The sequence below is a fragment of the Salvia miltiorrhiza genome, chromosome 3 (genome assembly GCF_028751815.1).
Source record: "Salvia miltiorrhiza cultivar Shanhuang (shh) chromosome 3, IMPLAD_Smil_shh, whole genome shotgun sequence".
Lineage (NCBI taxonomy): Eukaryota > Viridiplantae > Streptophyta > Magnoliopsida > Lamiales > Lamiaceae > Salvia > Salvia miltiorrhiza.
The window spans coordinates 47303295-47434329 of NC_080389.1; the positions used below are offsets into that span (position 1 = coordinate 47303295).

Below are 131035 nucleotides of genomic sequence, written 5' to 3' on the forward strand. Positions count from 1 at the left end.
GAGATATATATATATATATAGGGAAAGGGTAAAATAAAAAACCAAAGTTAGACTATAAAATAAGAACTATTCTAGGCCATTAGATCTTGATCAATTAACGGCTGGATTTAGTTGATGATTCCTTTAGCAAATTTTCAGTGCTTATGTGTATTGGGTAAATAAGTAATTTTGTAGTTTTAATTAATATCTTTTCTTAAATTATGGGGATTACATTCAAGTGTGTATCTTTTTTTATCAATTAATAAATCACAATTAAACATATTTTTTTTTATCAATAATTGAACACCTTATATCCATTTTAAAATTTCGCTTGAATCATCCAAAAAACCAAATAAATTAATAGAATTACGAACGAGTTTCCATGTAACCATTCTTTGAAATTGACACATGTCGATTGCAAAATGTACACAATTTCTCTTTCTTCAATCTTGAATCTGCAAACATGTATAATTTGTTTAAGCTTCATTTTTCGTGCAAATAAACTGTTCTAATATTTAATTTAACTCTATAACATCATCCACCAATACCATAAAATATATTTCAATGCATTGTTACTCACTAATTTCATACATTTCTTCATTCCAAGCACATGTAAATTCATGTGCGCATGAATTATTAAGCAATTACATTTGGACGTCCTGTGTGACTTATTAAATGTGTATGTCACGTGTATGAATTATTAGGCAATCATATTTGAACATAATGTATGAATTATCAACTATATACATTATACGCGCATGAATTACTAGGCAAGTATTTTTTAGTGTAATGTATGAATTATTATCTGTAAGAATTATATGCATATGAATTATTAGGCAAATATTTTTGAATGTATTGTATGAACTATCAACTATAAGAATTATATAAGTACGAATTATTAGGCAAACATTTTGAATATAATGTACGAATTATTAGCCGAATAGTTGATACACGGGAATCTGAAGTGATTATATTCTGAATTATATTTGAATATGAAGAGAAGACTCTTCTAATTCTTTACGTCAGTGATATCATTTTCTTTTCCAAAAGATTTGGCATTAATTTCGGGATTGGAGAATCAATGTAGATAGAGATTAAATTGCACTTGCCAAACATACTCTTCTGCGAAAATTAGCTATGAATTATATGTGCATCATTTTCGAATGTAACGTCCAACTGAAAGTTAATCTGATCCGTCCAAGATTTGATATTAATGGATATAGGTGAGGGCTAAAATAAAAACACTTCTTAAAATATAAAATATAAACAATTTTCAGCCCTTAGATCATCAAGATCTACGGTTGATTCGTAACCATGTTGGATGAATTCATACGTGTTCTACATAAAATTCGTACATTGAAAAATATTTTAATTTTTATTTTAAGAAGTGTTTTCACGGTAGCCCTTCCATATATATATATATATATATATATATATATATATATATATATATATAGGGGCAGTTATTCAATAAACCACCATTAGCATATAAATTAAGAACATCTTAGGACGGTAGATCTCGCTTGATTTGACGGTTGTGATTACATTTAACATCCAGTCTATAATTCGAACAATTAAACAATCTAATTCATACTTAAAATGACGAAGGGGTATAATTGGTAATGCCTTCTTGACTTTCCATATAGCAATCATAACTCCTCCGATTTTGGCGTCCAAATCCTTTCTCCATTTAAGATTTGATTTGGATTGACAATGCAAGACTTATAGCATGAATATTCGTGTGAATTATTTTTTAAAAAATCAACTAAATTTCCTAGAAAATTGGGATGAATCATCATTGATAGGATTAAATGCATTCACCTAAATCACTTCTTATTTCCATATGAACCGATTCCATTTACTGCTTAAACTTTGAGAAGAAAAAAATTGGAGCGGCGACAAGTCAAGCGGCGAAGGCTCAAATCCTCTGGTTTCTATGATTCTTCGACCGGTTCGTCCGTGCAATTAGAGCCATTTGACTTAGGAATGGCAAGAACTAAACCTAATCGATAGGGTTAGATTTAATGTTATAGATCATTTGCGCTATTCTTTTAATTTGTGTGAGATTTGTTTGCCGTGTTGTTTTGAACTTTTTTGATGTGTTCTTATAGTTGTACTAAAATGAAATAATGTATGTTGGGTACTAAATTTTTTTGGTGGTACTGCTTTTGTGTTCCCTAATTGTCGTTTTTATGTATGAAATATTATAGCATTTGTACAAGTAAATTAATAAAGTCTGCATTTGCCTATAATTTTTTATTCAATTCTTTCAAAGTGGTGGTGGATTAAATCTATAAATTCATATTTGTCTTTTATTTTTTCAAAGTGTACACACATCTGAATCGATATTATCATGCATATGAATTGAGATTGACATGGATATAGAGTAAATATATCATATAGTAATAGTAATGAATTCATATGAAGTGGATATAGATTAAAGTAAACATAATTTGTAGATAGCACAACATTTTGAAGCAACTACGTATATGAATTGAGATTAACATGTATATAAATCTTTTCTATTGCCCTAAACGGCCTGCTATGGAGTGATATCTCCAAGACTGCTGATGTTGGTGGGCAATCGCATGTAGAGGTATGCAAAGCTATTTCCTTACATAAAAAATCAACATATCTACCTTTGGTGACGGAATGAATATACTGCATTATAATGTGAATCTTGCTCAGTATATACATGAATTGGGATTGACATGTATATGAATTTTTCCATTTGCCCTAAACAGCTTGCTATGGGGAGTGATATCTCCAAGAATGCTGATGATGGTGGGAATCGCATGTAGAGGCATGCAAAACTACTTCCTTACATAAAAATCAAGATGTCTTCATTTGTTGGTCGAATGAATATACTGCATTATGGTGTGAATATTGCTCAGTATATACACGAATTCGGATACATGTATATGAATTTTTCCATTTTCCCTAAACAGTCTGCTATGGGGAGTGATATCTCCAAAAATGCTGATGATGGTGGGCAATCACAAGTAGAGGTATGCAAAGCTGTTTCCTTACATAAAAATCAAGATGTCTTCCTTTGTTGGCCGAATGAATATACTGCATTTTGGTGTGAATCTTGCTCATTATGTAAACAAATCTTGCTCAGTATGGTGTGAATAATACTTCAATTATTCTTGATTTGAAACCATGTACAGATCGGGTGCGAAACAGAAGTGGCTAAAGGCGATGATCTGCAGGCCCATCGTCCTGTGAGGACAAACATAGCAAGGCGTGGAAAAGAAAATTTGGTTTTTGAAAATCCCCAGAAAGTGGTAAAGAGGCTTCGTCGTGATAGAATTTGACATTATTCGATATGGCCGGTTGTAATGTATGATATCTTAATAAGGTTTTGGGTGTGTGCGTTGGGGCAAAAACACAACAACGTACCGTATTAATTTATACAAGTTATTATGTGGTTCGTGCAAACATTAATTCAACAGTTAATTCATATAGTTTAATACTTGGTTCGTATGAATATTAATAAATATTCGTGTGATTCCTGTGTTTAATAAGTATAAATATTCGTATGAATCGTTGTACTATAAAGTGTTAATTCTTACAATTTATTAAATGGCTAATATGCGTTCTACAATATATGGAAAAATATTCGTATGCATTTTACAATGGAAAAATAAGTATTAATTTGTGCATACATTCATCAAATGGTAAAACCCACGTTCCAAATATCTAATATAATTCTTGTTTTTGATTCATACGTCAATTCATATGGGTATTCAACTGTACAGATTCATGTGTCAGACACATAAACATGAGCATGTGCATATCAATTAAACGAACAAACGGAATCGATGTATGACTCGCTACGAAACAGATGATGACTAAAAAAGTATGTGAGCTTCGTCAAACTATTAGCAACGAAACACTGAATTGTTCATAATAGGATATGAACAATTTTATGTTAGAATATGGTTATAAGATTCAAACGAATTTAATGCATGTTCGTACGTCAATTGGGAATGAGAACATTAATTTCATATGAGAATCCATCTGTCGTGGTAAAGAATTTGCAGCTATAATTTTACCCAAATCATATTTTTGCAGTTATAATACACTTAAAATGCATACACAACAAGTTTTAAATTCATACTAGACAAACAAGCCTAAATAAATCATGTAATTCATACCTTGTAGCTATAATACGCTTTATCTGGCAGAACAATTCATAAGGAGGACTGGAATAAATGAATAAGATGGTGTAGGTGCATAGTAAATGTATGTTCGTATTGCACACACAAACTAAAGTCTCAAAAACACAACATTATTAATAATTAATAATTTAAAAATGCATTAATAGCATGGAACGATTATAATTATTCGAACTGCTTTTAATAAAGGGAAAAGTATCAAATAAGCCCCTAACATGGTGGCCCTTATCACGTTTAGATCCCTATAGTTGAAGTTGGGCCAACTAAACCCTCAAACTAATTAATTTCGTGCAATTACCCCCTCCGCCCTAACGGCCATTAAACACCGTTAAGTATTTATTTATTTTCGCCAAGGTCGCCGGCAACTCGCCGGAAAACGCTCGATTCTATCCAAAAATTTGGCAACACCTGTCACCACCTCCTTATCTGAACTCCGACAAGGCCGGTGCTTCGTCCAATCGGCGACGCCTTCGCTTGACACGCTCCCACACATGTTCGAGCCACGACGCTGCCTTATCCGGCGAAAATCGGTGCCGCGGCGAATAGCCATCCACCGATGTGCCCTAAGGGTCCCCAATTCTGACCTCCAATCGACTGAGGTGAAGCCTGTTCAAATCGAGGATGGCGAAGCTCCACAGCACGCCGATCTCCGCCTAATCTGCTCTGTTGGGGGATAAATCTCAGAGCTCAGCGAAAAGGGTTCATGGGCCATTAACAGAAGGGTTCACGGGCAAGAAGGGTTCACGGGCCATTAACAGAAAACCCGAGGTCGACCACCACGACTCACACTCACATGTGTCCACTGCCTCTCGCTCTCTGAGACGCGGCTCGGTTTGGTTGCCTGACCGGCGCGGCCACCAATTCCATGATTTCACGAGCAATAACGACTCGCAGGCTATGGGCAGAGGAAAAAACGTCCAACTCTCTCAATCAATCTGTATTTTTCGGCGAGTTTCCGACAACCTTGGCGAAATAAAAATAAAATAAAAATTAAATACTTAACGGTGTTAAATGGCCGTTAGGGCGGAGGGGGTAATTGCACGAAATTAATTAGTTTGAGGGTTTAGTTGGCCCAACTTCGACTATAGGGATCTAAACGTGATAAGGGCCACTATGTTAGGGGCTTATTTGATATTTTTCCCTTTAATAAAATATGACTGAATTTTGTGTATAAATTTGTAAAAGTCTATAACTGCTTCAATCCATATCCATTATTGGATTAAGTCTCAAAGCCATTATTTATGTGGAAATATTCCGTGTCACATGCAAATATATAATAATAATAACAATAAAAGTCAAGCATTTTGCACAAGAATGCCAAATTTTGTACTAGAAGAATCAAAGAAAAAATAGTTTTACTAAGATTGAGTATCAAATTGAAACCACTATTACAACACTACGATTTTTTATTTATTTATTTAACTTCACACCAAAGTTTGTATATTTTATTTGCAAAAATGGTACTCCCTCCGTCCACTAATTGTTGGCCTACTTGCCTTTTTGGTACGTCCACCAATTTATGTCCTATCTATTTTGGGTAAGTTTATATTCATATTTTAATCAAAATTGTGGGTCCCTATAATAAATTGTGGCCTAATTGCATTGACTTTAATAAATTGTGGGCCCCTTTCTCCACTCAACTAATAAAAATACAATTTTTCTTAAAATCCGTGTTTTGCCTCCTAGGCCAACAATTAGTGGACGGAGGGAGTATTCGGTTATGTTGCAAAATATTATGTACAGAATAAATGTTATTGTTTGGCTTGAGAAACTTGTTACTTCACGCGAAATTAAATGATTGGGAGATCTCAACGAAATTATGGGATAAAACGTTTAATTGTGCTCGAATAACACAATCCCCTTAATTAAGGAGAGGAAAATAATCGAAAATTAGAAATTACCTTTCTGTCCTATTAGTAGTCAACGAAATTATCAGCCTAAATCTTAGGATCAAATCTAACCGTTGATTGTTATTGATCCATTGGTTAATAATGGTTCTTAATTTATATCATAAATCTAGTTCTTATTTTAGCCACTCCCTATATATATATAGATCAATAGAGAATGCTAAATGTAGAGAGAAAGAGAAAGACGATATGAATAAGTCAATAAATTTACTGAATACACCAACAATTTTACTGAAAAATCATTCCGCATGAGGTTCAAATACTGAAGGTGGCGTGTTTTATGAATATATGTCTATTCATGCGGTCTCTTGATTTATTTGATAAAGTTATTGACTTATTCAGAACGAATAATATAGAATTCTTCATTGATCCTAACTCTATATATACTACACAGTGACGAAAATAAATTAATATTGTGAAACTTGACATAAAATATTATAAATTATATTTAATATTTATATTATTAAGGGTTAAGTACCACTTTCTCCCCTAACGTTGACACCCTGGAGTCAGGGTTGGTGTTGTTTGCTACTTCAACGTATCAAAAGTGAAGCAAATCGCCCCTCGCGTTATAACGGTGCTTAATCCCGTTTGATTATTATTATTATTATTATTATTATTATTATTATTATTATTATTATTATTATTATTATTATTATTATTATTATTATTATTATATATATATATATTTTGGTAATTCTGGAGGGCTGATTCGTCTGATCCTGCATATTTCCAAACGTTTGATCCATCCCATCCACTGAAAACCCCAAACTCAGCTTGAAATCATGCGCTGAAAATCCGGCTGACAACGACGTGAACCCCGCGTCGGAGATGGGAGCCGACATGAACGAGCTCAACCCTGCCCCCATTTTGAGAAGCTCCATTAGCGGCATGTTATAGTGGTGGTGGCGCTCCATCAACCCTTCCCCAGTATGATGCAACGCCACGAATTTGGACATAGAATAGTAATGGGAGGGATATTATAGGCCAAACAAATTGAGGTCGTGGCCTTCCTGGATCTTAGGGTTTTGAGGGGAGAAATTGGGATCGGGGAGGGGCTTATTGGCCAAGATGAAGGGCGGTGCCGGGGAGGAGCGCTTGTTCTTGCAAGAGCCACTGCCGTCGGGCACGTTTCTCAAGGAGCCGCCTTCGGTCCGGTACCTCCGACAAGTCTTGCAAAAGTAACGAGGTTGTGAGAGGCTGTAGTTGTTGTAATAACATAATTTCGTGTTGGTGGAATTGCATCTCGGGCAGTTGAGAGTTTGCTCATTTTTTGACCATGGCTTCTTCTCTGCTGCTGCTGCACCGCCATTGCTAGGTTTTGAGCTTTGAGTTTGAGTTGTCGATTGTAGGTTTCGCAACTCCAATACCTTGAAATCACAATTAAAAATAAAAATAAAAAATTTTCTAACAGGTTAATTATCGTTAAAACGCAAGGACGATTTGCTTCAGTTTTGATATGTTGAAGTAGTAAGCAGTGGCAATCCTGACTCCAGGGTGTCAAAGGAGTGTCAAAGTTGGGGGAAAGTGGTAAAATACTATTAAGGCTGCGTTTACTTTGATAGAAAATGTGAGAAAAAGTATATTTTCACTATTTTTCCACTCTTTTCACATGTTTACTTTGATGGAAAATTTTCCCCGGGGCAGGCTAGAAAATTTTCTCGGGCAGCTCATTTTCAACCATTTTCTCTCAAATGTTGGACAATATTATTCAAGGGTAGAGGTGTGAAAATTTTATCAAACATTTTCCATCAAGGTAAACACATGATAAAAAAATAAGAAAATGATAATATTATCTCACATTTTCTTATCTATCATTTTCCAATGAAAATTTTCCATCAAAGTAAACGCAACCTAACACTTAAAAAGAAATATGAGAGAAAGTCAAAAAATAATAAAAAAAAAGAAATACTGAGAGAGAAAAAAAAATTAAACTCTAATAAACTTTCACTTTAAAAACAGCGCCCCACAAAATTGACTATTCTACTCTAATAAACCTTCCTTCTTCTGGGTTTTTTTATCCTGTTCAAATTTGCACTCACACAGTGAAGGTGTAGCCGGAGTTATTCCGTCGTCTCCAAATTCCACGCCCTAAATTCCTGCACTTCTGGTGCTTGAATTTGGCAATTAGAGATCATATGGCGGCGGCGGCGGGTGAGGAGGAGGAGTCGGCCAAGCAGAGGCTCTGGGACGGCGTGCTGGAGCTGACCAAGGCCGCGCAGGAGAGGGGCACCGATCCCCTCATGTGGGCCATGCAGCTTTCCGGAAGCCTCACCGCTGCCGGAGTTTCCATGCCCTCCGTTGAGCTGGCGGAGGTTCTCGTTTCTCATATTTGCTGGTCGAATAACCACCCAATCGCCTGGAAATTCCTCGAGAAGGCGCTTACTATTCGCATCGTCCCGCCTATGCTCATTCTTGCACTTCTCTCCACTAGGTATTTTCGTTTTTGTTTATCATTGCGTCTCTCTTTGTTAAATTATGATGCACATCTGTATTTGGGGCATGTTTTGTCTTGTAGGTATGATTGTTTGGTTACACTTTAAGATAGATAGATTTATCTGTTACACATCGTAATTCTTGGTCATCTTAGTGTAATAGTGCTCGTGTCAATGTGTCTCATACTGTTTGAACCGCAAAAATGATACTCCTATATAGCAAAGAAAGATGTGGAAGGAATCTAAGTGTGCCGACCAGGTGTTGCATGTTTATTTATTTATTTATTTTTGATAAATTAACAATATTAAATAAAAAAATTTAAAGGCCGCGCCACAGAGGACTCGAACCCAAGACCTTTGGCCTTAGGCATTAACCCCTTACCGCTTGGCCAACACACGCACACAACATGTTTATTTATTCATTCCCTGTGATGTTGTGCAGGGTTATACCGAGCCGAAGGAGGTACCCAGTGGCATACAGATTGTATATGGAGCTTCTTAAGAGATATGCATTCTCATTGCTGTCTCTGATCAATGGTCCTAACTATCAGAAGTATGATGTTATTGCTTTAATATCAAAGTAATAGATAATGTTGAGCTCCTGGCTTTTTTATGCTCTTTCACTATCTGTAGTATTGCTTAGCAGAATGAGAAGATACTACATAATGTTCCCGAAAGATGTGTATTTGTTAGAATATTTATTGTGTTTTACCTGAAGGTTTGTTTAGGCCTCACAGAGTAGAGCTGTTTCATATTTTACTTGGGACATCTTTGTGGATGTGTAGTATAAGGAATCTGGCTTTTGGATGAGGTGGAAGTTTTTATCAGGCATCCATTAGCAACACATTTGACTTAGATTTTTCAATGATAAAGGACAGTAGATCCCAACCACTTGGGCATTTCCCTTTCACCTATGCTCACACTTAAAGTGTTTGTTCTTTGACCACCGTTGATTCTAAGAACAATTTCTAATGATTAGCTGATGCAGTAGCTTGTTCACGGTATGGAAGCTAGAAAATAGGATGAAAACTAGATGTGTTCATATATTTAGTTCCTACAGGTTATGTATGTCCTGTCATCTTTGATGTAAGTGTGTGCTTTATAGCCTGACCATCCTGAACGAATCTGAGCATGCGACCTTTAGGCTTCTGCTCAAACAAGCACTTTAATTCTTGAACCCATTTAGAGATAAAATCTATCACGTGGTATTTCGTTTTTTACCTATATAGATTTCAATCTTCTCTGATATGTCTTTCCCTAGAGTATATTTTTGAAAACACAAACGATGGTGCATATGGGACTTTTCCTGTCACTTCTTTGTAGCTTTTCCTTTCACCTGTTTTTTCCTGGTAAAGCCAATCTCCATTATCCTGAAGCTGAAATTTCAGGTTCCTTAGTTGTCTCTCATGTGCAGTATGCCTAATAATTCTTGATTGATACTGATTGAATTAACCATCTCCATGGGGCTTTCCAAATTAACTTGTATAGAACATTCGGCATCTGATGAACTAACCTAGGCCTTCTAGACTTAGATAAAAATCAGAAACTGGTGTTATATGATGATATGAATCCCTGTCATCCTAGTAATTTTCTTCAGATGTTGAATTTTAGATTCAAGAATGGAACTCCACAAATTGCCACTAAGAGGGTGTTGATCGCCTTAGGATTGAACAAAGGTTGGCCAGTCTATTCTGTTGTTGCTCCACAAGGCACAAAGTCTGTAATACTTAACCTTTTGCCAGAATAAAATTAACATATAAAAGTCGAAACATCTTTCGATGCACTTAAGTATCAACTTCTATGTGCTTCAACCTGTTTCTTTGAAGGCTCTTCCTTTGTGGTCCGGAAAGGGTTACCATCTGGTATTTGTGAGATATAATTGCATGATCTAGGTATATAATTGAAAGTAAGAATGTCTGGCTAATTTAGCTGGTTATGACTAGACAATTAACTCTCTTACCATGCATTCTAGTTAATACTTTTTCCTAGAGAAAATTCTGATCTTAACGCCAGCAAGTGTGCTGATTTGTGAGATCCTTCTTATTTTGTTGAATTTCTCGATCTTTTGGCATCCAACTAGATCCAGTTTCTATTGCTCCAATTGATAACTTGAACCATTGAATTGCATGATCCAGGCATATAGTTGAAAGTAGGAATGTCTGGCTAATTTAGCTGGTTATGACTGGACAATTAACTCTCTACCATGCATTCTAGTTAATACGTTTTCCTAGAGAAAATTCTGATCTTAACGCAAGCAAGTGTGCGGATTTGTGAGGTCCTTCTTATTTTGTTGAATTTCTCGATCTTTTGGCATCAGACTAGATCCAGTATCTAATTTCTATTGCCCCAGTTGATAACTTGAACCATTGAATTGCAGGATAATGGAATCTATCAATGATGTCCTCCAGTTTTACCAAATATTTGGTGTTCAATCCTCTGAACCAGGGATTCTCATTGTTATATTTGTATTCTCTATTGTATGGGAGCTACTTGATGCTTCACTTGATGATGAAGGTCTGTTAGAACTCACAGCTGAAAAGAAGTCGAGGTGGCCAGTTAGGAGTCAAGACATGGACATAGACTATCTTGATAATTTTGATGGGAAAAGAATGGAACGTCAGGAAGCATTGAGTAAGATAAATACTATTATGGCTGTTGAAATGCTTGGGGCATTTTTCTGCGACAAAACAACTTCTAGGATTCTTTACTTAGCCCGTCGAAACATGTAAGCTTCTTTTCCTTATGGTTTTCTTGGTGTGGCATGTCTTTAGCATTGAGTTCTAAGTAGATGGCAGAATAATGAATACTTTTCCCTTAAAGGTACATAGCCTGGAAACTTTAGCTGTTGGAGTTTTTGTTCTTTGGGAATGGGGATTGTATGCAGGATCTGAAACATTCACCTCTTTTTACTTTTAGGCCAGTGCATTGGGAATGCTTCATCGATCATGTAAGACTGCTGGCTGCTAAGTCTGGTTCTCTAAGAAACTCAAAAGATATATCTCCCGAGGCACTCTTGCAGTTGACATCTGCTGCACGCCAAGTTCTGTCACGTGAATGCAAAACAAACTCACAGACACAACTTCATGCAGTGACAGCTAGTTGTCCTATGTCGTCTGCCGGCCAGTGTCATGCTACAGTTCGTTCAGCACTTTGGCTTCCGATAGATCTTTACTTAGAAGATACAATGGATGGATCACAAGTCAGAGCTACCAGTGCTGTTGAAACTCTAACTGGTACATTTAGGGCATGTTTGATATTGGTTTATATCCAGGATAAGTTAAGTTAATACAGATTTGTGTAGTGTTTGGTATTATGTTATATTAATACGGTCAACTCCAATTTTATCCCACCTCTCTGTATTATTTTGTGGGAATAATCCACACTAATAATACCACCTCCCCCCTAGGATTAACTTAAACCAGGATATTCTGTATTTAGCCATGATAGCAAACACCAACTCAGTATTAATAATATGTCATTATCCACGCTAAATATCCTGGTTACAAATTATCCTACATAATCCTTTCCTGAAAACCAAACATGCCCTTACATTCAATCACGAGTTTTCAAGCTAATTCTGTGTATATAAATTTCTGAATCCAGAATTGGTATGGCAGGTTTGGTGAAGGGTCTGCAGGCTTTAAATGAGACCACTTGGCAGGAGGCATTTCTTGGTTTGTGGACTGCAGCTTTACGTCTTGTCCAGAGGGTGAGTGGTAATTCAAAATACATGAATTGCATTCATTTTTTCTTAGTATAATCTTACATAAAGGCAATGTTGTCTTTTTGTTTCTCTGCCTGAGCATTAACTAAAGCATATCTGATAATACAGGCTCATTAGTCATGTAGAAATATTTTAAATTGTTTCTGTACTTCCTGCTCTGCTGTCCAGACTGGTCATGTTCACTGGATATTGTCGGAAATACACAAAGTTATCTTAATGTGCTAGCATATGATATTCCTCTCACTTACTGAGGCTAATCTTTGGCGTAGGGGAATTTGTTAAGTTCTTTTTGATGCATTCATATAAATCTGATAATTTTTGCTTCAACTGAAAAAGAAAATAAGAGCTGTCTGACCTTTTTTTTTGTGCCAATAGCTGTCTGAACCTTTCAATCCGAAACCTTTTTGCCTAAATTATCTGCATGAAGTTTCTGTTAGCATTCACCTGGTGAATTGCCTGTCAGTGAATGTTCCGTTTGTTGCTTAGTTTGGTAGAGAATTGTCATTAGGAATCGACGAATCGTTACATTTGTAAGAAACTAAACTATGTATTCACCATTGTGAAAACTTTCCTCTGTATGTGCACAGGAGAGGAATTCAAGTGAGGGTCCTGTTCCTCGCATTGATACTTGTTTATGCATGTTATTGTCCGTTGCAATACTTGCAGTTGTCAATATTATTGAAGAGGATGAGAATGAGTTGAACAGTGAACCTGAACAGTGCTCCGTCAGTCAGAGAAAAAATATTGAACAGGTGGGAAAGCGCCGCCAAGACTTAATATCAAGCCTTCAGCGGTTGGATGACTTTGAAGGGTTGTTGACTGCACCACCACCTGTTAGTTTATTGGCCAATCAAGCTGCTGCAAAAGCAATGATGTTCCTTTCAGGCATGTCTGTTGGAAGTGGCCACCTTAGTGGCCTGAGTTTGAATGACATACCCTTGAATTGTTGTGAGTATCTTTTATAGCATCTGCTTTTAAGTTTTAAGAAAAAAAACCATTCATTTTATTTTATTTTCTGGTACTTGTCTTTCATTGTAAATTTCAGGAATTTTATTTTTACAAAATCACCATTTGTAAAAGTGTTTGTCTGGATTTTTCTGTTTAGACTGAGATTGTTGTAGTTGCTCTCTGATTTAAAGCTACAATTGGATCTGTAAAGGACCCTACCCTACACGGTTTTGTCCATTTAATTATTACATATGACATTATTTCTTGTGATATGAAAAGGTGTATTTGCTTTATCATTGGTTATTCATTCTGTCTACTTGTCAAAGATTGGATCTTATTAACCTTATTTCTGTATTCATTTCTATATGCCCATATTTTACTTAAGTTTGTGTTAGTTCTTGTTCCCGGGTTCTATAGTCTTCTCTTTCTGGTTGAAGGCCTTGGGATCAGTATGCAATAATGTATTTCTGATCATCCTATGCTCCTGCTCTCTCATGTTCCTGTTTTTGGTTGAAAGTGCCCCCATTGACCTGTTTTTGATCATGTGCAGCTGGTAACCTCAGGCATCTTATTGTTGAAGCTTGCATTGCTAGAAATGTCTTGGACACATCAGCATATATGTGGCCTGGATATGTAAAAGGTCGCTGCAGCCAAATTCCTCGAAACATTCCTGGGCAAGTGCCTGGCTGGTCATCTTTCATGAAAGGGTCACCTTTAACTCCTCCGATGGTCAGTGCGTTGGTGTCAACTCCAGCAACTAGGTAGGCATTACTTTAGTTTTGAAAAGTTTATGTCTCTTTCATAACTCATGATGGATGTGCCACTTGGATGCCAAAGCGGCTGAGAAGGGCTGAAATTTGAATCCTTTTCCGTTTAGCTAGTAATGTTGCTGCCAAATAGGAAAAATGGATTTCTAGGAATCAGATTTGGGATCTAGACTTGCCTCATTATGCTATTCCTTTTTTCATGTTTCTGCTGAACTGGGCAAGATGAGAGTTATTGGTTTTGAAACAAAGGAGTTCTCCCCTCATATTCTCTTTATGTTTTCTTGTACCTTCAGATTAATTTTCTAAGAGTTAACAAGACCATAGATTTTAAAATTTTGATCTATTAAATGACCAGTTCATTTGTCATGCTGCTGTGACTACTATCATCTGTTCAACTCGATAACCTTATTTGAATTAGCAACTGACTCACATATTGCAAGTTTCAGTTCAGTTGGTAGCCAATAATAGTAAGATGCATAGATGAGATTGTATTTTAGTGATTCAACCGATATATCATGTTTTCCTTCTATGTATTCTGTTGGTAAGAAAACTGAGTTTGAGCTTGTGGATCGATATAAGCTTAGCAGAGTTAGAGCGAATATATGAGATTGCTGTCAGTGGCACAGATGATGACAAGATTTCCGCTGCTACAATATTCTGTGGGGCTTCCCTTACTCGTGGTTGGAGCATACAGGTAATAGATTTTGAATATGCTGTACAAAATGAGTACTACTGAATACTGTTTACATGTATTTGCAATATTTCCCTTGTTACAATTTATATTAGTTCATTGTTAATCCCCATTAAAGCCCTGGAAATAGAGGAGACAACTGTATAGGTTATTATTTGAGACCACAACAATGCATTTCCTTTAGAGATTCTTTTCCCCTTCTCTTTATCTCTCTCCTCGGAAGCTAAGCTATCTGTATATGCTTACAGGAACATACAGGCCTTCTAATCACAAGATTGCTCTCGCCTGCTGTCCCTAAAGATTTTTCTGGAAGTGAAAGCCATTTGATAGGTTATGCTCCATTTTTGAATGTTATTCTTGTCGGAGTATCATCTATTGATTGCATTCAGATTTTTTCCTCGCATGGCTTGGTAGGTCCAGCTATGTTCAATCTATAGTCTTTAATTTCATTTTCTTGAAGTTAAATACCATGATAAAAAAGAATATTATCAACATTTAATTTATGATCTTTATTATCTATGATGTGGAGGCGATTATCAAATGAATTCCGGGAAGCTCCTAATCGAACTATTTTCCTTTTTCACTTTACCACATTTGATGTTTTTGAAAGGCAACCCCCCCCACACACACACAAAAAAAGAATAAAAATAAAAGTATCTATGAGTCTTGAAATATCAGTGAACAAGAGTGAGTAGAACAAAGCAATAAGGTTTTGTTGGAGGCAAGTCAAATTTCTTAATGTTTTTGTGTACTAATATGCTTTAACTCTGTACAAATTTATTCCAGGTTCCTCAACTTGCTGCTGCATTGATGCCGATTTGTGAGGCCTTCGGTTCCTATGCACCCACTATGTCATGGAGTCTTAACACGGGGGAGGAAATTTCTTCTCATGTTGTATTTTCAAATGCATTTACTCTGCTGCTGAAGTTATGGAGATTTGATCAGCCGCCTCTGGAACATGTAATGGGAGATGGTACTCCAGTAGGATCTCATTTAACCCCAGAATACCTCCTATTGGTGCATAATTCCCAGTTAGCTTCATATGAGAGTCCACCGAAAAATCAAAATAAAACAAATAGACAATCAAGATTATCATACACATCTCCGGTAGGACCCATATTTATAGATTCTTTTCCAAAATTGAAGCGGTGGTACAGGAAGCACCAGGAATGTATTTGTTCTATTCTTTCTGGTCTAATACCGGGAAATCCTGTTCACGAGATTGTGGAGGCTCTCCTAAACATGATGTTTAGAAAAATTAACAGAGGTCAAACTCTGGCTTCTACAACTTCTGGAAGCAGCGCCTCGTCTGCATCTGGAGCTGATGATTACTCTCTCCGTCTTAAGCTACCTGCTTGGGATATTCTAGAGGCTGTTCCTTTTGTCCTTGATGCTGCCCTTACAGCCTGTGCACATGGAAGACTATCGCCTCGTGAATTGACCACAGGTTTGTCAAATTGTTTACAATTAAATGTACTTCGTAGTTTGTGATGATTAACTTGTTTCATGTAATAATCTGTTACACCAGGAATACTTCATTCTGCTTATGAAATCCATTTGCACTGCATACAGGAGAAAACATCCATTTTGCCCAGTTGCATTGTATCTGCCAACAAAATCTCTCATGAACGCACACGATCTTTTTTTGTTTGATATGCATGAAGTGTTATTTGATTTAAGCAAAGATGGTTTTGGCTGCGTGTTGTAATCCTCAATATAATCTTACTAATCGGCTGGTTTAATATCTTAGATTGTAATCTATTTGTCATGTACCATTCAGTTTTTAGATTCTCAAAATTGCATAAATGAAATGTGAGTATTGCTCCTGTTGCATCTTTATACCTATTATTAATCGTATGCTGTCACTGCTGTTCCTTCCATTTTTACGTCAATATTATAAAGTGACATCATTTTATTTTCATCTCAGGGCTCAAAGATCTTGCTGATTTTCTTCCTGCTTCTTTGGCCACTATTGTAAGTTACTTTTCAGCAGAAGTGACTCGGGGTCTTTGGAAGCCCGCTTTTATGAATGGAACTGACTGGCCGAGCCCTGCTGCAAATTTAGCCATGGTTGAACAACAGATACATAGAATATTGGCTGCCACTGGTGTCGATGTCCCATGTCTTTCGGACGGTATGTCTGTTAGTGCTGGCCATATATTTTGTCTATAATAACCTCAAGTAGACCCATTATATTTGCCTTACGCAGCCTATGGCTGCTTAGTTTTCTTTTCTTTGATGTTCACGGTAAAATTCAAAATTAGATCCAAAATATATAACTGTTGTGTATTACGATAAGAGTAATATGGATGGTAAAGAGATATTTTGTTGGAGTAACTAACATGTTTCTGAAAAACCTTGCAACTTTCTAGTTCTGCAGAAATTGGGACTCCCAAGCCTATTGAATATTTATTGTTGGTTCAACATTACGCTAACAAGTATTTTCCTTGCAGGGGGAAGCTCTATGCTCACACTTCCGTTACCCTTGGCAGCTCTGGTGAGCCTCACTATTACATATAAACTGGACAGAGGTTCTGAGCGTTTTCTAAATTTGGTTGGTCCAGCCTTAAGTAGTCTTGGCATAAGTTGCCCGTGGCCATGTATGCCAATAATATCTTCTTTATGGGCTCAAAAAGTAAAACGGTGGAGTGACTTTCTCGTGTTCTCGGCATCCCAAACTGTGTTCCATCACAATCGTGATGCCATAGTTCAACTCCTCAGAGTCTGTTTCGCAGCAGCTCTTGGTTCAAACTCTTCCTCCGTTGCAAGCAAGGGTGGCGTGGGTGCTCTTCTGGGCCACGGCTTTGGTTCCAACTTTTCTGGAGGCCTTTCTGCTGTTGCCCCGGGTATACTCTACTTAAGAGTTCACCGAGCTGTCAGAAATATAATGTTTATGATCGAAGAAATCGTCTCTCTCCTAATGCACACCGTTAAAGATATTGTGAACAGCGGGTTACCCCCAGAGAAAATGGAGAAGCTGAAGAAGACAAAATTCAGTTTGAAGTATGGCCAGGTTTCGCTCTCTGCTGCAATGAGTCAGGTGAAGCTTGCAGCTTCACTGGGGGCTTCCTTAGTTTGGCTTACCGGTGGATTAGGTTCGGTGCAGGCGCTATTCAAAGAGATACTACCGTCGTGGTTCATATCCCTTCACGGATCCGACCCCAACCGACAGGATTCAGGTGGCATGGGCGCGATGCTGGCTGGGTACGCCCTTGCCTACTTCACCGTATATTCCGGGATATTTGCGTGGGGAGTGGACTCGGCATTAGTTGCATCCAAACGACGGCCCAAGGTTCTTGAGAAGCACTTGGAGTTTGTTGCGAGCGCCCTTGATGGGAAGATATCGCTGGGCTGTAACAGGGCCACGTGGAGGGCATACGTGACGGGGTATCTGAGTTTGATGGTGAGCTGTACGCCCGCGTGGTTGCTGGAAGTCGATGTGGAAGTTCTGAAGAGAGTGAGTAAGGGGCTGAAGCAATGGAATGAGGAGGAACTGGCTTTGGCTATTCTTGGAATAAGTGGGATTGGTGCAATGGGTGCTGCTGCAGAAATGATCGTAGAAACTGGAATCTGAATTTTGGTAGATGACTAGTCACAAGAATTTTAGCATGTATAGAAAAAACAGGACCTTCTCTTTCAAATATTATTATGTATAATTCAGAGATAGATGATGTTCATGTATACTAGAGCAGAGTAGTAAAACTCATAAATTATCAATTCTAGTGGGACTAGCTTTTATTTGAATTTCGACTTTTTTGTGATTTTTAAACGTAAGACTGAAAATGTACTTAAAATAGGGATAATATACTTCTTTATCCAAATTGTAGGCCTCGGTGTTAAAATTTCATCTTTTTTCTTTTTTAACTTTTGAGGAGGGGAAGTGGGGTTTGAACTAGTGTGATTTCAGTTTAATATTATAAATTGATTTTTTTTATTTGGTTTACGGTTTGTAAAAAATAATTTGGGTTTCAATTCGAATGCACCTGAATTATATTATATACTACTATATATGTAATTATTAACTATTAACATCAAATTAAAAAAGAACTATAGTTTTACATATTAATATTACTTAAGATTTACTAGTGTAGAAATATATAATAATGTATTGATGTGTATAAATATTATATTGTATTTAAAAATAAACGCAACGTTTTAGACAAATCAAAAAGAAATTTGTAGTTCGGTTTGGTTCAAATTTGGCCGTACTCCTTAGTGTGATTCGAGTTAATTTTTTAGGGGCAATTCAGTCTCGGTTCGATTTCAAATTGAATCGCTCGAATACTCAGCCTAATTTCAAACCTATAGCTCATTGTTTATTGGGTCAATTACATGAATATACCCGATCTTATACAAAAATTTAGTTTTTTGACAAACTTTTTAATTGTAGCAAAATATATAACGACCTTGCAATCGATTGCACTATCGGTTCGGAGACATTTTCTGACTAAATTCAATTAGGGTTTACTGCTGATGTGTGAGCTTTATCCGATGTGGCAAAAATTAGTTGTATTCGTGATCTGGTGTGTGTGAAATGACTGAACGACGTCGTTTTCGATTGGAACCAAAACGACATTGTTTTTTAGAAATTGGATGAATTTCTAAAAGAATTCTGTCGAAGGACAGTGGAGAACGATGGGAAGAAGAGATGGTGAGATAAGCTGGATCGAATTCCTAATCCTTATATGTATTGCAACCAATTTATTTCTTGCTAAAACGGCGGCGTTTTATGCAAATGGAAACGACATCATTTCATTAGTCGGCCCGACTAGCCATCTCAACTTTTCGGAGATCTACCTCAGCATCGATTTGAGGGGAAAATGTCTCCGAACTGACATTGCAAGGTCGTTATATTTTTTGCTACAATTGAAAAAATTGTCAAAAAATCAGATTGTGGTATAAGGTCGGGTATTTTCATACAATTTACCCCTGTTTATTTGAAATAGAAATTAATTTTGAAGAGTATTAAAAAAATGAAAATCCGGATTAATAAATAAGAAGAGGGGGGTGGGGGGGGGGGGGTGGCAGAGGGAGAGAGGATTTAAGGAGTTGATAGGGATAAAAACACGAAAGAGGGGAAGAAATGGAGGCAAAAACATTACAGCTGCTATCAAGTTTCAGTAATTCGTGGGCATCGCCCGTTTCGAGATTTCCGACCGCTTTCCCAACACACTCTTGTTTGAAGCGTAAGTTGTTTGAAGTCGATTCAAAATTGAGGTTCTAAAAATTGATGTTTTATGGGTCAGTTATACAGAGATGCAAGAAGATAGAAGAGCAGGACTACTTAGCTGGCCTTCCAAAAGAATACTACGATGATGTATGTATTCGCTCTAAATATCTTGCGATTCTATTCTATTTCTGGGTTTTCTCGAATGTGCGCGCGCGCGTAGGAATGGCAAGCGAGGCAGCGGGAAAAGACCAAGGAGTTTCAGAAGAGGCGGGCAGAGGAGGATGAGGAAGAAGAGAGAAAGGTTGATGAATACCGCGAAATCGGCTTGCGCCTCAAGAATTATCGCGACGAAGACCTTCGAAAAGCCAAGAAATTGGTTTCCAGCTTCATAAGATCTGCTGAAGAGGTCGAAGAGGTACTCTTGCATGAATTTCAATTAAACACAACATAACAAATCAACGCCTTTTTTGCACCTCATTGTGGATAAATGAAGAATTTCTTGTTTTGGAGTGCAGAGAATTGTGGAAGCTGCTGAGAAAGGTGAACTCACTGAACTGGTTCTTTTGGTCATATGGAATCGCCTTGATCTTGCTCGACGTGATGTGAGTTATCTTGTGTTAATGCCACTTTACAATCAATTATTTGAAATTCCCAATGGACAGCAATGAAGATACAAATATATATGTATAGTGTAGTTGTTGTTGAAATTGGAATATTTATTTCAGGAAGAAAAAGATGCGATTAGAAGTCTTGATCTGTTGTACAGGAGGGTAGAGGTAAGGTTGAGTTGTGAAGTTGTGATTGATAGATTCGTTGATGCTTATTGGAGTGTGTGATTTATAGTGTGAGATGTTGGCGCGGGAGGCGAGTCCAGCGATGAGATTGCTGAACGAGATGTTGAATATGCACGACGGATTTGATGAGGATGGGTGGCTCAAGGCATGCAAGAAGCTCATGATGGAAACATTTCCTAGAGAGGATCCTTTCAGCATCCTCGTACCTGCTGGATTCGACATTCATAAGGTAACATTACATGAGTGGCCTTCCAGCATCCTTTCACTCATCTAGCTTTAGCTCACACACTCATGCTCTTTGTTTAGCATCACGGCCCAATGAGGCCCGGCATTGAGGCCGATGATGTTCTCCTGAGGGTCGATTTCGTGAGAGAAGTGGATGCGTTTCTGCAGGAGGTGCGATCGCAGCAAGAAGAAGCCATGAATACGCGAGCTCTGGATCCGGAATCAGTTGGAAGCAGGTTGAAATGGCAGGAGAAACAACGAGCTGTTAATCAAGTCTTAGCTCTTTTGGAGCTCGCCGTTAATTTGACATGCTAGTCATGGATTTGGATGTTATATTATATATCCAAGAAAGGAATTCATTGCTTGTTAACGTTTATCAAAAAACACAACAGAAAAAATATTGATTTTGTTTTATTACTTGTTACATTAACATAAACGGAGTTAAACTCGGAAAATTTTTGATTGAATTGTAATTGTTCCAAGGGATTGGGTGACATAATTGTAAGTTTGAGGGCGATGATAAGTGATTTTGTAAATCATTTGAATCCAATTGTAGTAATATTTATCTCTATTTTAACTCTTCACTATTCATTTTGTTGAAAATTTATGATCTTCGAATGTCCAGAGGCTAAATTAAAATTTCTGAAAAGTGCAATTGAGTCCCAATGATTCCATTAAAACAAGAACAATTTTTAATATCTTTTTTGAGAATCAGACTCAATTAAAAGTTTACTACATTTCTATAGATTGACCCCACTACCACTTCCAATTATTTGAAATATTGGCATTATAGTTGAGGTACAACATAACTGTAATGTACTCCATATATATTGACATTATAATTCAAGGTTACATGGGGCAATGAAGCACCAATAAAAGAATATGAATTTGCCAAAATACAAACTTGCAGTTGTATTTCTCAATCTAATACAACTTGAGGAGTAACCCTTCCAGAATCAGGTTTACTACCACCGCCACCGCCGCCGCCACCACCATCCCTACGTGTAGTCCTCTTGGTGGTGACAAGTGGACTGTTCTCCTCCTCGTCGTGGAACACCGATCTCTCGATCTCAACGGGCTTAAATACGGGGTGTGTGTAAGCATCCTGTAGGTATGCTTTCAAGTCCAAGTTTGGCTCTGTTGCCTTCTCCAACGTGTCCTTGATCACAGCATCCTGTTTGCACAACCAAAAGGAAGAAATGCCAAGTTTTTAAACATGATTCGATTAAAACAAGTTGAAGATGGATGAAAGTGAGATATACCTGCAGTGGGAACCTCAGAAATGCTGATTCGAAACGCCCCTTGCAAAATATATGAAACCAGATGGTCAAGACAGGGAGTACAATTAAAACTGGAGTTGATTTAGCAACACTTTTTGTGCTCAGCAGTCCCATTAGAAGCAGTTGTGATATTATCAAGCCTATGATTACACGACGGTGTACATCTGGCCAGAATGATGCTGCACTCTCGTACTTCTGATCGTATACATTGATGATCTGTGTGCAACAACCAGATGTGCTTTAGCAGATGAGAACTAGCCAGGCTGAATTCAGAGGGAAAACGAGCCTACCTGGTGGCGGAAAACCAGATACGCAAAGGCAAAGAAGACGATGATGAAAGGTAGGATGAAGGGAGTGACCGTTGCATATACAAGTCCCAACAAGAAATACAGTTGTATGCGAGGTTCTGTTATGTAGAAATTGATGCCACCAGCATCCATTGCTTCTTCCCTATCCTTTTCTGTCTTGACTATGAATGTGTTTTTGAGGTGGAATAGAACTAGAGGAATCAGTCGAAGGACCTCTGCAGCAATGCCGGCCCATCCATCAACCATGATATAAGTAATAAAGAAGGTAGCTTTCATTGGGATGGCAACACCCACTGTTCTCGGGATTCTGCAAGGCAGCAAACACTTGAACCATCACTTTTCTCTGATCAAAGAGGCATTGCATTGTGGAGCATGAAAGAGAATCATAATTGATCGCGCAAAAATGAACTTTCAAAAACAACATGCTAGTTGGTTCTTAACAATGACAACGGACACTAGTGATTGAAAATTGCAAGCTACGAGAAGAGAGAAGACAACGTACTCTGATGGTGCCTGGTTGAGAAATTTCTGGAGCTGCTCGAACGCTGCTCCCGTGATGATACTTCCGAAGAAGATATTTACAATTATGAAGAAATGATATTTTCCAGCTGTTCTTCTGTCCAGAGATGAAAAGGACGTGAGGCCTTCTACTTTAGACATTGCCATCAGAATTGTAGGAAGAAGAATCAAGAATATCTTCAGTGCAATGCCAGGAAGAAAGCCTTGAACAACAGATTTGACCCTTTCCCTGAAGAAGAAGAAGAAGAAGAGGAGTAAAGCATAAAGCATGGTAAAGAAACTTATTTGCAGAGAAGGCAAAATGCTATAAAGAACTGAGCTCACGTTTCAATTACTGATTTGAGGAACGGAAAAACCTTTTCGATTCCCTCAATGCTTGCCATGGATTGAACAAATGCTATAGGGATCATGAAAAAGAAGGTGAGGAAAAACATAGCAACAGCCATGAGCAGTCTTTTCACAGCAAGCTCAACATAAGGTATTGCAAGATTCTCCCAGTAGACATTGCGTGGCTCAGGCGCCCATTCAGTCAGCCAAATAGTTGGATTGCTTGATTGTTGTGTTTGAGCACAAACAGCTGCTCCCCATCGAGATTTGAATGAAACAAATGCTGCCGGAACTATGGCATTTGGGTCACTCATGACTTTTTCTCTTTCTGCAGCTTCCTGTATCCAGAGAGAAAGATAATGAAGAAAAGAACGAACAAAAAGATGGGTCATTGAGGTACTCCTCATAATCTAGAAACTAAATCTTAAATACTAATTTTACAACTTGTGGCTAGGTTATTGTAACATTCTTCTGTTCCTACTTACCAGGGATTCAGACAAGTGCATACTTCACTAAGATTACTGAATAAGATCTCTGAAAATTGAAACTACAACATAACATGAATCAAGCAAAGTACAATGGAAAGCGATACGCAGTGACAGAAAAGCTATATAACAACCAAGCATGGCATTATGTAGAGTAGCAGGCTTACTTCTTCACTTATCTTCTCGATTTCTGCTGTGTAGTAATCAATGGCATCCACATTTTCCCCCCAAAGCCCCCACAAACCTGTCTATAAACTCAAGAAAATATAAGATGACAAGTTCATCTTTAACATGATTATCTTCAAAGTAAGAAATTACGTGCAAGCGAGTTACCTTTGTTCTTGGCCTAACTTTTGGGTTTCTCTCATATCTTGTTTGATAATAAGTTTGCCAATTGTGCAAACTCTTCTTTGTCTCGACCAAATTGGCTAGTTTGTTTGCATTATATACAACCTAAACCAGTTATCAACAAGCTATATAAAGTTAATAATTTGGAATAAAATATAGAAGGTTAAATTAAAATCTGCTATATCATTGAATTTATGATTCCCTTAATGTTGAAATAATTTTATTTTACAATTCCTAGGATCTACACAAAGAGCAGCGGTAACACTGTATGAATCCAACTAATCACATCTAATCTGAATGAGTTTGGGTTTAAAAAGTGCCACCAAGTGCCAGACCTCCCTCCCTTAAGCTCATTTCTCATCAATCAATATTCTAATCCAAAGTCTGGTAAACAAAAAAAGGATATTTGTGTGTGTATTCTCATAACTTGTCAAATATAGCAGCATGTTGAACGCACACCTGATGCATGAGATAAGTATCAGCATGATTCACGCAAAAGAAATGTTCCACATGCTCACTAACTGATTCATCGGGATCTGGAGGAACATTTCTCACAAGGACCTGAAAATGAAACGCCAAATCATCATCCGCACGGCTTAAAGCAAAAGAGTCCTAAAATGGAGTCTATACTGAAAAAGCACAGTTTGAGGATCAATTTTGAAAAGTGGTTGCTCTAAATTGGTAACTGTAAGCAACCGGAAGGCCATGGTGTTGGATGAAGGATGTGTGCAAACAAAAAGCATAGTGTACAAACTCACAGTGAATTGATCTGGACGACGATTTTCAGCAGCTAGGAATTCCAACCTCTTGGTCATTACAATCTTGTATTCTTTGTAAAGGGAATAACACGTCCAAAATGTGAATATATATGCCATTGCAATGTGTGCTATGAACCTGAGTGAGAGGGGGGGGGGGGAAACTATCTGCTTTACTGAACATTTACAAGATAAAATAACATTAAGAAATAAACAAAATAATGTCTGTCATCTTCTTTACGGAAAAGCATTTCATAGCCCATAGATCTAAAATAGATAAAAGGATTTTCAAGAGAAAAAATTTATCTGGTGAAAACTAATTATAACTCTGGCACGCCTTTGCCACCAAAGTACTTAGTTGTGTTGAACATGCAGCTAAAAAAACAAAAAAGACAAATAATAACATGTAGCCGCAGTTTCACTCTCCAGGATGATGTATATCAATGTGGCTTAATATAAAAATAAAATAACTGATATCTAGTATCTAGAGTTACAAACTTACAATGAAATTTAAAATTAACTTTGAAAACAAGTTTTCCTAGGAAAATGTTAGAAAATACTAAGAAGAAGAATAAATTGTGAGTCGGAGTAGTTTGTACAACACAAGCTACGCATAACATTTGTTATTAAATCACTACGATGATTGAGCCATAAAAGTATAGCTGATGCACATCAGGTCACAAGTTCCATAGTTTTTAGATAATTCTGCAACTGAACCATAATTTTTTAATACATGTTACAGTAGGAGATATAAAATAAAACTAGTTCTCACCTCAAAGATCCTGGCGGTATATTAGATATAGAAAGCTTGTCTATGTTGCTGTACGTTATATCTTTTATTTTATCCAGTGATTCCCCAGTCCAATTGATAGGCACCAGTACAGAAAATGCAAGGAAAGCAATAGGGACAAAGATTTTTAATCTGCATTTGAAATTTCTTATCACACTGATGTACAAGGACATTAAAGACAAAGGCATAGAATGCTGGATATGATAAGACTTAAAAGTAAGTAGTGTCCAAAGGCATAACCTCAAAGCTTATGCACTTACCCAAGAAGATAAATCCTTACATACACAGCAGCATCGAGTCCTGCATGTTCTATCAGCTCAGGCTCCGGCATTCTTAATGCCTCAGGCATCCATTTCCAAAACCTTAAATATGTTCTGAAATCTAAGTTCAAGAATTTCTTCATCACAGGCCCCGAACTCTTGGGGCTTTCTCGTATGCCCTTCTTGTACCATTTTGGGAAGTACACTCTATCAAAAAAAGGTTGGAGCCTTAAGAATGCAAAAGCTAGAAGAAATGCCAATACAGATAAAAGATTGATGGCAGCTGCTACGACAATATCTTGAACGCTAGCCATGCTCTTATCTGAGGATCACCTATGACCTCTGCTCGAACAAAATATATACCAGATAAGTGATCACAGTTGCCTCAATAAGATCAAGTAAAAAAATTACATAGAAAAGGTCAGAATTAATCAAAAATATTTTTAATTGTCACATACAATCTTCTAGAAGCTTGTTGATCAGCTAGACTGATCTCTGTGAGCTCCAAAAACACGTCGAAATATCACAGTTCATCCTGCTCATTAAAACTTAACATAGATAACCTGAAAAATAATTACAAATAAACACATCACAATTCATAAAGTAACTCCGAATCAGAACCAGGATGCTGAACTAAGAACCTAGTTATGCGGCACATAACTAATTCTGCGAAGAACACATCACAAAACAGAGGATCAAAGCTATTGTGCCTCTATATCAAACGAACACTCACAGCATTACGCCGTAACATCTTACATCAATGTTTCGAATCATTTTCTTGTTTTCTGATAACCACAAGGGCAGGAAACAAAATCTTCAGCGAAAAACCAAAAACTAATTAAAAAAATAATAATAATCGAACGTTAAATGTTCGCATACAAACAAAAGCAGACCAAATGTTGTTCCTGTGCTAATAGGCGAAGCAAAAGCAAGAAAAATCCCCATGTTTTGCAACGGAAAGACATGATAATATGTTGTGGTTGAAATAATTAAGAAATATAGATGGATATATTACCTATATTGATGGAGAGGAATGGTATCCCTAGTCTCCTCCGAGTCGAAGCGAGAAGGAATTAGGGGTTTGAGGCGGAGGCGGAGGCGGAGGTAGCGAGGGCGGCAAGGAGGTCGAGGCGTACAACGCGGCTCTTTTTGCTTCCCGACTTTCTCGTTTTCTCAACACAGTTTGTTTGTTTTTTAACGTTAATAACCGGTACTTCCACATTACAACAGCTTTTTCAAATTCTTAAATTACAATATTACCCCCTACTGGATATATTTACTTCTACAATATTCGGATTTAGCTGGTTCAGTGAGGGATTCCTTATTGAATATCTATATTAACTTCTTTTTCTTTTTCTTTTTTTATCATTTGAATATAAATTAAATTGTACTAGTTTGATTAATTTTATAATATAATATATATATATATTGTACCTGAAAAATTATAGTAATACGGAGTATAAAATTATCAAGTCGCTGCCTTCACTTTTGGCCGCTGAAAGTATTCAATCCATATTCCATTTTTAAAGACGTGAATGCATGTCTAATGTCTATAATTTGTTCGTATCGCGTTGAAATCGACGATTCTTGTTAAACAATTCATTTGCCCTTTAATTCAAGGTGGCTTAACTATAAATATATTACTCTAATTATTTAATTAAATGAAGCATATTGTTTAACAACAACAGAAAAGAAGCATATATATGCTCTACCCATCATATAATGGTGTTTTGCCCATTTTATTTTTGTGAATCAACTAACAACCATAAACATTTAGTATAGTCAAAGAATTCGAGAATGCTCCTAGCTATATATATCCATGTTGCAATAATTAGTTTTAGGTCTTTAAAAATACTTTGTTTTCGTAGAATGTTTCCACGTATTTCATCCGGCGTGAGTAATATATTTGAGGAGCTACAACATTGAAAAATGCGCACTAATTGCATTGCTACTAATTAATTAGTTTGATGATACCAGAGCAAAAGATAAAATATACTCATATATAGTCAGAAATTTAATTGACTGATTCCCGATCCTAAATTGCCAGAAATCTCCATTTGGAGAATTGACAGATCAGTATAATTTCGCAAACTAAACAATGCAATTATAAAATTAGTTTAACGCGTAAATATATATTGATCCAAATTAGAGAACTATAATCTGGGATGATTTTGTACATGTGCAAGGCGGGCGATCGCATAGAGTCTTCAAGAAATGAAAGCCTCGATAAATATATATTTCTATACATAACATATATATTCTATAAGTGGGAATTATCACATATAGCCATTTATATAATTACAGTACATTTGGCAAAGTGCATGCTTTGGAGTGATGAATTATGACTTCAATTCTCTTTAATTAGTTTAAAATTTTTTGAATTAAGCCCACGTTTGATTGGATGTTTTTAGAGGTTGGAAAAAGATTCAATTACTTGAATCTATTACTTGTTGTTTGATTTAGATAATGAGTTAATCATTACCCATACTTGAGGGTAACTCAATCACCCAATTTGTTATCCCTCAAAATAGAGGGGAAACAAATGAAAGAGAATCTCTTACTAATTATTTTTTTCCATTGTTAAACGAACACTCAATAAAAATAATGATTATTGTTATCATTTAACTTCTTTATTTGATTTCATTCCCTTTCCATTCCTCTATTCGAACCAAACGACCACTAAGGCATAAAGCTTATTCAATTCAACGCCCTCTAAACTTCTGTTTTTTTTTTCTTAATCTATTAATAAAAGGTGCTTATTTTAAGAACTTACACAAGACTTTTATTAATATCTCCGTCTTCAACTATAATTTATCCAGAGTATGGATTTCTCAATACAAGCATGATATAATTATTTTGTTTCTTGATTAATGTACATAGATAAAAAGTACTAGTATCGACTAATAATTCATAATGACATTACCTTACTTAAAGAATCAGCAAAGAGCGACAATATTTTGTATGCTTCTCAAATCTCAATGAACGCACCTATTTAAAAACTAATATAATGAACTTTTATTGCCGCTCTCTTTTGGAGAAAGACCCACTTAAATAATTTTCTGTAGTTTTCTATTTGCTATTAATTTAAAATTTCCAAGAAAAACTACATAAATCGTGCAAATATACATGCATTAAAATGTAACTTTGGAAAATAATTAACTACGGTAAAAAGAAGTAGAAATGCACGAAGGCAACTTTATCGTTGCATGCAAACACATGCAACAAAAAAACAAAAACAGAAAGTGAAATATTTTAGCACACGACAAACTGAATAAAGCTACAAAATTTCTGACGAAATTTCAAATCTAAGCCCTCTAATTTCCACTCTAATCTAACTAGTTGGAATTAGAAAAATTCCAACCCATAACTTTAAGGGTCAAAATTTAAAATACCCACCTTCATAACTTATCTATCAAAAATACCCACTTTTACAAAACATATATCAACCATACCCAACTTATTATTAATGCCAAAACTACCCCTTAACCAATCCTCAAGAAATCCATCATTAGACCATTTCATGTTCAAATTATCATGATTCAATAAATACATAATCAGGCCCAACATGCTTCCGTACAACTTCTAAATAATTCAAAACATAAATCAACAGTATACCTTTCGTCGACTGGTCACCTTCCGGAGCTTTAATCGCGTTTTACGGACTTCTTGCCTCCTCGGCCTTCGTCCAACCACACGCTCGCAAGTGGTGGTTGCAACCTTCTTCCTTCACTGTGTTCCGGCTTTCGCCGAATGGTCACCTTCAGGAATCAGTTTCCCTCCTTCGCTGTGTATCGACTCTAAATATTTTTGTTGAAAAATGAAAAGAAAATATTTATACTAAACCGAAATAGTTGGGCAAAAACTAAGTGTTTATAGAGGAATTATATAAAATTTAATTCATTTTATAAAATACTCCCCAAGGGAGGAGACAAACTTGTTTAGCTACTCATAGTAGCTAATACTTGTGTACATAAAAATAAAAAGGAACTAAAACTAAAAACGAAAACTTTTAAAAACAAGAATTTAAAATTACAAAGATAGATTCTGAAGAGAGAGTGTGTAGTGTGAGAAAGTTGTGGAAATTTTTCGATGATCTCTTCTCTCCAGCACTTGTGTTTATATAGAGGTTTGAACCCCTCTATTATTGCTTGGTTGTTGGCCTCGGATTCCTTCTTCGTGGCCAGCTTGCTTGAATATGACATCCACCTTCTTTTGTCGGCCTTGATTGCCGACACTTGTTAGTGGCATCACATGGTGCTGGACCCTCGCCTTATCGTCTTGTGATAATGCTGGTAGGGGCCGGCTACTTTTCCTTCCACTCACTTTTGTCCTGAAGCTTTTGGTGAGTGGTCCTCCTGTTCTTCCACCCACTTTTGTCGTTTCTTTTGTGGGTGCGATCCTTGCTGTGAATCACATGATTCACTCTGCTTTGTCGGCCACCTTACTTTTTTGGTGCCCGAGGTGTTCTTCCCTTGGGTGTCTGACGTTCGTCATGTTCATCAGACCGGAATCTTCTTCTATCAGGTTTCGGGAGGAAACCTTTGCCGAATTCTGGCTCCTTCTGCGACGAACATTGGTCGCAGATTCTCTCGATCCAATGGCTAACATGAGCCATATTGCAGAATTTGCGACGAGTCTCTTTGCTCCCCGCGATCTTGTTTCCCCAAATAGTTTGCCTCTTATTCTCGAAAGAATTTTCAGCAAACTGGGTTGTGGTTCCTGTCATTGTATTGACCAGGAACGTTCCCAGATCTGAGCTCTGAAAGAACTTGAATCTGGACTTCATTTTGTCCATCTCTGTAAGACAGACCCAAAGACCCCATGCTCGTCTCGTGGAGATTTGATCCTCCGTAAATGTTGAGACGATTGCGGCATTAAACTCAGGAACTTTGATCCGGTTCAAGGCTCCTGTATCTGGTCTCCGAAGCTTGATGAAATGGAAGGCTTCGTAGACTCCTTTGCCAACTGGTTCTGGAGCTGCACTGAAGAAGTACAATTCCAGAACGTCTCCCCTTTTGAGGGACTCGTTGTTCTCCCATGCGTCGAACACCGTTTTCTGGATCCATTTGGGTAGACCCTTGATTTCGGTGAATGCCGGAGAAGTGGTATAAACTGAAGCTAATGCCCCAAATTCATACCATTCTTTAACATCGTTTGGATTGGCTCCTGGCGTGAACCAAACCCTTGGATACTTTCCTGCAACATCAACCCGGCAATTTCTCGGATTGATTCCCCTTCTCGTAAGAAGTTTCTCCCACCTGTCTTGATAATTCTGCCAAGAAGGAGAAGAAATAATCAGATTAGTATCAACCTTAACTTGGCCTGTCATGGGCCTAAGGCTGATCTCTCCCTCTTTTTCCCCAGAGGTGGAGGGTTGACATGTTGGTTCAGGGAGTGACCCCTTAACAACATCTTTTCCTCGAGCGTCCGGCTGTGAAGCCATTCTCTCAGGACTTGGGCTAGGGGTACTTGAATCCCCTGCTACAGGTAATCCGCCCTGTACGGAAAGCATTGCTTTAGCCCGATTTTCACGGACTGCGCGCAAGAGCGGCTTTTCAGTTGCTTCCTGAAGATTGAACATCTTCATGAAACAGACATCAATTTGGCTAGATACTTTGGCTTCGTCAGCCGCTTGTATCTTTCCTGCTTGTTTAGTATGCAGCACACATCTGTGCCACTCTTGTTGTAGCAGCTCTAGACTTTCAAAGAGCTGCCCCTGTATTGCCTCGATGGCCTCCGCTTCAGGGAGCTCCATCCCTTGTAAGGAAATCTGCAAGAACATTCTGATCAGATTTCAAAACGACAATATCATAATCATAATATTGGCATTCTGCTTGCCACCTAATCAATCTAGCCTTTTCAGGTTTAGATTCAAACTTTTTTGTTAAGAAAGCTTTAACGTTAGTGTTATCTACTTTCAAAACAAATTTTTTAGCAAGTAAGAATAGCGGCCATTTTTTGAACGCCTTCCTGACTGCAAAAAACTCTTTCTCGTTTATGTGCCATCGCACAGCTTCGTCGTTGGAGAAAAGACCGCTACAGTATCTGCAAGGTTCTTCTCCATAAGGGGTGATCTTTGTAAGCACAGCTGCCCACCAAAAATCACTCGCGTCGGTGTAGAGGACCAAGTCATCCTCGTCTTGTGGTATTGAAAGTTTCGGGAGATTTTTACAAATCTCTTTCAACTTTTTCATACCCTCACGATGTTCTTCCTTCCATATGAATGGAACATCTTTCTTCAGTAATGGACTGAAAACCTTTCTGTGTTCCGCAAGATTTTTGATGAACATCCCTGCGAAGTTGACAACTCCGAGAAAGCTTTGGAGCTGTTTTTTCTCCTTGAGATCCTCCGAGAAACCCTGGACCTTTTCCACAATATGATCTTGTAGAATAATCCCTGATTCATCGATCTCGATCCCCAGAAACTCCATCCTCTGGGTGGCTATGACTGCCTTCTTTTCTGACAGCACTAGTCCTTCTTGTTGACAAACATCTGCAAAGATCTCCAGATGCCTGACATGTTCATGAATGTTTTTTGATGCGATAAGAATGTCATCAATGTAAACAAACATAAACATAGAATAATCTTTGAAGAGATTATCCATCTTTCTTTGGAATATCTGAGGCGCATTGGCTAGCCCCATTGGCATGACATTCCAGACGTAATGTCCTTGAGGAGTTGAGAAGGCTGTGAACTTCTTACTTCCTTCCTCCATGCGAATCTGGTAGAAACCTGATTTGCAATCGAACTTTGAGAATACCCTTGCACTTCTGATGCAGTTGATAAGGTGTTCTCTACTTGGGATGAAATATCCGTCAAACTCAAGAATATCATTAATTCCTTTGTAATTAATGACCAGTCTTGGTTTTCCTCGCTTGATCTCCCCATGATTTCTCACCAGAAATCCAGGACTGCTGTATGGTGATCTTCCTGGTTCGATCAGCTTCAAATCAAGGTGTTCCTTGATTATGCTCCTCATATCCTGTTGATCTTGAGGGTTCATCAGGATAGGTCTGAACCTAACGAACTCATGCTCCTTTCCAGTTTTAACTTTCAAGGTTGCTCTGAGCTGGTTCTTGTCCCACCATGCCAAAGGATTCTCATGGTAACTCTTCTGAATCCTCCTTTTGACGTCGGCAATGGACACCTGTTCTTCTTCCTTGATATCTTTGTGTGATATCAGGGATACTTTGAGGATTTGAGTTTCTTCCTCAGAGAGATTTGGGAATCCCTCAGTTCTGCATTTGAGCAAAACTTCTCCGAATCTCCGTTGATCCTTCATTTGGGGTCGCCGGAGTCTGCCATCATCACCACGCTTGCTGCGGAATTTGATTGGCATTGAACGATGAAAAGCTCCATTGAGCCTTTGCACAATGATTTTGTGATCACAATTGGTTGTGAACACTAGCCTCCTAGCTTCATTGTCCTGTATATACCTCTTGAAGCTTTGCAGAAAATTATTGCCGAATAATATATCTGCTCCAGTATCATGGAAATAAATTGGTGGAGTTTTGACCTTGTACCAAGGTGTCTGTCCTGCTCCGCCGATCAATATTTCCGTTTGCTTTACTCCCTTTGATAGAAGCAAAATCTTTTTGGAGAAATCCCTTCCTGCAATTCGAGGTAGATCTTCTTCCACTTCTGCGGGAAAGACTCCTCGTTTTGCTGTACAGATTCCTGCTCCCGAATCCACATAAGCAGCAAAATATTCTGCTTTGAATTTCTCGTATAACATCCCAACAGAGATGTATATTGAGAATGGACTTGTCATTAGATCATCAACCTTTGACGCCCGATTGTGATCTCCATTCTTCCTGATTTCCATGACCATGGTTTATATTTGTCAAGGAAATCTCGTCCTAAGATCAGGACATCTGCTTCTTGTCCGGCTTGGCCTTCGGTCTGGATTTCAAAACCTCCAACCTCCAGAGTTCCGATGTATCGGTTGTCACCTGGATTTGCCAAATAATACAACGAACTACAAGGAAACTGATTTTCCCTGCTTGTTGTATCAAATTTTGTGGAAACTTGTCTCCATCCTTCGGGACATTTGAGTTTAACCCTCATGTCTGGAGCTGGTGTTTCCTGGATCGCCATTCTCTCATATGATTGAGAGAAACTTCTTGTAATAGACCCTGAAGTCAGTCTATTTCCCTGAAATGATAGCCTCGGTGCTCCCAGTCTGAGACTTTGAGTATGGCTTAGCACCGTCTTGTCTCCAATATCGATGTCGATTTCTCCGATCTGAGGAATCTCCACTCGGTTTGGTTTGACTGCCTTGGCTACCTCCTTGAATATTTCTGGAATCTCAATAAATTCTTTTCCCAGAAATAATTCCGTGTGATGAGAATTTGATAGGGCATACGAGACTTGATAAGTCAGTGAATATGGCCTATTCCCATCTGTCAACAGCTCCTTCTTTTTGTAGTCCTGATAGAGGGTCAGGGCTCTGCTGAAGGATGAATCCTGTAGATTATAAGCGATCTGTGGATAGAACTCGGTTATAATCGTCTTGGCATAGAGATTGCCTGAAAAGGCTCCCAGAACTGATGCTCTAGTATCTCTAATTCTTTTGTCGCAAAGTGCAACATCAATTGGTTGGTCTGTCCCTGGGGATAGGGATGATTTGATCACCAACTGAATTGCTCCAATATGAATCCATTTCATCGTACTTGCGACTTCTGGCTTCATTTTCTTAAGATCCTGCCTAATATCTTCAGCAGGAACCAGCTGGATTTCCACCTGATTACTTGTAATCTCCATTGGAAGCGCCATTTCTCGGTTTGTGACACCAAAATAGACATGATGCTTCCTCTTGGATGGTATCAAGCTATTAAAAACCCGATTCAATCTTCCATTGGAAAACCCTTGGTATGTTTGTACCTCTCCAGTTTCCCTGTTGAGTTTTCTTACGAGCTTCTTCACCACTTCTTCCTGTGGAATCAAAAAATGGCAAGTAAATCCATTCTGATCCTCCTTCTGGGTGTGGTGGACCTCGGGTTCCTCTTTAGTCTGACTCGGTTCCGGTTGATCCATCGGACATTCCCGAATCTTCAGAACTAAAGACTTCTTCTTGCTCATATATACTCTCATCAGAGGATATATCTTCAAATTGATACACGGGTATCAATTTCTGTTGGTAGATTGCGTCTTCGATATCCGGTGTGGATTCGAATCTCCTTATCTGCCTTTTCTCGTTGTCTGGGCAATTGGTTGAAATATGCCCCTGTGCACCGCACGTCCAGCAATTGCAATCTTTGAAACTTTCATTTGCTTTGGTCTGGGTGCGCCTGAAAGTTTTCTTCGCCGGGATTCTCTTTTGATTTGAGAATCGGTTTCTTGATGGTCCGCTCCGTTGGCCTGATTTGTAAGAGCGTGCCTTTTGTCTGGTCCACATAGTTCTTGGCTTCCAAGAACTCCTTCTGGACTTTCTTTCATAGGGTTGGTACCTATGTTTCTTTCGGCTCCTCCTTTGATACAGCAACTCACCACCAATCTCTGTTGGAAGATCAATGTTGTCACACATCAATGGGGACTTCTTGTTGAGTCTTCTCAATTTCTTGAGATTCCTTAAGTCTGCTGCCTTCTGGCACCATTCGGACAGCTTCTTGTGGACATAAGACATCCTTCTTGAGGCACTATCAAGGGGATATTCTCCCGGTGATACGTATTCATTGATGAGCATCTCCCTCCATGGACTTGGAAACTTTGTGAAAAAGAGGTCCTTGGCGGTTTGAGCATCAACTACCCCCATATGAACATATAGGGTATATAGACGTAGAAATTCATCAAGAGCTTTAGGCTCTAGCACCATTAATTTTAGATTGTAGAGTGCCTGATGATATTTCTTGCGTTTCTCCTCTGCGGATCCTTCGAAAAAACCCATTCCCAAGAAATGGATCTTAATCTGTTTAGTAGCCTCCTTAATAATGTCATAAGGTTTTGTGCTATTAAACAGTTCTTCCCTTGCTGAGATGTCGATTTTATCCCAGTATTGTTTTGCCATTCCTGCCAGACTTGCTTCGAAGATTTTGGCAAACTCCTTTTTATCGTACTCAATTGTGGTGACTACGATATTCAATGATGAAGCCCATTCGTCGATCAGATCCTCCCAATCTTTGAAACTGGCTTCGTCGATGTTGAGAATCAATCCATATGGATGGATTGGTTCAAGTGTGGCCTTTCCTACAGGAGTATCCCGCATCTGTGGCCTGCGTCTTTTAGTTCGTTGGTAGTGGCTTGCATCGTCTGAAGCTCCACCTCTTTTTGACGAACTTTCTTCTTGAGGTTCGTTTTTGGGAACCTCATCTCCTTGGTTCATCTTTAGATCAACCATGTTGAGGTTAGCAAAAGATTCTGCTAACTCCTGTAGATCTTCTAATCCGATTCTGTCAAGGCTATTCATGATATTTGCCTTTCATGATTCGGATTATATCCTTTGGCTGCAACTCCTTGGGTGCTGCCTCAAATATAGGGGGATTCGTCGGGTCATTGGACCATTGCTTCCGAATTTTTCCGGAACATGGTTTTCGCCTTTCGATCTCCTTCATTCTTTTCTGGATATCACACAAGAGGGTTAATATTTCCTCTTGTTTGAGTAATATTCTGCTCAGCTCCATCGGTAGATCATACAGCTTGACGCCATAATATTCCACCGTCTTTTGGATCTCCCGCAAGTTGACGTTGTCGGAAGAGCTTGGCTCGATCTTTTGGTAGCCTGGAAAAGCTACACTCGCCTTGTCTTTTGGTTCCATCAATCGTGGGACTGATGGGCCTCGTCTCTGGTTCGTTCAATCGCCGTTCTGGTAGCGGCGAGTCCCATGAGGTTCTCATGGTAGAATTGGATACTCGTGATAATATCACGAATAATCTCGACCTCCTCTCCTCGTCGTACGTTGGTAACGAGGGCTCGGTTGTTCCAGTTGAGTCCGTCTAATAGACGGGTGATTTCACTCTCCACATGTTGTAGAGAATTCCTGTATGGTACACATCTCGGACACTCGTCCGGATCCATAAACTTTTAATGGAGTCTCCTCCCACATGGGTTAATCGTAAAATAAATTAAAAATTACATAATTCCTCTATAAAAACCCGCTCTGATACCATTTTGAGAAGCGCGGGATCAATTTGAACAATTACCAATTTTAATCATTTTTTGCTTAACAGTACGTGGCGTTGTCTCACAGTCCAGACCCAGTTTACCGAAGTAACCTATCGGGCACGAGGAAAGTTTCCAGCCGATATACTAGTCAAGCTTAATTAGGCAAAAGATGGGAAATAAAGAGAAATTAAGTATAAGGGTAGAAATGGTATTTCACAATGAAGTGGGTATTTTTCATAGATGTTTTATATAGGTGGGTAGATTTGATAGATATATTATAAAAGTGGGTATTAAAAACCATTTGCCCTAACTTTAAATACTCCACAAAGTGTGTCTGACTTGACATTGACCAAATATTCTGTGTAACCAATGTCCATATGCAATACAATAATAGCACACTGATTCCAATGGACATTATATTAAAGTAAAGTAATCTCAACTAATAAAATTGCAATCTCTGCTTAATCCATCAATCTATGCTAACATCTCCCTAATTCACATTCTAATCCGATTAAATATGTAATTGCGTCGTCAATTAGTTACCTTACCGTTGTTAGCACGACCTATGTAATTCCGCTGATCCGAAGGCCTCCCGCCGCCGCCGCCGTCGTCATCGCTGCAGAAGCTGCCGTCCTCGTCTTCATCCTCATCGCCGCCGTCGTCGGAGGACAGATGCACCAGCCAGCACACGCCGTGGAGGTGGCCGTTTAGGCACACGAAGTACTCCACCGCGCCGTCGCTGGATCCGAGCTTCCTCGCGGCGGTTTTTTGCGGGATCAGCCGCGCCGCCGTCATACTCCACACCCTGGCGGCGCAGTAGGGGCACCGCATCCCTTCCTCGAACTCGATCCGCTTCCTGATTAGGCACTCCCGCGTCCGCGACTTGAAAAATGCCCTAAATACCCCTCGGTAAACACCGACGTCATCGTGCCTCTCCGCGTCCTCGCCGCCGCCGCCGGCAGCGTGCTCGCACGGATCGCTCACGTACAGCACGTCGCCTCTGCAGCTCTTGGACAAAAAGCTCCTTCCCGACGTCTTCGAGAATCGCGACTCCTCCGCGAAGTGCCCCGGCGAAGGGCGACTCAGTCGGAAATGGCGAGTCGACTCGCATCCGCCGCAGAAGAAGAGGAGCTTGGCCAGCGCCGGCCATCCGCCGATGATCCGGCTGTTGGTCGCCCCCTCCGTGAGCGTGGCGATCATCCGCGGCGCGCGGTAGATGCAGAGCTCCCGCCAGAGGAGGCGCTTGGCCAGCGCGCGGAGCTTCCAGCTCACCGCTGCCACGCGGCAGAGCGTGCGGATGTCCCACTTCATGTACTCGAACACTAGAAACAGAACTCGCTCGTTGAGCAGGCCCGAGTTGGCCGACTCACTGAGTCTCAGCACCTGACTCGCACTCCCCCACTCCCCCATTCCTCTCTCTCTCTCTCCCCGGCAACAACAACTCTCTACGCCGGGGAAAACGGATTTTATAACGGGCTGGGACACGTGGAAAACTAAATGCGGGCGATCGAGCACGTGCTGCGTTTCCATTGGACAGAAAAACACGCGTTTGGATCTTATTGGCGGGCGCAGGGGATGGAGCGGCACATGGGAAAAATCCACCTTGTAAGAGGGGAGCGAGTCCCACGTAGCGGGTCTGGATATATCCTTTTCCGTGGCTCGAAATATCTTTAAGGGTATACGTGGCGGATTAGGGAGCCAAGGGGCGCTAAATATCTAGGTTTTATATAATCTTTGAATCTTGATGGTGGTGGGCAGCTAATGACGGGTGTACGCGTGGGAGTAGTGGTTGTACACCACGTAACAACAGTTTTGACTATTTGCTGACTCGATTTTTGGGTTTGGATTAAATCCTTTGATGTGTTGTCGGATGTTCGTAGAGAATTCATACTCAAAAGTTCTTCTTTTTCATAATCATTATGCTTCTAATAATCCAGGTGTAAGCGACATAGACTATAATGTTTATTTAAGTTTAAGTGGCTATGATTTGGTACAATACTGTATATATAGTTGTATGCTAATTTCTATCAACTATAAGTATTTTTAAAAGGAATCATAAAAATTTAATTGAAGTAATCTTAAGTGGTTTGTGTTAAGAAAAATTGAAAGAATCAATGTTTAATTGTCTCATTTTTTAGATAAATGATTGTCGATATATATATATATATATATATATAGGGTGCGGTTATAGTGAGAACCACACTTATCGTGAGAACATAAGAACCATTAAAATCAATGCATCTACTATATAAATTAATGCATTCGCTATTAAATTTAACGCATCCGAAAATAATAAATTTTTTGCTCCCTTCAGGATTCGAACCCAGGATCTGCATTTATCCACCAAGATGATGCATCCACCGTAGATCTTGATGATCGAATGGTTTAAAATGGTTCTCTGTTCTAATTTTATTTAGTGGTTCTTATTTGAACCTCTTCCTATATATATATATATATATATATATATATATATATATATATATACGCGCGTTTACAAAAGATTGTAATACTTAATTGACGAAATTTTATGTTAATATATCACTCTTTAAATATCGTGGATGCGTAGTTACAGTATGGATTTTAATTTCTATTTTAGATAAACTCATAAATAATTTGAGTGGACTAGAAATATAATTTATTTGTATAAATTGAACGAATAGCTTATATTTATAAATATCAAATGTATAATTAGTTTGATTATAAAATTGTTGTCGCGGGAGTTATATGGATCTTTGATATTGAAGGAATTTTTTGTTAGTTGAATAATATACAATAAGATTTTCAAATTATTTAGTAGGTACACGACTTGTATATAGTTTATAAATAATCAATAATATTTCTTCAGAAATTGAATGAAAATTCAATTATAAAGTCTTTTTTTATTACAAATTCAATTATAATGTCTTAACATGCATTGAATCTTTGACCATCTTACTTCGTAAAACCGACACAACAAAAAATTTATTTTAATTTTTGTCCAAAACATTAAAATTTAAATAAAGAAAACATAAAAATGCGTGCCTAAGTGGTTAATGATTAACTTTCCCATTAGGGAAGTGGGATATGGACAGGGAGCGTGGTCCATGTTTCCTCTGCACATGAACAGAATCTCAAACTTTTTATATTAATTTTGCCTTTTGTACTTTTCCTGTTTTGTTTAATTTTATTTACTCTCTTCGTCCGCAAAATGAGTATCCATATTTATTTTTTAATTCGTCCATGAAATAAATTTTAATTTCCTTTCTTAGTAAATATATCCCACACAATCTTTTAATTAATACTTTCACTAAATGAGATCCTTATTCAACTAACACCACACTCAACACATTTCTTAAAACTTGTGCCGTCCACAAATGGATACTCATTTCGTGGACGAATGAAGTATAATTTATAGGTAGCTAGGCTTTGTATTTAATTTAATTTTGGGTAACCATAAAGCCAACACCTTTTTGTACTACCCCAAAAGCATAATGTACTACTCGACACTGTTAAAATTGTGCGATTAACACTTGTTTAACGAGAGGTAGCAGAACAAGAATCTTAGATTTAGATGGGTTAGGTATTGTTTTTGTACTATACTATTTTTATATTATATATATATATATATATATATATATATATATATATCTATATAGGGTCAAGTTAAACAAAGAATGATCCTAAGTATAGAGAATAAAGAATTAATCTCCATCATTCAAACCACTTAATCATGCGGTTGAGATTAATTTAGTTTTCAGCTTTTAATGTATTAAACCAAATTTCGAAATATTAATTTTAATTAGAAAAGGGCATTAAAGTAACTATCTATTGGGTAAAAACTGAAAGCACGGAAATCACTCCCCCATTTTATGCGGCCTCTCCTCTACAAACCTCTCTATCTCTCTCTCTTTCTCTCTCATTTACAGATTTTGAAGCATCAAACCTCCCTCTACCTCCGCCGATACAGCCGCCGCCACCGCACCTCCTTTCTTCCTCCTCCCTAAACCGTCGGAGGCCCAGCAAGATCGTCGGGCCGTCACGATTTTCACCATCAAAAACCTCATCTCCCTCTCTATTTCAACGGCGAGCGGCGAGAATCCACGCCGCCCCCTTCTCCATCAAAAACCTCATCTCCCTTCTCTATGTTTAAGCGTTTCCAATTGGGGTTATCTGGAGAGATTGGAGTTAGTTTTGTTAACTGAGGAATGTGTGTAATTTTGTGTTTGGGATCTTGTTGCTTGGATATTCTTGATTGTTGTGGCTGCTGGGTTTTGCTTGATTAAAAAGAAAAATGTAATCTTGGATGAAATGGCATGTGAATTTTGTTTCTTTTAGTTTGCTTAATTATTGGATTTTTTTCTTTCTCGCTGTGGGTAATATTGCAGGGGAATTTCAAGCAAAATCAGTACCTGATAACCCCTTTTAATTGTTTGTGTAGTTTATATTAGATTCTTGTTTTTGTTCTTTTTGTCACTTGGGGCTTCTTTCGCCAATGGATTTGATTTTTGGGTGTTTTGCAACTAAGTAGTTCATTCTGCTTGCAGGGGGGATTATTTATGTTCGATCTTTAGCTTCCATACTGGTTTTGTGACTCGACGCAAGAACTCATTGGAGGCCAGCGCAACCGTGGAGATCCGGCGTCTCATCTCCAAAGAGATCTCTCATAGTCGGATTCTTCATCTGGGAATTAAATCTCTTTGCAGTCTCTGTCTAATCTGCACTTTTATTTTTCTTTTCGTCAAAATAAATGATCAATTTTGGAATTTGGGGGATATTCACGTGTCCATTCAATATGAATATATCTGTTCTGTTCATTAGAAATTGAGTTCTGTTCATTTATGTTCATGCGTCCAGTAAATCTAAATAAGAAATCTAAATATATTGTTCATTTAGAAATTGTGTTCTGTTCATTTAGAAATTGGGTTCTGTTCATTTATGTTCTTGCGTCCAGTAAATCTAAATAAGGTTTTCGTTTCTGCTGTGAAATCTGATTTTTTTTCGTTTCCTTAACATAAACATTTTGAACATGCTTTAAACAATTACGAACACTTAAATAAACTATTTGAATTTTTCTTACTAACATAAAATATTTAACATAAATCATTTCGAACAAGTGTAAAATAATTACGAACACCAAAATAAACTATTTGAATGTTCATTGAAAAAAATGTTTATAGTTCATTGAAAAAATGTGTTCTGTTCATTTATAAATCGTGTTTTGTTCATTTAGAAATTGTGTTATGTTCATTGAAAAATCATGTACTATTATATTTCTGAATAATATTATTCATATTTGATTGATTGAGAATTGTAAAAATATTTAATATAAATTATTTTGAATAAGCATAAAAAAGTGGTAAAGTCTACCCTGGACATATGCGCACCTGCGCATCGCCTTATAATTTGAATTTAAATTCACGAGTTTGGGGGAGAAAAAGGATGAATAATGAATTCAATAACCCTTAAATCATTAGCTTTTTAGTGAGAAGCGGTGGGCACAATTTCCAGAAGGGGACACAGTGAAAAAAAGAAAAAGGAAAAAAAAAAACAGCAATTGATGATTTCATTTGCATGTTGCTGCTTTTCCATAATTATTGAATTCATTATTCATCCCTTCATCCTTTTTCTCCCCCAAACTCGTGAATTTAAATTCAAATTATAAGGCGATGCGCAGGTGCGCATATGTCCAGGGTAGACTTTACCTAAAAAAGTTACGAACATCTAAATAAAATATTCGAATTTTTCTTGTTGACATAAAATATTTTGAACAATCTTAAAAAAATTATGAACATCTAAATAAAATATTTGAATTTCTTATGACATAAAAATTTAACATAACTTTTCGAACAAGCGTAATAAAATTACGAACATCTAAATAAAATATTTGAATTTTTTTTTCAGACATAAAATATTTAATATATAACTTTTTGAACAAGCATAACAAAATTACGAACATCTAAATAAAATATTCAATTTTGTTTACTGACATAAAAAATTTTGAACAAGCCTTGTGAACATCTAAATTAAATAATATTATACAGATTATGAAAAGATTTCCTAATTCAGCAAATTAAGTTCGACAAATCAGTACAAGTTGTTCGATATAATTATTAAAATGTTCATATAAAAAACAACGAATTAATTTAATAATTTGGCTGAACAAAAAATGTCGGTTTCAATAATGTTTATGGGTTATGAGTAATAAATAATATTATATTTTAATGAAAGAATATATTGCAAATAAATGAAAAAAATATTGATTTATAGCCAAGGAAAAAAAATTCTGGTCAACCAAACGTGATTAAGGAATTAAATGGCTATTAAAAGAAAATACGAAAAGATACACGGTCTTACCAAATATACTTGGATCATGAGTATCTTTAGATGAGGAAAATCGGTTACAATAAATAAGTCTATTACTATTATAACCTTTTCATCCATTATTAAATGATAAATACCGAAAATATTACAACCGTGAGATTAGAAAGATTGGATGCACGAGATTAATTCTCTATTCTCTAAATACTTATCATTCTCTGTTTAACCTTTCTCTATATATATATAAGTAAGTTATATCGAGGGTTGTGCGTCCCGTGCACCGCCGTTAAAATTGCTTGAGGTTGATTGTCACAACAACATTTTGGATTAGTCATTCTTTTAAATCAGATCAGTTGATTGTTTTCAATACTGACAGTTTCAGAGCCAATATATTTTGTTTTATCAGATGATACACATATCACTTTTTTTTTGTGAATAATATCTTTATATATATAAAAAGCAAAGTAAATGTAAATAAGTTCAATTGCAAGGATATAATTGGAATTGGAAAAAAATATCCACTATTAAATTAAACTGCCAAAAGGTTACTCTATTTAATTTCTTTAAAACTGCTGAAAATTTTGCATGTTTATTGTATCTATTTAGTTTTCTTTTAATTACATAATAAAGCGGTTGTTCTATTTGAAACTATAAATTGTATTTTTAAACTTTAATAATTTTCTACTTTCTTTTAATTCTATAGTATTAAAATTTATTAATTGGACAATATGTAATTATTATGAAATGATAATTCAATAATCTCATCCAACTAATTGGATATTAATTATTTTTAATTAGTTTCCCAAACTCTTATTTCAATTTTGTGTTGAAAAGCCCCAGTTGTATATATTTCAAAAAATTGGTATTTATTAGGAAATATTTAAAATTGAGAGAGAAATTGCCAAATAATTATATAAATACATGAGTTGAAAATAAAGCTCACTCGATTCATAATTTATTTTGCAACTAATCCTTCTGATTAACCATTAAATTTCTTTAGCGTTATTGTTGGGTTTTAAATTAAACATTTTTACGTTTAAGGCGAGCTTTTTAATAAAAACCATCACAATCATTTTGATGGATATTAAAATAAATTGATATATCTTTTGATTATTAATATTTAAAAATCATCTAGATTTCACTAATTTTTTTGTCAGAGATCAATATGTTTAATATCAACTATTTTCATCTTTGTCGAGATCTTTCGTGAATCATAATTTTTGCTAAATGAGTTTTTGGTCCAAGGTTAGAATCTCATAGGTTGCAATTTTTTTTTTTAATTTGTAATGTTACATCGTGAATTCAAAGTCAACTTATTTTATATTATAAATCTTATTTGAATAATTATAGCAACTCCCTATATAATTAACATATATATATATATATATATATATATATATGGAAACATGTTATATTTTTATATAAATTATATTGGTTATATTAAAAGATTACATCACTTTGCAAATAATAAATTTTGTATCAAATTTAAATTTATTAATTTATATTAATAATTATAAAGCATACGAATAACTTAAGTGAGTCTAAAATCACAATCGCCGCGCATCGCGCGGGAGGTACACTAATTTTATATTTGTAGATACATCATTTCTATTTCCTTATGGAGTAAATCCCAACATTTTGAATTGAGTCAACCTTAAAAAAGAAATTCAAACAATGAATTCAATTCAAAATGATGTGATTTCCTTCGTAAAGGACTAGAAAATAGTGTATTGACAAATACAAATTAGAATATATAATATTGTTCATAAAAGTATACAAAATTATTTGTGCCAACCCACAAAAGCAAAACAACTTTGTTTTGAAATATTGTTGGCATTGAGAGCACCCAACTCGATGTGGTTTGAAAGAGTGGCCGGTCCGAAATAAAGTTGAGGCAATCGACGCGAAGTAATCCTAGCAGCAGTAGCTTTGAATCCTTCAGTCAGTCAGTTTGAGTATATTGATGTTTTCATCAATTCGCATTTTAGTTTAGTAAAGTCTTTGTGTTGGTGACCAGCTTAATTGGCCGTCTGTTGATCCTTCAAACTGAGATTTCTTCATCAGTTTGGTTCTCCTTCAACTGGATCATATGTTGATTTTCTTTTGCAGTTTGATCTTCAGCTGTGGTTTTAGTTGTCTTAAACTTCTTCATATAATTTCTCTAAGTCATTTCTTTTTAGACTTAGTTTTCAATATACTGCATTTCAGCTGGGAATTTCCTGATCCTTCAATTGATTTTGGCTATCATCAACATTCACTTCGTTGGATTTTGACATTAATGAAAACATAAATTTTTTTCAACACTTATTATTGTCGATATTCTATTGTAAACTATAATGACTGTGATGTTGTTCCAACTAACACAAATTTAGAAATTCAATCCTATGTTCCTTTTCGAATATATCTCTTTTGTTTTTTATTATTAAATTCTTATGAAATATCTCAAAATTTTCAACAGAAACCGGAAGTATATCCAAAATTTAAGGTGGCTCTCTAGAAATAGCAAATCCATTGTTCGTAGTCATATTGTGTATTATTTTAATTCTCACGACTTATTTGCTTGACAATATGTGATACGATTTAATATATTTGACCGCGATATGTTATATTGTATAAGGTATAATTTGCGGATTGGAGTTCTCTCGGTATGCCAGGAGGTTTGGGATAGGTTGAATTCTTCTCAGGGTTTATTATGCGACATCAAAAGAAAGAATTTCTCCTTAAATTCCTTATCAACAGATGGAGGATCCACAAGGAACTTAATGGTAAAGGTGAGTTTAGAGGAAAATGAGTAGAAGCAATTCACACACTTCAGAGCTTGGGTTTGAGTAAACAGAAGAGCGGTGTTCGGCACACCTTCCCTGGAAAAGGACCACATGCCAAACAACTGCTCTGCGTATAGCTGAGGGAGCTAATTGAAAAAACGAGATCTGAAAGTAATTGTAGATTGTCTGGAAAAAATGATGAGGTGGAATCCGCAAGCCAGCGGTTGGGTTATCAATCTCTTAGTCTGTGAACAATCAAGCATTTTTTTACCATTTGATCTATATATATTTATTGTGTTATATTTGTATTATATATTTCATAAAGAAAGCGTTTTTACAATAGCCATTTTGAAGAAGGAAAGACAATATTTGGCCACTAATTGAAAAGTAACAAAATCTGACCATTTATTACGTGTTAAGACTATTTTGCCCTTAATTAGGGCGGACCGGATTCGGGTCGAATTCGGGTTTGCGCGTAGGTTAGGCACATATTAGTGCCATATGTGTCAACCGAAAAAAAAAATCAAGTAAATTGGTACTTTTGGCATTATTAGTGTCAATAGTGCCATGCACGAATGATACTAAAGACCATAAGAGAGAGTATATGGCACTAATGACACTAATATGGCCATAAGTACCATTTGTGCAGACCCCTAAATGGAGAATTTAAACCCTAAATGGATAATCTAAACCCTAAATAGGGAATCTAATCCCTACAGAAAAATGTTCAAAATGGTCATATAAATGTACTCATCTATATAAGACAAGACATAGTGTATCAGCCAGTAGATGGAACTAATGGCACTAATAGTGTCATGTGTACCAATTTACTTAGATTTTTTTTTTCGGTTGGCACATATGGCACTAGTAATGCCATATGTGCCTAACCCGCGTGCAAACTCGGATCCGGTTCGCCCTAATTAAGGGCAAAACTATCCAAAAACATGAAAAAATGATCGGATTATGTGTTTTTTCAATTAGTGACCAAATATTGTGTTTCATTCTTCAAAATGGTCATGTGGGTATATTGTTTCTTTCATAAATCTATGCAAAAAATAATGTAAAGTTATTTTCATTCAATAAATTAATCTAATGATTCAAATAACATAATTACAGAGTGATTGATTGCATGATCATTGCCATTTATTTTTAGTCAAAAATATGAATTTTAGGAAACTCCTATTTCATTGCTATGTATTAGGCTGTTTCCTTCTATTAATGTTGTTAATATAAATTGTATCATTAAGAATTCCTTCTAAATATTGTCTGCATTAAGAATTACTCTATAAAATGGGAGTTATGAATAAAATCACCTTATATTTTTATCCAATACATTATAGACATGTTTGGTATAATGAAATAGAATGAGGGGGTAATGACATAGAAGTGTGAATGGAATGGAGGAAGCAATAGAATGATTGTTTCCATGAGTTGAGGAATGAATGACTATGTCTAATTGTCGCAGCCCGATATAGCCAGTGATAGCGTATACCAAGTATCGTACGACTAATAAAAGAAATAGTGAAATAAATAAAAATACATCTTGTATTAGCGGAAGCAATTGCAATTTACTCATTTTCAAGAAAGGTTTTAAGACCCAAAATAATTACTCGCTTGGGTGAAACATAATAAGCAGTTGAAACTTAGCAAGGGTTTAAGAAGTATTTCCCTTATGGGATATTACAGGCATAAGCAAATTAAATAAAGTTTCATCAGAGTTATGCAGCGATATGCGTTACTATATGTATGAAGACATATAGCAGAGAGTTCAAATTCTTATAGAGTCAAAGCATATAAAGATAAATATGAGGTATAGGAAAGACACAGCCAACTGACAATTCCAACAGCCTTCACCCATCCTCGCGCCAAGCCAGACCTGCACATTTAGAAATACATGCAGGGCTGAGTACCAAAAAGCACTCAGTGAACTCATGCCGGAAATAATTGAAATGTTGCTCTTAGAGCTATATGTCAATCCACTACTAGAAAAATGCTCATAGATGACGACTAAAAAGCGTCATCTATGTACATCCACAAGTGTCAAGAATAGACATGTCATCTATACCCTCTCAATAAGATGACACTTAAGAAGCGTCATCTATGCGCTCATAGATGATGCTTTTACAGTATAGATGACACTTAAGAAGCGTCATCTATGAACGTACAAATGACAAAAGTGTCATAATTATGATAAATACATGACGCTTGTTGTTTTAATAGATGACGCTTTATAAGTGTCATCTATAACAACTATACATGACGCATTTTAACCGTCATGTATCCATACAATAGATGACATTGAATAAGCGTAATGTAAGATATAAATAGATGACGTTTTTATGTTTTAGATGACAGTTTTTCACCGTCATCTATTATTTTTGAAATATAATTTTTTTTTGAATTTCCTGTTTTAAATTTTGAAATACAGTAAATTGTAACATTTAACACATAATTTAAATCCTCAATAACATATCCATAATTAATTATCCAACATTAACAATCTTACATCCATACTATATAATACAATATCCTACAAGTTTGGATTAATGTTTAAATCCATCCTAAACTAATACAAACAAAAAAAGTTCAAAATAGTAGCCGTTGGAACATCATATCCAAAACTAACAGAGGTCTTCATAACCAATATTGTCCTTTCACTTGTCAATCTACAAAGCAAAGTAGTTTAAAGAGTTATATACATTATTTAGATATTACAATAGAGAGATATAAATTTTATGGATTATTTGACAAACCTCATGGATCACACAAGGTATTACTACAAGAAGCTATAAAGCATTTACTCCTTTTCCCCTGCACCTGTCCAAGCAACACTTTTCTAAAAAATTAACCTTGATTTCGATTCAATCAACAATAAACTTCTTACAATAAAGGCACAAAGGTCCAAGTGAAGAATGAAAAACAGAAATCTTGAATATCATATTATGTAATACACATAACAAGAAGCACTTAGGTAATATATTCATTTCGAATGCATTATTTTAACCATAAAGCAGTTTAATGAGTCGGTAAAATATCAATTTTATAAATAAATAAGGGAATGATTTAGAGACAATTTATCCTTTCATTTACAAAAGATTATACAAAACATCAAAACAGGTGAATACGAAAAAGAATAAAACAAAGACTATAAAAGCATAGAAGGCAATTGGGGTGACATTTGGTAGGGAATTAATAATATTGGCATAACAGATGTACTAGATAACTAATGGATGCTTGAATGTTAGATAACTAATGTATGCTTCTCTTAAGAATAAATTATTCCAAATTCCCAAACACTCATTTTCAAAAACAGCATATGGGATAATTTTTCAAAATTGCTTATATAAATGTTAGATCAACGGAGCTACGACTAAGTCATATGCACAGTAACACGGTATCATTCTGTTGGTTGTCATTTTGACAGTAGATTATATAGATTTAATATGTTAAATCAACATAAGATCAGACCACATTTAATAATTTAATATAGATCAAATCTCAAATTATAAGGATCAATTGAGTTCCAACTCAATGTGTACAATTTAGATTTGATAGATTTCACTCTAAGAAGCTGGATTGTTGATAGGTTAAGGATGTACTCACAATCTTGGATGGACTTTCTCAGGATGAACAAGGCTAACTTGCAGTAGGTGCTCGTACATTAGATAGTTATGCATGCAGTCTTCAACAACTTTCGCGACCTGCATCAGTCAGAAAAAACTCATTTGTGAGAAAGGGGTGAGGAGTAGGTTGTTCCGTTTTTGCTGCTACTATTTGGGTGAGGAGTCAATTCATTCGCAGTTTTGAACTAATGCTACGTAGATCACAAAACATCGTATGTTGCAGAAAGCTTAAATGTGAAGCCCTTGAATTAACAGACACCATTCTCATTGCTTGATTCAATAAAAAGTTGGTGAAGAAATGGTGAAGAATTACATTTTCTATAACTTTCTGGGAGCTTACTTCAAATACCTGCTTCCCAGTGCAATTCTAAAGACAGCAAACCGCTTGATTTATATGGGGCATAATATTCACCCCAAAGCTGTGTTGTGGCCATATTTCACAAAATTGTTTTACTGGGTAATACAAGTGATAACCATTTACCTGTGATTCTAGAGACTGCATTAGTCTTTGCAGCATAAGCATTTGAGCACTTTGGAGCAGAAACCGGTGCTGGTTTGTGTTTCCATCGTCTCAAACGGCTCCCGGAACTTGGCCTTCTCGCTGAGTTCCTCGAACGAGTGAATCAGGTTCTGAAGCCTGGCAACGAACTCGATCAACAAAGTAGTAAAAGTTGCTAGAGACAACACACTTGCGCTTTCATATGTCCGGACTTCACGCTCGTTGAGGATGGCATCACCGATGAGAGAGGCGCGAAGGCCACATGGTCTGCTCTTTGAGGACATCCTCTCCAGAACCCAGTTCGGAGCGGGAGAAATTGATGCTCCTGTTTGCGTTAACTGCATCGTAGTTTCGCAGTGTGTGAGTCGATTGCTGATTGATTGAGCTGAGAGACTTGATCAAGAATGGCTTGTTTTCGTTCTCTTTGAGCTCACGAATCTTTTCCAGATCAAGATTCTCAGGCCGTCTGTCGCTCTCCCAACTATCTGCATTCACTAAAAGATAAGATTTCTGGTCAATCATCATCTGCAAATTCTCTGCAGCATCATGAACATCTGCAAGAGGGTCTTCTGGATTCAATTTTTCCATCTTTTCGACTTTTTCACTAAGCATTCTCAAAACTTTAGCTCCTTCGGTCCCGACTCTCTGAATTCCTTCCCTAAACACATGCCTTAGTTCAGAAGGTGCCTGCAAGTACAAGCCTCAAGTGAGAATGACAGTCAAATAACATTTTGCAGAATGCTAGTTTGATAGTCCTCAACCACAACATCAGTAGATATGCATTGGAGATAACAAATGCATCTTTTATAGGATTTGTGAAACTAAACACAATGTAAAGGTGTGTAGATAAGATAGCCAACATCACACTGTTTCTCTTTCCTACTCAAAATGTATGGACAAGACCTCCATGATCTACATAATCCAACAGCTAGGAAGCCAAGTATGAACTTAAAATCAAATTGGAGGTGACAAAATACAACCATGCTCTGCTTTTATATCGAAAATAAACAATGCAAAGCACTAACATAATTTAGTCAGTTGACCAAAACATTCCTCTTCCGTTTTGCTACGCTGAATATAATATACAAGTGTCATACTGAATCATGCTTAGCCCAAAAGATGGGATGAAATTCACTTGATACATTGCAACATGTGTTTTCCATCAAAAGTATAAATATCCGTAAAGGTAGAAATTCCTTGCAACTTAACCACCACTGAGAAAATTCTATTATTCGATCTCACATATACACTAATTCAATCATTTTAGTAGAGATAATATGTCAACAAGTTGAAAACTACACAAAGTAGTCATTCCGATTCCAAGAACAGCAAAAGGAAACACCAAACTACTTTTAGAATAGAACCAGACAACTTAAGTCTATCCAGTATCCAAAGATGTGAAGTTAAAAGAAATTGATCACTAGTCTAAAGTTCTTAAAGTTCATGTGATGCAAAACAGTGTTTGCAGTCATATTACTAAACCTAAATATCATATTCATTAAGAGAAGCAATTTGAAAATGTTTATCACCACAATGTACTAGATAACTAATGGATGCTTGAATAAATAACATAATAGAAGATGCAAAATTATGATTGACTAACTTACAGCCTCAAATTACTCAAACTTTCAAGGTTTTCTGGTAGATTTCCTTCAAGTAGATTATCTTCCAAAATCCTACATTTCAGATAATAGCAAATAATTGATATTAAAAAACTTTCTAGAGTAGCAATGTCTCCAATTTCAGCTGAGATATCTGGAATAGAGGATCTGGAATAGAGGAGTACAATTAGTCTTCTTTGTTCAGTATACAACTATGGCGGTGTGCGAGAGAGACTAAATTTCGAAACCACAAAGTAAAAATGATGAGTACCTGAAGATGGAGGCAGCTGATCCTCTGAAGGCGGTTCTGACGGAGAATTGGTAGCGCAGCAACGGTCGAAGAAGCCAGAATTGCGTTTGAGGAAGGGAAACGAACGGTGGAGATTGATTGAGAAGGTGGAAGTGAGCAGAAACTTATCGGGTGGTTTGTTGTGGTAGCTGAGCAGTAGTGTGTCGGAGGCAGCAGAATGAGAGAAGCTCCGGCCGTGAATGTTGCTCCAGAGTCGTCGTCAAAAGGCGGCGGCTGAAATCGCGTCGTCGGAGGTGCGGCGGTGGTCGAAATCGCGCTGTTGGAGGCGGAGATTCAAATGCGGCGGAGATTCAATTGCCGAGATGGAGACAGTCGGAGATTGAAACGCGGCGGTGGTCACAATGGAGGAGGATGCGGCGGCGGTCACAATGCGGCAGAGATTGATATGCGGCGGCGGTTTTTGCTGAGGACGAAGGGTATTTGGCTGAGGACGAAGGGTTTTGCTCTTGTTTATTTCTTTTAGAAGCTTTTTATTTCTTTTTATTTCCTCTTGTTTGTAGCTATACACATATTTTATTCTTTTAATTTTATAAAAGTATTTCATTATAATTTCTATATTATTTCCTTTTGTAGCTATACACATATTTTATTCTTTTAATTTTATAAAAAATATTTCATCATAATTTCTATAATAAAAATTGACTATATCAAAATTTAAATAGTTTAATCAATAATAATAAAATTATTAGAAACACTACTTAAAAATAACTATATAAAATTTTAAATATTAATATCAATAATAATTTTTTCTTTCCTTTTGTAGCTAATATACACATATTTTATTCTTTTAATTTTATAAAAATATTTCATCATAATTTCAATAATAAAAATTGACTATATCAAAATTTAAATAGTTTAATCAATAATAATAAAATTATTAGAAACACTACTTTAAAAAAACTATATAAAATTTTAATATTAATATCAATAATAATTAATTAATGGTGTTGTAGATAAAGGATTAAATGTTAAAAAAATAAAATATAAAAATAAAATTAAAAAGAAATTAAAATAAATTTTTGAAGAACACTATCATAGATGACGTTGTTCATAAAGTGTCATCTATTTTAACTAAAAAACATGCACATAGATGACACTTTTCATAAAACGTCATCTATATTAATTCAGAAACAAGCACATAGATGACGCTTTTATACAGCGTCATCTATGTTATGTATACATGACACTTATGCATGAAGCTTCTTGTACAAGCGTCATCTATTTCAATCTTGACACTTCATATATGACGCTTTTTTTACAAAGCGTCATCTAAACTAAAAACGCGCTCATAGATGACACTTTTTAGAGAAAAGCGTCATCTATTTAGTGTCATCTATGTGCATTTTTCTAGTAGTGAATCTTGCCATTTTCAATGCATCAACAGGATTTTATGAGATTTGAAATACATGTTCATGTTTTTCTGTCATAAACTCATTTGCATCATCATAAACTCATTTGCATCATCATAATAATATCATTAGTCTGCAGACATTATATATTCTCGGTATGTGTCAACTATGAGAACTCATATAACATATATATACTAGGTGAAGAGAAGGAGGCCTCCTTCAAATCACCGTGACCGGCCGACTAGAGACGGTTCACGATCACCTCTGCGCACAAAACCTTTACTGTCATATAAATCAGTTAAAGGCCGATATCTTGCATCATGATCATAATCATGTCTTTCATAGAGGCAACATACCATCTCATTCTTATCAATAATAAATATGGCAAGATGACAATTTTCATAATACTCATCAATAATGCTTCAACATGCTTCATTTTCATAAGATTCATCAATAATGCTTCAACATGCTTCATTTTCATAAGATTTTGCATTTGAACTCATTATCATGGTAGCTAGCCATAATAGAGTTAGAATAAAGCCCACCTGTCTCAGGGGTCGAAGACGTAACGTTCAGAGTCGTACTAACGCCGGCCGTCACTCGAACCTTTGGTGGCGCACGTGGTTTAGATTGCCATGTGACAAAATAAACTCTAGTTAGAAATTAATCTAACTAATATCTAATACTTATACTTGCATCAATGCTTAATCTCATCTTATAACTTCTCCACTATTTACCCAATTGGACCTCCCAATTTAATTGGATATCTTATCCAATTAAAAGACTCTCAATCCGAGGTAAATAGCATCATATAAATCACATAGTCATTCATGCTTCAAATTACTCAATTAATCCATATAATATATATATATATGAATTATCTCAATACTCAAGTGACTTAAAAGTCACTCTATGAACTGAAATATTTTCCTTGTAAATAAATACTCAAATATTCATGTAAGCTTTGGAAAATATATAAAATTTTCTAGTAGCATTTTCATGCCATAACATGGTGTATTTATCCACCAAAACTTTGAAATCCTCAAAACAATTTCAAAGTAGAAATTTTCGGACTCTTCCAGTTTACCATTCTGCTTTGCCTCAACTTTAAAGAATAAACTGTTTTGACTCAGAAATCTCCTGGATTCGAGACTTACACCGTTGAAAACCTTTCTGAGTCTAGTTTTATTTTAAAAAAAGTAGAGTGAAAAAATCCAAGTGGTTTAAGAGATATGGGTGTTTTCCCACAGTCGACCAGATTCGGCAGTTTTGCACGACTGGAAGCTAGGATTTTTGAAAAAATAGTAAACGTTGTCCAAATGGTCTGAAATTTGACATGCATCTGTATAACACATGTATCTTTCTACCATAAAAATTTGGGAGGCTGAATAATTTTGGAAGTCACTGAAAAGTGTGACTCAAGGGACTGTCTTTCTAGATTTCCGGCGAAAATGTGCAGTAAAAGTTTTACATTTTTAAAAAGTAGTAAACGAAGTCCAAATGACTTGAAATTTTACCAGAGCTTACAAGACACATATATATACACACTGTAAAATGTTTAAGATTTTTGGACAAGGGAAACCTCGTCGACTCATCAGTCCAGAACGTAAGAAGTTTTCTCAAAATGGTTGAAACAACAACATTTACACATATAATCATAGATCTACAATTTCACCATCATGCTCATGCATTTTCTCACTAATAACTCATCATGCTTCAATTATCATAACATATAACCCTCTCAAGGGTTTTCAAGAATATAGCTTCCCTTCTCATGCGTCTAACATGTAGAGGTGTATGAGTATATGAGGAGTAGTGGAAAGTTTGAAGGAGTTCATATGCTTTCTTTCACCAACATTTTCGAAAATCATAAGCGTAGAGAGGGGACTATCATGCTTCAATATGCTTCAATATACATGCGTATACATCATAAAAATATATATACGTAACATAAGAGGAGGATTGAGGTTGCTACCAACAAGATCAATGGAGGTGGAGTAGAAGATGATGCGTAGTATGCTTGGAGCTTGTGCTTGAAGCTTGGAGCACACTCGATGACTTTAGTGTGAAGGTAGAACACTTTTGGTTTCCTTAACTCTTTCCAAAAATGGTGAAATAAGGAGAGAAGTGTGGTGGAGTGAGGAGTGGAGGCTGCCGAAAATAAAGGGGGAGAAAGAGAAGAGGAGAGCTTGCTTTGATGAGGTGATGTGATGGTGTGATTTGCTTCATTAATGCATATCTTGCAGTAACTAAGATAATAAATGGTGAGGATGTCATCCTCTTAATGGTGCAGGAAAATGATAAGAGAGAGATCGAGCAAGGGGGAGGGAGAGAAGCTCGTGCATGTGCATGTGTGAGCTTAAAAATGAGGATTGTGTTGGCTAGATAGGTTAGCCTTTTTAGGGGAATGGTTAATGGTGCAGGTGAGTCTCATTTAAGGAAGAGAAAGAGAAGAGTGTGAGGGAGAAGTAGAGACCGAGAGAGAGTGATAGGAGAAGAGAGATCGAGAGGAGTGAGGAGAAGAGAGATCGAGGGGAGTGAGGAGAATTTCTCTCAATTATGATATTACTAATATCATAATAACAATGCATCAATAAATCATATGTGAATATTCTACCTCGTAAAATATTAATATCACATAGACATTTCAATCAAATATAGGGCGAAAATATGTCTCTCAAATAATAGGATTTATAAGGCCCGCGAAAAAATAATATCGCCTCCTATTAAACTCTCAAAATAATTCTTATCTCAATTATTCGCCCACGTGCATAATTCCTCTAGCTACTATTTAAACTCAATTTAAAACGAGCTAGGGCACAATTAGTTTCTCAAAATACGGGGTGTTACACTAATCTACTGTGAATAATAATTCCAAAGAAAAATATATCAAGTAAGAATTTAATGAACTAATGAAGATAGGAATATCATTTTATTCCACATTCATCCCATCATAATTCTCAAGCGGGTCAAACAATATCGGCCCTAACCCTAAACCTTCAATTTTCGGGCTAGTCCATCAGGCCGAAAATTTTACAAAAATAATTACTTCTTTGTCCCAATTATCTTGAGGCATTTCTTTTGGGCACATAATTTGAGGAGCTTATATTTAGTGTTTTTAGTGTATTAGTATGGACATCCGTGAGATGCATGCCGAATATCGAAATTAAACGATATGTTTAAATAAGTAAGTATAAATATTAAATAGAATTAAAATATAAATAAATTCAAATATGTTTTAAAGATAAAATAAAATAATCCACATCAATTACTCCATAAAACTTTGAATTTAAAAAGGTAATATTCAACTTTGTATAAAATGCAATGATAATTATAGTTATTAATTTTTTTAAAAATTTAACGAAGATAGAGAAAATAAAATATTTTTAAGTTTTCATAACTTATTCATTTTAAATTCATTTTTGATAATTTTTATACCATATTAAATATTTTATCACGAACTTATATTTAATTAGATGCATATTAATATTTCTTCATAAATCAATAAGTTATGAAAACTTAAAAATATTTTACTCCCTTCGTCCACGAAAGAACTTTCTAGGAGGAGTTAGGGGTGAGCAATCGGTCGGTTCGATCCAATCTCCTAAAACCAAATCATCCAATTTTTTTTTTTAAAAAATCAACCAATCCAAACCAAAAAATTACTTCAAAATTGATCTGATCCGAACCATACTTTTAAGTAAGAGTACAATTGAGAGACGGGTGCATGCAGGCTGGTCAAAGCTCATACTTTAGCCATAAAGCCTGATTTAACAGCTCCAAACAAGCTGTTAAGATTGAGATTCTCCTCAGGAGCCTTAGAATTAGATAAGATACTTGATAAAATCAAATTTACGAATATGCACAACACAATGCATATTGATGAGAAATAGTTTATATCACTAAGAGGTCACACATATTTTACTTAGCATCAAGAGAGGCTGAGCCACATAGGATAGATAAAAGTAAAAAAACTCATTTCAAAAATTACGTTTATATGTGTCGTGTGTAGACATTTATATGTAGATAATGAAGATATTTTGTTTGATTAAAAAATTGAAAAAAAATCCATCCACAAAGGAAGTTCCAATAAAGAGAAACACTAAAAATAAAGTTGCAAGCACACTAGACAAAGACTATTGATATACCACAAAAGAAGTTTTTAAAGTGTGCTTAATCAATAAGGTATGGAATGCAACATATATATGTATGAAATGTAATCACAAGTTGGTTTGTCTGGAATTAAAGGTTGCCTTATAGTAGATATCTTTATTTAATGCTTTATTCCTATTTTATTTCTAATGCAATGAGAAGTAAATGTTGAATTTTTTTCCAAATAAATACAAGTGTATTTGATTATGCTTTTGATGAGGACGGAATTAGGGATATTTTTTTTATAAGGACAACTCAAATAAGATATACGAACCTTATCTAAGGCCCAGGTATACAAGACTATACAAGACCATGAATGATATGTTAAATTCATATTTTTTTAATAATCTCGCAGGTTTAAAGTCACACTTGACAGATATGAAGCAACTACAAATCTTTACAATTTCTTCATGTTCATAACTCGATTTCTTTCCAAACTTATCAACTTTCTACCTACTCCATTCAATGCAAGGTTGCCATATATAACTTAAATTCAGATTATATATGCAATTAAGTCCAAATAGCCATATGGGGTAAGCAATAAAATCTACATACAACATAACAATGCAAGGCCTCATATAAATGATAGTGATTCAGATTTTAGGGCTGCTGCAACCCAAAATGGCTTCAACATCACACTAGTGCAATAACCCCCAAATTCTCCACACACATAATTCCCCACAAAGAAAAGGCTTCATAAACACGATTTCAGCCCAGGTGTTAACTGAAAAGGCGACTTCATCGAATGGCTTATTTGCAATTAAGTCTTTAGAGTTTGTTATGCATGCAGAGCATGCATGCTCGTCTAATATGCTCCTGTTGTGCATCTATGGTGGGGATTAAGTTGAGCTGAAATGTGAGGGGTATATGTAGATTAGCGGTTCCACTTTTCAATTGTTGTTGTTCATTTTCATTCATTGGGTTTGTATGAGAGAGTGAACAAGCTTAGAGCAATAGGAAGAAGAAGATTGAGAGCTACTGGGAAAGCATGGTTGTGCGTGTGTGTTATTGCCTAAATCTGTACTTTTGCATTTTTTGTCTTGATCTAATAATATACTTTCGGTTGATCCCGTGGACGTAGGTTCATTCGTGAACTGCACCATGTAATTGCTCGCATATTGTGTTTTTTGTTTGTAGCCCGTTTAAATCTAATTCGATTGGTAATCTTCTCGAGTAAGATTAACAATGATTATATTTCTTTCGTTTTCATGTAAGAGTTTTTTGAAAACAAAAACATATTCCATAAGAATTAAAGCTTTATTATCAAAATAAAAAATAAAGTAATGAAATCTAACAACAAAAAATAAGAGAATTTTTTATTAATCGGATCAACTCATTTGATTTTCGGGCTATTCTATCAAGCTCGAATTATTTTCAATATAGGCCATTTGACCTAATCTCTTTTTGCCATAACATTTTTCTTATCGATCTATTCAAATCGATTTGTCTATTTAGAGCAAATTTTCAAAAATAAAATAAAAATGCTATCTCTTATTTTTTTTTACTTTTGGAAGAGGGGGAGTAGTGGGGTTTGAACCCTGAACCTCATTGTTCGTAAACAGGACTTCGCATTGCTTGGTGTCCCCTCGGGGATGGAAAAAAAATGCTCTCTTCATCATACCAAACATGTCCTATGTGGTTGAAGGCAATGCCGCAACTCGCAAGTTTGGAATTCATTCAGACAAAAAAAAAAAAAAATAGTAATGGGCCCAAAATAGGCCCTGTCATAAATCAATTTGGGCTCTATAAGCGGCCTGCGAAAATCCCGTACGTGAACGATAACGTAATCTGTACAGCAGTGCACGTTAGCGCCAACCCCTTCCTTAAAACAAACCAACACATTCATATCTGTTTTACCAAATTCTCACAGCTTTCCTTCCACAAAACACTCACCCAACAAGGCTAAACCATTCTCTTACTCCCCAACCCCACCCTACCCTACGCTCTGTGACGAGGATTTAGGGTTTCTCTGTCTACTCCATTGAGCTCAGTGTGCTCAATTATATCTGAATGAGGGAGTTTTTTTACACTCAATTTTCTTTTTGGATAATAATTGGGGTACATGCAAAAATTAGAGTAGGATACTAGGGTTTTCTGCTGTTGCTTGATTTGATCTTTCAATGTCTGGGGATAAGTAGTTGGTGTAGTAGTTTGATGGCGCCGAGCCGGAGAAAAGGTGCCAATAAGGCTGCGGCAACAGCCGCCGCCCGGCGGAAATGGAAAGTAGGCGATCTTGTGCTTGCTAAAGTCAAAGGATTTCCGGCGTGGCCCGCGACGGTATGTCTTTAATTTCCTGCGCGGAATGCTTATCCTTTTTTTTTTGGGGGGGGGGGGTGTTTAGTGAGGCTCTAATGCTTGCTAGTTTTGTCTGTTCTGGGATTTTGTGCGTTGTTTATGTGGTATCCATTGATCTGATGTGGTAATTGTAATTTTGGCTTGGAATATGTTTTCTTGCCCTCTTGAAGTAGGTTTGCAGGCGTACTTGATGTTTATTTTGGTAAGATAGCATAATCTCTAAAGAACTTGGGAAACGAATTTGCAAGTTGTTTTTTAAGGAATCTGTGGAGATTGGATTACATTACCGTGAGTTCTTCCCTTCTTAGGAACTTGCTACTGTTTATCTAGTCTACTATTCGTCTTGCAAGTAAGTAGCTCCCTGGTTGTTGACTTCCGGTAGGATCATCTTTTTGGCGTGAACTTGTCGGACCATACCGCCCAAGACATATTGGGATGTTATTTTAGTGAGTAGTCTGGAAAGTTTATCATACATGACTTGGTTATATATCAGAGCTTTCATATGGCGTTTGTTTGTTTTTCCTATTTAAAGTTGTATTTATGCATCATGGTGACATTTTTTTGAAATTGATCAAACAAATTTAACTAAGATATAGAAGAAAGTGTTTTCCTTATTGTATCTTTTTATTATATTTGTTGCTTGTGCTGTTTCTTTTGTTCAACATGCCCACTATTACCATGGGAGTATTCCTCTCTCTCCTTTTGCATTAGGCAAATATTTAACCTCCAAAAATGTCACAGGAAAAACAAGAGATGCCCTTGTAGAAGATCATATGCTTTATATTTTTGAGGAATAACGAGTTGGATTTTCGTTATAGGGCACATGGCTCTCAGAATCAATTACTGGGCAAAGGGAGCAAAATGATGGTTAGGGTTGAGGGAATGGTGAGAACAGTTTGTTGGGTTCGACAAAATTGTTACATCGTACACTTGTTCTGCAATTTTGCCTTTAGGCCCCATTAAAGAAGAATTATAGAAGCATATATGGATTTGACGTATCTAATAATGGAGAGGAGTAGAGATGAACTGGGATGAGAAATGAATATCACCCCCATGATTTTACCATGCCATGATTCATATATCTTATAGAGTTCTTCTTTCAAATTCGGAGAAAGGAATGTCACTAATCAGTTAGATCATAATTTTCTATCCTATATGTATGATTCGGATTTCGGAGTTTTGTGCGTTCTTGGAATCCATGAAGGTTTACAAACCTAAGCATGTGAATCGTGTAACCGTTATACATCTTTGCACGTGTAACCTTTATACATCTTTGCATATAACTTCTTTGCGTATAACTTCACTTAATGAACTTACCAAACTCATTTGCACCAACTTTGTGTTATTAGCTAATAATAGTATAGGCGCACAAAAAGCTAGTAATAGTATAGGTGGCTTTTGTGCTGTACTATATTGGGTATTTTTTTTAGTAGTAGATTATGATCCTATTGTTTTATGAAGCATGTTTTGGATGGAAATCAGACATGATTTGCCATATATTTGGGGTCCACATACTTTACCAATTCAATTCTACACAAATAATTTTTCCTTGATAGTTCGATTTCTTGATCTGAGGATTCATGGCTTATACACAGTTTCTGGTGAAATTTTTCTTTACTTTCTTCAGGGTAGCTGTTGAAATTTTTAACAACAATTTTCCATGGCAGGTGAGTGAGCCAGAAAAGTGGGGTTACACTGCTGACTGGAAGAAAGTAGTAGTACATTTTTTTGGGACTGAACAAATGTGAGTTCTTTGCTTGCTCAGGTTATATTGCTTTAAAATTACTAAACTTTTCCTGTGTGCTTCAGTTTCCCTTTTCATTAATTTATGAAATTCCTATTCAGATAAAACTATATTTAATAGAATAACCCAATGAGCTTCTTTCTTTGGATTCCTTGTTATCAAGTTCCCATAGTACATCTTTATAAATTCCTTTGCTTTTATGTAATTGGTGCCAAAGCTTATGTTTTTGGAGTTGCACTTTATATATCTTTGTGTATGCATGTATGCATCCTATATATGTATGTATCTATCAATTTGAGAACAGAACATGTAAACAAGCACGATAGATTTATTATCATGAGTTTTCGTCTTCTTAAGTGTGGATCTTTACACATTTGCTTAACTTCTTAAGGTAATTCTTATTAAAATCAAATTTCAAAAAGATTTGAATAGCTGCATTGAAATGGAATTATACTTTTATTTGTGTGTTTAATGCTACATTGGAAGTTCATGTAGATAGTGGATATCCTGGGTAAAACATTATCACGGCCTGTGTTACTGTTTATGACCCTTTTTTCTAAAACGGGTCTTGTACAGTGCTTTCTGTAATCCTGCTGATGTAGAAGAATTCACGGAAGAGAAGAAGGTGTCTCTATTAGGAAGACGCCATGGAAAAGGCGCTGATTTTGTCCGTGCAGTGAATGAGATAATAGATTGCTTTGAGAAATTGAAGAAACAAGACCAAGGCACTAAGGCTAATGGTACCGATGGAGCTGATATAGCCAATGAGAACATAGATGGATCTTTGACTGAATGTGTGAAAGATGATGGTGTAGTAGTTACAGTTAAACAGCTTTCTACTGGGACCACTAATGATCTAAATTCATTAACTGAGGCTGCTTTAGCTGCAGCTGCTGAAGATGCTTTGCATGATGAGGAGATGCAATTGAACGAGATACCTTCTAAAATGGTGTCTCCAGAAACACCTACATCTGCAACTTATTTGGTAAGAGACCAATCTGATGTTGGTAGACCTAAAAAAAGTGGCTTGAGGAGGAGGAAATCTACCCGAGTGTTGAGAAGTTCATCAAGGGTAGATGCTAGTAGACCCCAAAGTACCCTGATGCCTTCTACCAGCAACACTAGGAGCTCTAGACGGGCAGGTGCAAATGTATCAGATGATAGATCTTTGAGAAGAAGTAAGAGGATTGTGAAGTCGACTGATGATTCTGTTGGGGAGGATGTTGACTCACTTGCTTTTGTATCAAGTGATAGCAATGAAGAGAGTGATTCTGGAATTATGACTATGAACTATTCCACCAATGATGGCAGCACTGGTGACTCTAGTTGTAAGCCAGTGGGATTGGAGCAGCCCTTGACTGAAAATAATGAGGGGGAGACTGAGTTGAGCAATAGGCTTGACTTTCAAAGTAACAATATTGTCTTCAAGAAAAAAAGGAAACCTAATAGAAAAAGACACAATAATGATACAGTTGAGGCAGCTAAACCTGATGTAGTAGCTTCAGACTCAGGAATACTGAAAAATGCATGTGTTTCCCCCACTTTTAGTGAGAAAGCAGCCCAAAAGTATGCTAAGGATGATGGTGATCAACACTTGCCCCTAGTAAAGAGAGCCAGAGTTCGTATGGGGATGCCATTGCCAACAGCAGAGGAAGAAGTCACTTTAGTACTTAAAGAAGAAAAAATATCTGAAGCTCCTCGGGGTCTTGTTACTGAGTCCTCTGAACCTCTGAGTCTCCAGGTAGATCGTGCTGACACAGGATCTGTTAGAGAAGGTCCAACTTTTTCATCTCCATTACATGCAAGGGTTGTGAAGCCTATTCTTTATGAAACTGGAAAGAATTATGTGGATGGGGAAGCTGCTTTACCTCCATCTAAGCGCCTTCATCGTGCCTTGGAAGCTATGTCTGCTAATGTGGCTGGCGATTGTGAACGAGCTTCAGATTGCTCAGCAGCTCCAAATATTCAAAGCAATGGGTATTGTCCTTCCTTTTTGGAAAGCCCTGAGCTGTCAATGGAAAAGAGAGCTAAGGTTGAATTGGAATCGGAATCAACTAAGAGCCTGAGAAATGGTGACTCTCTAGTGAATGCTTCTGCGTTCTGTATGATGTCAGATGCGGAAACTCCAAAAAATGATACAGAAACTGTATTGAATTGTGTTAAAACTCATGGTATTGAGAGCTCGGATCCTGTATTTTGCAGAGGATCAGTTGAAGGTGCTGATAATAAACGTCTAAAGTTGTCCATGTTAAATGATGCTCCTGCAGAAACTGATGCTGAGCATCATGTAAAACAAGATTCTCTTAATGTTAGTGAGCAGTCCACTAATTTGAACTGCATTGCAGCCGGTACGACAATATCTTCTGCCAATCACTGCAAGACTGTATGCTCAGACTTGAAAGAAGTTGCTGAGAAATCTGATCCTGATATTTCGCAGATGAACTCAGATTCTGACTGTGTGGAGGGAATTGGTGGTTGTTCACCTAATGATGACACCCGTGTCCAGCTTGACAGTGCAGATGGTGGCGGTGATGAAACAAATAAGACGAAGCATCTCCTATTACCTGAGAATAACCACGACAGTAAGCGGTAAACTTTTAATATACCTGTCTATGGTTTTTTGTTTACTTGATTTAACTTGCTTTATAATGTTTGACATTTCATATTTGTATTTTCAGGACTGAGTTTGTGGAAGAAGCATGTTCACCATTGCTCTCGGGCAATACTCCTGCAAAGGTTCTGAATAGCGGTCATCGTCATTCTATACTTCATTCTGCTTCTATATCTTATGGCCACATAGAAGATAGAACTGTTTCAATCACTCAGTCTACCTCATCATTGACTGACGGGGCATATGGTGCAAAAGCATCGCCTCCAAGTTCTTCCATATGCAACTTAGCTTCATTAGACAGTAATAATGAACATAATAGCTCTTCCAGTACAGATGTCCAGTTGCATCAAGAAAAGGCTAAACTTTCTGGAAAATGTACCAGCAAAGATGAATCTTTGTCATCCTTTCAAGCAATCATTAGATCTTTGACGAGAACCAAAGAGAGCATAGGCCGAGCTACACGGATAGCAATTGACTGTGCGAAACTTGGTTTTGCAACTAAGGTAGATTTTTCTTATAGTGCAGATCATTTTGTAGCCCCAAATTTTGCCAAGACCTCATTTAGTTTGAATAATTTGCCTTCATTTCAGCGCCCTTGAGCCTTTTACTTGTCTGTGAACAACCACATTCATGATATAAGACTTGTACATTCTGTGGTAGACACTTTCATTATCCTTATGCTCTGATTCAATTATTGGTTTGTTGAAATGCTTGTTTGGTTACTTTGGTATTCTCCTTTATTGAGCTTATTTCATTCTGGGCACCCTTATGTTTATCTTAAACTATGAAGCACCGGTACGTTTCTGAGGGTAGCGTCCGAGTATTAAAACGAAAAAAATACGAATACGTGTAAATACGTATTTAATACGTCTTTTTCGTTTTTTTTCGTATTTTTGTTTTTAGGGTTTGAGAAATACGTTTTTAATACGCCTGTTGACTAGAAAATACGTTTGACCCAATTTAAAAAAGAAAAAAAAGAAGACCAAGCCTACTGACGCGAATTAGTTCTCTGAATTTCTCATCACCTAAACCCTACATATATGCAAGCGGCGCAAATCCCAGCCCATTCTCCGCCGTCGCGACTGCTGCCGAGACTGCCGCCGCCGCTGTTCTGGAGCAGTTCATGAATTGGAGTGTGAAATCCCAGCCCATTCTCCGCCGTCGCGACTGCCGCCGCCGCTGTTCTGGAGCAGTTCATGAATTGGAGTGTGAATTGGGTTTATATTGGGGGTGCGTATCGTGGAAGATTGGGGGTTAATCGATGGGTTAAATTCTAAATATTTAACACTCTAATATTGATGGTAGGCGGTGGGTATATTGGGGTGGGTCTAATTATGTTATTTATTTACTTGGGTGGCCGATTGGTGTAGGTAAGGGGTGGGTTTAATTTTATTATTTATTTATTTACTTCTAAGTTTTAAGAATTAAGTAGTTATTTTTTATATTTGGTTATGAATTAGTTTCTATGATATATATATTAATATTATTTATAAAATTATTATAAAAATTAAAACGTATTTTTAACGTATTCGTATTGTGATTTTTGGGATATTGACGTATTTTCGTTCTCGTCTCGTATCGTATTTCGTATTCGTACCGGTGCTTCCTAGATCTTAAATAATGCATCTTTCTTGCTTCCTTTCTTTCTTAGGGAGGAAGTAGAGAAATGTGATATTTGTTCAATATCTGCTTTCCCCTGCTCAAAGAAGTTATCAAACGAAGTCTGGCATTTGATTTTCTAGGAGAAAATAGTATTAAACGAAAAATTCTCATTATGCATTTGAGTCTCTTTTGGCTGTAGTTTCTGATTTGTCACTTCTTGATCTCGACATGTTGACTAATGAGATCCCTCACCTTATGTTGTAGGAATTCTCCATCCTAGTTTTCTGCTACATGACCTTATTTAACAAAACGCTCTAGCTGATTTTTTATGAAGTGGTTTACTTGGAGATTAATGCTGTTAGATGTTAGAGTGCACCACAGTGACAATTTGTAATTGCTTTTACTTTTTGTGATCTAGGTGGTGGAAATACTTGCCCGAAATTTGGAAAGTCAGTCAAGTTTGCACAAAAAAGTTGACTTGTTTTTCCTTGTTGATTCTATTACTCAGTGCTCCCGAGGCATAAAGGGTAAGTTATTTTAGTTTTATCTTTACAGTACGATTTGCTAATTGTGTAACCTTCTATGTACCTCATCATGGCATAGTGTATGCATTTGATTGCATGCAAGATATGTATGCTGAATCATATTGCTCTTCAGGTGATGGTGGTGTTTATCCCTCTGCGATCCAGGCACTTTTACCCCGATTATTGTTAGCTGCTGCTCCTCGTGGTGGTAGTTCTCGTGAAAATCATCGACAATGTTTGAAAGTTAGTGGACTAATTCCCAACTGTGCAGCTCTTTGAACTTCTTCTGCTCATGTATTCCTTAAGAAAAATATGGCTGTAATACTTCCTTTACTCTGTTGATGGGTAGGTTTTGAGAGTGTGGCAGGAGCGAAAGATCTTTCCTGAACCAATAATCCGCCACCACATTCGTGAGCTTGATGTCCTTTGTGGTACCGGTTCATATTCTATTGTTGGCTCTCAACAACCCCAGAGAAATGAAAGGGCTTTTGATGATCCTATAAGAGAAATGGAGGGTATGCTAGTGGACGAATATGGCAGGTAATTTGGTTTGGTTGCAGTATGTATAGTCTATATTTATAACTTATTAAAGTGGTTTTATGTCACTTTTTTTGGATTCTTGCCACACTTACATTTAATGATGATTGATTACAGTACCCTCTATAGTCTATCTTTGAGATGTTGAAAGTTCTTCCACCTAGTATTTTAGCCTTCATTTTACATTACAAAGTCCTTTTTGTATCTTTTTAACATTTTATGAATTTTAACACTTCAGGTGTCTTCTAAACTTCCATTTTGCTCTAAATCATTTCTTTGGCCAGCACTAAATCTAAGAACATATTTTAATACGTTGTCAAGTCCTTGATTTGTTTACATTTTATGAGTAATAGTTTTAGGTGTCTCTTATAGTTCCATTTTGATCTGATTTTATTATGTCTAAAGCCACGATCAAACCAATAACATACCTTATTAAGGTACTAACACTTGGTTTTCAAGTTTCAAGTTCCATTTTCCTCTAGTGATTTTATTCTTAAACCTGAAGACATATTTCATTGTGATTAACTTTTATACCACAATATAATGATATTGTTTGTTGTACATGAATATAATGTCTATATGTAAAACAATAATCAATATAATATAATTAGCGCAGATTGAAATTAATGATGACACATTTTATGATTTGTTCAACAAAAATGAAGCATAAAGAATTAGTGCTCATTAATTTCATGGTAAAGATGAAAAAAGGTTGGCACTACTTAATGGTTATTTCAAGTATAGAACATAAAATGTCCTTTGATGTGTTGAATTATTGACACCCAGGAATGTTAAAGGTATCACTTGCACTAGCGAATATGAATTGACATACCATGTGTCCCTTGAATTAGTTTTTGGAGTTATGATTAATCCCATATTGTTTATTATCTCAATCCTCCCAATTCATTTCATTCAAGTGAAAATTATGTTCTCTACTGAATATGATAAGATACCATTCCACTATTATAACTTGTTATAGAGGAAAAGTTATGAACCATAATCGTTTATTCATCATATACTACCTAATGAAATATATACATAGCACATGTGACATATTTTGCAGTATGACTAATAAAGTGAAGGTTTAATCTTTGTTCTAAATTAACTGTTGTCCTTAAAGATGATGAGAAGTTCCATACTACTACTAATCTGCTTCATCTTTTTCTTTAGCAATTCAAGCATTCAGCTTCGTGGTTTCTGTATGCCTCCTATGCTTAGGGATGTTGTTGGTGGTAGTGATTCTGATGGAGAGGGCTATGAGGCTGTTACTCCAGAGCATAATGTTGAAAGTCATGATGGAGAAAAGACTCCAGTTCCAGCAGTTGAAAAGTGCAGCCACATCTTGGAAGATGTCGATGCTGAGCTTGAAATGGAGGATGTGGCTCCATGTTGCGAAGGAGAAATTGCTTCCACCAGTAATATTGCTGGAGCAGATCAGACAGTGCCAAATCATCAACCCAACAACCATTATGGAGTGCCATTTACCCCTCAACAACCTAAGGAAGGGGCACTTACATCTACTACTTCATCAAGTTCTACCTTACCTCCACCACCACATGCACCTTCACTTCATACACCTGCAGGATCTGCCTTTTCCAATGGAGTATGTAATTCTGTTCCAAATGGTCCAGAGTCAAAGCCTTACTCTAGTCGTCAGGTTTCTTTCTATCTTAGCTTAACTACAATTGCTGCTACTTCGTTGGGTAAATAGTTATTTATTGATATTTGTGCATCTGCCAGGAGTGCAAGAGTCATTTTCTGGCCAACAGATCCAACAAGAGTGTTTTTGCAAGAATCAAGCCAGCGGCTACTGATGCTGTGCACCATCATGTTCGTGAAAATGAAGATTTTGAAGGCCAGAGGCATAGACAGATGCCCGATTCTAATAGTGCTTGTTCTTACAGCGATCGACCTACCTCCCATGTATCTGGACGTGCTTCTAATAGCAGCCAGCAAACTGATTCTCTCAACAAGGGTTTTCATTTGCGACCTCCTCATCCTGCTCCTTCTAATCAATTTTCATATGTGCACGAACAAAGGATACAATCACGGAGGAATGCTCCACCATCTTCACATTCCAATAGATTCCATACACGCGGCGCAGAAAATGGGAACTTCTATAAGGTTCGTGGCAGGAATAAATTTGTACCACATGACAATATTGGGGAGTCGTGGAGACCTCCATTTCCGTCAATCTCTGGTAATTCTGTCTTTCCTTGCTTGTGCTCTAGTGTCTTTGTCGTTCCTTATTGTTTAGATATTGTCAATCACAGCCTTTCTTCTCTCTCAGGTCCATGCTACCCAGATGATCGTTCACCCATGTCATACAGTGGTCCTCCTTGTGAGCCACCATTTCCCAACAATAGATGGAATTTCCCTCCGCGACCCATGAACCACAGGCATTTTAATTACATGCCATCTTCTGAAGGTCCTTTTCCTGTGGCAAATAGAGGTATGGAATCTATCCCCATATGGCGTACAAGTTAATCTAATTTTACCAAAGTTTTTAGAAAATTGATTAATTCCAATCATATGCCAGTTGGTATATATATTTAGAACCCTGATTGTTGCCTTATTGTGAATTTGTGATGTATATATGGTTGTTTTCAGTGCTGCATAATAAAAATTGCCACTTTGTGCAAATTTGTGGTTAGCATATATTTTCGACTTGAACACTACGTTCTTACCTTAATAATTGTCTTCGTGGATTTAGGTCATTTCTGGAGACCGAGATAAGTTTTCTGAGACAGCTGCTTCAAACTGGTATTATTGATTGACAACTTGTTTTATTTTGTCTTCGTGTTCTCCTTTTCACTTATTCTCTTATCTCTCTGTTAGGTTGGATTTATTTTGACAATGCGACTTGCTGTAAGAATACCCCTTGTGATCAAGTACTGTGGGATTACAAAAGTTTTGACATTGCTCTGGCCAAGGAAGAAAAACAGCATGCTTTTTCATTCAATTGTAGATATGCATGCATCTATTCTATTCTATGGCTGCCTGGAGGGGTGACGTCGTGTAACCTCTAGGCTACTACACCTGCATATATCCGAATCAAGTTCAACTGCTCCCAAATTTTGACAAAGTGTAAACATAGTGTATGTAGGCCATTGTAGGATTTGAATTTAACCTTTTTTTTTTTTTTTGAGAAGTGTAATTTCATTCTCAAGCACCCGTCACTGTAAAAATGCCTGATGATAACGATTGATGCTGTGTGAATATAATCGTAAATTGATTTATCTGTGTTATTATCCTGATTCTTTTGCTTTTGTGGGCTAATGCTGCAATGATACTGGTTTTTTGCATTGAAATTGTTCACTAGTGAGGCTGATTTCTCTAGAGAGATTTTGGTGCATTTTACATTATATTTATATGATTTATTAACAAGCTTCAACTTTTGTTTATTCTCCGAAACTGGACCGAATCATAATAGGCCATTTATGGCTGGAAATATGTAGATTGAGGGTAAAGCTCAATGTGGAAGTTGTTTGTACCTATTTGCTTCAATGTTTCTCCCAGCATTCTTCATTTCAACTTCTCATTTCGAAGAACTGTTATATTTACTTAGAAGTTCCTTCAAAACATGTACTAATGAGCTTGTTTGATATACGTGATAATAACCTTTTTTTTTTTTTTACAGCAGCCCGTCGAAATTCGACGGCAATTCATTATCATGTAAATATGTAGAATTATTTAATCTAATTTTTAATTCATGAATGTCATTTAATTAAAACAAAAAGGTGGCCAGAATGAAATAAGCTCAATAAAGGAGAATACCAAAGTAACCAAACAAGCATTTCAACAAACCAATAATTGAATCAGAGCATAAGGATAATGAAAGTGTCTACCACAGAATGTACAAGTCTTATATCATGAATGTGGTTGTTCACAGACAAGTAAAAGGCTCAAGGGCGCTGAAATGAAGGCAAATTATTCAAACTAAATGAGGTCTTGGCAAAATTTGGGGCTACAAAATGATCTGCACTATAAGAAAAATCTATCTTAGTTGCAAAACCAAGTTTCGCACAGTCAATTGCTATCCGTGTAGCTCGGCCTATGCTCTCTTTGGTTCTCGTCAAAGATCTAATGATTGCTTGAAAGGATGACAAAGATTCATCTTTGCTGGTACATTTTCCAGAAAGTTTAGCCTTTTCTTGATGCAACTGGACATCTGTACTGGAAGAGCTATTATGTTCATTATTACTGTCTAATGAAGCTAAGTTGCATATGGAAGAACTTGGAGGCGATGCTTTTGCACCATATGCCCCGTCAGTCAATGATGAGGTAGACTGAGTGATTGAAACAGTTCTATCTTCTATGTGGCCATAAGATATAGAAGCAGAATGAAGTATAGAATGACGATGACCGCTATTCAGAACCTTTGCAGGAGTATTGCCCGAGAGCAATGGTGAACATGCTTCTTCCACAAACTCAGTCCTGAAAATACAAATATGAAATGTCAAACATTATAAAGCAAGTTAAATCAAGTAAACAAAAAACCATAGACAGGTATATTAAAAGTTTACCGCTTACTGTCGTGGTTATTCTCAGGTAATAGGAGATGCTTCGTCTTATTTGTTTCATCACCGCCACCATCTGCACTGTCAAGCTGGACACGGGTGTCATCATTAGGTGAACAACCACCAATTCCCTCCACACAGTCAGAATCTGAGTTCATCTGCGAAATATCAGGATCAGATTTCTCAGCAACTTCTTTCAAGTCTGAGCATACAGTCTTGCAGTGATTGGCAGAAGATATTGTCGTACCGGCTGCAATGCGGTTCAAATTAGTGGACTGCTCACTAACATTAAGAGAATCTTGTTTTACATGATGCTCAGCATCAGTTTCTGCAGGAGCATCATTTAACATGGACAACTTTAGACGTTTATTATCAGCACCTTCAACTGATCCTCTGCAAAATACAGGATCCGAGCTCTCAATACCATGAGTTTTAACACAATTTAATACAGTTTCTGTATCATTTTTTGGAGTTTCCGCATCTGACATCATACAGAACGCAGAAGCATTCACTAGACTGAGAAGTCCATGAACAGGATGTACAAGTCTATATCATGAATGTGGTTGTTGACAGCTCTAATGCAATGTGAGAAGTCCATGAACGCGATTAGCTATGGTTGATGCTCGCACACACATACCGTTCTTCAAGCCTGATCTTAGGGGTTGCTAGCCACAAGTATAACATAGATACTTGTATAATTTGACGGCTAGTTGAAAATATGAAAGGCCGTTCAGCCCGCTGCGTATACCATGAGATCTCCATTGCGAAGTTCTTTCGGGAGATGCTTTACAACTTTAAATTTCGGCCATGAAGGTCGAGGTGGAGTGATGTTACCTATCCGTGGCTTAGGAACTAATCGGCCATAGACCATGCACGTGAGACCCCCCCAATATGGAGTTCCATTGAAAAATATATTCATTTCATACTTCAACCTGATAGTGTCATTAATATCTGATATGAATAAACAGTAATAATAAATCAATTTAATATGGTTTTGTTTTATGTTTAAACTAGTTTTGCTCCTGTGTGATGCACGGTAATAATTATTTAACTAAATTATTTAAAAGTATAAGTAATCAATGGTTTTTAAGTTAAATGTCTTTTTATATTATACAATTATAATAAAATTAGTAATAATTTTATAACTTAAAAGATTACATTCATAATTTTTTTTAACTTTCATAAGATAGATCTCACTAATATTATTCAAATAAAGTTGACTTTTTATAGTTGTATGTGAGTCAAATCAATGATCAAGATCTCAATTAACAACATATTTTTTATCAACGATCATTATTAGCATATTTTTTATCAACGATCATTATTAGCAGAACCCAAAGATGTTGAAGAAGCACTGAAATCCACTCAATGGATTATCGCAATGCAAGAAGAACTAAATGAATTCAATAGGAATTCAGTTTGGGAACTTGTGGATCGCTCAGTGATGCAAAAGTTATAGGACTGAAATGGATTTTCAAGAATAAAAAGGACGAGAAAGGAAATGTGGTTAGAAACAAAGCAAGACTAGTGGCTAAAGGATACAGTCAAGAAGAAGGAATCGACCACGGTGAAACTTTGCCCCTGTTGCTAGACTAGAAACAGTCAGACTTTTCTTAGCCTATGCCGCTCATAAAATATTCAAAGTACACCAAATGGATGTAAAATGTGCATTTCTCAATGGGGTGCTCACTGATGAAGTCTACGTGGAACAACCTCCAAGCTATGAGATTGCTAGACCAGATAAGGTGTACAAGCTGAAGAAAGCGCTCTATGCATTGAAGCAAGCACCAAGAGCATGGTATGATACTCTCTCTGAGTATCTAATTGAACAAGGATTCAAGAAGGGATCAGTGGACAGAACTTTGTTCACACTGAAACAAGGAGAAGACCTCCTACTTGTTCAGATTTATGTTGATGACATCATCTTCGGATCCAAATCCGAACGAATGTGCAAGAAGTTTACTGAAATTATGACGAATAAATTCCAGATGTCAATTATGGGAGAAATGAATTTCTTTCTGGGATTACAAGTGAAGCAGACCAAAGAAGGGATACTGATCAATCAATCAAAGTATGCCAAGGAACTAATCAACAAGTTTGGCATTCAACACATGAAGTCAGTAAAAATTCCAATGAACACCAATTGGAAGGTGAATCCAGAAACTGAAGGAAAATTTGTATCACCAACTAAGTACAGAGATATCATTGGATCACTACTTTACTTAACTGCAAGCAGACCAGGCATAGCTTTTGCAGTCGGAGTATATGCGAGATATCAATCAAATCCGAAAGAAGCTCATATGGACGTTGCTAAACGCATTCTAAGATATCTCAAAGGCACACCCAATATAGGTCTTTAGTATCTAGCTGACGACAACTTCAAGCTCTCAGGATACTCAGGCTCAAATTTTGCAGGATGCAAAATTGATCGGAAATCAACTTCCGACACTTGTCAATTCTCAGGCAACAAACTTATCTCATGGTTTTCAAAGAAACAAACTTCAGTCGCTGGTGGACGTCGCCAACCACCAAAATAATTCCTGCGGAATTACCAAAATAAATTAATACAATGGCAAGCAGGGTCGATCCCATAGAGAGCAGTTAAAACTCATTCAAATCCCTAAATCTATAAAAACGGTGATGCCACAACGCCTTAAATTTAAGTGGAATTAATTAGACTAAGAATGCAGAATTAAATCAAATAAAATACGCTTGAAGTAAATATATGAAAAGGGTAATTCGGCTCAAATAAATCCACTCTAATTCAACTCTTATCCTCGACGCAATAATTAATCAATCCCTATCAACCAACTAGTTATAGGATACCGTGAAACGCAACGGACGTACCCCAATTCCTACTTACTGTGTCGATAAACAGCTGGAGACGCCAGACCTGCTTATTTCCCTTATTAAAATATAACCTAGCTGGAGACGCCAGACCAAGATTTAATATTCTAATAGCATTAAGATGAAGGAACCCAATTTATATCAATTATCCTAGAGACGCTAGTAATAATTAATATACCAATTAATTCCCCCTACGAACACGGTAGTTGTATCACTAATTAGTCCAATTCCAACAATTACGGATTGGCAGGAACTAATTGACTGTAATCCAATTAAACTTAAGTTGATCAGGCTTAAATAAAATCAGAATTATCTTGGAATCTAGGAATTAATCGGAATCAATAGGAATCAATTTTAAACCAATTAGGTCTCACAGATTATTAAATTAGAGTTTCATTATTCTCGCCGAATTAAAAGATTTAGCTACTCATGCTTAAAATAAAAACAATCAAATAAATAAAAATAAACATAATTAAAATAAACGAACAAGACTAATAAATAAATTGCAGGAAATTAAATTAAACTTGAACCGATTGAAGAAAATCGTCTGCTCCTTCGAAACTTAATCCAGCCGCAAAATTCAGAAAACAGATGCAAGAATTAAATCTAACTAAAGCTATGAAATCAAAGGCTAAAAACTATGGAATCGAGAATTTGCATGGAAGGGAAAAGTTGCATGAAATAAAAACAAAGTCAACTCTAGCTAATCAAATTCCAAAAGTGCGGCTGTTCTCAAAAAACTAAAACTAAATACCTAATGCTTAAGTTAAAAAAATATATAATAAAACTAAATCTAATCTACCTCCTATCATATATATATATATATATGTGCGGCTCCTATCAAAACTAAGAATCCTAATTCTAATCAAACACAAGGAATCCAACCCATAAGTGGCCGAACACCCTAATTAATATGGGTTTCGGCCCTTTCCAAAAAACTAAAGCCCAAAATTAATTAAAAGAGTATTTGACTTAATTAAATTACAAAATAATTAGCTCCAAAGCCAAATCTCTAAATTCCTCCAAAAATCACCAACTTCTTCAACAATTTCTCGACTTTCAATATTTCTTCCATCTTCAAGCTTTCTCCTCCATCCATGCAATTCCTACGCCAAATGTCAACAACTTGGGTAATATCAAGGAAAAATCAACGGCAAAACGCCACGAAAATAGATAACTAAATCACACACATCAGTCGCCACCTTCACAACTGAAGCTGAATATGTTGTTGCGGGTAGGGATGGCAATGGATCCTGGACCCGGTCCAGATCCGTCGATCCAGATCCGTTTTTACGGATCTGGATCTCATTTTTTTGGACCCGATGAATCTGGGCCGGATCTGGATCTCATTTTTTAAAACGGATCTGGATCTGGATCTTAAAATTTTAGATCCGGATCCGACCCAGATCCGACCCGTGGACCCGTTTGTTTTAATATATATATATATATATTATTTATTTATTATATTTAATTTAGTAATAATATTAAATATATTAAAAATTAATGATAATACACAAATAAGAGCTACAAACCCTAGTATTTTCTCCAACTCTCTCGGTCCTCCCTCTCCACTCCAGCCGCCAGGTCGCCGCCCTCCCTCACCAGCCTCCCTCCACTCCAGCTGCCAGGTCGCCGCCCTCCCTCTCAATCCAGTTCGCCGGCGAAGGCGAAGTTACAACCTCTCTCCAGTTCGTTTTAGCCTCCCTCACCCTGCGTCCCTGCCCATCTCCCTCCCAGCCTCCCTCCAGTCTGTCGGCCTCACCCTGCCGCCCTCCCTCGTAATCCAGTTCGTCGGCGAAGTTACAGGTCGCCGCTCTCTCTTCGAAACCCCATAACCAAAATACAAAGAAGGCTTGCCTTGAGATTGCCGTTAAAAGCTTGAGCAGCGCTTGAGCTTTTTCCTCTGATGACCGCAATATGCAGCCGAAGCGAGAATTTCTAGTTACTACTACAGAGATTTTGTTAGATAAATTGTTAGATTTATGACTATATTTGAAACTTATTGTTAGATTTGTTAATTTGGCAGCCATTAAATTGTTAGTTTTGTTAGATAAATTGTTGATTTCAACCATTTTCGACAGATTCAGCCATGTTCATGTGAATTTTTGCATTTTTTTAAAATTAAATTTAAAAATAGTAGATCCATGGATCTGGACCCGCAGACCCACGGATCTGACGGATCTGGATCTGGATCCAAAATTTTTAGATCCGTGGATCTGGATCCGGATCTGGATCTGATAGATAAAAATGGATCTGGATCTGGGATTGATGAGATCCGGTCCAGATCCGGCCTGTTGCCATCCCTAGCTGCGGGAAGTTGCTGTTAAAAAATTCTATGGCTAGTCCAACAATTGAAGGACTACGGGATCGAAGAAAGAGAAGTTCCTATCTACTGCGATAGCTCCAGTGCTATTGCGATTTCACAGAATCTTGTGGAAAAGCATGTCAAAGTACGTCATCACTTCATCCGTGAACATGTGGAAAAGAAAGATGTAGCAGTTGTGAAGATCCATACAAGCATTCAACGAGCCGATTTGTTGACCAAAGCTCTTTCGAAAGATAGATTCAATGATCTATGTGGAAGGATCGGACTACTAAATCCCGAAGAATGATGCTTAAATCGAAGATCTCTACTGAAGTCTCAACAACTGATGATCAGTCAACTGAAGCCTCTCAACTGATGACGTGGCAACCTAAGAAGATGTATCTTCTTGAGGGGGAACTGATCTCAACTGTTCAACTAAAGACGCGGTATCGATTGACTACAATGATCAGTCGACCAGTAAGTAATTTAATTTGTGCAGTATATCCGTTATTTTCAGTTATGAACCTTTGTTTTGAAAAACAATTTTCTATCTAATGAGAAACTTTTAGATATCTTAACTGATTGTTGGAAACTTTAACTGATATCCTTGCTAGATAAATCTTTTAAGTTGTCTTTAAAAATGTCTTAATTTGTCCCGCCTTTTCTCTTGCCTCTGCTACGAATCTTGCAAATTTCGTTGATTTGACAAGAAACCTTGATTTGATTTTCTCTACTTTTGAGGCACACGTCTCCTGCAGAGACGGCGAACGTGAAGTACTCTTTTCAAATTGGTTTAAGGCGCCAAAATCGAAAAACCTTCACAATTTTAGTATTTTAAATACCTTAAGCCTTGATACTTTTCTTCATCACAACATAACATCTTCCACAGACTACTTTGTGAGAATACTTTATTTCTACAAAAAACTCTTGTTCCGACCATGGAGAGACCAATGACAAAGAAGTCATGGAGTGGGAAAATGATGGTCGCCTACCTTGTCTACACCGGACCATTCAACTGGATTGGGATCCTTCTCCGAAGTCAAGCTCCTTTCTTCTCTCACTTGTATTCGGAGATTCGAGTGTCTTCCATCATAATGCCAAGCGCAAAGAAGCTTCTAAGCTTCGTGAGGATAAAAGTTGAAGTAACAACTTCCTTTAGTTACTTCAACTGGTTATCAAACTTATCTCGTGTATCTTGCACACCTCCCATAATGGCAACAACAACGAGTTCTCTCTTGTTGTCCGCCGGTATCTCTTGCCGCACACGGTCTTCTCAACATAGACCTAATGCAGGAAAATCGACAGTGTTAGTCCTCACAATTGTCACTGATTCGATGTTCCATTCTCACACCCATCCCACGTACTCTTCCTCTTTCTCCATCTTAAACCCTCTTCCCACCCTTTAAGGTCTGTATGCATAGCCGCTCTTCTTAGTTCTTTTCACAAGAGCTATGCATACCCATCGATATCCCCCACCTTCATCTCCACCAAACACTCATCTTCCCCTTCTCTCTCATCATCTCCCTCACCCACTGGCGTCTTCCTCTTTTGAGTCACTTCTGCTCAAACTCTTCTCGAATCTTCTCACGAGATTCTGTGAAACAGAGTTGGGTATTGTCTGATTGTTGCTTCCAACCTCAGTCATCCTTCCTTTTTGATGTTGCCAAAAAGGCGGAAAGAAGGCAAAGAAAAACCTTCAGAGACTGAAGCTGGTAAAGCAAAAAGATCACCAGAAGTTTAAAAGGGAGACGAACCAGAAAGACCTCGAGTCAATGGAGAACAAGTGTAGAAGAAACAAGCAAAGGAACAACAAGAAGAAGATCAAGATCAAGATTAAGATGGAGTGCAACACAAATTCAATTTTGTGTTTGTTTGTATGTATTTTCTTTTCTTATGCTTTACTCTGTACCAAAACTGATTTCTCATCAGTTACCTTCTTGAAATGAAAATACTACTACTTTTGATCTCAACCTGAAGACAATGTATTTTTGTCCAGGCTCTGATTACTAATTTCAGTTTTGTCTTCGTTATGTCCTTTAACAATTCTGTTTTTCCTCTAAGTACAAGTTTTTAGGATAATCTGTTAAGGGGGAATAGTATTCACCCTGTCTAGTAACTTGCCTTTTTCTTTCAGTCGCTTCTTGTCTTAGAACTGATTGTATGGTTTTGGCATCATCAAAAAGGGGGAAATTATTGGGAACTTAATGAAATATCCTAGCCCTAGTTTTGATGATACTAAAATCCTTAGGTTTTCTTTGTAATAGACTAGAACCTTTCGAATTCAAGTGTTGGAGTTCTCCTTCTAGTTTGTTTAGTGTTCTGAAGACTGAAGACTGAAGACCGGAGGGCTGAAAATTGAAGACTGAAGAACTCAACTGATGTTTGCAATTAAAGGCAAAGTCAAATACGGATGTTTGACTGAACGAGTTTCTCAACTGAAGAATCAGTCATAACTGATTCATCAATACTGGCTACGTGGATTTAGCGGACTGATACTAAAGTCAAGTATCAGTTGACATTCTTCCTCAGACTGAATCTCTAGAAGTTTAAAGGAAGTCACTCACTCCAAGTACAATCGCATTAAATGCAGAGATACAGAGGATCGTCCTTTCTCTGTAGAGCATTCCTTTTTGGTGACTACTTTTCAGAGGCGTCTTATCTCATTTACCTGAAACGCCGTTTCTCACCAAACAAGGAACATCGAAGATTGAAACCTCAGCCCAAATTCAAATTACTCTCACAACGGATGAATTCTTGAAGACCATCTCCGCCAACGGATCTATTCAAGACCTCTTCTATAAATAGAGCTCGAGGATCACTTCAATCTTCACCGATTCAAAAGCACAAGCTGAAACGCTGTCAAAATTGCAACTCAGCCATTCAAAGTCTTCAAAGATTTGAATCGAAGAAGAGAATTCACAAAGCCAAAATCAGACTACTGATTACCTACATTCTCTTAGATCCTTAGGCAAATATTTGTAATATACAAAGCCTAAGTTCCGATTACAGAGAACCTGTTCTCTGTGATCTAGTTCGTATTTCGAACCTCCTTTCAACTGAGCGAAAAGAGTGTTTGAGTAGAGCAGAGTTCAGACCAGTGTTCTGACTCCAAGAGATCTTAGCCAACCATTAGCAAAGGCATTGTGGTGTCTTAGTGTGCTAAAAGGGAGCGAGAAATCCAACCCAATGTGTTGGTACTGAAAATTTGATTTTCAGTTGTAAGGTTTGTTGTGCACCCATAAGCACAAGCCCAGAGTGTTTGTCAGTGTGATCAACTAACCGTGGATGTAGGAACTTATTTCGAACCACGTAAAAATCTTTTGTCTTTTATCGCTTTTAGTTCTTACTTTCTTCTCTGTGCACAAACCTGTTATTAACTGAAACTGATTAATCACAAAGTGAAACCTTAACCTGACAACGTGTTTATCAAAAGCTTTTTCAAAAGAAAAGTTTTCCGCTGCCAGTGTTATTAGTCTAACTGATAAATCTTCAGATAATCAGTAAGATTCATAATTCTCCTCTGTTTCTTAACTGACATCTCGTTACTGAAGTCATCTTCAGTATCGGTCTTCAACCTTTGTTTAACTGAAGTCTTCTCTTTCAGTTAACTTCAAAAGGTTGTTCTGTTTTGTGTTTTGAAAAATAGTCTATAGGTATAGGTGTATCCCCCCCCCATACACCTATTCTAGACCTTCCGGGACCTAACATTAAATATTTTATAATTAGTTGAATTTCATAATTGTAGAAAGAAATAAAACAAAACAAAAAAAGATAAAGAAAAAGAAAAGAAAAAAAAAATAGCTTACAAATAAACTTTCAATTTATTATAAGGGGTTATTGCCAGAAAATACATATAGTTTGTCAATTTTCTGGTTTATAACCCCTTATTATAACTACAAAATGCTTTGAAATTGATTTCCAATTGTAAATTGCCTTTTTAATATAGTATAGATGGTCAATTTTTAAAAAATAAATTAATTATGTTTTTTCATTTAACGCATAATTTAATCATATGTGTAATGCCATGATTCCTTTTTTTTAGGTTAGAAATGTGTTATTATTGATAACTTTTCACACAAAATTATCTTTTTTTGTAAAAAAAATGTAAGAACTCCCACAAAAATACATGCAAAGCATTCAACATCAATTGTGTATAAGAAAGTTCATGATATTTTTTTAATTTTCAAAAGTTAATTCATTTTTATTACTTTTTGTGACAGCTCAAGATATTTTGATTGACTGAGATGATATGTTTGACTTAAGAATATTTGATTGCCTTATATGGGGCCTACTTAATGGATATATTTGAGATTGAGTAATTTATTAATTTTTCTTGGACTTGATAATAAGAGATAGTCTTAATTATTTTTGGATCGAACGTTGGGTTTGATTTGAGCTTTGGACTGCTTCCACGAAGAACGCCTTGAACCTTGAGCTTTGAGCTTTATAACGTTGTTGCAGAGGGCATTCTTCCTATTTCTGAATCGAATATTGAGTTTGACTTGAGCTTTGAGCTGCTTCCACGAAAAACGCTTTGAACCTTGAAGGGACACCTTGGATATTGGAGAGAAGTCTATTATAGATAATCCTCCTCCAATTCTTGAGCTTTTGAATTATGATTTTTGGTGTGTTTAAAATTGATATGGAGACCCTTATTTATAGTTGTAGAAGAGTCAGGTTTTGGGCCAGAGCCCACATGATTATGGGCCTAGGGCTGACGTGACATAATTTTATTGGCTCTTGAAGATTGATATATATCAATACTAAGATTTTACTTACTGCCAAAGAAATTGATCTCAATATCTTTATCAATAATATATCATATTAATCATTGATTTCATGAGATTTTAAAATAAATAAAGATATAAAATTAACAAAAATATATTTATTTTCTTTAAAAATTCGTGTGCCTACAATATCCCAAATTAAAGAGAGTTCTCGAATCACTAATTTTATTTTGTTAACCGATTGTCATACGTTGTTATAGTCGATTTTTGTATACTGTGATTTTTTTTGTAAATTGCTAAAAGTTATTTTTGGGTAGAAAATGAAAGGTATGGTCCTATGGACATGTTTTGGAAAGCATTGAAAGTTGAGCACACAAAACATAATTAATTCAAAAGCAAATAATGTTTTTAAGTTAAGAAAGCTGTAATTATTAGCAAACATTTTATTAATACTCGTTTTATAATTTTACTAATATTATTAAATAATAATTTCTCGTGGACTGCACAGTAATTATTAGTATTAAATGTGTATAATAACAATATCCTATTCTTAAGAGATTTAATTCAAAAGCAAATAATGTTTTTAAGTTAAGAAAGCTGTAATTATTAGCAAACATTTTATTAATACTCGTTTTATAATTTTACTAATATTATTAAATAATAATTTCTCGTGGACTGCACAGTAATTATTAGTATTAAATGTGTATAATAACAATATCCTATTCTTAAGAGATTATTCAAGCATTACATTCGCAAGCATATATTCCTTCCCTTATTGTCGTTTGAAATAGCAAATAAGTACTTCAAAAATAAATAAACATACAGCATAGGCGCTACTCTGGCATAAATGTGAGACCCTTTTTTTCAAACGTCGAATAAAAAACAGCTGTATAAGGTGATAAATAAATGATAAGCCTAATTTACATAATTCATGTGATCACTCAAAGCACTCTCATCCCTTTCACACTCTCATCCCAAAAATTTCAAACTTTAAATTTGCATTCAGACATCTATATCTATCTATCAGCTGTTGAGAGACGGAGAAAGAGGATATGGGCGCTTCTTCTTCAGTCCCAGAAAAATCTATACATGAATTTACTGTCAAGGTTCAATTTTTAATCCTCTTTTTGGGTTTTGTCTGCGAAGCAGCGTTTTGTTGCTTGATTGATTTTGATTAATTATGGAAAGTTGTAATTTTGAATGATGTGAGCAGGACAGCAAAGCTAATGATGTTAACCTGAGTATCTATAAAGGGAAAGTCTTGCTTGTTGTTAATGTCGCTTCCAAATGGTGAGAAGCTTCTTTCTTAACATTTTTTTTTCCAATCTTCGGTTTGGGTTTTGTTTTAATTTTGTGTTTTAAATTTTTAGTATTTGAGCATGTCGTGATTGTCTATTTGATTGGCTGAAACAGTGGGTTCACAAATTCAAATTATACCCAGTTGACTGATCTTTACTCGAAATACAAGGATAAAGGTTTGTTAGTTTTCTGTTAATTCCTTTCCAATCTCTTATTTGCTGTTTTTTTGGGTGGTAGTATTGCATACTCCTCCATGAACCAAAATTGAATATTTTTGTGTCAATATTTTATTCTTGTGACTGAGGTTTTGAGTTTAGGTGTAATGTTGTATTTTATGAGTTTGTGGTCTTGCTTAAACATCTTTTTTCAGAGAAATTTGTGGATGGATGCCTGTGTTCATAATTTTGATGCTGCATCTCAGGTTTCGAGATATTGGCCTTCCCATGCAACCAGTTCTTGTATCAAGAGCCAGGTACAAGCCAAGATGCAGAACAATTTGCTTGCTCAAGATTCAAAGCTGAGTATCCCATTTTCCAGAAGGTAAGCAGTTTCAGCCTATTGGGATTCACCTTGCCTTCCTAATTGAAGAATTTAGGATAGTATTGATTGAGGATCATGGACAGATGTAGGAGATTACTTTGTGGAAATTAGAAAAGAATAAAAAACATGAACAAAGTCTTTTATTTGAATAATCGCTTTTGTTAAAATATCTAGTTGGTTCCAAACACGGTTTTGGAATGTAAAAGCTATAACTTAGGTTCTTGACTCAAATTACAGCAACTAGAAAAGTTGTACACTGGCTGAGGGGGAAGAACACATTCTACAGTTCCCTCCTGCCCCCCTAAATCCGACTATGTTCACGATGCTTTTCTTGTTAGTTTGACATGCTTTGTTGAGGTATAGCTCAGTTCAGAATAGTGGCAGAAAGTGAATATCTTTCACTGATCTGAGTATTCAAACCCAATAAGTTAGTCTGGAAAAAATGGAATTGCGCCAAATCTATCAACTTTTTGCTGGACTAGAGTAATTACTCTAAAGAAGCAAAAGGAAAATAAACAATAAAAAGATAGTTCCTTGCCTCCACAAAAGTGATTTATACTACCAATGTTGTTAGTGGTTGGCAAGGGTTTGACCTGATTAAGTAGTGTAAATATAAAGCATCAACTGCTTTTTAATTTTTGATTCATAATAAAAAGTTCTGCAATGGTGCAAGTCAGTCCCAAAACTACATTTTTTAACACACATTATACTAGAAAGTAAGTGTAGGAGTCTAGTTATCTTTGTGTTTATTGCACAAGAAATTGGTTCTCTGGAGATTAAATGTTCATTTTGGGTGGTTTTGTGTTGCAACTTGGGAAGGCCTAAGGTGTGTTTCATCTTAAATTTGTAGATGACTTTATGGGGGCAAAGGATGCACTGATGTTATCTTAATGCTATTCGAATACCATTTGTTTCTAACTACAAAACTGATGCCCTGGACACAGATTCATTAACTTGAATATTTTAGGGGTTCTTTTTCTATTATTTTATTGTTTGTCGAAAATACTCGTAGTTCTCTTCAGTTGTGTAATCAGTTTGGTGTGAAGATATACTGTAACTACCTCATATTCTAAGAATTTTTTGGCCTTTGTTTACTATCCTATATAAATACTCATAAAATTATTTGACGAGAAAGTGTAAAATAACAGGTTGAGATTTTAAGTGAATAATCCAAAATATCATTTGCTTGTCACCAAGTTTGTTATAACCAAGTGGATCTATACTTTAAGCCATCAGCTCATTATTTCACTTGGGCTGATGACATTATGAGTGGCGTGAAAACGTGTATTCATGTCTTGCTATAGGTATTAAATGGAGGGTGAGCATTTTATTTTTGTGTGGCCAAACCTGTATGGATGACACTACTTTTCAGGCTTGTCATTACTCTATCGAGATGTTTCACTTTTTATCTACTTTTTTTTTCCCTGTTTACTCTTTAAAGGGTTATTTGAAATTACATCTTATAGTCTCTTTTCCTATTTAATCATATTTTTTTGAGGATTTTCAATTCTATTTGTTATTTTGGCATATGTAATCTGGAAACATGTCTTCCCAAGTCCCAACTGGTGAACTACCATCAAAAAAGAAAAAAAAGTCCCAACTAGTGAACTTCATATTGATACATTTGTTTTTGCTTTAATATAATGGGAGTTTACTTTAGTGACCATGCGTGGAATTGCGACAAAATGATAATTCATTATTGGTATTGTAGAAATAATATGTATGTCACAAAAATGGTTAATGGCTACAAAATCTTTTGCAACTAACCCTATATGCTCATAGTTTGTGGTTGACATAAAAGATCACGTATATGGTTTAATGGTGGTTGTAGTAGTGGTAGTTAGTCGGTCTATATGTTATCATAAATATTTATATGCCTACAGTGTAGTTGCTCAAGCAGTAGCTTTCACATGTTAGGTAAACGGTCCCAAATTGTGCTCAAATTAATTCCTCTACGACCCACTAACCTTTAGTCTGGAGGCATAAGTTAATGCCTTAAATTCATTCATTTTGTTTCTTTTTCTTTTTTTCTGGGCAATGGATGTTCAACGTGGCAACAGTAACCGCTTTCCTTCTTCCTTGCTTGTATATTGCTTTGTGATGACATGTTAGCTGAAATGATCTGCCTAGGAAAGTTGAAGCTGTTTGTGGCTAATGTAACGTATTCGTGTTAACTGTGATGCTCTCTACTCTACTGTCAGGTGAAAGTGAATGGGCCAAATGCAGCACCTGTTTATAAGTTCCTTAAAGCAAGCAAAGGCGGTTGGTTCGGCTCCCAAATAAAATGGAACTTCACCAAGTTTTTAGTCGACAAAGATGGGAATGTAATTAGACGTTATGCAACGTCTACCTCACCATTGGCAATCGAGGTCCTCCCTCCCTCCTCTCGCTCTCTCTCTCTCTCTCTCTCTCATGAGTTTCTCTGCCAAACTATGTGACAAGTTTCTTCACATTTATGGTTGCAGGGTGATATAAAGAAAGCATTGGGAGAAAGTTGAAAGACTTGATCTCAGTTGAAGTGTTAATGTAGCTACCATAAACTCCAACATGTGTATTTATCAACTTTCAATCTATGTTGTATTTGATCTATTTTGGACCATTTTCTTGTGTTTCTTAATTTTGATTTGTTCACTTCTTTGGTTTGTACTGTAACATCTTCATCCCTATTATTCTGACAATTGACAAACAGAAACTATCATTATTTTTATATATATACCAAAAAAAAGTTGCATAAATAGGCTACTTATAACGTATGGCAAAAGCTATGGTGAAGTATAAATATAATTAACCAAAACCTCAGACTCCAATGATCTCCACCAGCTTTTCATCGTTGAAAAAAAAAATCCTTGTGCAATAAAGTGAACATTGAAGCAATATTTGGCCCATTTTTATATTTTTCTTAAAATAAATCAGATCATAAAGTAACTGCAAGATCAAATATCTTCTTCTTTTTAATAATTGAATACGTATATTGTTTATATTACGTATATTGTTTATGGTACTCTTTTCTCCTTTTCAATCTTTATTGAGTTGTATTTATTTAAGATTTAAATTTCTCCTCACTTGTTTTGTGGGGTCTACGATTACTTAAAAATATTCTTTTTATACAAGATAATAGGTACACATAAAGGACAAATATACTGCGTGTAGCATGATTTATTATATGATTTTACAATTGAAAGAAAATCGTCGAATTCATGATTGAAATTTGGTAATTTCAACCTTACGAAAGGAGGGAAAAACTAGCATATCTAATAATCTAAATGATCGAGGTTCGTATTATTTCGTAAATACATTTTCCAACAAATAAAAGAATTTTATAAACTAAAAAATGTATATAAAATAAAAATAGATATATTTAGATCAACCAACACGTTTTCATAAGCTATCCATACTTTAAAAAGCTAAAAAAACCAAAATATGTGTGGACCAAAAATGACGAACCACAACAAAAATTTAATTATTACTTTATTAGTATTTTTGAAAAGCAGATTATCTCAAACACATCACACTGTTGGTGAAATGAAATAGAGATAAGAGATAAGGTTTTGGAAGTAATGAAATGCTTCACTTTAATGCAACATAAGGCTATAAGTAAGCACGTGGAGTGGGCATATATTTGGGCCCAATGGGTCCCACAGCCCGATTCAGACGTCCTAGTCACGTTAGCCCTAATCTCGGGTCAATGAAGTAAACTTCTCCACAAATTGTGTCGCATATTGGGCCCAAAATGGGCTCTCTCTCTCTCACTAATTACTTACGTAACTCCACGTTGTACGAGCGTCACGTGCTATTTTACTATTATTGAAGTGTTCCACATTGGATTGGAGATAGTGGCATGAGCCACTTTATATGGTGAGGCAACCCTCTCCCTTATAAGGCATTTTAAGGGAGAAATGAGCCCAATATCCATTTCTAACATGGTATCAGAGCCAACCCAATCCAATGATGGGCCCCCCCAATATCGTTGTCAACAGATGGCGTTTGGGATAGTCAACGCTGCGCGTGCGGGGGGTGTATTGAAGTGTCCCACATTGGATTGGAGATAGTGGCATGAGCCACTTGGGGTGTATTGAAGTGTCCCACATTGGATTGGAGATAGTGGCATGAGCCACTTTATATGGTGAGGCAACCCTCTCCCTTATAAGGCCTTTTAAGGGAGGAATGGGCCCAATATCCATTTCTAACAACTATTTATAAAATTCGTGTGACATTACTATTTATAAAATTCGTGTGACATTGTTTCTTCATTCAACGGTTGAAGATTTAGATCTAAATTTAAATATGCCATTTATAATAAATTTAGATTCAAATATTGATTCGTTTATAATAAAATAGTTTTAAATACAATTTTATTTTTAAATTTTTACTATTTCTTTTGCTAGAATTACTAGTATTTTTTTTATCCTAAAATTTTGAAGGTTCTTCGAACTATGCATGAGTTATTGGTGTTTGAGTTGAGTTATTTTGAATTCGATTAACAGCGTAATCCAATTAAATATGGTTAAAATAATTTAAGAACATTGGTCAATTCCGAGCATGAATGTGTTGGCCAATGGTTAACTACTTAACTATGTAGCACATAATACAACACTTAACAAGTATCGGTGATTTTTGCATGACTATTGTAATGCTTCAATCTCAACCTCGTTTTTCAGTTCAATGACAAGACTGCCTTCTTTTAGTGGTACATATCAATAAAACGATTTCAATTTGCAATATTTTAAAAATCGAAAATATTAGTATGTTGTTTGTGGCAATTAACACATTAATTGACTCGGACATTGACGTGGAAAAAAAATGTATTTCAATAAAAGAACAAATTAAATGAAGGAGTTGAAAACTAGGGTTTGGCAGGCTTGTCGGAAAAGGATAATCTTTAATTTAATGTAAGCTGCACGTGACGACGCCGTTTTAAACGAAAAGATTATGATAGTTCCTTGTCAATTCGTGGGCTGTATGGCCCATTTAGGAGTTAATGGTTCTAATCAACTGCCCCAAATTTTCATGTGAGCTGTTGGGATATGTATGTTTTGCATGGCTTCAAATCAAAGGCAATACTGTCACTGTCAAAATAGATTAAATAATAGTAAATAAAAATGAATCAAATACTCAATTGTATATTTGCTATTTCATACATAATTAAGTTTATAGAAATGAATGAGTTATGGTGTACACCTTTATAAATTAGTATATGACCATTATTCCAGTAGAACAATATACCAAATAATTAAAAGCGATTCACGAGACAATTGACAAAAAGAAACTATATTTTTTAGAAAATGATACATATCATGTAAGGGCAAATAATTTGTACCTAACCTGTCCGTTGCATGAAACTAACACACATAAAAAAATAATGAAGGTATATATTGCAAAGGAACAATCGTCATAAAATAATAATTTTTTGGTCAATGATTTCCATTATAAACTCCAAATACTTATCAGTGGAAGCCCTTTTTTTAATAGATTAAAAGCTAATATAGAAATGAGGTGTCGTGTTTTTTCAAGGCAATATAGTCATACGGTATTAAACTTGTCTATACACCTCTAAATCTACTATCAAACTTGTCTTTTTGCCTCTTCTTGTTCCCTATTCATTTACATGTTGCAGGATCAATTTTTGGGCAAATTAGGTGGATTAATTTGCATAAATAACGTAGATATGTGTAAATTAAACATAGATAAAGTATTCGGTAGTTATTAGTTGTGGAAAATAAAATTGAAAAATAAATTGCATTATCAATAAATCACCTAATGAAAGCGAATTAAGATGTCCGACCTAAATCAATTTGATTTTACTAAAATACTAGAAAATTAAATGTTTCCAAGCGCCATAAAAATCCAAATAGTTTTAGTATGTAACATAAGATGTCCGACCTGCCCCCACCCAGAAATATTGACCCACACTTCTCAATCATTCTCAAATACTTGGAAACTTGAGAAGAAGAAAAAAAATCTAAACTCTATGCAAGTAAATAATTGGATTCCTCATTGATCCCAAACAAATTAAAGAGATGGATGTAGCTCATTTATTTCCAAAAAAATAAAATTGATTGCCTTTATTTGAGGACATATATTTCTATATAAAGGGGAACAACATGTCCCTCAACTAGTAGAAGTTGATAATAGGTCATTTTCTAGTAGTGCATGCAAGGAGACAAATTCCACAAGTTTTGCTTTGTCATCTTAATGTTTTTTGTGCATGAAGTGAATGCACCCAAACCCTCAACCCTACAACAAGGGCCACAAATTCCCTCACACCACAAGTTCCCATTTCCATATCTTCTCTCACTACACATATATATATGGACACTACAAACACCTCCACAAACTCATCACTCCCACTTCAGAACTTCAAGAATCTTCAACTTCTTCTTTCAAAGTTTTCTTTAACACACAGACATGGCTGCATACTCAGTCTTCCCATCAAGAAGCTTGAAGCAGCGATCCGTCCAACGTTGCTCGAAGCAAATGAGGGAACACAAAGCTCGTCTTTACATCATATGGAGATGTACAGTGCTTCTTTTGTGCTGGCATGAATGAAGAGTTATGTGCTCTTGCAAATATAGAGCAAGTGTGATTCATCTGCAGTCACACACACAACACACAGTAGCTGTAGAAGAAGATCATATGATTAATTTGGTTTTTTAGCTTTTGTTAGGAGGGTGATTTTGATCTTGATTTTTGTAATTTAACTCTAGTTTTGGGCATCAAAGCAAAACCAAGATTGTGTTGCTACTTTCTTGTGTTATGCAACTGGTTTTTGTTGGATATATAAATCTATATCAATGTAAAGAAAAGGGTACCTTATTTTGTTACAATTTAGTGTTATGAGTTCTAGCTAAGATGTTTTGATTCACCTTAGTTCATTACAATTTACTGCTTGCTTAGTTCCAATTGATATTAGAAAGGCCAAAGGTCTTTTCAACAAAGCATCTCAATTGGATCACTTAAATTTACACGCACTAATTTCAAATTGGTAATGTCCTCTTCTCTGCATCTGCCCCTGCTTATAGGTAATCCAACAATTCGAGAGAAGAAAAAAAATAGCTGAAATAATACTTTAAACTGCAAAAAAACAGAATCTACATTTCTGTGCTTCTAGAAACTCATGTAGGCTGATAATATCCAGATAGCTAGATAGATTTCAAATAAGATGGAGAGAATGCACGTTATTTTCTCTCTGTTCAACTTGGAATATTTCGCTCATGAGTTTGCTTCGCTGCTGTCAAAAAACTCCCATCCATCATCTTCTATGAGCACCTTGCTGTCTTCCCTGGCTGCTTCAACTTCAGGGACCTTTTCATGGTCACTGTTATTTTCAGGCGCATTGCAGTCTTCTCTGGCTGCTTCATCTTCTTCAGGGACCTTTTCATGGTTTCTGTTATTTTCAGTCTCCAACCGTTCATCATCTCTGACTGTAACAGTCTCCACTTGATCCGGAACCAAGCTTTTCAATGATGAGGTTGAAGAAGCTAAGAGGAAGCTCGTCTGATTGGAGAAAAGTGATTTGCCAAGCGGAAGATGCTGATCAAATTTCTCCTTTAGATGCTTCACATCCTGACATATAACAGCTATTTCCCCCCTGGTAGACACGAAAAAAAGGAAAAGAACAATATTTCTCATCATGTTGCACTATTTGGTCAAAACCATAAGCTAAGGCAAGATATCAAATGTTAAAACACCAGTCTCTGGAATGCTCAATAAAAGATTGATAGGCATCTGGTAATAAGATAAATTCTGCAACGTTAATATTAACTTTTCCATTATAACTATGCTAAGATGGTGGCCAAGTAGTTCACCCACATGAGAGATCTACCACTACCAGCATGTATTGTGCAATGTCATACTGAGGAAATGATATTGCTGTAGAAATGCATAAATTGAAGAAGTTGACCGAAAAGAAGCAACTTACTGCAATGTATCTACAACTCGTCCACGATCCACAAGAAACTCGTGCAACTGCAATGCAGCAGTAACAGATTAACGATGAGAAACCAGAAGTGTCAAGGGTGTTTGTTTGGGAACTAAAAACAAATTCAAGAATCTTGACAGAAATTCTCCCAATTCTATATCCCACTTTCTAGATGACTTTACATCTACAACATAAAACTCTCATTATTTAAAACTAATATTAATTCTCAGTGACAAATATTAAAGCAAAAAGTTGCAACTGTCAAACTATCTTAAATTTTTTTAACCAAACATATGCAACACACACTCAAATAACACAGAATTATGTCTAAATTCTTCAATTCCTGCAAAGATTTTGAACCACATAACAGGTAGTAGAAACATCTTAAAGGGAAGAGTTACTACCTTACAATTATCTTCTGCCTGTAGTCTCAGGATCTTTGATTCTTGCACCACTTGTTCCATAATTAATTCCTGTTCTACAAGGAATTTCCTTGCAACTTCTTCCTTCTCTAGCTTTTTCAGCTCTGCAGATTTTATTTCATTCACAGCAGCAGCTAGTCTGACCTCTAAACATTGACGCATCTGCAGCAGAATGTGAGAAAATATTAAAAATGTTACCATGATCAACTGTCCTAGAATCTTAGTTGGACTTTCTGTATATTTGAACACAAGAAGCACACACACGATAAAGCTGAGTTAATCAGTCACATCACAATCAACTTGAAAGTTTAACAATAGAAGATTTGATCAATGAAAACTTCTGGGAAGAGCCTTAACTAGATAAGAGTAAGTATTAACTTGCATAGCAAGCTTTCTAGAATTTCCCTTTGTAAAATTAGAGAACTAATTCATCAAAATCAAACACTGCTTTCACAAATCAAAATATGATTGTTCCAGATCAGATTGTCCAAGTCTCTTAAGATTCAACTTCAATGCATGAGAAATAGCAAGTGAAAAGATAAAAAGGTTATGTTTGTGCAGAAAGGGATGTATCTAAACTCACTTCATCAAGATCTGCAAGTGATTTATCCCTGTCATCCGACAGGAAGTGCAAGCGAGACTGGAGCTCTCTCAACTCTGTTGCCAGGATGGCTTTCTCACCATACACTTCCCCTGCATGCTGAGAGTGAGAGGTGAAGCTGAAAAGTTAAACTAGGGAATACATTTAAAATATCTAGAAAGAATGCTATACAGTCACAAAGAGGATTAAAACCATGTCATTTGCCTCTTTTGCATGTTGCAGCATTCTTTTAAGCTCCTCAACCTGATTCAGCAAATCCATACCCCCTCTCGCAGCTTCAATTTTGGCTTGTTCTGCATCTTGCTCCTTGACCTCCACTTGCTTCATCAAGTTGATGACAGACTCCATTTCCAGGAACAATGTTTTCTAAAAGATATCATATGTATCAGGCATATATCAAATATTTAAGTCACGTCAAAACTTAAACTGCAACATCAAATTGCAGAGCAAGTTGAGAACAATTACAATACCCATGATAATTGATGACCAAATGAAACAATTTAGTGGCCACAGAATCAGTTTTACATTATACTGAAATAGGGAACCATTTTAAACACTGCTTATTCGCTAGATCACGTTTCTAGAGCATATTAGTGATATATGTTCTGGATGTATGAGAATGTTATACTGTGGATACCTTATTATTTCTCGCATCTGCAATAATTTCCTCCAAGACATCCATGTTACCAATTTGACTAGACACGGAAGCATTCAAGGTTGACTCCTCTTCAATACCAATAGTATCGCTCATGTTTTTCCCACTGGAAGTAATGTCAGTAGAAAAAGATAAATTTGATTTATCTAAATTACTCCCAAGCATGTCAGGTGCTTCCACCCATGAAGAACTAGCAGATAAATCATGAGCAGTCCCATCAGCATCATTTTCATTTTCAGGAATGCAATCCATCTTCTGAACGACATCCATTTCAACATCTTGTGACATTCCCACTGTAATCTGAGAACTACTACCACAAGAAGTTTCACTGCTGTTTTCTAGGTATTTATCAGCGGAAACTGTGCTCTCTGTTTGAGGGCCTCCCGAAACTTCAATTTGACAAGTTCCCACTCTATCTTCGCCTATCACCACCAGAGATTCACTTTGAGAGTGAATGTCAGCATTCATTTTTATACCATCGTCGTGGGTTTCCACTGATAACGTTAATTGAGCGGTATCGTCCTCTGATTCAGAATGCCCTGCAATGGCATCACGGAAGGGCTCACTTAGCCCATCATCAGCGGAAGTGGAAGGTTGGCTGTTTCCACTAACAAACCTATGATCATTCTCTTCTTGAGGTACAACCTCTGTTCTCACAGACGAGCTACCTGCATTGCACCAGCATGAGCTGCTAGAGATTAGTTGAGGGTACAGCAAGGCAAGTCACTTCAATTAGGTTACAAAAAAATCATGGGGAAGAATATCTGTACAACAGAATATGCAAACAATAAATTGAGCAGTAAAACTACTTACCTTTCGACGATTCACCTTCACAAACACTCCGACCCAAAGGACTATTTGGTGTAGATCTTACAGTGAAGAAAGGAATTATCTCTTCAAGAACTGCTACAACAGCCGCATCTACATCCTTGCTGTGCTCGATAGCAACAGCTCTAAGAGCTCGATCATCAATCTGTCAACAAGAAATTGGGAAAATTAAGAAACAACTAACTAGTACCCTGCTCTCCTTCAGGAGACTGATAAAGAATCACAATATGTAACAAACAACTCATGCAATACGGAATAATAAATTGTCTGCATTTGAAATCAACAGTATGATATCAATGCAGGATCATAAAACTCAATCAACCTATTCCTCTTGCATTAAAGTTTTTCTAAGAAAATAAAATTCAATTAAGACAGAATTGAGTGAAATTACCAGCGGAAAAAGATCTTGCAGTGACTCGTAGACTTTCTGGAAACTCATATTCGTGTCCTAGAAAAATCAAGACAACAATATAAAAATTGCAGTTAGACGAGCAGGCTGAAGCTCTTGAATTCTTCCGTTCAAAATAAAATAAACAAAACTTATCAACAAAAACCCTAAGCCCCTAAACCCGCGTGATCAACCTTTCACTACAACAAATAGACCCGCATAAGAATATTTATAAAACAGAATTCCAACAACCACAGCAATCAAAAACCCAAAAAGAAAGAAAAGACCTTTCGCCTTCTTCCAGTGTGAATACGAAGGGTAAACCAATATTCGCAATAAACACACAAAATTCGTCGAAAATATCGGTCAGTTCCCAAATATCCGACCCCTCAAATTACATTGCTCATCTCTAAAAAAAAAAAAATATTTATTAAATATATAGGAAAATAAAAAGTAGAGAGATGAAGGAATCGCAACGAGATTTACCAAAATTAAGGAGCACAGCTTCAGCGTGGATCAGCAATTACGTGCGCAAAATGTCAGCTAGATTATACATACATGCGGGAAGATAAAACGATCGAACAAAATCTACCTATTTATACGTAGTGATAGTGGCGCAGCTGGCGAGGTGCTTCGTTGAGTTGTACTTTTCATCTAAGTTTGACTATTTTCTCCCATGTGAATTCGTTTACCCGCGTGTACGACTATTTTAAGCGGAGGGAGGAGAGAGACAACCTGGGCGCTAAGAAACCTAGGCACTAAGCAATTCCGAGATCATTTGACGTGTAATAAAGTAGTTATTATATTTATCATTTTTTTTGAAGGGATGTTTGGCTTGTCTTTATTGCATGTATATGGATGATATAAGTGCATCCATTATGACTCATTTAAATGAGATAGTTGATAATGTGTCTAGGTAACATCATAGTGATAAATAAATTTAAAAAAAAAAAAGCAACAAAAATATGAACTAGGTGCTATTCTTAGTTGGGATAAATAATTTTTTTTTTAAAGCAACAAAAATATGAACTAGGTGCTATTCTTAGTTGGATAATTCTATACTAATAGAAAAAGAGCAAAAAGAGCTTAAAGACAGTCTAAGACAAAACTTGTGAATTACTTATTTTACCCATGTTACATATTTATTACTTATATTTATAAAATATAAATTTATTTTTATATACATAGAATACTTTATATCTATAGCTATTGATAAGGCTTATAAATAAATATATTCATCCAATAAATTATCTAATAAAAGTAATGAATTAATAATTTTTTTAAAATAATAAATTATCAATTAAAATAACATTAATTATACGTACAACGTACGTTCTTTCTGCTAGTAATTATAAAAAATGTGGCCTCACCTGGATTCAAAGTTTCAAACGATGTGTCTTCTTGATGATTTTGATAATGTTTGGGTTCGGTATGTGAGACGTGAGTTTATTATTGGAGGTTCTTCTTCATATTCCATGTGTGTACGTAATTAAATTTAATTTTTTTCCTCAAAAAAATTAGTTTCAAACAATGAGCGCATTGAGACGTCCTCAACACGCATAACTTTGGTGCATGCAATACACACACCCGTTGTCAGTTATAACTTATTCTTTTCTTTTCTTTTACCATTTTTTTTCTTCTTTTCTTTTAACTATTTATTTTATTTTTAGATTTATTTTTTACATGTTTTTTTAAAAATGAGGTTGATTTTATTGTTTTGAAATTGTAAATGAGCGTTGCAATATAAAACGATAAAAAGAAAATGAATCCATAATTTTCTTATATATACACCACAAAATTCTAACTATCATTCTCAAAATTTTTATGTTTGTCCAATTATCTGAATGCATTAGAGTTTTCCAAACAATCCTATTAGTTCATCTGTTCATATTGAATTTTCATCTCAAGTGCATCTACCTCTAAGGTATCAGTCATAGAGTAATTCTCACAATGGTATCCTCTGCATTAATGCAATAGGGAAGAAAGGTTTCACGTCATTGTAAAAATGCATAAATGTGATTAGACAATTGGCATGTGCATGGTGGCCTAGTCGATCACTATGACGAGTACTTACCTATTCCTGAAACAATGTGACATCTGTGCGGCTACCATCACCTGTTCCTCGTCTCTATTCTCTATTAAATAGCTCGCACCAACAACTGACTTTGTCGTGCAGCGTCGATTTTTGATAGCAAAAGAGAAAAATAGCGTTGATTTGGAGGGGGGAAGATAGAGAAAGAGCATATCTAGATTTAGGATCGTCACCACATGCTCTTCGTCTCTATGCTCCGCCGAACAGCTTGCACTAATGGTTGACTTATTCTCGCAATGCTGATTTTAACAGGAAAAAAAAAAAAAAAAAAACGACGTTGATTTCGGGGGAGAGAGGGAATGGGATATAACACGTAAGTATGAAAAGACATATTAAAGAAAATCTACGCTTCGGACGACATGCCACCACCATTTCCACCTTATATCCTCTGCACTAAAATGCAACAACAAAAACAACCACAACAGATGAACAGATAGCAGGATAAATAGAGAAGATGTACAGTAAATTACGATAATAGATTAAAATTTATCTATGTATATTTGTGTGCAACATTATGCTTATTTGTGTGTAACATCATGTTTATTTATGTTCAACATTATGCATATTAAAAATGTGTTAAAAAACTTTAAGAACGCGGAAAACTCTAAAACATCAAAATTTTAAAGGGACAATAATACCCTTTTGTGTTTTTTTTTTTATCTTGGAAGACATTTGTCATGTATCAGTTATTATGTATCCACATAAATACAATGTGTAGTCCAGATTTAGATTTATATACTAGTTGAGGAAGGGGATTTACCCAGATCTCAACTCTCTATATATTTATATGTAATATGTAAAAAGGGTTAGTTGTAGCTTTGATACATTTTGAAAGATAAAAAAACAAAATATGCTCACACAAACTAAAATATATAAATAATAACCACTTTTTAAAAACTTGACATATATACCCTCAATGAAATTATAATTAAAAATTCAAAAAAGAAAAAAAGAAATCTCTCTCTCTCTCTCTTTCTCATCACCGCTCCGAGCCTCCTCCTCGTCGTGTCTCGCTTCTTCACGTCGCCGTCGGGCCAGCTCTTTGCCCCCTCTCTCTCTTAGCAAATATACCACCTTTCCTCCCTTCTCTGTGTCGTGCCTTCACATCTTTGCCACGCCTCGTTGTGCCTCTCCGCATCTCGCGTTGCCTCGCCATGTCGAGTCGCACGTCGCACTACCCTTCTATTTCACTTTCTCATATTTTAGTTGGGTTCAGTGCTCGACGCTCGAGCGTCGATAAATAGTTCAAATTGAGATAAATAGTTCAAATTAATATTGGTGTTGCTATTAACATGTGGAAGTTGATAATAGCAACACTTGCGTGGTCGATATATATATTTTTTCAACCTATATAAATGAAGGATTAAAGTGCTTTAGTAGAAGTCACCGAAACAAAATTAAGTGTTGGGAACTTAATGAAATATCTTAGCCCTAGTTTTGATGATACCAAAACTCTTAGATTTTTCTTTAATAGACTAGAACTTTTCGAACTCAAGTGTTAGAGTTCATGTTTCTAGTTTAACTGTTGTCCTGAAGACTGAAGATCAGAGGATTGAAGATTGAAGACTGAATAACTCTCAACTGAAGATAGCTTGTGAAAAGACCAAGTTAAATACTGATGTATTTGACTTGGATGAGGATTTCACTGAAGAATCAGTTATGACTGATTTATTAATGTTAGCCACGTGGAATTAGCGGACTGATACTCAAGTCAAGTATCAGTTGACATTCTTCATCGGACTGAAGTTTCTAAGTTAAAAGGCAGTCACGTACTTTCAAGTACATCCGCATTAAATGCAGAGATTTTGAAGATTGTCCTTTCTCTGCAGATCATTCCTTTTTGGTGCAAACTTTTCAGATGCGCCTTACCCCCTGTACCTGAGACACCGTTCTTCACCAAATAAGGAACCTCGAAGATTGAAGCCTCAGCCAAATTCAAATTCCTCTCACAACGGACGAATTCTTGAAGACCATCTTGCCAACGGATCTATTCAAGATTTCTCTTATAAATAGAGCTCGAGGAACACCACAATCTTCACCGATTCAAACGCACAAGCTGAACCTCTGCCAAAATTGTTACTCAGCCCTTCATTGCATTCAAAGTTTGAATCGAAGAAGAGAATACTCAACGTCTAAATCAGTTCACTGATTATACATATTCTCTTAGTTTCTTAGGCAAATCATTGTAATATCCAAAGCCTAAGTCCTCGATTACAGAGAGCCTATTCTCTGTAATCTAGTTGGTAATTCGAACCCATTTCAACTGAGCGAAAAGAGAGAGTTTGAGAGAGTTCGAGACAGTGGTCTGAACTCAAGAGTTCTTAACCCCCTGTCACGACCGCACTTGCTAAGGATAGCAAATTCGGGGAAACCGCGACTAGGGGAGGGGATTTAGGAGCGGGATTAGAAAGGGACATGCTTAGCTTCTTGATGACTCGACTTTGTATAAGGGAAACATTCTAAAACTAGATATTAACGAAGGCCACAAGGGGACCGCACATAATATTATCCAAAAAGGGTACTCAATGAGTTCGAGTACATTGTTAAATAATACATATTGTTTGACAAATGACATAATATCTTTTCGTAATCAGTGTTCGCAGCGGAAAAACAACAATTTGAGTATATGTATGAAGACATATACTCCACTCTGAGGTTCTCGTCCTAGATTGACAAAAGCTCCGCTTGCACACTACATCCCCGATCACAGCTCAACCTGCACATTTAAAAATACATGCAGGGCTAAGTACGGGAGTACTTAGTGGACACTTGCCAAAATTTACATACATGCATAATATTTTATTGTCAAGCCTTCAACAGTAGTAAGATACGAGGGTTTTCTTTTAAAGACTCGTATTTACCAAAAATAATATCATTTCTTTCATCAATAACCCGCGCAGGCATTTTAATATCATTAATCACCATATCAGTAACTCGTGCCGAGAGGGAGGCCTCTCTCTACGGTCACTATGATCGGCCAACCCGCTAGATGACTCACGATCACAAGGGTGTACACTAATTCCGAAGGGATTTGCGGTCCCATCCGGAATCCAAATTCGATTAACATCAGATAGGCAATTAATAACAAAACATAAAGTATTTTAGGCATTGACAACATCATTCAAATTCATAAGCATAAAGTCTTAACAATTCTACTATATGGTTTTAGTTTATACGTAAGAAAGCCCACCTGGTAGTGGAGACTCGCGACTAAGCTTTAAACTCTTGCGTTCAACCTTGATTCGGAAAAGAATAACGTAAGATCTTAGTCCGAGGAAATTCTCAAATAAATGAGGATGCGTAATGTAATTATGCATGGCTCATATTCTTTTTTTATTAAATAATTAACCCAACTAGGTTCCGTCCCATGAAGTCAAGTAATTAACTACATTGATTCGTTCTCATTAGGGTGTTCTAAACTGCCAGTAAAAATATAATAATCTCCCTTCGTGTAAGCAAGGAAAAGAAAATAATAAAGATTTAAACATCCTATGTTCTCTTTTCTCTCTCTCCCTCTCTCTCTCTCTCTCTCTCTCTCTCTCTCTCTCTCGCGGTCTGCTCTGCTTCTTCGCTTTCTGCTCTGGAGGTCAGCTCTGGCCTCTAAGTCAGCTCTGGCTAAGTTAGCTCTGTGGCGAAGTGACTCCTCTGGCGTGGAACGATTCCTCTGGTGAAAGTGATTCCTCTGGCGAAGTGATTCCTCTGGCGAAGTGATTCCTCTGGCGAGGCGATTCCTCTGGCGAAGCGATTCCTTTGGCGAAGTGATTCCTCTGGCGAGGCAATTCCTCTGGCGAAGTGATTCCTCTGGCGAGGTGATTCCTCTGGCGAAGTGATTCCTCTGGCAATTCCTCTGCTCTGGCCATTTCTCTGCTCTGGCCATTTCCAGGTCTGGGAAGAACGACGGGGACTCCAGTTTCCAAAACCAAAATTCTCCGTCCTTATCTCGCCTCGATTTTCACTCGTATACAGACCTTAATCTCTACCTATGTGAGCATGCTGTGATTATTCACGTTCGTCTACGTTAAAGCTAAAGTTCTCGTCGTTCATCAAGGTTTCAAGTTGTAGGTTCCACAAAAACGTGACTTAACATGCTTTTTGTTTATTCGTTTACAGCCCATAAAACATGATTTCTGCGAGTGTGATTCATGCCGATTAGAGTAGCAACAGAGGTTGAAGGTTACCTTGATATATCGCGTGCTTTGGTCGGGTAAAGAACGATGGTTTCTCTCTCGCTTTTTCGAGCGTCGAGGTGCAAACTGAAAATGAAATGGCTGCTGTTCTTAAGCCGAAAACAGGTGGAAAGAAACATGGCGAGGGGAGGAAAAAATAAGCCGAGTTTTTACCTTATTCAAGTCGGCAGCAAAAATCTCGCTCTACTCCCCTTCGGCAAGGTGTCGAGAGAGATGAAACTTCTTGCTGTTGCTGCTGAAAAAATTCTAAGTGCCGAGAAGAGAAAGGGGTGGCTCAAGGGTTTAGGAGTGAATTTATACTAGGAGCTCGGTTGATATGCACTTGAGTGCTAAAAGGAGGAGCATGGTTGTAGTGTGGCTGAAATGACATGTTAGATGTACTTGGGCATGGCTTGTTGCATGGGGAAAGGTGATGCAACATACCTTTCTCTACCTTTTTCCTTAATTCTTGGATGTGGCAGCCGATAGGGTAGAGAGAGATGTAGGGTGGGCGTGTGATGTGATCTAAAAGAATATGTGATCTAAGTAAAATCCTTCAGTGTTGGTTTCTCTGTATTTGAAATACTGATTTCGTGTTTGCTAAAATCGATAAATGCTAAATTAAATCCGTAGATTTAATTCGTTTGTCATTCTAATACTTAAATTAAATCCGTAGATTTAATTAGCTTCAAAGTCGGAAATAATTCACGACTTAAGTAACAACATGAAATAAACTCCATCTTGATTAATAAATAACACAATTTCGCTAAGTTGGTTATAACTGAGTCATAATAATTCATCGACTCAAACATCATCGTCGCGGTCTTAAACATGCGAAGATAAAAAAAAAAAAAAACATACTGCTAGTGTAGTGACTCTGTCTCCAAAATACGTAATTCAGAAACATAGTTGAAATCATAAGGTGCTTCATTTACTAGCAGATAGATAAATAAAACACGCAATACTGGAATTAAATACTGATAAAAGAGCGGGTTGTTACACCCCCGCACGCAAGACAAGTGTAGTCTTTGCATTTGCGAGTTAAGAAGGAGACGAGAAGTCCAATCCAGTGTATTGGCACTGAAACCTAGTTTCAGTTGAAGGTTTGCTGTGCACCCGCAAGCACAAGCCCAGAGTGTTTGTCAGTGTGTTTAACTGACCGTGGACGTAGGAACTTGTTCCGAACCACGTAAAAATCATTTGTTGTTTATCGCTTTCAGTTTTACATTCTTATCTGTGCACAAACGTTTTCTTAACTGAAACTGATTAATTGCAAAGTGAAACTTTATCTTGACAAAGCGTTAATCACAAAGGTTATTTCTTAAGTTTAATTTTCCGTTGCTAGTGTTATTAGTCTAACTGATAAATTTTCGGATAATCAGTAAGATTCATAACACTTCTCTGTTTACAAAATCTAGACTGAAGCCTTACGTGGATATCAGTTAAAGCTTGGCGCTTAACTAAAGTCAAAATACTGAAGTTATTTCAGTATCAGTCTACAACTCCTTTTAGCTGAAGTTTTCTTTAGTTGCTCACATCAGTCAAACTCTTTCAGTATCAATCGATACTACTTCAGTTATTTACAGAAGAATTTTGAAAAATAGCCTACAAGTGTATTCCCCCTACACCTGTTCAGTGACCCTCTGGGACCCAACATTAAGTATTCTACTTCTTTAATTTTTTCTTTTTTGATAAATTACATAAGTAAATAAAAAAATTCAAAGACCGCACAATGAAGAACTCGAACTCAGGACCACAGGTCATAGACAATTAACCTCCTATCACTAGGCCAAGACACACACACAAGTATTCTTCTTCTTTCTTCGTTCTAATTTTGCTTTCTTTTAAATGAAAGTCGGTATGAATCATAGAGAATCATAACATATGTAGCTATGTTGTTTGGATTTTGTAACGTGAGTGAAAAATAGATACATATATATAGGATAGAGCTCTATGGAAACCATCAAAAATTCGAAGAACGAAGACCAAATCCTGTGCGTCAATTTTGGTATATCCAAGGGTGATGATTCATCTGGTGAAGATTTGATATTTTCGTTAATTATGATAGATATAGGCAATCAAATTTTTTATTTATGGAATACTCTTATTTTCATCCTAGTGTTCGCAGAAAATACTAATGAACATACTAATGTTCGTTGATATGTTCGTAAAAAAACAAATGAATATACTAATGTTCGTCGATATTTTCGTAAAAAATAAATGAACATACTAATGTTCGTCGATATTTTCGTAGGAAAACAAATGAACATAATAATGTTCACATATTATGTTCATTGACAGATCAGGTCCCAGAACAGGAAGTTTTGGAATTTCTGGGATTTATTCAACGTGATCCCATATTTCAGTGGATTTAATTAACCAATATTTAATTACATAAAAAATAAAATCAGGAAATTATATGAACCGTTAGATTAAGTAAGATTGACGCACATGATTTGGTCTTTATTCTCTATGTTGGGGAGTGGTCTCCATAGAAGCTGACCATATATATATATATATATATATATATATATATATAGGAATGGGATCATATAGATCCCAATGCTTATAATAGATCCCTAGATCCAAATCTTGACCACACATTTATGACATGTGGTCATCAAGATGGTGACACGTGGCAAGGAGCTTCCAAGCATTCCAAGGCAAAATCTGGAGGGGTAAAATTGGAATGTAATTTTCAGATTTAATAATTAAAAAATATATATATATTTTTAGATTTTCTCAAAATAGATATATTTTAGATGCATATAGTTTCACACAAAGATGCATAAAGTTTTCACATGAAATGCATAACTTTGAACAGAAAAATGCATTTAATTTTTCCAGTTTTGGTATTTTCACCACCCCACCCCATACCACCCCCCAATCCAGCCCACACCACCCCCCAACCCTCCCCATTACCACCCCCCAAAAATAGGCATGTTTCACATGCATATAAAATCAAACAAAAATGCATAAAGTTTTCACATAAAAATGCATTAAATTATACAAAAAATGCATTTCATTTTAATAAATCTGGTAGTTTCGCCACCCCACCCCCACCCCACCCACCCCCCCACCCCCAAAAAATTTTTTTTTTTTTCAAAAACTGATTTTCTGATTGCTGGCCCACCCCCACCCCCCCAATTTTTTTTTTTTAAAAAACTGATTTTCAAAAAAAAAAATTGGGGGGTGGGGTGGGGGAGTCAGTGGTCAGAAAATCAATTTTTGAGAAAATAAAAAAATAAAATAAAAAAAATTTTGGTGGGTGGGTGGGTGGGGGGTGGGGGGTAGGGGTGGATCAGTGGTCAGAAAATCAGTTTTAAAAAAAAAAAATTGGGGGTGGGTGGGGGTGGGGTTCTGGGGTGGGGTGGGGTTCAGGGGTGTGGGGGGTGGGGTTGGGGTGGGGTGAAATCTTATGCATTTTTATATGAAAGTTCATGCATTCTCGTATGAAACTTTATGCATCTAAAATATACCTATTTTGAGAAAATCTATTTTTTTTTTAATTTCGAAAATTTTATTCCAATTTTACCCCTCTCCAGATTTTGCCTTGAAATGCCTTGCCACGTGTCACCATCTTGATGCGCCACATGTCATAAATGTGTGGTCTAGATTTGGATCTACGGATCTATTATAAACATAGGGATCCACCGGAACCCAACCCTATATATATATATATATATATATATATATATCAAAAGATCAAGATTTCAATTTGAAATCAATTTGAAATTGATTTTAAAATTGAATGACAATTTAGTAGTTATAATAAAATTGAATGTTTATTTATAAACTATATTTGTTCCTTTTATTTCTCTTTTTTTTATTTTCTTATTATTTTCTTCTAAAATTATGAAATTTGACTAATTACAAAATATTCAATACGCATATCAAATTAAAGATCACAATGTTGTGCCCAAAAATATCACATTTGTAACAAAAAGTAACAAGAACACGAAAAAGGCTTCGAAATGTTGAATTTGGTATTGCTTTAATAAAAGACTTTGATAGTGAATGATCAATGATAGTCGATGATTTTACACTAGGATTTTACATGTATTTATAGGCAAATAACTGTGAATTCTAGTAGGAGAAAGACTCATATTTGAGTTATACTCGAACTAAGCTTCCTCGTATATATCTTCGTGTATTCGTTGTAATCTTGGATTTAGACTTGGTTGGCTGCGGACATCAGGCTCTTTCGAGATAAGATCGTCTCCGTGAATTTTGGCTAATTCCGTTAAAGGCAGCGCTGTTTGAGGGTGGACAACGCTGTTTTGGGCTCGGCAGCGCTGTTCTTCGAAAATCTCTCTCTTTCTTCGTTATTTTCCTCCGATATTCCTGGAATGCATATTTTTATCCTCACCACTCAATAAGAGCTTTAATTTGATATATTTTGTATGAATATTTGATTTAAAATATAAAATTATATTTATTTAAAGATTAAAATTTTCAAAAATTATCTCCTTTAATCTTTTTTGAATAAATCTATTTTTCAATTTTTTTTTAACGTTTTCAATTATGTTTTTATGAGAAAGATTTATATGTGATAATTCCCACTTTTCATAATATCAGTTTTATTACAATGAATTCTTTTTTTTTTTAATATTCAACTCAAATATATTCAGTTAATTTTTTTAATTATATTTATAAATATGATAATTGAATTGATATCAGTTTTATATAAATATAAAAATATAAAAAAATGTTTTCCCTGTATTACACGAAGTGAAAATGCTAGTAGTGTATTAATCTCCTGATGGATTTCAAAAGTAGCGAACTAGATCAATAAGTATATAAAAGATGAGTTTTTCCTCCATTTTTTTAATCTTCTCTCTCTCTCTCTCTCTCTCTCTCTCTCTCTCTCTCTTTTCTTTCACCAATTTTTTCATTATTTTTATCTCTATTTTTTATATAATTTAATTCTTTTCTAAACATCATCAAATTTGATTTATTAAAAAATATTTAATATGCAACTTAAATTTAAGTTTGTGACAAAATTTAATATATTGTAAAAATCATCAAAAATGAATTTAAAATGAGTAAGCTATGAAAACTTTAAAATAGTTATTTTTTTCTCTCTTTGTTACAATTTTTTATTTATGTTTGCAAATGAAACTATTTAATGATTTATTATGATGTGTAATATTAATTTTCTTTATCAAATGATTTAAAATTATTTAACAACTATAATTTTCATTACATTTTATACAGAGTTTAAAATTTACATTTTTAAATTCAAAATTTATTAAGTAATTGATGTATATTATTTTATTTATTTGTAAAACATATTTAGCATTTATTTATATTTTAATTCTATTTAATATTTATAACTTATTTATTTAAGGGTTAAAGTACAAATGCCCTCCTAAACAAGACACCCCTAGAGCGTATCCATCCCCATTCTCGATGTTGGCCCAAATAAACCCCCAGAGTCAATAAAAAGGGTACATTTAAACCCAGGATCTAAACGGCCGTCTAACGCCGTTAACTTGCTGGGTTTAAATGTACCTTTTTTATAGACTCTGGGGGTTTATTTAAGCCAACATCGAGAATGGGGGGTATACTCCTTCACCCTCTCAGCAAAACCCTCTGGCACCGCCGCGTGCGCCGCCCCGCCCCGCCCTTCTCTTCTCTGCGACGACCTCACTTATGCCAGTGGACTTCCCTTGGATTTGGATAATCTCAACTCTCTTGCAACTCGTCGATTACTGCGATTGCCATCGACCTAAGCCGATGCAGAGGACGTGAGTGACAGACGAGGCGGCGACAGACGGCTCTGGGCTCGCCGGCGTGCCGCGCCCAACTGCTTTCCGCCGTCTGCGTAGCGCCTCAGATCAGAGATGCCTCTGTCTCTCGGTGACATTCCCACCGACTCGGGCTTGGAGTCCGGCGTGAGAGGGCAGATGATTCGCTTGTTTCGGGCGGTGGGCTTTGACGCCGGAGCGGGAGCAACTACTAGCGAAGATCTCGCGTGGACAGACCTCTATGTGGCGGCAACGACACCGTTGTGAGCACTGGCGAGGAAAATGGTCCCTCTTCGTTTTTCTCGTCCCACCGCACCGATGTTGAGAGAGGGAGTGTCCGTGAACGGGAAATGACCGGCGAGGAAGCGTGACAATCTTTCTCCGGCGTGGCATCGAATGTGGCGGCGACGAGAATCGAAAGAAGGCGGCGACTACTGCTTAAAAGGTGGGCCCCACGAGAAAATTAAAAAAAAAATACAAATTTAAGTTAACGGTGTTAGACGGCCGTTAAGAGTCTAGGTTTAAATATACCCTTTTTATTGACTCTGGGGGTTTATATGGGCCAACATCGAGAATGGGGAGGGATACGTTCTAGGGGTGTCTTGTTTAGGGGGCATTTGTACCTTAACCCTTTATTTAAACACGTCGTTTAAAATTTTACTGTTCGTCGTGCATCGCATGAATGGGCATACTAATTCTTATAATTCCTCAAAAAATTGAAAATAAGATGTCAATTTTGTGATCCAAAGAATGTGTCAAGAGCTCTCACTCACTCGAAATGAATATTAAAATTAACATACAATTCAAATACTCTATCGGTTCCACCTAAGTTGATGATTTTTTTTTTTCAATATAAAATTTAAGAAATTAGTGTTTAATATTTTAAGTGTGTGTAAATAAAGTGAAAAAGTCACAAAGATTCATTTCAATTTATTCTATATAAGAAATTGAACAACTTAGTTAGAACGACCCAAAACGAAATATTAATGAAGTTAATTGAAATCGATGAAGTATATTTGAAGCTTTAATCATTGTTTTTTGTAACTCAAGAAGTGGGACTCATAATTATTGGGTACCATATTTGGAACTGTAATTCCAAAAAAAGAAAGCCTATAATTATATCGACACTATCCACTTTCCTGCGAAAATGAAAAAGCGAAGATCGCAGAAAAGAAAAGGTCGGGACTTAAACTGATGGCTGCCCTTCTGTAATACATGAGCACAACCAACAAACAGCAGGGACTTTGATTATAGTGATGGAAGCCGAAATAGAAGCAAAGACAAGTGTTGCAAGGCATACAAAGCCTGTGATTTGAAGCTGCTCGGCCGTCTTCTTCAAATAACTTCAAGGAAAACAATGCCCACAAAAATCAGCACCTACCTGAAACACATAACAATTTCCTCCTGTGCATTCTTAACTACCAATTTTACAACTTGAAATTTAGGTGTCAATGTCATCGAAATGAATTGGGAACTTCAAGGAAAACTTGAAACAACAAACATTTAAATATGCCGATAACTCCCATGGTGTTTTGTGTTTAGAAACAACAGGGGCTCCTTCACCCTCTTATGTAGTGTCATTTCACAAGTCATATAAACAGTGCTTGTGGATGGATCTGGAGATGCCAACAAGCAGGATATGACACCACAAGAATTTTAATCAACACTTAATTTGCTCTACCAAGATTTGCCTCCAAAGTATATACTCAGTTATAAGCCACCATACCAGAGAGCTCTCTCATGAACTCGGATTGGAATGCCAGCGCTCCATGCCCATATCTCTCTCTTCATCAGTCTAGATTGAGCCATAAGATAAGGAACTGCCTAGCAGGCGGATAAAAACACAATAGTTATATCCTGCTTCTTCATCCAGATTACTTAAAAACGTAACAGGAGTCAAGTTTTCAATCACAAAAATGACATATTAACATAAGTAAAACTTACAACTGTTGAGCAAAACATGGTAACAGAGAAAACTGAAACAATGAAACAAGATATTAGAATAGTTGAAGAGCCAACATATATGTATAGCGATCGATCCTAGGCAGCTATGAATTGAAAAGAAGACAGTGAACATAGGGATGATTCTTCGCATTCAAGAGACAGAATATGAGGAGCAAAGGATAAAAAACACACAAAGTGGATCAAGAAAGCTAACTTGAATTGAATGTTCCCTAGAAGTGGATAGTGCTAAGCATCTCAACAAACAAGTATTCCTCTGCATCAAACTGTAAATGTTTGGGAGGATAAGAGGAAGATAATACATGTAAGTTTGTAACTATAAGTAACCTTGATACATAAAGGGAATTGTTCCCATCACAACGGATTATTTACTAGAATGAAGACTACACTACACGTATTGACAGAAAATGCTAACTGCAAAAGAATTAAAATCATGAGTTATCTTGAGCGCCATCTCTTCTCACAGAAAGCCTTCCCAAACACGGGTTGTTGGTCTGAGAATTATCAAGAATCGCGTAGACACAATACAAGCACAATCCTGCATCACTCAGCCCCAAGCAATTTTCGATGAGCAAGTAAATTGAAACGTGAGAATAAGAAATTGAATACATTTACTGACAAATGAAGCAGCAAAACAGTTGCGTAAAATCTATGATTCTGAGATGAAATTGGAATTTGAGTGTAGTTGTACTGACCGATATAAGCCACAGCAACGCCCGAGAAAGCTCTTCCGATGACCGAGAGCAAATAAAGGCATAAAACCACCTGCCCCAAAACGGAAAAAGGTTTAAGCAGTAATCAATTAATTAGTTAATCAATGAATTAAGAGAGAGAGAGACACCTTGAGGAAGAGGCGCTTGTCGTGGCCGGTGGCGGCGACGCGGAGGACGGACTCGGCGGCGCCGAGGGTGTTGGCGAGGCAGGCGAAGAGGGAGGAGGCGGCGTCTTGGGAGATCTGCCAGTGGAGGGGGTCAACGGGGACGGCGATGTTCATGTGGCGGAAGAGGAGACCGAGGATGGCGAGAGAACAGAGGAGGACGATGAGAACGTCGGCCAAGAGGGAGACGACGCTGGATTGACGGTAGGCGCAGTGGTAGTAGACGAGCGTGCCGCTCATCATGCCCATGGCCGCCCCAACCAACACCATCATTCAACTGCAAACAATTGTCTCTGTTTTCCACATTTCAATATTTTCTTCTTTGGAATCTTATTGTTTTTCAATTAAAATATTACTTTTCAATGTTGCGATCTAATCCAGTAGGAGTTTTAAGTTTAGTTGACGTAATAAAAAAACCAATGTTCATTCGAAAAATAAAATTAAAAAAACCAATGCTAATTTATTTAATATTTAATCTATTTATTTTGTTACCACGCCGTATAGAAAACCGCTAAAAATTGTATTTTCAAAATAATTTTAGTTCTCTTCCAATATCACACATATGCCTACGGGTTATTTCCAAAAAAAAAAAATCTAGGGATATTATTTTTTATCCAATAAAAATAATTGAAACTAAAATGACCCAATATCGCTTAATAAAAGGATTTAATATTTTTTTTGAAAGCCAAAATGATCCAATATTAGTAGTAGTATTTATTGTTATTATTATTATTATGGAATAAATTTGATGTGGTGCATTTTTATTTCATTTTTTCGAGGTGCCTCTAGAAAGTTCTTCCGTTCAACGAAAGTAAGAACTAGTCAATGTTTTTCACTCGAAAAGATTTTTGTGTTTCTGTAATCAAATTCTCATCCAAATAGAAAGTTTGAAGAGCTCTTGCCAACTGAATTGAAGTATTAAAATTAACATACAACTCAATTTTGAATTTAAAAAAAACAGACAACTCAATTTTGTGTAGTGTCATATTTCAAACTAATAATCATTTATTTATTTTTGCCTAAAAAAGAAGTGGTTCGGGATTGTAATTCTACAAAAAAGAAGGGCTCATAATTATTGGCTAGCATTACAAACATTGAATTTGGTCTGAAAATCTGGGTTTACACATAGAACACAGTTGATTGTAGATGAGACAAACACTATGCATTTTCACATGTGGTGTGGAGATCATTGCTTGCCTGGGCCGACCTGCGAACGCGAAAAGGTTGGCAGTTATGAAAAATGCTACGGTTTCAAATTACTATTTCTTACTTGTTGGAAGATAAACTAATTATCAAGCACGAGCACAATCAACACGATTAAGGAGCAAAGACAAGTGCTGCATGACATACTGCGGATGGCTTTTGAAGCCTACGAGTCGAAGGTGCTCGAGCAACAGAAGAAGCAGCAGCAGCTGCAGCTACGCGTATTCTGCAAAACGTTTAAAGGAATTAATATAAGGTGGTGGCAAAGACCAAATACCTTCAAGAAAAACAATATCAGCACCTTTTATGTACATCTATGTAAACATCTGTCTCATCAACAATTTCCTCCTGTATGACACCATGAATTTAGTGTCAATGTCAACATGAATTCTACGAGATGACAACTTCAAGGGAAACTCGAAACAGCCAAAAATTTACCTGCAGAAGTTCTTCAAATACGTCTTCCAAGGTGATTATGCCGATTACTTCTCCATCTTCAGCATCCTCTACAGCATGCATTGAATTATACGTCACAAATCCATTTTGCTCAGGCTTCCCGATGTTGACCACAACAGTATTTGCTTCTCCACCATACTTGTCCAGCAACGGGATTTTCAATTGTGAATCCCCTTTGGTTGAAATTTTCTCTCCAACCAAGGGAAGAAGCTTCTTCTCTTTCTCTCTCACCTTCACTACAGCTGCCATGTGACTGCCGCCCTTCTGAAACTCATTGAGAATATCATACAAGGGCATATCTGCCGGTACTCTGTAGAATAATAGATTGATGTTATGAGTGAAATAAATCGGTCACCCGTGGTAAATATGAAAATATTCAGGGAGATGAAGCACACCTAGGCATTCTCCTGATGGAAACCGAGCTAACTGGAGTCTCTGTTTCAGCTCGTACAGTTAGGAGATTTTTCACCTACATCAGACGATTAAGCAAATGACAATATATACTAATGCAAGCTAATCCAGAACGCGCTCAATAATGGGGGAGTTTAAGCGTACCAGCAGAAGTCCGATAATGTTCTTTGGGTTCCCTGAGTACACAGGAATGCGACTATGACCCCGCGCAAGGATTTTTCCAATAGTTTCCCTGCAGAAAAGAGCATGCAAGAACATTATCAGGGATAAAATAAAATTTATTCCTGAGTAATAATCTAAGAAAAGTGTTTTATTTATGCTAGGGAATTGTGCGTGTGTGTGTGTGAGATAGAGAGAGAGAGAGAAGGTTGAACAGGGGTATGCTTAGGTAAAATAAACCCTCATAGGATCATACTCACCAATTCAGTTTTGTATTCACATCAAGGGAAAACGTCGATTCAATGGGTGTCATTGCCTCTTCAGCTGTCTGTGCATGTATAAAAATAACCCATTTTATCATCACAATTGCAATGTAAAAGTTACATACCTAATTCAGATGTTAATTAATGTTTCTCGCATGCTTCTTCGGTTCTTCCCCTCTTGTTGTAGAACTATGATACAATCTAGATTTTGAAAAATCTGAATCTAAAATTATGTATGTACAGTTAAGAAACAGGCTCAATGCATTTGTAATGGATTGGTTAAATGAAAAAGTGAGTACAGCTAGGAGAAGCTACAAAATTAAAACCACCATGGAAGGACTTCTCGATAATTTAACGCAAGCTCCCATTGAACTCATCAACTGTCTTCTACTATATTAAGTACAGAGCTTTCGTACTTTGAACTGAATGTACTAGAATTACTCCCATTTACATCCCAATAAAAGTTAGGTAACGACGTAGAATAAATGCAAAGTCAAATCAGAAGGCCAGAAATGCAACGACTAAAAGAGACTATCAAGTAAAGGCAAGAGTAAAATGATACAAGATGGACCTTCAGAACTTGAACATACCTTTTCTGTCAAATCTAGTGCTCCATTAATAATTGTTGCTTCGTCATGAGTAAGTTCACCACCTCTGCCTGCCTATTATGACATAAATTAACCAAATTAAAGAAAATATGAAAAAAAAAAATCACCTTTACTTCTTTTCTTTTCTTATTTTGTGTGTGTGTGGGGGGGGGGAGGGGGGGGGGGGTTCCTGGAACAATTTAGAGAATGTCATGGCATGTATCTGTCATTAAACAGTCGATCACGCTTTAGTTAGACTCCACACCTCCTGGCTATGAATAGATACAAGAGCCTTCAATTGAGGTCGCCTAAATAAAGCATCTTGATGGCCCAAGACAGAATCGAGGATCTAAATCACAAAAGAAGTTGAGCATCAAGAAATTAGAACCTCAACTGAACTAAAAACTCATAGAAAGAGAAACAGCAGAATTTTAGTAGACATCAATAATATTTCTCAAGACGTCCTCCCATTCATGAAGTATTACTAGGAAACATATCACAATTGTGCTAAAAATTAGACATCCCTCCACCCTCCCTGATTTCAACAGTTTACACGAGCAAATGTCCAAGTCAGTATCCCATAAACACACAATCGTCTCTGTGTTGTACTATCAGCTGCCAGAGTTACCTTTCCAATAGGGTAAGCAATCGGGTAGCAAATGATCATCAAAATGCGCACGAGCCACACACAATTAGCACCCACAGCCAACCCATATCTAGAGCAAGCTGCTTGAGGGATTATCTATTCAACCACCATAAACGTATGGAGGAGTTAGTCTCAGCAAAGAACTAAGACCAGATGCAGTGAAAAAACAAAGTATACCTCACCAAAAGCCAGAACAAACGTCACTGACAGAATGACAGCAACAACAGGATGAAACAGCTTGTCCAGATATAGTGGCAGAGCCTGCATAGAATCAATACAATAAATCTACTCCTAATGAAGCCATAATTAAAGCGGTCGCCATCACACACGCTGTCGTTCAAAAAGAAGACATCTTAACAGAAAAACTATGCCAAAGAATGAGCTATCATATCGAACTACATATTAGTACTTAATAATTAATATCACAGATATAATCCTTGCTATTTTGATTAGGTTTCTTCACAGCTATGTTTTCTTTTAATCAAGACAAATAGTAGTTAGCAAAAATCACCAACTAACCTCCATGGCAGCAGCATTGCACAGTAGCAGGGTCACAAGAAGTTGGTGCTGCTTCTGAACTACCGGAAAAATAACAGCTGAAAACAATTGTTCAAATCACTAAACAAACTATCTCAACTTGTCACATCAAAACAAAATCACAATCAATTCCAATGACAAAACTCATATTTCTTCAATAAAACATCAATAGAGAGAGAAACAGAGATAACTATACACACACAAATACCAGCTTGTTTCTTCTCCGTGGAGCTGCCGCTCCGCTGCAGTATCTCGAGCTCAACGATTCCCAGAGACATCAAGCCGAGAGTCAAACCGGACATGATTCCGGCGAAGAGAACGAGGAAACACGAAACGCTGGCGTAGACAAACCACCAGGGATCGCCAAATTCGATGTCGTTGGAATCGGCGAAGAACGCTCTCGGCTCCACCATCGCCGCCGCATTCACCGACCAACTCATCACACGCACAAACACACCCAAGCAACAGAAAGTTTTCGCTAAAAAAAGATGCAATAAATAGGAAAAAATTGCACAAGGAAAGCTACTTCGTTTTTAACTCCCTGCTTTTCTATGCGAGAAATTGAAAATAAAAAAGTTGAGAGCGACAGTATAAGAAATTCATAGCTCATGTTTCCAACAGCGCCATACGTTTCTACTACTCCTCCACACTATTGCAAATAAACACATACATAGAATCGGTCAGAGCGAGCAAATGAGAGGTGACGCACGGTAGGCGTGGGGGTGTATCTAGGGAGTTGTAGTTTTGTTATTTTGCGATGCCACGTGTCGAGTTTTCACATAGGTTGCACCGTTGCACGATCTCGAAACCGATCGCCAGCGGCGGCGGTGGTGGTCGGCCGGCTTCTGCTTTTTTGGACGGAGGGGGCAACTGCCGGTCAACCTTTCGACTTGATAGGGATTTTTACAAGTGCAAATATAGACTCATATAGTCCGTCTACCCACCCTTCTTAAATATACACACTGTTGTCCATAACGTGACATCAGCACGTGCGAACTCATGTCTACGAATAATGAGATTCAAGATTCAAATCCATCGTTTCAGCCCCCTCCCCCAAAGTCAATATATATACACACGCACTATTATACTTCATCCCCCAATTATAAATGTCTAATTTTTCATAATAAAATATACTATTATAAATGTCTCGTTCTGTTTTGACAACATATTCTCTCTATATATAATATTTAAATAATTTTTATCAATCTATTTTCTACTAATTATTAATTACTAATATTTTTTTCATTTCAAACTATCATACCCCATCGTATGAAAGTAAATACAATTATCCATATTTATCAATTTTCATATGAACTTTTTCCGGCATATGCCTATAGAGAGGCTCGAGAATTTTACATGGATTAAAATTAAAAGATTAGGAGTAACATTGTATATTATCTATATAATTAGGGTTTTGTTTTTGTGAAAAAATCCTAATGGTGGGGTCAAAGATGCTATTTTTTTACCAAATCTTTTGTTCTATGCAGTTGTTTAATTCTCCAAAACATAAAATGGATAATTTAAACAGCAACAAGCACGACAGTACCAGTATATTAAAAGAAGAAGTTGGATTGTGTGGAACATACCAAAAAAATCCAGTTTTAAATTATTATTGCGTCTTGTTGTATTATGGTATTAGGTCAAGTTTATTCTAATTGTACACCTAAATTATAAATTATGGACAGCTTAAGAAGAAAGATTACAAAAAAGTTGGAACGATTTTGTATTTATCAAAATCAAGTAGGACGATATTGAATAAAGTTACACGTGACTTGTGCAGTTCGTGAGATGTGCTCGTGCTCAAGCAAATATTTAAATCGATTTCAGCCGTATTTTAATTTAATGCGCGTCAAACGATAATTGTGATGTTCTATATTTATTTGATCGTATATTTTACTTGTTGACTAGACTTAGAAATTCGTTCAAAATTATTTAACATGTTTGTCAAATTAAATCAAACCAGCTTCCTACAAATGGTCTGGAGTCAGATTAATTTGTAGCTATATATAGTTTAACATATTCAAATACATAGAGATGAAATTATATATAGAGAGAGAAGTGTGATATAATACACGTCACTTATGATTTTATGAATATCTATCGTAAGTATTGCTAATACATAATTCACGGTAATATTTAATTTAATTCGTATTGGATTTCTCTTATACTTATAAATTACAATCAGCTAGCTTCATGAATTTAAAAATTACATAAAAATCAAATTTTAATTTATTAATTTTATTCATCTATTTGAAGTTGAAGGGGAAAGAACAATCTAGATTTTGAGCTTTTATGTAATTTATAAATTTAACAATATTGATCATAATTTATGAGAGAAAAAAATTAATACGATTATACGAATACATATCACATATATATGGTGTAGTTCATATTACTCATATATACTTATATAAATTTTCTATTTATCTGGCGTGGTCCAATGATTATTATGAAAGTTGGAATTCGCAAAATAGTAATCTTTTAAATTGTTAAAGGTAATCTTTTTAGAACCTAGGTATTATTGAATAGAAAATTTCAAAGCGATTAATCTTTTTTTTTTTTCCTTTGCTCTAAGTAGGTTCCTAGGACTATGTGCATACTGAGTTGGTGAAACTTATTTTAGTTTCGATCCACCTTAATAAATTAAACTTAAATATTGATTATCGGAAGATTGATGGATCTTAGTCAAACCCCTAGTACACAAAACGAGCTCAATAGTTTATCATTTTTCACTTATTTTTAGCTTTACTTATTTTTTTTGAACTCTCGCAATCGAATTTAGATACTAAAGAACGCGCCAAATGTGTGTGTGTGTGTGTGTTTTCAATGCATATTCTTTTAATGTTCAATTTTTTAAATGTTTCCTATGGATGTAAATGATTATATATGTGAATATGTGATCTCGATTTATTGAGATAGGATTTCAAAAATACTAATATATGTAAAAAAAATTACGAGGCTCGTGCTCAGCATGCAAATTTTGTCCATTTTTGATTATTTATTTATTTTTGACTTGCTTGTTTGGCGTATGTTAAGTACGTGTTGGTGGCCTACGTGTTGTACATCAGTTTTAATGTCTTTTATTTTTCGAGATACTGCATGAGTTGTAGTGTTGTGCCAAAAATATCCATGCATATATCCTGATTTGTTACAAATGGCATAAACTATTACTTCTTTTATTTTAATAAATATCTTTTGTTAAATTGAGATGTTTGGTTGTTCACAAAAATATGATATTTTTATTATTTTGATATGTCTATAAATATTATAGTGTTTTTATTTTGTACACATCAATTTATATATTCAAACCATATTCACATATAATATTTACCAAAAGTTCAACCATTTTTTTACCTAATATAAGCTTCTTCCTTTCTCCATTTAAACGCACCTCTCAATAATTTATTAAAATGCATGCCCTCCAAATCACATAGAATTAAGAATGGTTTACAAGTGTGTGTTAGTCAAACGGTGAGGGGTTAATGCCTAATACCAAAAGTCTTGGATTCGAGTCCCTGTGGTGCGACATTTAAATTTCTTTATTTAATACTGTTAATACATAAAAAAAAATGGTTTACAATCATTCTCAAATTCATAGAGTCAAAGAATGGTTTACATCATTACTTCCATTTCACTTATAGTTTACATTGACTAAATTAAAGTATTTATTCAATATTATAATGAAGAAAAACGCACAAGTAACGGTCAAAAAAAAAAACGTAAAATAACCAAGTATATATTCAAGAAAAAAAGATGAATGGGGTCTTATCAAAAGTTCAAAACCTCCTAAAATGAGAACCTAAAATAGAACACAAGGAAAAAGAATGCATCCACTAGAAAAAATATAAATGATCAAACTTTATATTACACCAAGCCAATTATGTTTTTTTTTTGTTTTTGTTTTTTTTTTAGGCGAGGGACACCAAGCCAAAAATTAATCAGATATATTATTGATGTACATTTTACCTTTCCTTTAAACTTAATTTTGGTTGAATTCATAGTACGTTCAAAATTGATAATACACATTGTAACTATCTATATACATATATAAGGATTGAGTTTCGGTACTACCGTGTCCTTAGTTAGTATGTAGTAGTATAAAATCTGAATCATACATTTATATATGTGGCTCGCTAAGAACGCGACATATGACAGAGGACTTCCAAGGCCTTCCAAAGCAAAATTCAATACATATATAATTTTTTTAATCTAATTTTTTTGTTAATGCGCATAATTCAATACAAAAGTACATATATATAAACACAAACATGTATATGTATAACTTTGCACACAAAAATATGCATGATGTCGCCACAATGCAATGCATTTTTTAGTGAAAAATTATATATGTTTAAATTTTTGAGTGAAAATTTTTTCACTGAAAAATTTTTCACTCAAAAATTTAAACATATATAATTTTTCACTAAAAAATGCATTGCATTGTGGCGACATCATGCATATTTTTGTGTGCAAAGTTATACATATTTGTATATATATACACACTAGAACGTCAATTCGTGCATTGCACCAGGACGTACATCAAAACTAAATGACATGTTTAAATAATAAAAAAATATTAAATAAAATTAAAATATAAATAAATGAAAAATATGTTTTAATAATAAAATAAAATAAAATGATCCACATCAATTACTCAATAAAATCTTGAATTTTATTGAATTTGAAAAGTATATTTTCAATTTTGTATAAAGTATAGTGATAATTATAGTTATTAAATAAAGTTTAAATAATTTAATAATGAAAATTGGCATTGCACATTATTATTATTATTATTATTATTATTATTATTAGTATTATTATTATTATTATTATTATTATTATTATTATTAAGTGCCATAATAAATAAATTGATATTTTCATAAACAAATATAAATAAAAAGCTGTAAAATGTTACTGAAGATAAAAAAATAAAATATTTTTAATTTTATTTTTTCATTTTAAATTCGTTTTTGATGGGTTTTTTATACCATATTAAATATCTTTTCATGGACTTAAATTTAAGATGTAGTATATTAAGTATTTTTTTCATGAATTAAATTTGATTATGTTTAGAAAAAAATTAAAGAAAAAAATAGAGAGAAAAATAGTGAAAAAATTAGTGAAAGAAGAGAGAAAAAGGGAGGGAAAAAACTCCTCTTTTATAGTATAGTATATAGATATGTGCGTTTTTGTGTTTATATATATGTGCATATTTGTATTCAATTATATGCATATATATAATTCAGGCGACAAGAGGTACTTGACGGGATGCTTAGTGCAATTCATTTTTGTGTAAATATGCATTTTTAGGAGCCCCTTCTCCACATTGGGCTCTTTGCACTCGGACTCTTAAATTTAATTTTTTCATTTCATCTTTAAGTTTAATATATTTTTCAATTAAATTAAATATTTAATTTAACAATATAAGTTTCATTTAAATGCAAATTTAACAGTACATTGATTAAAAATTTAAATTACATTAAACTAAAATAAAAGCGTAAATTAATCTATTACGACGTTTGACATCCTCAATCTTCTTCAAGTGAAATGTACGACAACTTGTCGGGATTCATTTACGATATATCTTTGTTAATGAGGATGGAGTCGGCGAGGTCCCGTTGTTTGGGAGAAATACCCATGACTTTCACCATGTTTTCCATGGCCCATCTGCTTTGTTTTGCTTGGATGACGACTTTGCCGTCTTCTTTCCTTTTCCTCTGTCTCTATTCGTCGCCTTTTGGCTTTGGGGCCTCGTTGAGATACTCGGCTCGCTAGAAATCATCGTGTAGCGATCGTCTGATCCCTTCGAAAGTTTGGCAGAGTGAACATCCTCGCCAATGGATGCGAATTTTTGAGATTCGGGAGCACATGCCAAGCAGGGGGATATTTGAATACACCCCCATGCTCGGAGGCATACAACTGTTGCGCTTGATCAATGGTGTTGGGTGGTCGTTGCTCGTTGTACTTGGCAACGATGCCTCCCCATAAACGATAGCCTTTTGATCGGCTCCCTTCACGACGTTAAGTGTGGTCTCGGCATACAAGTTACATATGAGCATCATCTCGGCTAGAGTGTAGCCACATCTTTGTTTCATCGTCGTCGAAGCCGGCATGGCGAGTATCTCCTCCACGTTATTGTTTGCCGTAAAATTAGCGTTCAAGTTAATTCCCTCAAGAACCATCGTAGGCGCGATGTTTGGTTCTTAAAAGAACGACAAGAAGCCTACGTGAAACAAATTGGGATCACCCGGAGATGGATTTTGGGGGTGGTTGTTCTACCAATTTTCCCAATTATCCTCCATTTTTTCTAGCACAATAAACTATGAAAGGAAAATTAATTGAAATAGAACGAAGAGATGAAGAGGAAGAAGAAAGTAGCGCGAAATTTGAAGTGTATTTATGGAAGAACAAAGTATAATAATAATAGTAAAAAAAATAACATAGTCGTTGCAACGACTATATCACAAGGGAAAAATGATCTGCCAATTTTCAACAATTTTGATTGTTCTAGGTTTTTTTTTTTTTTTTCATGCAATATTTCTATTGGACTGTGCATTGCAAGCACCCTTTTCTCTCTCTTCTTGAGGCTGGGGCGGAAAAGCAAGTCAGGAGCGCATCCCCCAGGGTGCAACATCGGCGAGAGGCTCGTGCGAGCCGGGCACGCGCTCGCTCCGCGAACCCCATTGCAGATGCTCTAAAGACACGGTATTATCAAAACCAATTATATATATATATATATATATATATATATATATATATATTCAATGCCCACGTTTATAATGCAATGTTTTTATGGTTTCTTTGTTCTAGTTTAACTATAATGCAGTAAGTTGAAAGGTTTTGATGTATTTGAATGGAATTCCCCCCCCCCCCCCGCCCCCCCACTTGTTTCTTTAATTGTTCTAGTTTACTAATAGGGTTAGTTTAATAGGGTGGCTGCTGCCTCAAAAGTCCTATGCCTTTTAGGTAAATCCACTATTATAATATAGGGAGATAGAAACAGTTTGAATTTTTTTCATATAACTAACAACAAAACTTGGTCAATATATTAATATTTCAAGCATTAACCACTACCGTAAAAAAATAAAAATATTAATGGTGGCCGAAGTTGATTTTTATTTAGACATATTTCTTTGGGAAAATATGAATGCAAAGGATTGAAAATTAATTATGTAGCTTTAACTTGCATAACTATATAAATAATGTATACACACAGTTTAGTATCAATGCAGAAGCAACTGGAGCATATTGGACCACAAGATCAGGAATACGATGAAAAGACATGCAATTTAAAGCAATGATAGATATAATATTTTCTACTTAGAACTCATCAAGACGAAATAATTATATATTCACAAAAACAACCAACTCTTCAAATTTGGTAGTTCTATTAAAATCCAATTAACGATATTTTAGATTAATTTTTGGGTAATCGAATCAAAACATAGAAGGCAATTTCTTCAAAATGCTTCCTCCCTCCTATATATATATATATATATATATATATATATATATGACAAATCAGAAATTGTTGGATATATATAGGGTTGGGTTAATATAGAAACTCTCCTTAAAATAGAAATTAAGAACTAATATCATTTATTTATGTTCTAAAATTAACGGCTGTTATTCTTTTAGTTAAGTTGTAAAATCTTATTTTCTATTGTTGCACAGTTTAATGTTTGTTGTTGCATGAATAGTGTAAATATATAGTGGATAAAATTTTAATTTTTTTCTCAAACAATTATACGAATGATTGTTGCATGGTATGATATTCGTAGCTCCAGAAAAAGGCGGCTAAGAACATCTTCAGCCAAGCCAAAGAGAATGGGCGGCTAAGAACATTTTATCCTAGATATAATTACATGAAAATGAGAATAATGTGTTCTACTTCTATCTATAATATGAGAAGAAAAGGGAAGAAAATAAAATTTATAAATAATATTGCAATAGTAAAATTAATAAATTAAAGTTCATTTCATGATCTTCGTTAAAGATTTATATTGCATATTTTATCCTATATATAATTACATGAAATCTATATCTTTATCTTTATATATATAAAAAGCAAAGTAAATGTCAATAAATTCAATTTGAAGGGTAAATTTGGAATTGAAAATTTTTGCATAAATTCATTATTGAAAATGTTGAGCCACGTTTCCCACAAAAAAACTGCCGTGTATTTTGATGTTTAATTTCTTTTAACTTTATTTGTTTCTTATTTCTCTATCTTTTTTATTTATTATATTTTGATTATTATATTATACATTTAGATTTATCTAATGTATATATTTTATTAATGGAACAAAATAAAATTAATATCAAAAGACATCAAATTACAAATTATAGTTTATTTTATGAAGGAAATTACAAAACGATGGCATTACAAAAGAATTATGTGAATGTTCTTTAAAATAATTATAATAGTAATATATTTATATATGGTTTGTATTTTTTATTTATTATTATTTTAATCTATAAATTTAAAAATTAAATTTTAATCTTATTATATTTTAAAAATATAATCTATGTGCATACTATAATATATATTATGAAAATGGAAAAGTGTGTGAATTGTCATTTTACTATAAAATTAGAAGAAGGAATAATTTGTTTTAAAATATGTTTAATATTGTAAAATATCTATTAATATATTACTTAAAAAATGCAAGCTCTCAATAAACAAATCAAATTATTTTGTCACGTATGAACTATTTAGTTTCAATTTATTATGCTTTCTCTTGATTGCACAATTTTTTTTTTTTTTTGTATAATTTTCTTTGGGATCAAATATGCAATATTTACTTATGTATTTTAAACAAAAGATCATGAATAACCTTTAATTTGATACATGAAAAGTATAATTCAATTTAACAAGTAATTTATGACCGTTTAAGATTTGTATATATTAATTAATTTTTTTTTAGTTTTTAATTATTTTTCTCGAATTTGAGACAACTGACATGCTTAAACATTTTTAAAAATATTTTTTCTTTTTTTTTTCATTATTTTCTTATTTATGACATTTTGATTTTCGTAGTATATGTAGTTCTATTTATTTTACATGGAAAAATTGTTAAATATGACGCAATGTCATTATTATAAGAAGATAATATTTTATATTAGTATAATTTATGTCAAGAATAAAATCATAACGTTGTCACTTTACAAAAGATTGTCTACGAATATTTTAAATATAATAATACGTGCATCCTTTTTTGTTGAATTGATTAATCATTTGGTTAAATCAATAAATATTAGAATAATTATAAGTTAATAAAATTAATTACGAGCAACTAAATTTAAAAGGGTATTATTGGTCAATCATTTAGTAGTTAATTTGCTGAAATAAGTTGAAAATGAGTGAATTTCAAAGTGAAATAAAGAAAGGTATGTGTAAATTATTAACACAAAACAAAAAAAATCTAAGATATATTATAAGATATTATTATTTTCTTAATTTTGATTTTAATTTTTAATATTTATGTAATCATCAAATGAATTAAAAATATAGTCAAGATTAAATAATCCAATTTTAATTGTATAAAAAGTTATAAGAGATAAAGAAAATCATATGTTAACTTTGAATTTGTTCAAAATTATTGTCACTTTCTAAATATTACATTTTTTTAATTAATGTATGTATTTTTTTGTATCCATACAATTATCTTTGATAAGTAATAAATTAAATTCTAATATCTTTACGTGTCTATTAATATTTCAAAAATATGTGTTGAAATATAGCATGTCAGAGATCAATATGCTTAATAGCAAATATTTTCATCCCATAAATTGTAAAGATATTTGGTGAAATCATAGTTTTACTGAATAAATTCTTGGTCCAAAGTTTGAAATTATAGGTTGATTGTTTTTTAATTGATCTTTTTTTCACAGCAAGTTCGTAATGTTACATAGCAATTCATAGACAACTTATCTGATTTGATAAATTTTATTTGTATTGTTATAGCAACTCCATATATAAATGATATTATATCTATGTATAGACACATGTTATATTTTTGTATATATTACATTGATCACTTTACAAATAGTAATAAATTTGGTATCAAATTTTAATTTTATTTGTTTATATTACTCACTTCATCCCAATTCAATGAGCCACGAGACTTGGACACAAATTTGAATAAACAGATAGCTCATAATAAAATAAGAAAGAAAAAAGTAACTTTTAGGGTATATTTGTCAAAAAAGTAGAAGAGATAATGAAGATATTATTTTTTAAATGAAAAGATAGATAATTATTTATGGGTCACAATAACATTTGATGTAAATAATGAGTTGAGTAAGCGTGTTAATTATTTATTGATTTTTCATTTTAGAAAGTGACATATTAAATTAAACGTCCGAATAAGAAAATATGATACTATATCAAATTTGAACGAGAATATTAATAATTATAAAACATATACACATTTTACGCGAATTTAAAATCACAATCACCGCGCATAGCGCGGGTGATATACTAGTATATATAAAAAGCAAAATAAATGTAATTTCTTTCAATTTGAAGGACATAATTGGAATTGAAGTGAAAATTTATAAAGCAAAAAAACTGCCAATCATTTCCACAAACTACAAAATCGTGCATTATCTCTCTTTTTATTTTTTTAATGAAGCTTCTTTATATATATATAAACAAACTCAACAATCTTAACTTTTTCTTTTTTTTTATTTCTCTGTCTTTTTTATATATGATATATATTTTGATTATTATATTATACATTTAGATTATTTAGAATATAAAATTTATTAATATAAAAAAATATTACTATCAAAAGACTTAAAATTGCAAATTATAGTTTATTTTATGAAGAAAATTACAAAGAGACCGCATTGTAAAAGAATTGTATATAAATATTCTTTAAAATAAGAATAATTTAAATATATATGGTTTGTATTTTATTTTTAATTATTATTTTAAATCTATGAATATTACAAGTTAAATTTTAAATATATAATCCATGTGCCTCACACATGTGGTATCTAATATATATATATATATATATATATATATATATATATATATATATATATTTCTTTATATATATATAAAGAAATGTGTGGAAATAAATTTAATTTTAAAGATAAAATTGAAATTGAAAACAAAAATACACGATCCCCTACCATATATACATATTTTCAAATGAGACACTTTTCGTGGACGAAAAGAATATTATTTATGTCAAAAAGGAAACCATAAAATTATCAAAGTGAAATAACGATGATTGTGTATTAATCATTTACATAATTTTTTTAAAAAAAATATGCTATCAATTGTTAATATTTCGTAATTTTGATTTTAATTTTCAATATTTATTTCATCATCAAATGGGTGAAAATTGAATTCATGTTTAAATATCTAACAATTATTGAATCAAAAGTTATAAGAGATAAATAAAAGCATACATGTTTGAATTTGTTCAAAATTATTGTTACTTTTTTAATATGATAACTCTTTTTTTTCTATTAATGTATGTATTTTTATTTATTTTTTGTATTTGTACAATTATCTTTTATAAGTTTTAAATTAAATTTGGATATTTTTATGTGTCTATTAATATTTTTAAAATAATGTGTTAAGATATGGTCTCTTAAGGATCAATATGCTTAATAACAACTATTTTTATCCCTTAAATTGTGAAGATCTTTGATGGAATTATAGCTTCACTGAATAAATTTTTGGTCCAAAGTTTGAATCTCATAGATTGAATTTAATTAAGCATTTTCACAACAAATTCATATTTTACATAGCGAATTCATAGACAACTTATTTTATACGATAAAGCTGATTTAATTTGTATAATTATATAAACCCCCTATATAAGTGATATTATACCTATATATAGACACATGTTATGTGTTTTATATGAATTACTTAGGTTATATTAAAATATTAGATACCTTTGCAAATAAAAATGTGGTATAAAATTTTAATTTTATTAGTTTATATTAATATTATAAAGCATAAATAAGCACAACTTACGTGATAAGGATGAAATTGGGAAATTAAATATATTCAGATATATATTCAGCAAAAATACGAAACATGAAGATAAAGCAGCAAAACTGAGGCTAAAGGCGAATCAGAATAAAAGTGAGAAGTGAAAGATTTATATTCTGACTACGGAAATGCAAATTTTAAACACCTGTCAACCAACGATTTGCACTTCTTAAATATTATTATATGGGCCTTGAAACCAGACTAAATGGGCGTCAGTATTGTATCTCAATAATAGACTATAAATAGACCCCCTAAGATTAAATGTAAACGAGTCTTTTCATAAGAAGAAATCACATAAACAAATCCTATCTTCTTTTCCACAATTTTTGCACACTCAATTTCTTTGTTTTAGCTCTTAGCTCGATTTTCTTCATCTTTTCATAAATTTTCCATTGAATCTAATACCCAACACAATATTACGATAGTCTAAAATTATATTCGTCGCGCATAGTGCGGGAGGTACACTAGTTATATTAAAAAGGGAGTTTTCAATTTCAAATTGATTTCAAATCAATTTGAAATTGATTTCAATGGCAATTTTGAAAATACTTTTAATATGAAGGTTATAAATATATTATTCACATCCCATTCGTTCACACGTTCACTAATTAAACCAAATCTATTATCTATTGATTAATTAGACAAATCTATTATCTATTGATTAATTAGACAAAAAACCATTAAAATGAATTTATACAATCCCACGTTCACTAATTAAACCAAATCTATTATCTATTAATTAATTAGACAAAAAAACCATTCAAATGAATTTATACAATCCACGGTTGTTAGGTCCTGAGGGTCTCGAATAGATGTATGGGGGGGGGAATACACCTATAGGCTATTTTTGACTTAATCTACTGACCTCAATCAGAGGGATCTCAGTTAGAGATCAAAACGAAACTTTGCATGCAAACAAGGACTCATGTTTTACTGAAATCAGTTTTGACCAACAGGGTTGACGACTGATATTGAAATCAGTTACTGGAACTTAACTGATCCAAGTAAGGGCTTCAGTCGTGTTTGCAAAGATAGAGATGATATCACTATTCCTTACTATCAGAGGATAGTTCAGTCAGATTGATATCATACGCAGCGGAAATTAAACTTAGTTTCGTAATAGCCTCGGTGGAGCAGGTTGTTGGATTAAGGTTTCTCTTTGCTGTTATTCAGTGTTCAGTTTTATCAATTGAAATAGCACAAGTAAGAATATAAAACTGAAAGCTGTAAATAACACAGAGACTTTTACGTGGTTCGGAAAAACCCTTTCCTACATCCACGGTTGGTTGATTAGACCAACAATCCACTCCGCAAGTGCTTCACTGGTGCACTGCAAACCGTACCCGTGTGCTTGCCTGGTGCACACAACCGTAAACTGAAGAAAACCCTTCTTCAGCACCCACACACCTCGCGTAGGATTTCCCTGCTAAGCACACCTCGTGCTCAGACTTTTCACTCAGAGTTCAGAGTACCTTCCTGAACTCCGAACCACTCAAACACTCTTATGGGGAGGAGGTTTGAACAAGTGTCAACTATACTTACAAAGAACAAGTTCTTTGAAGCAAGTTTGACCTTTGGCTTCTGGGTAAACAAATATATGCCTAGGGTCTAAGAGAATGTATGTAATCAGCAGTGACTGATTTTGGCTTTGGAATTCTCTTCTTCGATTCAAGCTTTGGGGCGGTTAAGCTTTAGGCTGAGTAGCAATTTTGGCAGAGCTTCAGCTTATGTCGTTGAATCGGTGAAGGTTGAAGTGATCCTCGAGCGCTATTTGTAGGAGAACTCTTGAATAGATCCGTTGGCGTAAATCGTCCTCAAGATTTCTTCCGTTGGAGAGCAATTCGAATTTGGGCTGAGGCTTCAATCTTCGAGGTTCCTTGTCTGTGTGGAAACGACTCTCTTTGATGGACAGAAGATGTAACATCTCTGAAAAGTAACCACCAGATAGGAATGACCTCTGCAGAGATAAGATATTCTGAGATCTCTGCATTTAATGCGGCTGTACTTGTGCGTATGTGGCTTCCTCTGAACGTTGGAAGATCAGTCCTAGGAGGAATGTTCAACTGATACTTGACTTTAGTATCAGTCCTTTGCGCGCATTAAATAATCAGTCTTCAACTGATACTTCAGTTGGTATCTGCAGTATTCAGTCTTCAGTCTTCGTTCTTCAGTCTTCAGTCTTCAGTCTTCGACACCGCAACTAAACTAGAAACGAACTCTAACACTTGAGTTCTAAACGATTCTAGTCTATTACATATAAGTCCTATGAATTTTGGTATCATCAAAACAAGGGTTAGGATATTCCACAAGGTTCCCAACAATTTCCCCCTTTTTGATGATGCCAAAACCACACAGCAGTTCTAGACAGCAAAAAGACTGAACTCACAGTACAAGTTCTAAACATGGGGTGAAAACAGTTCCCCCTTAACAATGGAACCCAAAAACTTGTACTTAGAGTAAGAACGAAAACAGTTCTAAAACAGAACAAAAAAAAGACAGAAAAACCATAATCAGAGCCTGGACAAAGAGTCATTGTCTTCAGGTTGAGATCAATAAGAAGTTGTTCTTTTCATTACGGAAAGACTGACAAAACATCAGTCTAAATTACAACTTGAGAACAGAAAAAGAACATTACAGAGGACATTCAACTGACTCAAGGTTTCTGATTGTAGAGTTTGAAGACTGCTTCCCATATCTTTCTGCCTTCCCTGGAGTCTGGATGAATGCTCCAAATTCTGCAAACTGTTCTGACTTCTTTCTTGATCCTTTCTCTGTCGACTCCATTCTTGATCCTTGGTGGAGTCACTACTTCATTCTGAGGGTCAGGAATGTCTTTTCCATATTCCATCTGAGCTTCCAGCATTCGACGAACAAGATCTCGCTCTTCCAATTGCATCAGGAAGTACTTCCAGGCTTCATTCCTGCGCTCCTTGTCACCTTGGATGTTTGCAAACACCATCCATTTGGTGTAGCGTTCCTTGATTTTCTCCCACCAGTCATTCAACTCTGACGGTATCCATTTATGTGGTCGCTCAAACTTTTCCAGATGAGATACAATCAATCCATTCTTGAGGTAATGTTCAAGCTTCTGACCTTCCTCCAGAGTTGAAATGAAGTCGACAGTTTTCTTCTTCTTCAGTTCAGATTCATTTGAGGAGCTTTCTCTGCTTCTCTTTCTGCTGGCTTCTACTGAGGCGAAAGTGGGAGCAACCCTTGCAGTGATTTCCTCAGCCTTGTTTTCCACCCTATTGAAAACAGAGGGCAGCATTTCCGCTTCTCTTCGCATGCGCTCCATTATATCCTCTTCCCCCTTTTTGGCATCAGCAGGAGGAAGTCGGCTTTGTAACTCTTGAAGATCATTGAACATCTTCTGAAGGAGAGCGGAGTCAGGAGATTCCTTGGTTCGTTGGAGTTGCCTTTCCACCTGTGACAGTCGTTCCAGGATAGGCTGTACTGTCTTTGCAACTAGTTCCTTGACTTCGGTTCTTGGCATGAACGTTTGTAGGAACTCAAGTTCCATTTCCCGGATCTTGTCAGTTAGTCCAATGTATTGTGTCTTCCTTTCAATCTCTAATTCGAGGAAGAGTGTGTACAATTCCGCGTGATCCTTCCGAATTTTGGGAAGACCTTTCTCTGGATCAAGCATTTCATATTTGTATCTGAGTAAAGCTTTTTCTTCTTTCTCTATCCGCTGTTGGAGCTCATTGATCAAGCCCGCATGATAGACCATGTCTTCGGTTGCCTGTTTCTCAACTTCGTTAAGCTTTTTCACTAACTTTTTACCATAGATTTGCTGTAGTTCGAGTTCGTGCTTGAGTGAGTCAATTTCAAGCCGTTGATCAGCAAGCTGGTTCAGCAGTATATCCATTGGTCTTTCTTCACCATCAGAGATCCGTAATAGATGTCTGTGCGGCCGATTGTGTTTCCAGATGGTGAGACGCACATCGGTTTCCGTATCCGAATCAAACAGAACAAGTCCTTCTGCGCGAGGAAGCTCGACGTTTTCTATTGGAACATCTGATTCGGCAGGAGAATTCTGCTCTTGCTGACGCTTTTCATTGGTTTTGGATGTGGAGGCCTCGGCTTGACTGGTTGAAGCAGGGCGATCTGTTCTTTCTTCAAAAGACTGCGGAATTGCTTGCTCTTGACTGATGTCCTGGCCTTCAGGTGGAATAGTCTCATCAGTGCTCAAGAGTGTTGACGAAGGCGGAGGAGACTTGAGGATGTCGTCAGCTCGTTCTTCAGAAATTGGACGATCAGCATTGTCTGCTGATCTCTCTTCTTTTACTGAAAGAGGAGTATCAGCTACAGTGATGCTAGCCTGGTCTTCTTCAGCAGGAATTGTTGGATGAGAAGATGGTAACTCCGGTTGACTGATTGAATCAGTCATTGGTTGTACATCGGCGGCAGGGTCAGCAGCAGCTTCCGCCGGTTGTGCAGTGTCATCAACTGGAGAGCTGTGAGCCTCAGTAACTTCCTCTATGATGAGAGGCTCGTCAAACACCTTTGATGTCCCAGCATCGTCGTTGAGTGACAAGAGACGTCTGAAATGTTTAGAGGAGTACAAGTAATTCATGGCAAAGCTGTCAAAGTCATGAATTACATCCCAAACACTTTCAATTTGAAAGAGGCTGATCAGGGAAGCCTCTTCCATCTCGAACGAGTCTTCAGCTTCAGGGCAGAGAAGACTGTTGATTCTTGGGCATGGCGCTGTCTTTAGTAGAGTATACGTGAGGAGTCTATGAAGATCCCGGTAGACTCCTAATGACGTATCGACATCACCAATTATGCGTTGGAGGTGATTGGTGGCATTTTGTTGAGCTTCAGACTGAAGTTCAACAGCTTCCTGAGTGCCTTTGAAAAAGAGGTGGAGGCTGGTTCTGGGACAGTTTCCATAACTGCTCTGCCTTTAGATTTTGGAGAGAGTTTCCAAGGCATCTCAGTTGGTATTGAGGGTTTCTTAGGGAGAATGGTACGTACACGGCGTGGCACATTTGTGCGAGCAGGAGGATTTGATGGAGGCGAATCAGGGGCTTCAGAATCAGATGATGGGGGAGAAGAGATATCAATCACCTTTGTCTTCAAAGAAGGTTTGGGATCCCTTCTTGCCAGTTTGAAAAGACGAAGGCTATCTGTGAATGCGATCATCTTTGGCCATTGCACAAATTTGTGCTTTTCTGTTTCCTTGATAATGATCTGGGAGACCCTGTTCCCTTGTCGAACCATCGTCGCCGGCCTTGTGTTGTGAGCCTCGTTGTAAAGAAGCTTCAGGTAAGCTTCTTCCCATTTGAAGCATTCATTTTCCATAAGAGCCGCCATGACATTCTTCTGAGGTTGAGAAGCTTTGTCGGGCGTCCATGTAGCACCTATCCAGCACTTCTGGATAATTTTGCCCAGCGTGGTAAACTCCAATTGAAGATGGGATAGAGTAACTTGACCCTCTGTAGATTCGGATTCATCCTTCATTGCAGACTTGAGAGTTTGGTTTGTGTCTTTATCAGTCAGTTTGGAGATGGAAGACCCACCGTTTGGTAGATTGAACAAATCCCTGACAATTTCGGAGATGTTGAGAGTCTCTTCAATGCATTTTCCCCCGTCGATGATGCTGACCTTTGAGATTAGTTCTTCGGAGTTGTTGAATCTGAGATTCTCGTAGAATTCTCTGACAGCATCGTCGAGTAGGTACTTTGGTTCACTTGTGACAAACTTCATCCATCCGTTCCGGTGAAGAATTTCTGAGACCTTTGCATATTCTGGTTTCTTTTCAAAAGATTCCATGTGCACCGTCTGCTCATATCTAACATCTTTCTCTCTTGGAGTATCCTTTTTGTTATCAGTCCTCTTCATGTCTGTCTTGGCCATCTCGAATAAGAAACCTGAAAGAAAATTGCAGGGTGTGTTCTCACAGTAGAGTGCTGTGGATTTTGAAAGTTAGAGAGAGAGAGCAAAA

At 35.8% G+C, this 131035-nt stretch overlaps 12 protein-coding genes, 1 long non-coding RNA gene and 1 pseudogene across 23 annotated transcripts; 6 read left to right on the forward strand and 8 right to left on the reverse strand.

Moving 5' to 3' along the window:
- Window positions 1–4673: 4673 nt before the first annotated feature.
- LOC131018905 (dof zinc finger protein DOF3.7-like) lies at window positions 4674–7819 on the reverse strand (annotated as a pseudogene).
- Window positions 7820–8050: 231 nt separating this feature from the next.
- On the forward strand, window positions 8051–18376 carry LOC131016186 (mediator of RNA polymerase II transcription subunit 33A-like). The gene is made up of 12 exons (XM_057944815.1): window positions 8051–8501; window positions 8945–9055; window positions 10880–11227; window positions 11419–11735; window positions 12120–12211; window positions 12814–13174; window positions 13725–13935; window positions 14521–14635; window positions 14881–15042; window positions 15419–16079; window positions 16560–16766; window positions 17086–18376. Exons 1-12 carry the CDS (start codon window positions 8206–8208, stop codon window positions 18204–18206), a joined length of 4002 nt encoding a protein of 1333 aa, XP_057800798.1. The 5' UTR covers window positions 8051–8205; the 3' UTR covers window positions 18207–18376.
- A 1285-nt stretch (window positions 18377–19661) lies between these two features.
- Window positions 19662–21235, forward strand: LOC131016188 (protein PALE CRESS, chloroplastic). The gene is made up of 7 exons (XM_057944818.1): window positions 19662–19818; window positions 19879–19949; window positions 20023–20217; window positions 20318–20404; window positions 20528–20578; window positions 20646–20825; window positions 20903–21235. Exons 1-7 carry the CDS (start codon window positions 19716–19718, stop codon window positions 21134–21136), a joined length of 921 nt encoding a protein of 306 aa, XP_057800801.1. The 5' UTR covers window positions 19662–19715; the 3' UTR covers window positions 21137–21235.
- A 392-nt stretch (window positions 21236–21627) lies between these two features.
- LOC131016187 (CSC1-like protein At4g02900) lies at window positions 21628–27086 on the reverse strand. Of its 2 annotated transcripts, XM_057944816.1 has the most exons (13): window positions 26909–27086; window positions 26352–26456; window positions 25894–26235; window positions 25616–25765; window positions 24847–24982; window positions 24548–24649; window positions 24074–24193; window positions 23908–23988; window positions 23253–23593; window positions 22912–23157; window positions 22392–22716; window positions 22084–22317; window positions 21628–21995 (listed from the first exon to the last, which is right to left on the reverse strand). In XM_057944816.1, the coding sequence occupies exons 3-13, from the start codon at window positions 26205–26207 to the stop codon at window positions 21741–21743; spliced, it is 2304 nt and encodes a 767-aa protein (XP_057800799.1). In that variant the 5' UTR covers window positions 26208–26235; window positions 26352–26456; window positions 26909–27086; the 3' UTR covers window positions 21628–21740. The 2 variants fall into 2 exon arrangements, with proteins under 2 accessions (XP_057800799.1, XP_057800800.1); XM_057944817.1 differs by lacking the exon at window positions 26352–26456.
- Window positions 27087–37394: 10308 nt separating this feature from the next.
- Window positions 37395–38982, reverse strand: LOC131016189 (EID1-like F-box protein 3). Its single transcript, XM_057944819.1, has one exon. It carries the CDS (start codon window positions 38523–38525, stop codon window positions 37527–37529), a length of 999 nt encoding a protein of 332 aa, XP_057800802.1. The 5' UTR covers window positions 38526–38982; the 3' UTR covers window positions 37395–37526.
- Window positions 38983–40786: 1804 nt separating this feature from the next.
- On the forward strand, window positions 40787–41782 carry LOC131016190 (uncharacterized). Its single transcript, XR_009098880.1, has 2 exons — window positions 40787–41267; window positions 41519–41782. It is a non-coding gene; the product is annotated as an uncharacterized LOC131016190 (long non-coding RNA).
- A 17661-nt stretch (window positions 41783–59443) lies between these two features.
- LOC131016192 (protein HUA2-LIKE 3-like) lies at window positions 59444–70152 on the forward strand. 4 transcript variants are annotated; one of them, XM_057944823.1, is made up of 13 exons: window positions 59728–59868; window positions 60705–60771; window positions 61554–61630; window positions 62207–64219; window positions 64309–64744; window positions 66262–66370; window positions 66501–66610; window positions 66717–66907; window positions 68075–68561; window positions 68645–69104; window positions 69195–69356; window positions 69618–69667; window positions 69743–70152. In XM_057944823.1, the coding sequence occupies exons 2-12, from the start codon at window positions 60748–60750 to the stop codon at window positions 69638–69640; spliced, it is 4092 nt and encodes a 1363-aa protein (XP_057800806.1). In that variant the 5' UTR covers window positions 59728–59868; window positions 60705–60747; the 3' UTR covers window positions 69641–69667; window positions 69743–70152. The 4 variants fall into 4 exon arrangements, with proteins under 4 accessions (XP_057800803.1, XP_057800804.1, XP_057800806.1 ...); XM_057944822.1 differs by having other exon boundaries at window positions 59729–59868; window positions 60628–60771; XM_057944820.1 differs by lacking the exon at window positions 60705–60771 and having other exon boundaries at window positions 59444–59868.
- A 642-nt stretch (window positions 70153–70794) lies between these two features.
- On the reverse strand, window positions 70795–71945 carry LOC131016193 (ENHANCER OF AG-4 protein 2-like). 2 transcript variants are annotated; one of them, XM_057944824.1, is made up of 3 exons: window positions 71672–71934; window positions 71431–71582; window positions 70795–71341 (listed from the first exon to the last, which is right to left on the reverse strand). In XM_057944824.1, exons 2-3 carry the CDS (start codon window positions 71580–71582, stop codon window positions 70810–70812), a joined length of 684 nt encoding a protein of 227 aa, XP_057800807.1. In that variant the 5' UTR covers window positions 71672–71934; the 3' UTR covers window positions 70795–70809. The 2 variants fall into 2 exon arrangements, with proteins under 2 accessions (XP_057800807.1, XP_057800808.1); XM_057944825.1 differs by having other exon boundaries at window positions 70882–71075; window positions 71284–71341; window positions 71431–71945.
- Window positions 71946–82052: 10107 nt separating this feature from the next.
- LOC131016194 (probable glutathione peroxidase 4) lies at window positions 82053–85877 on the forward strand. Of its 2 annotated transcripts, XM_057944827.1 has the most exons (6): window positions 82053–82409; window positions 82517–82593; window positions 82717–82778; window positions 83024–83142; window positions 85344–85511; window positions 85608–85877. In XM_057944827.1, exons 1-6 carry the CDS (start codon window positions 82356–82358, stop codon window positions 85638–85640), a joined length of 513 nt encoding a protein of 170 aa, XP_057800810.1. In that variant the 5' UTR covers window positions 82053–82355; the 3' UTR covers window positions 85641–85877. The 2 variants fall into 2 exon arrangements, with proteins under 2 accessions (XP_057800810.1, XP_057800809.1); XM_057944826.1 differs by having other exon boundaries at window positions 82152–82409; window positions 85344–85877.
- A 3430-nt stretch (window positions 85878–89307) lies between these two features.
- On the forward strand, window positions 89308–89894 carry LOC131016197 (small polypeptide DEVIL 14). Its single transcript, XM_057944831.1, has one exon. It carries the CDS (start codon window positions 89548–89550, stop codon window positions 89686–89688), a length of 141 nt encoding a protein of 46 aa, XP_057800814.1. The 5' UTR covers window positions 89308–89547; the 3' UTR covers window positions 89689–89894.
- A 298-nt stretch (window positions 89895–90192) lies between these two features.
- On the reverse strand, window positions 90193–94729 carry LOC131016195 (uncharacterized). Of its 3 annotated transcripts, none has more exons than XM_057944830.1 (9): window positions 94547–94729; window positions 93958–94014; window positions 93552–93711; window positions 92721–93406; window positions 92276–92449; window positions 92066–92182; window positions 91465–91644; window positions 91061–91107; window positions 90193–90730 (listed from the first exon to the last, which is right to left on the reverse strand). In XM_057944830.1, the coding sequence occupies exons 2-9, from the start codon at window positions 94003–94005 to the stop codon at window positions 90352–90354; spliced, it is 1791 nt and encodes a 596-aa protein (XP_057800813.1). In that variant the 5' UTR covers window positions 94006–94014; window positions 94547–94729; the 3' UTR covers window positions 90193–90351. The 3 variants fall into 3 exon arrangements, with proteins under 3 accessions (XP_057800813.1, XP_057800811.1, XP_057800812.1); XM_057944828.1 differs by having other exon boundaries at window positions 94441–94729; XM_057944829.1 differs by lacking the exon at window positions 94547–94729 and adding an exon at window positions 94242–94409.
- Window positions 94730–106954: 12225 nt separating this feature from the next.
- Window positions 106955–108247, reverse strand: LOC131016200 (uncharacterized). The gene is made up of 3 exons (XM_057944836.1): window positions 108121–108247; window positions 107689–107786; window positions 106955–107305 (listed from the first exon to the last, which is right to left on the reverse strand). The coding sequence occupies exons 1-3, from the start codon at window positions 108226–108228 to the stop codon at window positions 107149–107151; spliced, it is 363 nt and encodes a 120-aa protein (XP_057800819.1). The 5' UTR covers window positions 108229–108247; the 3' UTR covers window positions 106955–107148.
- Window positions 108103–109229, reverse strand: LOC131016199 (reticulon-like protein B23). Of its 2 annotated transcripts, XM_057944835.1 has the most exons (3): window positions 108766–109229; window positions 108620–108689; window positions 108103–108462 (listed from the first exon to the last, which is right to left on the reverse strand). In XM_057944835.1, exons 1-3 carry the CDS (start codon window positions 109072–109074, stop codon window positions 108356–108358), a joined length of 486 nt encoding a protein of 161 aa, XP_057800818.1. In that variant the 5' UTR covers window positions 109075–109229; the 3' UTR covers window positions 108103–108355. The 2 variants fall into 2 exon arrangements, with proteins under 2 accessions (XP_057800818.1, XP_057800817.1); XM_057944834.1 differs by having other exon boundaries at window positions 108103–108689; window positions 108766–109175.
- A 557-nt stretch (window positions 109230–109786) lies between these two features.
- On the reverse strand, window positions 109787–114097 carry LOC131016198 (DUF21 domain-containing protein At4g14240). Of its 2 annotated transcripts, XM_057944833.1 has the most exons (13): window positions 113272–114097; window positions 113046–113122; window positions 112704–112787; window positions 112509–112622; window positions 112146–112229; window positions 111884–111955; window positions 111291–111358; window positions 111016–111103; window positions 110856–110929; window positions 110443–110770; window positions 110306–110352; window positions 110152–110230; window positions 109787–110008 (listed from the first exon to the last, which is right to left on the reverse strand). In XM_057944833.1, the coding sequence occupies exons 1-13, from the start codon at window positions 113501–113503 to the stop codon at window positions 109988–109990; spliced, it is 1368 nt and encodes a 455-aa protein (XP_057800816.1). In that variant the 5' UTR covers window positions 113504–114097; the 3' UTR covers window positions 109787–109987. The 2 variants fall into 2 exon arrangements, with proteins under 2 accessions (XP_057800816.1, XP_057800815.1); XM_057944832.1 differs by having other exon boundaries at window positions 109787–110230; window positions 113272–114095.
- Between the last annotated feature and the right edge of the window lie 16938 nt (window positions 114098–131035).

Excerpts from the sequence above, each read along its gene's own strand:
- LOC131016197 (XM_057944831.1), top strand. The coding sequence starts at position 89,548 with ATGGCTGCATACTCAGTCTTCCCATCAAGAAGCTTGAAGCAGCGATCC.
- LOC131016198 (XM_057944832.1), bottom strand. The coding sequence starts at position 113,503 with ATGAGTTGGTCGGTGAATGCGGCGGCGATGGTGGAGCCGAGAGCGTTC. Across the intron at positions 112,788-113,045 it reads GCAATGCTGCTGCCATGGAG|GCTCTGCCACTATATCTGGA; the intron begins GTTAGTTGGTGA and ends GATTCTATGCAG. Across the intron at positions 111,956-112,145 it reads TATCTATTCATAGCCAGGAG|GCAGGCAGAGGTGGTGAACT; the intron begins GTGTGGAGTCTA and ends ATGTCATAATAG.
- LOC131016188 (XM_057944818.1), top strand. The coding sequence starts at position 19,716 with ATGGAGGCAAAAACATTACAGCTGCTATCAAGTTTCAGTAATTCGTGG. Across the intron at positions 19,819-19,878 it reads AACACACTCTTGTTTGAAGC|TTATACAGAGATGCAAGAAG; the intron begins GTAAGTTGTTTG and ends TTTATGGGTCAG. Across the intron at positions 20,218-20,317 it reads CTGCTGAAGAGGTCGAAGAG|AGAATTGTGGAAGCTGCTGA; the intron begins GTACTCTTGCAT and ends TTTGGAGTGCAG.
- LOC131016187 (XM_057944817.1), bottom strand. The coding sequence starts at position 26,207 with ATGGCTAGCGTTCAAGATATTGTCGTAGCAGCTGCCATCAATCTTTTA. Across the intron at positions 24,983-25,615 it reads ATACCGCCAGGATCTTTGAG|GTTCATAGCACACATTGCAA; the intron begins GTGAGAACTAGT and ends CCTCTCACTCAG. Across the intron at positions 24,194-24,547 it reads ATACTTATCTCATGCATCAG|GTTGTATATAATGCAAACAA; the intron begins GTGTGCGTTCAA and ends TAACTGGTTTAG.
- LOC131016199 (XM_057944834.1), bottom strand. The coding sequence starts at position 109,074 with ATGATGGTGTTGGTTGGGGCGGCCATGGGCATGATGAGCGGCACGCTC. Across the intron at positions 108,690-108,765 it reads ACAAGCGCCTCTTCCTCAAG|GTGGTTTTATGCCTTTATTT; the intron begins GTGTCTCTCTCT and ends GTTTTGGGGCAG.
- LOC131016186 (XM_057944815.1), top strand. The coding sequence starts at position 8,206 with ATGGCGGCGGCGGCGGGTGAGGAGGAGGAGTCGGCCAAGCAGAGGCTC. Across the intron at positions 8,502-8,944 it reads CTTGCACTTCTCTCCACTAG|GGTTATACCGAGCCGAAGGA; the intron begins GTATTTTCGTTT and ends GATGTTGTGCAG. Across the intron at positions 11,736-12,119 it reads TGCTGTTGAAACTCTAACTG|GTTTGGTGAAGGGTCTGCAG; the intron begins GTACATTTAGGG and ends TTGGTATGGCAG.
- LOC131016192 (XM_057944820.1), top strand. The coding sequence starts at position 59,746 with ATGGCGCCGAGCCGGAGAAAAGGTGCCAATAAGGCTGCGGCAACAGCC. Across the intron at positions 61,631-62,206 it reads TTTTTTGGGACTGAACAAAT|TGCTTTCTGTAATCCTGCTG; the intron begins GTGAGTTCTTTG and ends GGTCTTGTACAG. Across the intron at positions 66,908-68,074 it reads CTAGTGGACGAATATGGCAG|CAATTCAAGCATTCAGCTTC; the intron begins GTAATTTGGTTT and ends CTTTTTCTTTAG.
- LOC131016200 (XM_057944836.1), bottom strand. The coding sequence starts at position 108,228 with ATGTATTATCTTCCTCTTATCCTCCCAAACATTTACAGTTTGATGCAG. Across the intron at positions 107,787-108,120 it reads CTAGGGAACATTCAATTCAA|GCAGTTCCTTATCTTATGGC; the intron begins GTTAGCTTTCTT and ends TCCGCCTGCTAG. Across the intron at positions 107,306-107,688 it reads GTTCATGAGAGAGCTCTCTG|TTATTTGAAGAAGACGGCCG; the intron begins GTATGGTGGCTT and ends TTTTCCTTGAAG.
- LOC131016195 (XM_057944830.1), bottom strand. The coding sequence starts at position 94,005 with ATGAGTTTCCAGAAAGTCTACGAGTCACTGCAAGATCTTTTTCCGCTG. Across the intron at positions 92,450-92,720 it reads CAGATGCGAGAAATAATAAG|AAAACATTGTTCCTGGAAAT; the intron begins GTATCCACAGTA and ends GATATCTTTTAG. Across the intron at positions 90,731-91,060 it reads CGAGTTGTAGATACATTGCA|GGGGGAAATAGCTGTTATAT; the intron begins GTAAGTTGCTTC and ends CGTGTCTACCAG.
- LOC131016193 (XM_057944824.1), bottom strand. The coding sequence starts at position 71,582 with ATGAACTCAGATTCTGACTGTGTGGAGGGAATTGGTGGTTGTTCACCT. Across the intron at positions 71,342-71,430 it reads AATAACCACGACAGTAAGCG|GACTGAGTTTGTGGAAGAAG; the intron begins GTAAACTTTTAA and ends TTGTATTTTCAG.
- LOC131016194 (XM_057944826.1), top strand. The coding sequence starts at position 82,356 with ATGGGCGCTTCTTCTTCAGTCCCAGAAAAATCTATACATGAATTTACT. Across the intron at positions 82,410-82,516 it reads TACATGAATTTACTGTCAAG|GACAGCAAAGCTAATGATGT; the intron begins GTTCAATTTTTA and ends TGATGTGAGCAG. Across the intron at positions 82,594-82,716 it reads GTTAATGTCGCTTCCAAATG|TGGGTTCACAAATTCAAATT; the intron begins GTGAGAAGCTTC and ends TGGCTGAAACAG.
- LOC131016189 (XM_057944819.1), bottom strand. The coding sequence starts at position 38,525 with ATGGAAACGCAGCACGTGCTCGATCGCCCGCATTTAGTTTTCCACGTG.